The sequence below is a fragment of the Argentina anserina genome, chromosome 6, assembly GCF_933775445.1.
Source record: "Argentina anserina chromosome 6, drPotAnse1.1, whole genome shotgun sequence".
Classification (NCBI taxonomy): domain Eukaryota; kingdom Viridiplantae; phylum Streptophyta; class Magnoliopsida; order Rosales; family Rosaceae; genus Argentina; species Argentina anserina.
Window position 1 is genome coordinate 4,256,170 of NC_065877.1, and position 139,679 is coordinate 4,395,848.

General features: G+C 38.4%; 19 protein-coding genes across 19 annotated transcripts; 11 read left to right on the plus strand and 8 right to left on the minus strand.

Moving 5' to 3' along the window:
* Positions 1–1,121: 1,121 nt before the first annotated feature.
* On the plus strand, positions 1,122–7,414 carry LOC126797741 (leucine-rich repeat receptor protein kinase HPCA1). Its single transcript, XM_050524448.1, has 20 exons — positions 1,122–1,542; positions 1,870–2,039; positions 2,354–2,471; positions 2,565–2,636; positions 2,847–2,921; positions 3,039–3,110; positions 3,204–3,365; positions 3,475–3,549; positions 3,714–3,785; positions 3,872–3,943; positions 4,035–4,103; positions 4,206–4,280; positions 4,393–4,464; positions 4,540–4,674; positions 4,768–5,228; positions 5,330–5,479; positions 5,595–5,734; positions 5,835–6,054; positions 6,316–6,551; positions 6,751–7,414. Exons 2-20 carry the CDS (start codon positions 1,961–1,963, stop codon positions 7,258–7,260), a joined length of 2,865 nt encoding a protein of 954 aa, XP_050380405.1. The 5' UTR covers positions 1,122–1,542; positions 1,870–1,960; the 3' UTR covers positions 7,261–7,414.
* A 5,257-nt stretch (positions 7,415–12,671) lies between these two features.
* LOC126798166 (probable galacturonosyltransferase 7) lies at positions 12,672–17,290 on the plus strand. Its single transcript, XM_050525028.1, has 10 exons — positions 12,672–12,841; positions 12,987–13,018; positions 13,113–13,154; positions 13,260–13,319; positions 14,205–14,280; positions 14,360–14,415; positions 14,556–14,854; positions 15,240–15,594; positions 15,685–16,200; positions 16,389–17,290. Exons 1-10 carry the CDS (start codon positions 12,724–12,726, stop codon positions 16,665–16,667), a joined length of 1,833 nt encoding a protein of 610 aa, XP_050380985.1. The 5' UTR covers positions 12,672–12,723; the 3' UTR covers positions 16,668–17,290.
* A 427-nt stretch (positions 17,291–17,717) lies between these two features.
* LOC126799437 (protein SCARECROW) lies at positions 17,718–20,732 on the minus strand. Its single transcript, XM_050526642.1, has 2 exons — positions 18,647–20,732; positions 17,718–18,247 (listed from the first exon to the last, which is right to left on the minus strand). Exons 1-2 carry the CDS (start codon positions 20,575–20,577, stop codon positions 17,788–17,790), a joined length of 2,391 nt encoding a protein of 796 aa, XP_050382599.1. The 5' UTR covers positions 20,578–20,732; the 3' UTR covers positions 17,718–17,787.
* An 18,889-nt stretch (positions 20,733–39,621) lies between these two features.
* Positions 39,622–42,726, plus strand: LOC126798863 (bifunctional protein FolD 1, mitochondrial). The gene is made up of 5 exons (XM_050525938.1): positions 39,622–39,840; positions 40,342–40,658; positions 41,533–41,769; positions 41,855–42,022; positions 42,415–42,726. Exons 1-5 carry the CDS (start codon positions 39,657–39,659, stop codon positions 42,583–42,585), a joined length of 1,077 nt encoding a protein of 358 aa, XP_050381895.1. The 5' UTR covers positions 39,622–39,656; the 3' UTR covers positions 42,586–42,726.
* A 2,059-nt stretch (positions 42,727–44,785) lies between these two features.
* LOC126797970 (uncharacterized) lies at positions 44,786–49,849 on the minus strand. Its single transcript, XM_050524766.1, has 15 exons — positions 49,566–49,849; positions 49,357–49,487; positions 49,133–49,265; positions 48,883–49,039; positions 48,733–48,811; positions 48,545–48,585; positions 48,340–48,456; positions 48,139–48,219; positions 47,719–47,781; positions 47,583–47,634; positions 47,144–47,218; positions 45,911–45,958; positions 45,758–45,793; positions 45,562–45,636; positions 44,786–45,161 (listed from the first exon to the last, which is right to left on the minus strand). The coding sequence occupies exons 1-15, from the start codon at positions 49,723–49,725 to the stop codon at positions 45,084–45,086; spliced, it is 1,326 nt and encodes a 441-aa protein (XP_050380723.1). The 5' UTR covers positions 49,726–49,849; the 3' UTR covers positions 44,786–45,083.
* Positions 49,850–50,995: 1,146 nt separating this feature from the next.
* Positions 50,996–55,539, plus strand: LOC126797971 (ethanolamine-phosphate cytidylyltransferase). The gene is made up of 9 exons (XM_050524767.1): positions 50,996–51,455; positions 51,557–51,792; positions 51,909–52,090; positions 52,182–52,253; positions 52,718–52,785; positions 54,238–54,358; positions 54,691–54,756; positions 54,892–55,014; positions 55,198–55,539. Exons 1-9 carry the CDS (start codon positions 51,112–51,114, stop codon positions 55,267–55,269), a joined length of 1,284 nt encoding a protein of 427 aa, XP_050380724.1. The 5' UTR covers positions 50,996–51,111; the 3' UTR covers positions 55,270–55,539.
* Positions 55,540–56,097: 558 nt separating this feature from the next.
* On the minus strand, positions 56,098–57,170 carry LOC126799858 (protein LURP-one-related 5-like). The gene is made up of 2 exons (XM_050527121.1): positions 56,832–57,170; positions 56,098–56,644 (listed from the first exon to the last, which is right to left on the minus strand). The coding sequence occupies exons 1-2, from the start codon at positions 57,102–57,104 to the stop codon at positions 56,231–56,233; spliced, it is 687 nt and encodes a 228-aa protein (XP_050383078.1). The 5' UTR covers positions 57,105–57,170; the 3' UTR covers positions 56,098–56,230.
* A 6,513-nt stretch (positions 57,171–63,683) lies between these two features.
* On the minus strand, positions 63,684–64,656 carry LOC126800651 (uncharacterized). Its single transcript, XM_050528045.1, has 2 exons — positions 64,430–64,656; positions 63,684–64,327 (listed from the first exon to the last, which is right to left on the minus strand). Exons 1-2 carry the CDS (start codon positions 64,533–64,535, stop codon positions 64,047–64,049), a joined length of 387 nt encoding a protein of 128 aa, XP_050384002.1. The 5' UTR covers positions 64,536–64,656; the 3' UTR covers positions 63,684–64,046.
* A 504-nt stretch (positions 64,657–65,160) lies between these two features.
* On the minus strand, positions 65,161–68,247 carry LOC126800649 (probable serine/threonine-protein kinase PBL8). The gene is made up of 5 exons (XM_050528042.1): positions 67,959–68,247; positions 67,375–67,863; positions 67,153–67,289; positions 66,932–67,055; positions 65,161–65,808 (listed from the first exon to the last, which is right to left on the minus strand). The coding sequence occupies exons 1-5, from the start codon at positions 68,008–68,010 to the stop codon at positions 65,342–65,344; spliced, it is 1,269 nt and encodes a 422-aa protein (XP_050383999.1). The 5' UTR covers positions 68,011–68,247; the 3' UTR covers positions 65,161–65,341.
* A 2,520-nt stretch (positions 68,248–70,767) lies between these two features.
* Positions 70,768–72,051, plus strand: LOC126800650 (50S ribosomal protein L17, chloroplastic). Its single transcript, XM_050528044.1, has 2 exons — positions 70,768–71,078; positions 71,522–72,051. The coding sequence occupies exons 1-2, from the start codon at positions 70,841–70,843 to the stop codon at positions 71,929–71,931; spliced, it is 648 nt and encodes a 215-aa protein (XP_050384001.1). The 5' UTR covers positions 70,768–70,840; the 3' UTR covers positions 71,932–72,051.
* A 9,163-nt stretch (positions 72,052–81,214) lies between these two features.
* Positions 81,215–82,038, minus strand: LOC126800450 (glycine-rich protein 2-like). Its single transcript, XM_050527820.1, has 2 exons — positions 81,434–82,038; positions 81,215–81,266 (listed from the first exon to the last, which is right to left on the minus strand). The coding sequence occupies exons 1-2, from the start codon at positions 82,020–82,022 to the stop codon at positions 81,226–81,228; spliced, it is 630 nt and encodes a 209-aa protein (XP_050383777.1). The 5' UTR covers positions 82,023–82,038; the 3' UTR covers positions 81,215–81,225.
* Positions 82,039–86,188: 4,150 nt separating this feature from the next.
* Positions 86,189–87,402, plus strand: LOC126799403 (protein LURP-one-related 8-like). Its single transcript, XM_050526603.1, has 2 exons — positions 86,189–86,540; positions 86,665–87,402. Exons 1-2 carry the CDS (start codon positions 86,271–86,273, stop codon positions 87,013–87,015), a joined length of 621 nt encoding a protein of 206 aa, XP_050382560.1. The 5' UTR covers positions 86,189–86,270; the 3' UTR covers positions 87,016–87,402.
* Positions 87,403–95,565: 8,163 nt separating this feature from the next.
* On the plus strand, positions 95,566–99,464 carry LOC126797568 (2,3-bisphosphoglycerate-independent phosphoglycerate mutase). The gene is made up of 10 exons (XM_050524218.1): positions 95,566–95,726; positions 95,797–95,981; positions 96,081–96,208; positions 96,307–96,457; positions 96,569–96,772; positions 97,326–97,750; positions 98,253–98,445; positions 98,536–98,631; positions 98,816–98,971; positions 99,112–99,464. Exons 2-10 carry the CDS (start codon positions 95,820–95,822, stop codon positions 99,274–99,276), a joined length of 1,680 nt encoding a protein of 559 aa, XP_050380175.1. The 5' UTR covers positions 95,566–95,726; positions 95,797–95,819; the 3' UTR covers positions 99,277–99,464.
* Positions 99,465–100,267: 803 nt separating this feature from the next.
* On the plus strand, positions 100,268–102,337 carry LOC126798233 (cell division control protein 2 homolog C). The gene is made up of 4 exons (XM_050525128.1): positions 100,268–100,954; positions 101,156–101,225; positions 101,353–101,491; positions 102,082–102,337. The coding sequence occupies exons 1-4, from the start codon at positions 100,339–100,341 to the stop codon at positions 102,172–102,174; spliced, it is 918 nt and encodes a 305-aa protein (XP_050381085.1). The 5' UTR covers positions 100,268–100,338; the 3' UTR covers positions 102,175–102,337.
* Positions 102,338–107,558: 5,221 nt separating this feature from the next.
* On the plus strand, positions 107,559–112,353 carry LOC126799653 (beta-galactosidase-like). Its single transcript, XM_050526894.1, has 2 exons — positions 107,559–109,126; positions 110,441–112,353. Exons 1-2 carry the CDS (start codon positions 107,617–107,619, stop codon positions 112,351–112,353), a joined length of 3,423 nt encoding a protein of 1,140 aa, XP_050382851.1. The 5' UTR covers positions 107,559–107,616.
* Positions 112,354–112,943: 590 nt separating this feature from the next.
* LOC126799660 (serine/threonine-protein phosphatase PP1-like) lies at positions 112,944–114,723 on the plus strand. Its single transcript, XM_050526903.1, has 3 exons — positions 112,944–113,112; positions 113,542–114,101; positions 114,461–114,723. The coding sequence occupies exons 1-3, from the start codon at positions 112,944–112,946 to the stop codon at positions 114,635–114,637; spliced, it is 906 nt and encodes a 301-aa protein (XP_050382860.1). The 3' UTR covers positions 114,638–114,723.
* A 996-nt stretch (positions 114,724–115,719) lies between these two features.
* LOC126799656 (uncharacterized) lies at positions 115,720–120,097 on the minus strand. The gene is made up of 8 exons (XM_050526898.1): positions 119,734–120,097; positions 118,500–118,647; positions 117,875–118,025; positions 117,663–117,788; positions 117,483–117,563; positions 117,139–117,331; positions 116,785–117,055; positions 115,720–116,290 (listed from the first exon to the last, which is right to left on the minus strand). Exons 1-8 carry the CDS (start codon positions 119,929–119,931, stop codon positions 116,040–116,042), a joined length of 1,419 nt encoding a protein of 472 aa, XP_050382855.1. The 5' UTR covers positions 119,932–120,097; the 3' UTR covers positions 115,720–116,039.
* Positions 120,098–123,190: 3,093 nt separating this feature from the next.
* On the minus strand, positions 123,191–130,333 carry LOC126799652 (mediator of RNA polymerase II transcription subunit 33A-like). Its single transcript, XM_050526893.1, has 12 exons — positions 129,570–130,333; positions 129,374–129,484; positions 128,502–128,855; positions 128,008–128,324; positions 127,807–127,898; positions 127,340–127,721; positions 126,940–127,150; positions 126,732–126,846; positions 126,363–126,521; positions 125,586–126,246; positions 125,195–125,401; positions 123,191–124,546 (listed from the first exon to the last, which is right to left on the minus strand). Exons 1-12 carry the CDS (start codon positions 129,824–129,826, stop codon positions 123,453–123,455), a joined length of 3,960 nt encoding a protein of 1,319 aa, XP_050382850.1. The 5' UTR covers positions 129,827–130,333; the 3' UTR covers positions 123,191–123,452.
* A 7,798-nt stretch (positions 130,334–138,131) lies between these two features.
* Positions 138,132–139,151, plus strand: LOC126799662 (uncharacterized). The gene has a single exon (XM_050526909.1). The coding sequence runs from the start codon at positions 138,264–138,266 to the stop codon at positions 138,879–138,881; it is 618 nt and encodes a 205-aa protein (XP_050382866.1). The 5' UTR covers positions 138,132–138,263; the 3' UTR covers positions 138,882–139,151.
* Positions 139,152–139,679: the final 528 nt, after the last annotated feature.

The window sequence follows — 139,679 nt, forward strand, 5'->3', positions numbered from 1 at the left end:
GGAACATAGATGTTGGCCTTCTCAACCGCTACATGTTGAGGAGAAAATCATCTAAATTAAACTATTGTTAGAGACAGTGATTGATTGCTCTTAATTTAGATATGACAGCTATTGGCTTTGGGATAGAGGAGCTTGTGGACATAAATTGAATTAGATAGTTGTCTTAACAACTGTAAGTTTGCCTAGTACTACAACAGTTAGAAGACAGTCATTCATATCTGGTATTTGTCAAGAAGTCTATCCTTTTAGGATGGAGGAGTTGCTGTCTGAGGCTAAGCCAGATAATATAGAAACTTAATTCTGGGTCCTTCATTCTCCAAGCCTTTTCTCCTTTACTTTCCTCCTTTAGGATGACCAAATCATGTGCAATTGAAGTTATATGATCAGGACAGTACAATAATATCTTGAAGACACTATCATCTCGAAGATTTCTAAGGCGTATATTCATCTTCTCAACTAAAGAAAGAAACCATAATCAAGCACAACTTGAGCTAAAGTCGTAGCGACCACATTATCTTATTTCGATATTAAATAATGCAACAAGCTTTATAAAACACTTACGTGGAGGCTTTTGCATGCAGCCGCTTGGACATAGGGCACGAGTTATCTACGTCCTCGTATAGTGATTACTACTCACGCGTCATCGGAAATGGGGGACCATTTAGACTCCAATGCGGCCGGCCGGCCATGATTTTCCGGTATATAGTTTGTTAATATTGAACCTTTGGTCCCTTGTCACAAGAACACAACACAAAAAAAGAAGATACTCTTTCTTTTTGTGCTTATTTGGGGATGGAGTCATGGAGCTACGTAGTATACTAGTAGGACACGGTTCAATCTAGTCAACCTGTACAACCTCGTGTACATTTGATTTTCAATACACAAAAAAGTCACGTTCTTTTACTTTTTCTGAATTGGTCCATCACCCTAGAACCAAAATCTTCATTTTTTTTGTTGTTGTTAAATTGGAAGACATTTTTGAATAGAATTTTTCCTCGATGAGAATGGTCAGATTTTAATGTGAACAGATGCTTGGATCGTAAGGAAAGATATGAAAACGACACCGCGTTTAGGAAAAGGCCCTCTCGGGGTTTAGGGTAGGAGGGATGCATTGCATTCAAGTTACAGAGACAGTGGATCGTGTCATTATCCACAATTTGTTCAACTCAAAAATTATAGGAAACGAGAAGAACTGGTCCAACTTAAACCCAGAAAGCTTGATTTTCATGTCAGCATTATGGGACCCTCCTCCACCTAAAGCCAACTGTTCCCGTTGAATTGCTTTGTTAAATCCCACGAGTCGTATAATCCTACCAAGTTGTGTGTAGTATATTAAGGACTTTTAGTTTTAATGGGTCGTGCTAGATCGTTGTGTAATGTGTATGCACATTAAGTGCTTGCTTTGGGGCCTGAGAGAGAATATGCAATGAGTCGTTTGAGTTTTTGTCTTTGTCGGGCGGAGGAAACGGTAAAAGATGGCTTTGTTATATGAGGGGAGTGGAGAATGATGATGACTGCGGTTGGTACTAGCGCTTGAAAGGTTTGGATTCTAAGACGAGTTATAATCATTTTAAAGAACCACAAAAGGGCCAACCCAAAGCTTTTTCTTGGTTTGCTTTTAGCTTCTATCTTTGTGTCTCGGCGTGCCTGCGGGTAGATTCTGGCACAGAGGTGAAAAACCCAAGTCACCAAAGAGGCTTGCTTTGTTCTGAAAGAAGCAAATGTGTGCCCATTGGTGTGGGTTGGTGTAGTGGAAGACTTGAGTCGTTTGATTTGTTGAGTGCTGTGGTTTTCTAGAAAATAGAAATGGTGTTTTGACAGAGACTTCTTGATAGATTGATCAGCATCTCAGAACCAAAAGTTTGAATCTTTACTGTATTTTGTTTGCTCCATCCAAGAAGAAAAAAAAAGAAAGAAGAAGAAGAAGAATAAGAAGAAAGAGTTTGGTTGTTCCATCTCCATGGCAACCATGAGGTCATGGTTGCTGCTGTTTCTGGCTTTGTGCTCAGGGATTCAAGTGGTGTTCGCCAATGATGACGGTACGGTCTGGAATGTCATTGTTTTTTGTTCATATTGTTCATATTGTTCATGTTTCTGGAATTTGAGGTTTGGGTAGTTTGTAATATGTTGCAAACTAGGAGGTTTTGTTTTATCCGTTGACTTTTGCCAATTGGAGGATCATTATTGTTCATATCTTCATGTTTCTGCTTGATTAGATATTTAGAGGCTAATACGCTAATCGTTCTTAAATTTTTGGCTAAACATGATTTTAAGATGAATATCTTAAACATGTGCATGGACTTTTACTACTTTAAAAGCTAGCTGATTGATTTATAAGCTTGTGTTGTTGCAGGTCCTGCACTTCAAGCCTTCAAGGACGCGTGGCGAAATTATCCACCCAGCTGGGACCAATCAACTGATTACTGTGTGTGGGAAGGAATCACCTGCAATCAGTCCAGAGTGACTGCAATGTCAGTGTTGTTCTATCTTTATGTTTTGATGCACTAGTTACTTTGTTGAACAAAGTAGTAACTAGGCATCTGTTCTGCTTTTATTATGTGCAGGAGGCTATCAGCCATGGGCCTGGAAGGGGAGCTTATTAGCGATATTGGGGGACTTACTGAATTAACATCCTTGTGAGTATGAAAGTTCCTCTCTGTATGTGCATTATGTTTCAGGCACATAATTAATTGAACCACTCCAACCCAATCAATATCTGAGCATACGCACAAAACATGTTTCTTTGGCAACATCAGCTTGTTTTGATGTTTCTAGATCTTGATCTGCATGGCATCCTTTATCATTTTTTATTTTACAATAGAAATTTATACATGTTAACAATGCAGGGACCTTTCTTTCAACCCCGGCCTTACTGGATCTCTCTCTGCACAATTAGGGAAGCTGCAAAAATTAAATATTCTGTAAGAACACACATAAGCGAGCAATTTTCATTTGGCCTTCCACTAGTTGAGTTTGAATACGCAATACAATTTTTTTTTTAACACAAATAAGTATGCATGACTCATTTCATCTTCTAGGATCCTAGCTGGCTGCAAATTCACTGGCAATATTCCAGATGAATTGGGAGATCTTGGAGAGCTAACCTTCTTGTAAGAACTGAAACACTAATCAAACTGTGTTCGTTCATAAACCACAATGATTAATCCCTTACTTGACTTAATAAATTATTTGGTTCTTCTCAGGGCTTTGAATACAAATGTTTTGACTGGTAAAATACCTGCTTCCTTGGGTAATCTCTCCAAACTGTACTGGCTAGACCTTGCAGACAATCAGTTGACAGGATCTATCCCAGTGTCAAACGGGACATCCCCAGGGTTGGACCAATTACTGAATGCTAAACATTTGTGAGTACTTTTCCTGTTTCCAACTCTTTCTCCATTGTGATTTAGAATTTTAATTGGATTAGTGCCAAAGAATATTGCTTAAATGTTAAATTGATTTATGAACGTACAGCCATTTCAACAAAAACCAGCTTTCAGGTTCGATTCCAGCCAAACTATTCAGCGCTAAGATGGTCCTGATACACGTGTAAGTTAATTCCATGCTCCAATTTATCATTTCACATGTCTAATGATGTACTTGAATGTATATAGCATTGAGATTGTCCTGATACATGTGTGAGTTGAATCCATATGATCTATAATGAATCCTGTATTTCATTCATCTAATTGGAAGTCACTCTATAATTGCAGGTTGTTTGATGGAAACGAGTTTACTGGGGCTATTCCATCAACGATTGGATTACTTTCAGATCTTGAGGCTCTGTGAGTAAAACACCTTAGTTTATCTTCCATATACAAGTATCTGCTGCTTGACAATTGTTGGACTTAATTATTCTTGTATGCAACAGTCGGCTTGATAGAAATGCTTTGACGGGAACAGTCCCCGCAAGTATTAGCAACCTTTCAAATGTCAACGAACTGTAAGTATAAATCTTGTAATGCTGTGTTGTTCTCTTACCACAGTTTTGGTTATGATTATTCAGTTTTCACATTCACTTTATACTCTTTCAGAAATTTGGCCTTTAACAAGTTGACAGGCCCTTTGCCCGACTTGACTGGAATGAACTCCCTCAATTATGTGTGAGTAGATGGCCTAAAGCTGTCATTTCCGGTTTCAGTTTTTGTGATAACTTATGCTTGTGCTGCAGCTGTTCTGATACCTCCAAATGGTTTCATTTTCAGAGACCTTAGTAACAACTCATTTGACCCATCAGAAGCACCAAGTTGGTTCTCAGCTTTACCTGTACTCACCACTCTGTAAGTCCGTAGTGCATCAAACTGTCTCTGCATCTCTTAACTAGCCATAAAGAAAGCAACTCTGAAAATGATATCGGCATTGTTGTTGAAATTCATACTGTTATGCACCCAGGGTGATCGAATATGGACCACTTCAAGGTACGGTTCCAGAGAAGCTTTTCAGCCTAGAAGATATACAGCAAGTGTAAGTTAATAAACAAACGTTACTGAAGTTGAACCATTTGAGGAATATGTCCACTCATGTTTGTCGATTTTATAGGAAACTAAAAAATAATGCATTCAACAACACATTGAACTTGGGTGATAGCATCAGTGTACAACTAGACCTTGTGGATCTGGAGAACAATGATATTTCCCTAGTCACTAATGGTTACGAGTACAAAAATTCACTGATGTAAGTCAGTTCATGGGACTTATCTTGAATTTTTTTTATGATTTGTATGTCCACCAGGCCATTCCTCTAATTTGTCACTTCTCCATATTGCAGACTTGTAGGGAACCCTGTGTGCAACAGAACCACTGGTCTATCTTATTGTGTGGTTCTCAACGCTACAGTGTATTCTACTACAGTGAGTTGTGGAAACGCTAAATGCCCCAAGGATCAGAAGCTCAGCCCTCATAGTTGTCAGTGTGCATATCCGTTTGAAGGAACACTGTATTTTAGAGCACCAACTTTCAGAGAATTATCAGACGCAACTAAGTTTCAAAACCTGGAAAGGAGCTTGTGGACAAACCTTTTCCTCAATCCTGGTTCAGTTCAACTTCAAAACCCTATCTTCAATGTGGATGACTACCTTCAAGTACAGTTGGCACTCTTTCCATCTACAGGAACTTATTTTAATCGGTCAGAGATTTTGAGGATTGGTTTTGATCTGAGCAATCAAACTTACAAGCCACCCGCAGAGTTTGGTCCCTATTATTTTATTACAGCTCCTTATACTTTCCGGGGTAATTTTAGTCATACTTTTACTACACACGCACGCACGCGCACACACACACACATATTTGGGTCATAAAAGGAACTGACTAGAGAATCCAACTTCTTTCAGCCACACATGGGAAATCTGTAAGCACTGGCGTTGTCATTGGAATAGCGATTGGTTGTACCCTTCTGGTTGTGGGATTAGTGGCAGTAGGAGTATATGCCGTTCGGCAAAAGAAACGTGCAGAAAGAGCCATTGGAACGAGCAGACCATTTGGTCAGTCATTGTTCTTGATGATATTTGGCTGGACTGAAATTTTGTCATCTGTATGTTTCAGAGGAGCAATATTAGTTATGTTGGCTGATTTTATTATGGTTTTTGTATCTTTCAGCTTCTTGGGCACCCAGTGGAAAAGACACTGGGGGTGCACCACAGTTAAAGGGAGCAAGATGGTTTTCCTATGAGGAGCTTAAGAAGTGCACCAATAATTTCTCTGACAGTAATGAGATAGGATCTGGCGGCTATGGCAAGGTAAAGATTCAAGTTTTGTATTGACATCTTATGAAACTCTGCTTCAAATTTCTGATGAAGGACCCTTTCTTTCTTTTTTTCGTTGGTTGGTTATCTTTAGGTTTACAGGGGCATGTTTGCTGATGGACTAGTTGTGGCAATCAAAAGAGCTCAGCAAGGATCAATGCAGGGGGGTCTTGAGTTCAAGACTGAAATTGAGTTGCTCTCACGAGTTCATCACAAAAATCTTGTTGGTCTCGTCGGGTTTTGTTTTGAACAAGGAGAACAGATGCTGGTTTACGAATATATGCCTAATGGAACACTTAGGGAAAGCTTGTCAGGTCAGTTCAAGGTTTTCAATACTTGTCTGTAGATAACCTGTTGGTAGTGAAGACAGTATGCAATCATCAGTTTGTGTAGTTTCAGCTGTTTCTCCTGTGTTTTTTTATGAGCTAATTTATACATATGTTTTTTTCTCTAAGAAGTACATGCATCCACCAAGGCCAATAAAAGCATAATTCTCTAGTACTAGTGTAGAGTATAGAAAATCGACGGACCCTGTTTATATCATGTAGTGACGGACTTTATGCATATACCTGTAGGGAGATCTGGCATTCATCTCGACTGGAAGAGAAGACTCCGCATCACTCTTGGGTCAGCGAGAGGAATAGCTTACCTGCATGAGCTTGCAAACCCTCCTATAATCCATAGAGATATCAAAACCACCAATATTTTATTGGATGAGCATTTAACTGCAAAGGTTGCAGATTTTGGCTTGTCCAAGCTGGTTTCTGACAGTGCTAAAGGGCATGTATCAACTCAGGTCAAAGGCACACTGGTAGGTTTACGGCAGCATTTCTTATTATGCCATCTATGAGCTTCATTCATATAAAGATGATATACCAATTCATTTCCTTTTTGCTCTTTTATTTCTTCATTATGTACATTCAGATTGCTAAGTTTATTATAAGCCTCAAACAAAGCCTGAGCCGGGTATCAGTCTTTAGTTCTTATCGCAATTTTCTGTTTGTTTGCAGGGATATCTGGATCCTGAATACTACATGACTCAACAGTTAACTGAGAAGAGCGATGTGTACAGTTTTGGAGTGGTTATGCTTGAGTTGATAACTGCAAAGCAACCAATTGACAAGGGAAAATACATTGTCCGCGAGGTGCGCATGGCAATGAACCAGGATGATAAAGAGCACTATGGGTTGAGGGATTTAATAGACCGAAACATTAGAAACTCAGGACCACTTATAGGGTTTGCGAGGTTCTTGGAGTTGGCCATGCAATGCGTTGAAGAATCAGCTGCAGATCGTCCATCAATGAGTGATCTTGTGAAGGCTGTTGAAACCATTCTACAGAATGATGGAATGAATACAAACTCCACATCAGCCTCTTCATCTGCCACAGATTTTAATACTTCAAAAGGTGCTAAACATCCATACAACGACGGTTTGGCGAAGAAGGATATGAGGGACAGCACTGGTGCCTTTGAATACAGTGGTGGATACACTGTTTCTGCCAAAATCGAACCAAAATAGCAATCAGTGCAGCACAGTTCCTGATCAGTTCATCTCTTCTCCTTCTGTATCCACATACATATTTTTTGATGTTTTCTGTATCCTATAGATACTAGGGAAATATATATATATAGCCTCTACTTCTCAAGTGTCAAATAGATTTGTGATTCTCATACCTGTGCAATGTGTCAGAGTTGCCTCAACAAATTTTGGCAAGTCCTGAGAGATGGCATCACATTTTTACAATGAGTTTCTCACTTCCACTAGCTACTTTCCAGAACAGAGTTTCCTTTTGTTTCTCCATTGAGACTTTGAGTGCTGTTAGCCCCTGAAGGAAGAAAAGCCAAATGCCGTTGCCCATACTTTATGGGATTAGAAAGAAAAAGAGCAGCATTGCCCCTTTCTGGAAAGGTCATTGTGAGCCATTAATTTAATGCATCTCAAATTCACCAGGCCATATTCACCCATTACATTCTTTTTTGGATAATAAATGATTGACAATTGGATTGGAGTATGTCTTCCGTATTATTGACTTACAAAGTTTAGTAAATAATGGCTCATATTTTAGCGTATTCAACAATGAGTACCATTAGTAACCTTTATCTGTTCGGAAGTAACCTTTGATCCAGAAAAAAAAACAATGAGTACCATTAGTGAATTTTTAAAATTATAAAATAGTATTATTTCCTATAATAAATTAGAAAAAGATCATCACTTATTATTTAATTATAAAAATGTCTCACTTTATTTTCCAGACTGTTTTACCATTTCTTCTTTATCATCATCATCTTCTTCTAATTCTAGTCATAACTTTATAGTTTGATGATGGATTTGAGCGTGGTTGGTATCGTTAGAAAGATCTATTTCCCCTCTTCCATTTGATATCATACCCATACAAGGCGCAACAACCTTCGCAACGGGCTGTCATCGTCCATGGTGGTGCTCCAAGCAATTATCGATGAAACCGAAGCTTAAGACTCCCTAATTCTTGTTATTCTTTTCATTCTGAGCATACTCATACTAATATCATTTGAGTTTTAACATAATTTTGCTTATTTAGACATTTTCTCTCAGCATGTCACACTCGTTGTCACACTCATTGTTACCCCCGCTATCACACCATATGTCATGTCCCCTATCAGCTGTCACACTACCTATTACACCCTATGTCACACCCCATGTCACACTACATGTCACACCCGATGTCACACCCCCTGTCACACATGTCACACTACATATCACACCCCTTGTCACACCCACTGTCACACCTGTCACACTCACTGTCACACTTGTTGTCACCCATGTCACACTACATATCACACGTGCTGTCACCTCTGTCACATTACTTATCACACCCACTGACACACTTTTTGTCACACCCCTATCACCCATGTCACACTACCTATTACACCTTCTGTCACACTACTTGTAACACTCGTTGTCACACCTCATGTCACATCTCCTGTCACCCCATGTCACACTACCTTTCACACCTTCTGTCACACTGATGTGTCTTAAAATGTTACTCGCAAGCGCACGAATCTATTGTAGCACAGATATGCAAGAGCAAGGACGAACCCACATGGAATGTATGATATTAGGAAAAAGCTAATCAAATCTAAATTAATTTAACACTAACCTAGTTGAATAAAATTTGGTTATGAAGTAGCTAAAATAAAGACAAAATAAAGAGATAATGATTACCTTGATGACGCAGTAACTAATGTATCGAATTTCACCACATTAATCAATAAGTCTCGATATGTTATCTACTAATTCCCAAATAGGAGTAGCAATCTATAAATCAATCTAATGTTTTCTCAAGATTTATCAATGAAGCACACATGAATAAATTCTATTATAGACTCTTCTTCGCTTCTTAATTATGAACGCCAAAGCATCACTTGTACATAAACTTATTGAAACTACAAAAGATCAAAATGTTGCTAAGCATCAGATGTGAAACAAACTCATTTGAATAACAAGAGATCAAACGATTTCATATTAACATGGTACAAAATCAAGCATGGATTAATAAAAGTGACTTCTGAACTACCAAAAATGCATGACATTAGAGGTGAAATGAACAAATATTTTATTAATACATATTAAAGCAAGAATCATAGGCATGGAATATGTGATTAGGGATTTAAATAGATAATTGAATAAAACTTATTTCATAATATGGTTTCATCCTTAACTTTAGTTAAGGAAATTTAACAATACATAATACAAACTAAAAACATGCTCAAAACTATAAAATGCAACATAGGAAATAGCTAAGGAAATGGAAGAACAAAGAGCAACAATGTGTCTCTCAAATCTCCTCACTCTCCTCTTCCTTATTCTCATGAAACAACATCTATTTATAGGGAAACAAAGATCTTCACTCTAGCTTCTATCTCCATGTGAATATGACTTTCCCTCTTTCAAAATTCTCAAGCTTGATGGCAATAAGTCTTCACTCATAAATGATTCCATACATCACTCATCTCCTCATCAAATTCCATTTGCCCTCTCTCTCTCAATTTCCATGTGGAAAAAATGAATGCTAAGAACACAATCTTTGAAAGAGTGAAAAGTTAATTCATTCTTTCAAGCAAGCTTGCTTCTAGCCACCTTATTTCACGGGAAAATTTCTCATGCATCTTTCATGATCTATCTAGCTTCCATTTTTATGTATGTATCTATGATTTAAACAAGCAAAAGTAAATTCAACAATTGATGGCTAAGGTAATATTTTCAATACAACACACTTAATGCAATGAGAATGCATTCCATCAATTGTAGGCTACACATGTTATGAGAACAAGAAGAATGTGGTGAACTTATTTGCTTATTAAAATGGAAAAATACTCATGTTAAATCAAGGACTCAATTGACCATATGAAAATAGATAAATCGCTTCAATATCTTTAACATTTTATTAATGTAAGACAAATACTTATAAGGACACAATATCAAACTAAATGACTCAAATTAATAAAAATAAGTCACCAACAAATATAAATAAGGGAGAATAATATGATATATAATGTGCTCATCACACACCCTATGTCACACTACATGTAACACACGCTGTCACATCCCATATTACACCCGATGTCGCACTGTCACACCCCCTGTCACAATCTCTGTCGCACTACCTCACACCGGCTATCACAACCCTTGTCACAACTTCTGTCACACTACCTATCACACCCGTTGTCACACTACCTGTCACACTACCTATCACACCCGCTATCACACCCAAGAAGAATAAGAAACTGCTCTAAGCACCCCTCATCACCATTTTCTCTGATTTAGGCATTTCCGGCAAGCCTTTCTTCAACATCAGCCCTTGTCTTTCCATCAACCTCCTCTTTCCGTCGACATCATCATCATCATCGTGGTCACCCAACAAATTGATCAGTGCACCCATCATCATCATCATGTCAAATACCCAATCTCTTTGGTTGGTGTTGCAGATGTTCTTGTGTCTGGCGACGACCATGGCAAAGATGACAACGTCGACCATGGCGGAAGATGGAGCAGCAAATCTCGGAATTGTGTGGCGGAGGGAGGCAACAACGTTAACGATGGAGATGGTGGTGTCGGTGAAGCTAACCTGGAAGAGAATGGAGCTAAGAGAGGAGAAGAGGGCGGTGAAGCTGCCGGCGATGGGGAGTTCAGAAGAGCTCGATCTAATTTAGATCGAGTCGGAGATTGGGATTTTGGAGAGCTCATCCCCTTGTTGTCGATGGAGTCGTGTTACCGTCTTGGCCTCGGTGGCATCGTCAGTGTCTACATCGCGATGGTGTTGTGATTTGTAATCGTTGCATACCTTCTTCTTTTTTGTTGAAATAATGATTTTTAGTAAATATCACAGGTTGTAAATATCTTCAAGATTATGTGCAACGCTTTAAGGGTGTTTTTAAGATGACTTTTTTAGAATTTTTGAATCTTGTTTGATTTTTTTAATTACATGTGTTAAATGTGTTTTTTTAATATAAAAAGTCATTTAAAAAAATTATTTGTTCAGAAGAGACAATACAGTAACACCTTTGCATTTTTCCCTCCTAATTTCATTTTTCTTGCACAATAATTGCTTGCTCATCTCATTAATATATGGTAGGCAACCTCCCACTACATATATAAAGTTTTAATGATGGAAGACCATCTCATTTTTTTGTCATAAATAGACTATGAAGCACGGACACATGCTATGGACACCGTATTGCGTGTCCGACACAGATACAGACACGTTCGGACACGCGAGTATTTGAATCGAAAACGCGAGTATCCGAATCGGACACGCGGACACACACCAACTCATAATAAAAGTGAAAGTGTTTATGGTGAGATTCGAACCTTGGTCATCTAAGGCACTCAACAACTCCTCAACTATTCCAACAGATTCAGTTTTTATTATATTTATGATTTTATGCACACTTTAATATATATATATATATATATATATATATATATAAAGAGAGAAACTCGTGATAAAAATAAGAATGTTTGTGGTGAGATTCGAACCTTAGTTATCTAAGGTACTTATCAAATCCTTAGTCATTCTAACAAGTTATGTTTTCATCATTTTAATGTACACTTTGAGTCTTTGACATATATATACATTTAAAATTTTAAATACTTTCAAATTTATAAATTAATTAATATTTAATTAACATGTCCACCACGTGTCCGTATCAAAAAAAAATTAATATATACCGTGTTTACGTATCAAATCGTGTCTAAAACGGACACTTGTGTACGTGTCCGTGCTACTTAATAAATATAAGACCATGTCTTATTTAATAGAAAAAGTCAAAAACAGAATGATAGAGACTGGTTTATCAAAGAGTGCCATGACACCAAAACTTGAGAATCTGCTCCAAAAGTAAACACCTGAAAGAACCCTAAACAGGAAAGCAATTTAGAGTTATTACCAAAAATATTAAAAAAAAAAAAAAAGAAGAAGAAAAAACCAAAAAAAGGTCTGAGCCCAAGTCACTAGTGAACAACCTCAACATGTGAAGTGGATCTGACTTAAAAATAAAAAAGATAATTAATTTTTTTAAATAATTTAAAAAATTTAAAAGAAGAGTGGCAATAATAATTACTGACCTTTTAACCAGAGAAGAGGGTAAGAATAAAAAGAGTATGAAGCTCTTTCCGCAGAATCTCTCTCACAGTTTTTGGTGTCAAATTAGGGAATGCCGTACACAGCCCAGGCTTGATTTGATTTGAATCCCAGTCACTCTCTCTCTCTTTCTCATTCTTTCTCTACAGAGCTGCCATAACCGCACTGCAAGCATCTGAACCATACGCGCCGCGGAACAACCGCACCTTTTTGGCTTTTCCAGCGCTTCGGTTTTCGAGTTTGCCGCATTCCGAAACCAGACGAAGAAGAAGAAGAAGCTAGGAGGAGGAGGAATTTAAGAATCGTCGTCGCCGTGGATGGTGGAATGAAATCGGATTAGGCGACGGCGGCGGGAGAGAGAGATGGCGTACGCCGGAAAGAAGAGATGGAAAGGATTGGTGGTTGGAGTTTTAGGCCTCGTGATACTATCTATGCTCGTTCCTCTTCTCTTCCTTCTCGGAATTCATAATGGCTTTCAAGGTCAGTAGAGAGCCACACACACTCTACACTCAGATCTGTTTGTTTCAGATCTGATTTGAAATCGAATTTGTGACTCTAGTTTCTGGATGCTTCTGGATCTCTCTGTGCGTTTAACCTTTTGCGTTTTCGTGTTTGCATTGTGCAGGTTATGGTTCGGAGCAGCCGAATTCGCCTACTGTAAGCTTCTGCTTTGTTCTTTTTGGTTAGGATTTGATTTTCGATTGCCGCATTGTTGGTGTTGATCTTAGTCATTGTGTTTTTGTGATTTCAGCATACCACACCGATCATCATCAAAGAAAATGAGGAACAAGAGGTGTGTTTTCGATCAATTTACGTAGGGATTTAGTGAGGCGCACACACACACACATTGCTTGTAAGGATTTTGTATTGGGGACTAAAGATTGTTGATTTCTTGCAGGAGGATCATGTAAAGCATGTAGAGAATTTTGTGAAACATTTTACTCCGCCAATTTTTAAGGTTCGTTTCCGTATTGATGTTATGGTTGTATGCTTGCCTTCATTCTTGGTGACTTGGTCCTGCTATTCGGCTAGTTTAAGGATCACAATGCTCCAACTATAGGAAATAAGCTTGTAGTTGAGTCATCAGGTGACTGATATGTGTATCTTCACAGTGATAAGCTCTACCCTGGTCTTTGAGACAGTATAGTCCTTGAGGTATAAACCATGGCATATTACAACTATAGTGCAAACTGAGCTCTGATACATACAGTGAAACTCTACCCTAGTCTTTGAGGTAGTTTAGTCCTCGAGTTGTAAACCATGGCACATTACAATTATTGTACAAACTTGGCTCTGATGCATCTGCTTGTGTGACTATAAATTTATAAATTGGTAACAGATTCTATAAAATTGGTATGTTTACATTTGGCGTTCTAAACTTTTAGGTATTGGTGTGTAATGGAATTAATTAACCCCGGTTGCTGGGTCTAGTGACCTCTCATCCCTACTCTATGCTGGAGGTTAAGTGTCAAGGTTCAATTCAAGATGATGTATGAATTCTGCTCCTGTGATTTTGTTGCCGAATTGCACTCGTGTCATTTTTCTAGTGAATAAAAAAGCGATATAGGATTGTTGGACATAGTGTAAACAATATATGAATGCCACCTAATTCTAACAGATCTACTTCACATGACTTTAAGGAAATTATAATGTTTCTAGGAAATTTAAATGGTACAATGTCGCATGTTATGCTATACGGAGATATGCGGCCGTGATGTACACAAAATGCATGAAGATTACCAGTATATGTTGTGCATCATAATGCATGAAGATTCATTATCTCAATTACAGCATGATTCATATGACCTGATTGTTATTTTTTCTTTTTATTCCTTTTTACCAGGATATACTAAAGAATATCACACACAAAGCTGAAAATACAACCAAAAATCAGGTCCCGCTGCAAAAGAAACCAGAAGGTCTGTTATATCTCAATATTGTACACTTGTCTCTTTGATTGTCACTTGATAGATATTAACTTATATTTTATTTTAATAGTTACAGAGATTCAAGCTCCGCCTCGGGACGTTCCACTATCCCTGTCTATAAAAAATGTACAAATGAACATATTGCTCTGTCTGTCTGTCTCTCTCTATATATATATATATTTGTGTGTGTGTGCGTGTGTGTGTGTGTGTTTCTTTTTTGGGGTAATCACATTTGCTTTGACTAATCTGAATTTGTTTTTTTACAGAACTCCAAGGTTGAAAAGGTGGAAATGATTGATTATGCCAAAGGTGGTATTGATGAAAGTGGGAAAATATGTCAAGTGAAATTTGGGAGTTACTGTCTTTGGCGTCAAGAACATAAAGAAGACATGAAGGATTCAATGGTGAAGAAGCTGAAGGATTCACTATTTGTGGCAAGAGCATATTTTCCTACTATTGCAAAACTTCCATCCCAACGCAAGTTTTCTAGTGAAATGAAACAAAACATTCAAGAGCTGGAGAAAGTTCTTAGTGAAAGTACTACAGATGCTGATCTTCCATCACAGTAAGTCATGGAAAATTTTATATATTTCCCCACTCACTGTTCATCGTCAATGACAGTCATGTAATGATTCTTACTGTTAAACATATGGCTGTCGCAATCGATGTTTTAGAATGCCAAATATTCTTATTTTCCCACTGTTCTTCATCAATGAGAATTATAAAATGACTCCTACTGTTACACATCTATGGCTGTCAAATTGATGTATTAAAATCTACTATCAGAGTTCGCATGTTGCATCCATCTGGTATTGATAGTGCTCACATTTCACTAAGTTATTCTTTGTTGGTGCTTAGTCATGCTGTTTTTGATATTTCTTCTGATTTTGGGTATTGCTAATGTCTCAGACTGCCCAACAAACTAAGCACAATTCCAATTGTTTTGTCAGGATTGGGAAGAAGCTTGAGAGGATGCAAGCTGTAATAGCGAAAGCCAAAACCTTTCCTGTGGAATGCCATAATGTTGATAAGAAGCTGGGACAAATATTTGATATGACTGCAGATGAAGCTAACTTCCACATGAAACAAAGTGTCTTTCTCTACCAACTTGCAGTCCAGACTATGCCAAAGAGTCTCCACTGCTTGTCTATGAGACTGACTGTGGAATTTTTCAGAGATCCTGTTTACAATACAGAGTCTCTGGCGAGCAAGTACAATGATCCTGCATTGCGGCACTATGTCATATTCTCCACCAATGTACTTGCATCATCAGTTGTAATCAACTCAACTGTAGTGCATGCAAAAGTATGAATCTGGCCTCTTCCATGTGTATCCAACTGTAATTGCTATCTTTCTTGGTGATAAATACTAAATAACTAATTTGCAATGTTTCAGGAAAGTGGGAAACTGGTTTTTCATGTGCTGACGAATCAAGAGAATTATTTTGCGTTGAAACTATGGTTCTTTAGAAATACTTATAAAGAAGCCATTGTTCAGGTGTTAAACCTGGAGGACCTAGACAACCGCAAATTATACTTGTCATTGCCTGTGGAATTCCGTGTTTCCTTGGGCATTGGTACAGAAGCTAGAACGGAATACTTGTCTATTTTTTCTCATTCACACTATCTTCTTCCCGAGATATTCCAGAATTTGGAGAAAGTTGTGGTTTTGGATGAAGATGTTGTTGTACAGCAGGACTTGTCTGCACTTTGGACCATTAACATGGGAGGAAAAGTTAACGCTGCTGTACAGTTCTGCTCAGTGAAGTTGAGTAATCTTCTGAAGAGCTCTGTTGGTGAGAACAGTTTCGATAAAACCTCATGTGCTTGGATGTCTGGATTGAATGTCATTGATCTGGTTAAGTGGAGAGAACTTGATCTCACTGAAACTTACCGAAAGTTTGTAAATGAGGTGAGTATCATTCAGCTTGTCCTAATATCTATGATCAGTGCAACTATTGTTTAAGCTACCTGTGGTTTTGTTGATTCTTTATAGCAAACATTTCCCATTTTCGTTTTTAAATGTGTGCTTATGTCTAGCGTATTATTCATGTCCCACTTAGAATATCTGATTTATTTGCTTCCCCGTCTTAATGACAGGCGAGCACCCAAGAGGTGCAAAATGAAGCTGCTGCGTTGCAAGCAAGCTTGCTAACCTTTAAGGACTTGATTTATCCTCTCGATGGTGTGTGGGCTCTCTCTGGACTGGGAAATGACTATAATATTGATATTGCTGCAGTAACAAAAGCTGCAGTGCTGCACTACAATGGAAAGATGAAACCTTGGCTTGATTTAGGAATCCCAAAATATAAGGTTTTCTGGAAGAGATATCTGAACCGAGAAGATCAGTTTTTAACCGACTGCAACGTGAATTCATAGTGAGCTGATTGCCCTTGTTTTACAGCTAGAGGTTCTCCAAGACATGGGGATTGAGAAGCACTAACCAGTCTATCTATTCTATGGGTGCCGAAATTTTTTATCAGGCTTCCAAAGCATATTTGATTCTGTGGAAGCCATAGCCGCGCTGAGTTTCAAACACAGTTGTAATTTTTTGGTAAATAAAAGACCTTAAAATTTATTCTTTCTGGAAGAGCAGATGGATGGAGCTCCCAGATGACAACATAAGCTTCGAGTTACCATTGGGGGATGGAAGGTGATGCTCCTAGGGAGTGGTTTGAAGAAAATTATTGCTTAGTGGAAAAGCTGTGCAGCAAATAATTTTGTACACACTGCAAGGATGCATTGTTTGTTTGTCAAAAAATGTGATTCAATTACCATTCGTGATATAAACAACTGTTTGCTGAGAAACCAAGTAGTCGTTAGCTTTATGCCCTTCACAGGAATCATTCTTCCTATGACTTTTCAGGTTGTATTTTATTTTTGAGCTTTTGTTTATGTTATTGTTAGGTGATTTCAAATCCCTGTTCTTTTTTATTTTCCAAATATATCCTGCATCAGTTCTGTGAAACAGATCAATTCAATTTAAATTGGGCATTCTCAAATTCCTCTCTTTCACTCTAATTAGTTACGACTTACAACTATGCTGAAGTCCCATCAATACAGCCATAGAATCCTTCAACCTCTTCAAGGCTATGGCAATTGGCAAGGTATGTACCCCTTTTTCAACCAACTTTTTCGCCTGGATACATCAATTTGACGGTTAATATTATTTTATTAACGGCGTCAGAAAAATAATATTAATTGTAAGCTGGATGTATAGCGATGTAGATTATCCACCTTAATAAGGCTGGTTTTGTGAACGAGTTGATTGCCTTTTTTTGACTTCCGACCCTTGCTCTGGTCTTGCTACTGCTTTTATTTTTTACCCTTGCTTCTGTCGTGCTACCGGTGCTAGTGCTTTTATTTAGCTCTTCGTTTAACGCCTAACTAATCCTTATCAGGCAAAAATTTCTTCCACAAACTTCCTGATAGATGGATTTCAACTAAACAAAAATTATAACCGGGCAACGGATTACGGATAATACATTCAAAAACAAGCTCAGTAGTGAAGGTTGGGGTTGGTAGTAGCATGATAAGGTGGTCTCCAAGCCGAAGCAGTGAGCAAACAGAGGTCTTTCCATCCAAGCTTGAGAGTCCCATTGTCCTCCACCAATGTGTAGCCATCAGAAGGGAACATCCCAAGCAGCAAGGTCGCCTGAGTCGCCGCATTTCCCGCCAAAGATATCCCCCGGAACCCACTCTGCTGGAACTTCTCCCTCCAGTTATGGAACTTGACTTCACCGCTCCGTGACGGCCCTCCCACGGCTAAAACATTCCGTATCTCCCTTGACAAAAGCTGTTGCTCCACGACGTGCCTCTCCTCGCTCTCTTCACCGTAGCTTGCACCCAAAGAATCGAACAACGCCGAGTAGTAGTGTATGGCCTCCACAAACCTCCCTAGAAAAGAACCGGCGTGACTCAAGTCCTGTTCCACTACCGTCACCACTTTTGGTGCTAATCTGCAGTCAAATCAATCGTATCAAATCACTCAAAAAAATGCACAAAGTTCTTCTACTATCGACAATTTGACAGACTAGGCTACTTGGCCAACTTTAGCCCCAGAGTAAAACAGGAAAAGGGATTGGCTACAGCTTTATAGGCTGCAACAAGAAAAGAGATATAGCGACCCGAGTTTACTATAAGGAAATGAGACAGACCAAAAGTTAGATTAGCAACAATGGAGGCCATTGTAGGATTAAGCCATGAACTAATTGTTTATTAATTGGTCAGCGCTAGCTAATTAAAGTTCGAAACTTTAGCATGCAACTTCGATTAAAGACGCCAAAAAAGCGCAATGCAAAGCTCTGGATGATTTGATATTTCAATGTATATATAGAAGAACCTTAGATTGACATTACCTCTGCAAAAGCCAGAGCGTGTTGGCGTCGGAGCCGGTGACGTCGTAAAGCGAATGCTGCAGCCAGTGAACGGCCACGGCCTCTCTCTTGCTTATGTTAAGCCGGTCAGGGTCCAAACTACCCACCTTCTCCGCCACTGGGAGGAACTCGAACGGAAGCCCTAGCTTGTCTGCGAAGTCCGTTAAGCGCTTTCCGGTAGCTTCTAGTGCCTCCATGGAGGTTCCAAGCCCGGTGAGGCGGACGTATGGTGGGCCACCGGGGCGGGAAGCTAGAATGTGGAAGAGTCCAGGCCATTGTAGGCCTTGCATGATGTCGAGATCGACTATGTGCACCCGGTCTTCTCTTTCAAATGCTTCTTGGATTGCTTGGTTGGCCGTGAAGTGGGAGAACTTCACAAAAGGACTGATTCCATTGAAGACTTGGAACGCGGACACAAGCTTCTGCGAATGGGTGATTGGCGCGGCGGAGGCCGGGAGGGAGGCGTAGATGCCGAGACACGAGCTGACTAGTCTCGCTGACATGGCCTCGGAGAAGTAAGCCGCCACGCGCTGCGCGGAGGTGCCGTAAGGGGTAGAAAGCTCGGAGATTTCTAGTAACATTTTGGTTGCTTCTTCGAAGTTATCGGCGGAGACGGCTTCGGCGCATTGGAGTAGTAAGGTGAGGAGGTGCAGCCCTTCTTCGTCTCGCTGCTGCTGCCGCATCTCTTCTTTCTTCTCGCGGAGTAGTGCCGCCGGGGACGGCGTAGGTGCAGCTGCAGTGGTGGACTGTAGTGCAGTGTTGTTTTGTGTAGACTCCGCGGCCGGGGATGGGGAGCTTTGCCGCTGCTTATCGTGTGTTTGTTGTTGTACTTGTTGTTGTAGTTGTGGCTGAATCTGCTGGGAAATGTGGTGCTGCTGAGCCTGGAGGTTGCTTTCGTTGCAAGTAGGGGAGGAGGTAGGGTTGGGTTGTTGGGGTAGGGTGGCTCCCCAGCTCAAGTACAAGTCCTGGTTGCTAATCACATGGTGACCACTGTTGCCATCTGACGGGAAAACAGTAGCGACGTCATTTATTCCGGTGGAGGTAGAGTCGATATTAAGCTTCAACCCCGGACCTAGTTGCTCTCTTCTTCGACTGAAAGTCGGGATCGGAGGCGGGGGCGGCTCCGATATGGAGCGGAGGCGATACTCGAGGAGGGAAGCCAAGTTGGGGTTGCAAGGGAAGATGATCTCCCTCACGTTTTGTATGAGCTGAGGAATGGAGACGCTGGTGGAGCTGTTGATGAGGTCTTTTATGATGCCGTCGATCCACGCCGTGGCGGAGCTGTCTTGATCCATGACAGTAGAAAGCGCCGTGGTAGGATGAGTTGAGGGGGGAGTTGTTCTCTCCGGTGGGAAGAGAGGCAGCCCTGAAAAGCCGCAGACGGCGGGAGGAGGAGAGGTGGCGGCGATCTGGGAGTGGTGAATGGGATGATGGAGGGACAAAGGGTCTATAGGACCCCAGGTTGGAGAGGAAGAAGAAGCTGAAGCAGTTGATAGAACCCCACCTGACGTCATGAGAGTTGTCAGATTGTTGGACGATGATGGTACTGGTAGATTGAGCATAGTGGTGGAGTAGTTGGAGACCATATTCACTTTGTCATGGGTCGGGTTTGGATTTAGCATCACGCTCCGGTTACGCGAAGCTGCTCTCATATAATTGTCACCATTATTGTTGTTTCTGATTGAGTTGGTGTTGTTGTTGTTACTGCTAGGCTGCACTTCAATCTCGGAAGCCATTCTCTTCCTCACCATTTTCGACCGAGCCGGGTTCTGCTGCTGCTCGACAACGCTGCTTCCTTGGCTGGTGGAGTTCAATGGACTGTGACTAGCACTACTGTTGTTGTTGTTGTTGCTGCTGCTTCCATTGGCACTGACATGGTCGCCATTGTCACCTAGCAAAGCACAAGCAGCCATGACTGGTTCGGGTTCTTGGGAAGAAAATGATGAGAGTAGGAATAAGGTAGTGTTGGATGTAATGCCTCATGGGAGAAGAATCAAGAGGATGAAGAAGAAGGATTTAAACAGAGGAGGAATGGAGCAATGTCCCAAACAGATAACGGTGGAAAGATTGAGACAGTGGCGTTGGGATTCCTTAGAGGGAGTATCTAGTCTCAAACCTCAACACGAGCTCCCAAATAGTAATCTAATTTCCCACCTTTATTATTCTCTGTCGTCCAGAATTTTATAATATAACTACGCCGAAGCTATGCCTTTTGGATGCATCCCAGTTTTCCATAACCGAGAAGAAAAGGGTAAGATAGAGAAAGAAGAAGAGGGTTTAAGCTCGTGGTGGGGGTGGTGGCGATTAGCTAAGCGTCCTTTTGTGCAAGGTATGGTGGCGATTAGCTTAAGCTTCTTGGAGCAGCTTGATCTCGAAGAAGGGTTTATATTTCTGCTAAAACCTAGCGATGCAAACATTAGGAACAGGGGTTTGGAGTGATGGGGGTGTTTTGGAGCGAGGAACGTCGTCAAGTGCTTGACGCTTTCATTGGGTAGAGCTGGGAACGACAATCACGATGAAGCTGTGTCCTGAGGGATAAGAATATATGTTGCTTACTATCGTTGTTGTTATGAACACAATGAGGGGACAAAGTTAAGGTAATAGGTTATAGAGATTTTAATGGCTTCAATAAATTTCATCACCTACCATACTTGAACAAAATGTGCTCGACTATTGTCTCGATCTATTTTCAGCCGAGTTTGATAGAGAGCATTGAATTCACAGGTGAACTAGCAAGTGTGATCTATGGACGACGATATTTTGCAATTTTGGGGTATTGCTACTTATGCTAGTGTGCAACTATGGTCAAAACGTATTGAATATCATGTCAGATGGATGTGATAGAATAGGTGGGTGAAGTGAATAATGGGACTTAAAAATTGCAATCCCACTAAAGTGGTTGCAGCTCCTTGAATTTAAGCTCCAATATTTGAAACAAAATTGGAAGTAAAATACAAGGTAGTATTGACAGACAGCAACCATCCAAATCTAGTGTTATTGACAGCTGGTGATATTTGAGATAATGGAAGTTCTAATCTAGTGATGAAAATATTAACTTAATTATCATCATTAACAATATATCTCTTATAATTAAGTTCATGCATATCATAGCTCAAATGTTTTTCAACTAATTAGTCTTGAAAACGGACGTTCGTAAATCATAAAAAGTGCGGATGCCCCGCCGTTGTCTATCTTTTAGCCTGAATTGGGCATCGATGACATCGTAGCTCTTACTAGAAAGATACCAAACTTCGATCTGAAACTTTATTTTGCAATTGGACTCATCTGTTTTGAGTTGGCAGTTGAGCTTAATGGTGTGCGATGGTTTGCCGGCAAAAATTTCAACCTCAATCACATTGACCTTCATCTTCATGCCAATGCCGTATGGGATAGTTGTGGTCTACATCCGGCAAGAACAGAAGCAACGTCGATGCTTGATGTAGTTGTAATCTTCATCATCTGCACTTTTTCTGATGCAGCTATAATGTGAACTAATATGTTTTTTTTAAATATTATCGTACAACAAATAATCTTGAATCAGTGATTGTTCAATGAACAACGGTACTAATAATTAATCACATCGATTTATTACCTTCTCACAATTAGTCACATTAGTTACAAATTAGTCAAATTAGTTAAATTTGGATTGTAGCACCTCATATATCCAAATTAAACAAATTTGATTCTCCATCGATGTTTTATGTAAATTGAGTGAGGCTGAGAAAATATGTGTAAGAAACACTTGCTACTGAATCAGCTAGTTATTGTATAATGTTTCATACCATCAATCAAAAAGTCACGTACGTATGTAATTACATATGTAATTCACATTTTCATATATCAAAGTAGTGCACGCACATACTTTTCATTTATACTTATTCATAAGATTTCTCTTAATTACAATTACTCACACTCATGTTTTTTTACATTCATCATTGAAGTCCAAACAACAGAAGAAACAAGAAAAGCTCACCTCACGATGACATGATACATTTGTCATAACCATCCTAGCTCGCTCTTTGAATGTTGCCAAATTATCGCTGTGAAAAAAGAATGTTTCAAAAGGTTCACAAAAACTCAAGCCCTTAATGGTTTGATCCATGCCAATAATGCATGTTATGAATTGGATTCATGTTGTTCCTTCCGCCATATCAACTATCTGGCTCTATTACTTTGTATACATTGTTGTTTAACTAAGTAAATTATAGTACAAGTTAACCAATACATAACACTGATAACAGTTAAACACAGTACATAATTTGCATCAAATTTTAATTTATTTATATTTACTCTTGTCGGAAGAAAACGACGCGTAATTCCAGTGCATTTGATTTGTATTTGACTCACAAAAGTCACTTTTTCATTTCTCCAGATTTACAAATCACATGGGAAATCGTTGCTAATCAGATCAAATAATTAAGTAGTTAGACTATTACATTACCAAGCAAAACATGCATGTCATGCACGTTCCAATACGAGATTGAAAAACCAAACCCTAATAAGCTATTCTGAAAGTTGCATTGTTTTTTTAAGCATCGTTAACAGCAAGGAAATTTTAGCCCCTCTTACGTTGAAATTGTAAAACTAACATTTCCCAGTTTTACTTCTTAAACTGCTCCATGACTTCACACAGTGATGGAGACGAAGTGATTAATATAGAAAGGCTAAGCTCGAATGAGGATGAATAATTCTGGAATTGTATATATAAGTATATAGATATAAGTATATGATCGATATAGAATATATAAAGCTGCATTGGGAGGGAGCTAGCTAAGTTTTGGCCTCGTGACCCGACCCAAACAGGAGCAGGATGAGAGAAGTTGCTGTCGTAGAGAGAGAGAGAGAGAGAGAGAGAATTCTTGAAAAGATGAAAACTAGTGTTTGACATTTTGCTTTCAACTGCATTATCACTCATCAACTTTTTCCTCTTGATCTTATTTTATTTGTATTAGTATATCTTGCATAGTTTCTTACAATTACTTTTGTACATACCAGTTCAAGCTTAGGAGTAACTATATATGTCCATTTATGCTCCTCCTGTTTGACTCGGCCATGCATCCTTCATCAAATCATTAATTTGTCTAATATGAATATTAATTAACTAGACGTATGCAATTTTCGGAAATTGGTATGGAATAGTGATTATGTAGCTTTTTCTTGAAAAACAAAATGGTGTGGATGGCTACCCGTAAGAGTTGAGTAATGAATACTGAACGAGATTTAACCATGTTAAATTGCCATTGAGTTCGTGAGAGTAAGTCGTGTGTGTTCGTTCCTACCTTCATTGTTTAATCAATATAAAATGCGTCGTTCTTTCATATTAGGAACCTTCATTCAATATTATGCAATAGGAATAATATATATCACTATTGTTATATAAAAGTCCTTTTTATTGTATAGTTTGAACGAAAGTTTGTGAAAATACTTGCAAAGATGGGGCGGACGATGTAAAGATTCCCTTAATTATAGAGGGGTCATACCTAAATTGCTCGGTCCCTGAGTAACTCACTCCACCACACCATTTAGATAACAAACAAAATCACTAAACCAAAACGTAGAATCGAGTTGTTAATTTCAGCAAAGTACCATCGCTCTTTCTCCCCCAAAAAATAATGTAGTAGCTAAGCAGGAGAAGCAGAACAGTAATGAACAAAAAGGAGAGCACGTTCTACTACCCAAAAGAAGCCCGAGAAGCTGACTTGTATGAAAAAAGTTTACACTACTGGTTTAATCAAATAGTTGATCAATCAAACATTTATATTAATGCATGGTTTGGTATTTGCATATGCATGTTAAAACTTGTTCGTCTTTTTAGGCCGTCGACGTTCTTTGTCCCTTTCTTTCGTAATTTCTGATTTGAATCCAGAATTGTTTCAGAGCTACACTGACAAAGCTATACAAACTTCAACACGTGAAAGAGAGACGCATCATTCATCACTTAACCTCACATTCCCAGATCGAAGCAGAGCCAATAAGTTATACCTAGCCTCTCTCTCTCTCTCTCTCTCTCTCTCTCTCTCGACCACAGTAGTCCTTTTCAGATTCCTGAATTCCCCACCCTCGGATCCGTATCGTCATTATCGATCATCAGCTTTTCTCTTTTTCCTTTCTCTCTGGTTCTTTCTACAGCTCCATGTCTCATTATAAGTTTCCGTTCTTGTTCGTTTTCTTGCGTTAAAAGTATTGGTGGACTGTTCTTGCCTCTTGGATAATACTTCTGAAGAGGGCCCTCCCTGCAACTCTGAAACTGAGGACCCTATCCCTCTTGTGTGAATACTCCAGTACTGTGACTATGGTCCATGCCCTTTGTAAATTAACCAAGTCAGTGAAAACTATGGGTTTGTCTACTGTACGCTGTTGTATGATATACAGAAGCTACAATACCAGTGCTGCATACTGTTTACATATGTATTTTTACCTTAAATTGTTTAAGTAAAAATACAACATTAAAAATTTTAGACGGAATATAGTGGGTACGTTTTTTTATTTAACAAACAAATATATAAATTCATCATCTACTCGAAGTTAAACAATTCAATTTTTTATCATTATTGCAAACTTAATAGCTTCTAGACTTTAACTTTTAGCTTTTGCAAAAATTTCTTTGAAATAACTCAAGAAAAAAAATATTGGGATAATATCTATAGAGTCCAACGTAGAATTTAGGAGACCAGAGAAAATATCATAGTCATCGAAGAAGTTTTCGAGGAAGATCAGAACCCCCTAAACATGTTGTGCATCGGTTAGATCCGTCCTACATGGTATCATATCTTACTTTGCTCAAGAGCAGATAGGCGAAAAGGCTTATGCCACAAAATTGGCTTCTATTAACTAATAAGAGAGAATCTAAACTTAAAAACTATCGATCCTTTTGTATTTTAAAAGATTCTAATAAGTGGCAAAAGTGCTTTCATTCAAGGCATATTCAAGAAGACCAATACTCGATAGAGTACAAGTGTAGAGTACTAAATACACTCTACGATGAAGTTTCTAATCTTTATTGAGAAATAGGAGTCGAGGAACTTGACCCATCACGGCCAAGTTTGGTGGAATTCCTAAATCATCTGTCCATGAACAAGGCTGCAAAAAAACTACTTGAACAAGTTGAGAGATTTTATCTCCATGTCAACCAACTTGAAGAAATAAATTCAAGAATTTGAAGGCTTGAAATAAAACTTGATTATCTTAAAGAAAAACAATATATGCTAGATATTGAAAAAAAAAGTTAGTCCAAACAAAAACCATTGCAAACAACATTCAAGGGCAAGCGTTTGAACTAAGAATGACTCAAGAAACCCTGAAAGAGCATCTAGAAGCTCTAATTGTTAGGATGTGATGAGAATTTGATTAGGAAAGTAAATCCTAGTTGTACTTGGTTACTCTTCCTAATTGGACATGGTTTATGTCAAAGTTTATTCCTTGTAGGAATAGGTTCTTTTCTAGTAATGAAAAAGTGTTGGTTTTCCTATGACCAATTGGATTGTAATTGGTGTGCCTATATATAGGAGACATAGGTAGTTAACCAAGGTGTGGATGTCATGACTTAGTTCGTGGATGTGGTTATCAGGGCATGACCATCACGGTAAGGTGGATGCAGTCATCGATAAGGGAGTGTATATCTCTTGTGTAAGGGAGCAGAGATGTCAAGAGTGAGGATAGCTCTTGAATGAGGGTGTGTTCTTAGGAAATTCTATGTGTATGGTTGTACATAAGTTTTGGGTTTTGGGTTATGGGATTTAGCTCAAATGTAGCTTGTACTATTATATTTCTCATAGTGAAGAATATGATGTCTCTCGGAGGATGTAGGCATAGGTTTATGCCGAACCTCGTTAATCTCGGTGTTCTCTTGTTGTTTGTCTTATAGTTTGTTTACTTTTCTATCGATATACTCTGTGAACCATGTTGGGAGGGATCATAATTCCCTAACACTAATCATCTGAATATGATGAACCAAAAGGTTGGGATAAAGGTCAAGGAAAAAGATAAAGAAGCCAAAAGCTTATATATCCCTATATCAGAGACTCTTGCTGAAAATTTAAAAGTCATAATTCACCAGCAAAATTATAATATTGTTTATTTTCAAGAGATATGTATGGAACTTTTGAAGAACATTAATTCAAAGAGTTAAACCTTAAACTCTCACGTCTACAAAAAAGTGTAAAAAAATGAAAGTTGCAGCTGGAACAAAAAAAATCGATGAGGAACAACTAGCTAAAATGTAGCTAGTAAGATAATCATACCATATTTTCCAAGAGAAAAAAGTAAGGTTAAGTTTAGTGAACCTAAACCTTTTACATGGAAATTCTCTAATTCCATTGAAAAAATGAACATAGAGATGTTGAGCAGGGTATTCAGCAAAAGGAGCACAATGCTTATAGAACTCATCAATACTCAAGAATTTGAGTATAATGAGATATAATCAAATGTATGAGAGGCATTAGTTCCAAAATTCAGACCCAACAAGATCTATAAAAGAGGTTATTTTCTTTTAGATTCTTACAGGTTCAAGATTTTTGAACTTACTGTTCTGGAAATAGGTGAAGAAACAAATATCAGGCTAATAACTAAGAATGAAGTAGGTGAAGCAGTTCGAAATGCCTATTCATACATGCACATTAGAGTAGTACATGTATGAATAGAACTCCTAGCCAGAGATGGGATAAACTGCTCTGTCATATTGTCCTGCAAGATGATAGGATAACAGACTTCAAGAAAAGCATGTTAGGAACGGTAGAGATGCAGCACACTGTCTCAGGTTGAGAATCAAGACCAATGGAATTTCTATGAAAAGATGAATGATGGAGCTTGCCATAGATTACCGAATCTATTATAAACTCATGAGCTCGAATTTAGCTCCAAATTCCAAGTTTCTTAACAATCCTAGAATCACTACATCCATCCTCACTAATCCAAAAAATCATACAGAGCATAAGCATGTTACAAAATAGAATGAAGTGACATTTCCAAGAGAATGAAATTTGAAACCTCCAGTCAAGCAGGTTGAGAATAATAATGCTTCAATCTATGAAGACATGAGAGGAAAGATAAGCCTACAATTCCATAGACATTCATTTTCCAGTTATGAAGAAGGAAATACTTCGGGAACTAAGTCATCTACATTCGTTGAAGAATCATTTAAGGAAGAAGATACAAAGAGGCCTATGAAGATGCTCAAGTCTGAGGAACTCAAGAGTCTATATGCACAAGCGGAGACTTGTGGGTCAGTGGAAGAATTATAAGAAATCATACAAAAGATTTCTCAGGTTAAGATAGGAAGGAAGATTCTTCTATATCAAGAGGCCAAGCCAGAGTCTGGTGAACCCTCTGAGATGAGTAAAGAAAATCCTCCTCAAGGAAGTACAGTAGTTCAGAATATCACGAACTATCCTACTGAGATCATCAAAGAAAATAGAATGAAGCTTCCCAAAGGATTAGCTCATACAAGAAAATCTGGAGAAATGAGTTCTCAAAAGTTCATTCCTACTGAACCCAAATGGGGATAGTCAGTATCTGAAAGAGGAGTATATCTAGACATGCATCAAGTTGGTGATAAAAGAAAGGTCATAGATAATTGGGCAGCTAGATTGAGGCTAACCCAAACCCTAGTATTATCAAAATACGAATACCACGAATCTCACACTTATTACGAGTCGACTCTGACTGAAATAGTCCAAAAGTGGTATCAATCCTTCATAATGAGCGCTCAATGGCCTGATTGGGCATTTAAATTGGCTCAAACCAACAATCCACTAGACTTTGTGTGTTCTATTTATGCACAATTCTACATAGATGTTACAGGTTATAGCGAGCAATCAAAGGAGAGTGCCAAGGCAAATATTCAAAAGCCCAGCATCTGCAACATGAGGTATTTTGAAGAATACACCAATGAATTCAAGAATTAATACTGCACTATTGGAGACTTAGACAATGAAGATCTTGTGAGAACCTACTACTAGAAACTACTAGAATCATGGAATGATGCAGTAGCGCAATCTCTAGAAGAAAATCCCTTACCATTCTTTATGGTAAGAGGGATTGCAGAAAGAGTCAGGGATCTCCTGATAAAGCAATGTGTAGAGACCAAAAAATCCAAAACTACGAAGAAACAACTCAGATGAGTTGAAGACATGTGTCCCCAGATATCAGAGACTCCAATGTAGTCGGGATGTCACACAGAATGAAAATACAAAAATTGGTTCTCTAGCAACAAAGCAAAAAAGAATTTCTCTTAAAAAATGAATAAATTCCGGAAAAATTTCAAGAAACAGCCTCAAGGTGAAAAAGAAAAATCTATTCCTCAGAAAAGATTTTTCAAGAAAAAGAAAACCAATTTTTCGAGTTCTTCTAGATAAGTGAAAAAAATGCAGATGTTGGTTGTGCAAAGCGGAAGGGCATTATGCGAATGAATGTCTAAAAATGACAAAAGATCGTCAAAAGCCCTAATTGAAGAGTATGAAGAAGCAATAGAGTATGCAAATTTAAAAGGGGTTGAAGTCGCATATTCTGATGAAGAGAATAATGCAATTTATTCTCTTGAGTACTCATCAGAAGATAAACTAGAGAGTACCTCTTCAGAAAGTTCACAAGAAGAAAACAACGAAGTAGGACATCGTCCTATATTTGTGTTACAACTTCTTAATTGGAAAACAATGATACTTATATATTATCAGTAGTTTTCCATCCAAATCCACTAAAATTCACCTGTGATTTCTATCAATGTGCAGAAAATAGTTAATTCCAATGTATTGTAAAGATATAGGAGAAACTTATCATTAAGAATGTTTTATAGCAAAATTAAGGCGTAGAGTAGGAGAAAAATATGTTCATATTCATGTTAAAGAGTTCCATGATTCAATGGAACAAGAAGAGGAGTTGAAAAAAGTCAAGTTTGAATAAGACTTTAAAAAATGAAGTTGGTGACTCCATTAAGTCAGAAAAAATTAACATAGTATGTTAATACTACTATCGAAGGTACAACAGATCTAGTCAAGAATCAAATCATTGAAAGAATCAGTCCTTTTATGGAGTTGCAGGTTGCTCAAATAAAAGAAGAACAAATCAAGCAAGTTCAGACTAGCAGATTCATCAACTACATTACCATAGGATTGAACTTTCCCAAATACGAGAAATACCACTTGCATGCATTCATCGACAATGGCTTAGGGTAAACTCTTGCAAAAAGATATGTCATCCCCGATGAATATTGGGAAAAGACTCTGAGATCAGTCACTGGAGTTGCTATGAGAGAACATGAGATAATCATGAACATTATGGCTCGCAATGTTAATATTTCCCTAGGCGGAGTAAACTTTACATTCAAGGTCATTTGACATTGCGAAAGTCAAGCATCTGATGTATTGATAGGAAACAATTTCCTTCTCCAACAAACTGTGATTCAAAATCCACAAATGATTGGATTTGAGAAGAACCATAAGTTCTTCTGGGAATCTCTCCTTACAGAAGCAGTAAGTGTCATTGGAAAATGATTTATAGATCAATATCAAAGATCGTTAGCAATCAGTTATGATTACAAGCCAATTTTGGAGCCCGTTTTGCTGTTAAAAGACCATTTGAAAGATCACAGTGAGATAGTGCGAGACATAGAATCAGAAAACTCTGTCAAGGGAAGAATATGACTTTCCTGAAAATAAATCTGATTCAGATTCATTAGATCAAGAAAGCTCAGATGGAGAAGATGAAAATATCATAGAGCATTACCTGGAGATATACGCTAACAAATTTTAGGAGAAAAAAGTGCCAACCATTGCAGAAATTGAGAGTTTATTAAAACCGGTAATTAGTGAATATCCTCAACTATATTAGGAAAAAGATCTGGTATATTGTCAGCTCAAAATGCATGATGCTAATGTCATCTACCATGTTAAGGTCATCCCTCATTATAGAGAAGAGGACATGAAAGAAATGGAAAGTCAAATTCAAAAACTACTTGAGAAATAGTTAATCAGACCTTCAAATAATTCGCATCATGCTCCAACTTTCCAAAAAAAAAAAAATCATGCAGAACAAGTAAGAAAAAAGGCCACGATGGTAATTGACTACATGGACGTCAACAAAAAAAAACCGTTAAAGACGGTTAGTAGATAGTTCAAGTGAGAATCCTAATAAATCGACTCAAACTAAGATCTTTTCCAAGTTCAACAATAAATCGGGATTTTGGCAAATAAAAATGCACCCAAATTTCATAGCCTTAACGGCTTTTGGAACACCATGAGGACATTACGAATGACTAGTTATGTCATTTGGTCTCAAGCATACTCTCTCTATTTTCCAAAGGAAAATGGACAACATTTTTAAGTCATTCAGATTCTTGCATAGTTTATATAGATGACATCTTAGTTTTCTCAAGAACTATGAATGAACATCTGAACCATCTACAGTGGGTTTGCAAGCTTATTGTCCAGAAATGAATCATTTTGGGACAAAAAGATAATACATCTTGTCAAAGGGCAAATTGATTTCTTGGGCATTCATTGTTAAAGATGGAGAGATTCATCTCCAAGAACACATTCTCAAGAAGATCAGCCAATTTCCAGATTAAATCTCTGATGCAAATATTTTTAGGTGTTGTCAATTTTGCTAGGGACTTCATTCCCCAAGTTAGTAGCTCACTGCTTTGCTCTCACTAAAAACTAGTTCCTAGAAGAAATGGCGTTTCACGAAAGATGACAATAATACTGTAAAAAAGATCAATGAGCTAACCAGGAGTCTACCCCCTTTATAGCTACCAGAAGAGGGAGACCTAATCATCATGCATACATATGCAAATGGTTATTACTGGACATGAGTAGTTCTGACAATAACCCCAGATACAAATTGAGAAAATATTTGTAAATTCCTATCAAGAGAGTTTAACACGGTAGAGTTAAACTATTCCACTGTGGATAAAAAGGTGCTAGCTCTAATCAAAAGCATCGAGCGCGCCGAGGCATTTTTGGGAAAAAAATTTGTAGTTAGAACTGACAACAAGAGAGTTAAAAAATTTAAAAACTACAAATTGACTAATGCAGCAGATAGAGGAAGAGTACTGAGATGACAAATGTTTTTATCCCAATATAAATATGATGTCAAAATTGGAGATGGTCAAATAGTCTCATCCACTTTAGCAATAGTTTCTGGCCCATATTATGTAAGATATCTTGTTGATGTTTAGACAGAACATCCGTAGAAGTAGAAATTATGGCTCATAGAAAAATGGATTTGTGCATAATCTTTGGACTAAGTCTAATGAAGACTTGGAGGGTTTTCCAGAAATTATAATCCAGGCAGTTAAGAACATTTGACCAGATGGACATTTCTTAAGATTGAAATTTATTTCCATTTCTCCATAATTGGAAATGGGAAATGGTAGACGGATACAAAAATTATATCTCTCCATATCACTATGTGAGGATAATTCAAGGTCCAATCAAGAGTTCAAGAAATTTAGGGAAAAATGGTGATCCCAGTAACAACATCCCGTGGATGAAAACCAAGTCTATTATGTGCATCAAAAATATAGTTCGAAGAGATTATGTGTAGCCTTTTGGCTAGCAGGGAAAAAGTCAATCACAAGTTATAATCATCCTCCACCGGATGCATGTGATTTCTTTTCTGATATCATGAGAAATGAAATTGATGGAACTTCAAAAACTACCGCATGGCTAAAGAGCGTAGATAATGGTCAACATACTAGTTCCTATGAAATTAAAGTTAAATTTATAATAGAGAAATAATAAGTTTTTACTATCTAAATTTCACATTTTTATTACTATTCACTATTATTGTGCATGTTTACTGTTCATAATCATTGTTCATGTTACATGACATACTGCCATGTAAAGCAGAATTTTCCGAAAACTATAATATGTACTCCGTAAAAACAAAAATGTACCCTCTACGGCTCTAGTATTATATTGTAATATTGTATTAAACTATTAATATCAAAAGTTTACCCGTACTAACTTCAGAATTTACACCCACAGTGAAAGCATGTGTAAATATAGAGTTAAATGCCGTCGGAGATTTCAGATGGGAACTGGGAATAGATATAGGCGGGCTATTCTGACATGTATATATGTTGATGACTATTGGTCTTATTTGGCCATGCATCTTTAAACAATTAAATTACAATTACAATATACAGGTGTATAGTATGTGTGAAAGTCCCAGAATGTGTAAGGTGCAGCCTACAGAAGATGGATATGCTGAGTTGCTGATCGACCTCATAAAACTGGCAACTATTTTTTCCTTTCAAGATTTGAAGTCGTCTTGCATTCTACACCATCAATTGAAAGGAAATTCCAAAGCATTACGCTAGGCAAGAATAAGTTGTTCATACAGCAATCATGGCCAGCCCTGGGGGAGGCTAGCAGTGCGGCTAGGGTCCAATTTTTTTTCTCTTATGTTTGCTTACCTCTGTGAATTAATTTGCATCTCATATTCTTTTTCTTCGGCCTTCATAATTTCATTGTTTCCAAGAAAACCTCATTTTTTTCATATTTCTATCATCTTCTTATTTTTTAAATTTTTAATTTTTTCTCTTCATTATGAAGAAAACAAATTGCATGAATCAATGAGTTCGGCTGCCGATTGATGTTCTTCTAAACCAAAATTTATTTCTCTGCTACCTCTACAAATGGATAGACTTAATGGTGATCATTCACAATTGATAATCTGAATTCGACAGCTTCGGTGTTCATAGCTCCAAATAATCTCATATTCTTCTTTTTTATTTTGCCAATATTTTTTGTATAAGGGCACAATTTATTTTTTCACACGAGGCCTCGAATCCCTCAAAGCCAGCCCTGACAACAATCAACAAGAATTAAAATCACTTACAATGAAACAACATACAGCAACACCTAACGATCTACATGATCTATCTAATAGCCTAATACAACAACCAAAAGGCAATAGCACTATTAACTCTTGTTGTACTCAGGAAACTCATTAAGAGGTTCGTTGTTGTGTTTAAACTAAGGACTAAAATATCCATAATTTCCTCGATATTTCTGCGAAATTTTATATTTTTCGGCATATGGATATATCTGTTACATACTAAGCATTTTTCGATTGAAATTTTCGAAATTTCTCGATATCTTCATAATATCGCCACGTGTCAAGCCAACTTCAAATAAAATAAAAACTTACTGGTTAGGAGAATCAAACCTCTTATCCATCTTTTTGCAAGCACAAAGTTATAGTCTACTCTACTATACCAACTTATTTATATATATAACTCTTTTTATTATATATTGCATTTCATGTCTCAACATTTACTTAAAATTGAAATAAAACCGAACTCGTTGTTGAGGGGAATCGAACCCCTTTGGTCTAGGAGCGCAATGATAGACCTTACCCTTATGGGGGAAATTCAACATGGTTTATCCACCATATTTATTCTCTAATGAGATGCAATCAAATGAAAACATATGGGCACAATCTGATGCACAATCTTCACAAAGCTATGGTTATGGTCAAAGTGGAGAAATGTGTAGACACATGAAATTTAATGAAGTAAATCATCTTCATTAAATGATTAAATTGAGCAAGAACCTGATAAAATTGCACACGTGACCCAAAAGTCAACAAAGTTAGTGCGGATCCGAATGAAACTCGTGTCAGCACATAAATGGATGATCGTAATCGAAGTTACATGATTCCGACTTAAATCGGAAATTGAATGTCATTGACGATTCATAATGGTAAGCAGACGTTTGATTAAATTAATAATTTTTTTAACGGTTGTAATTAAATCAATTATTTTATGTTTAATTTAGTTATGAGAATAACTAATTTTAAATTAATCAGAAAATACATATTAATTTAATTATATAATTAAAGAAATTTATTATTTTAGTGTCATTCAAATTTTCTATAAAATAAAAATCTTGACCCTATACATACCCCTTCCAACACGAAGAGAATGCGACTTGAGAAGAAGAGAGAAAATCACTTGAGCAAGATCACTCTCGAGAAATCCCGAAGTCTCTCAAGTCCATGAAGAACCGTCAAGCTACCAAATCGCTCGTTCTTCATCAAGTCCAAATTCGAACTCAAGTCCACGAAGAATCATCAAGCTACAAAATCGCTTGTTCTTCATCAAGTCCAAATCTGAACTCAAGGCCACGAAGAATCATCAAGCTACCAAATCGCTCGTTCTTCATCAAGTCCAAATCTGAACTCAAGGCCACGAAGAATCATCAAGCTACCAAATCGCTCGTTCTTCATCAAGTCCAAATCTGAACTCAAGGCCACGAAGAATCATCAAGCTACCAAATCGCTCGTTCTTCATCAAGTCCAAATCCGAACTCAAGTCCACGAAGAATCATCAAGCTACCAAATCGCTCGTTCTTCATCAAATCCAAATCCAAACTCAAATCCTCAAGATCAAGTGCACGTCACCCTTGAGCCAAGTTACATACGGAGATAGAATCATAGGAGTTCACAAACATTGTAACCTCGCGCTTGATTATCAAAAAATTACATTTTATTTGTACACGTGTCTGCACTCTTATTTGTTTTCAGATTCTCGTTCTACAAAATGTTTGATCCAAACGGAAACTACTAGTACCACAACGCACAGTTAATCACTCACGACTCTTATGGTTGACATATAAGTCGGTATATGCAAAATTAAAAAGGGGATATATCATTTAATGACTATTCTTCACAATATATTCAGGATTTTACTCAAAGACATGATGAAAATAGTGAAAATTTTGTACCACATAGATCTTTTATGTGGTTCTAAATCACTCATGTAATTTCATGTTTAATGTATTATATGTAAATAAGGCGTAATGAGCTAGCCTCTCTTTAGGTAAATATATATATTAAATATATTTTTAATAATGTTTGACGATTATTTCACCTCAAATTACTATAATTCACTATTAACTTAATAGTTATATAATAATTTTTTATGACATATAGTAGATAATTGATCAAATAAACATTTCACAAAATTTAATTCAAAATTTACATGTTTTTATATAAATTTCCATCAATTTGCTTAATTATTTTTTTAAATCGAAATTTTCAATTTTTGGATCTTGATATTCCATTCTCGTCGATATTTTATTCCTTGGTTTAAACTGCTTTCGCTAATCTTCTTGGATTGATGGTTACTGATCCATGATGTTTGGCCTTCAACCTTCATGCACATCAGCGACTCCAAATGATCTCAAGAGTACTTTGAGTCTTTGATACGCGAATTGTGATGCATATTACATTATTAAATTACTTTGTAAGTAAACTGTTCCAAATTAACATAGATCTTGATTTTTATACATGGAGATGTCAAAATATAAGATTATAGAGGGATGATCCAAAGCGGACGTCCGCAACCAAGAAAAAGAGCTTCAAGGTCGATGTCGATGCTGATGTCGTTAATGGTCTTGCTGGTGCTGCACTAGACCTCCATTACTTTGAGTCTTCCCAATTGTACGATCCATCTAGCCCATATTGGCCTTCACCTTGATGATGATGACGTCTGAAATGTTTAAGGTCTATGAGGATAGAATCGAAGCTGCCATATAGGCACCGACTTGAAGCCCTTTGAGGTGGCATCCGAACTTTTTCTTGGTTGCCGACGTCCACTATGGATCGTCCCTATAAGAATATATATATATATATATATATATATATATATATATATATATATATTAAATTTCGGTCGAATTATCATCACACGATTTCAAAATCGCTAGTCAAATCCATTAGACACGTTATTCTTCTTATGTGCATGATACCAATGCAGTTAAAATTATTAGTAGCTAGTTTGTTACATCCAGAATTCCAGATTGATTAACTCGAAAAACTAGGTTTCTTAATTATACTATAAATGCATATGTATTGTATATTGAATTTGCACGATTGGATTGAACCGATCCAAAAATATCATATCAAACGATCGAGGTGGATCAGCTGAACCCGATACGTACAAGTTATCTTGATAGTATAGGTAGTATAAAATGACATGCATATGAAGCCTACGTATACGTGAACATGCAACGCGTCAACAACCAACCTAGCTAGCTCGTAGTATTTAATTACCGTCTACATCTGGTTTAGCTGCAGTTCGTTTGAGTTCGATCAATCAACTTCCTATATTACAATATCACATATTATTCAAATTTATACACTTGTTATAATTCAGTGAACCGTAGTGTTTGTTGGGAACATATATGTATTGTGGATCATGGGCAGCTCATGTTGTCATGTTAAAGCAACTAAGATGAACTGCAGGTGCAAGATCACATGGATTGATCGATATATATCAATATATGTATATATGGATAATCGAACAATGCACATTAGGTTAAAAAATATTGATGCAGAAACGATAACCTGTATTTGATAGGAAAAAGACGCACAATGCTGTACCAAACATTCGATCTTCAACAACACAACAAGGGCAACCCTTTAAAATCAAACGTAAAACTTAGGATGTTGCTAGAAGCATTAGGCCAAAAAACTGGCTGCTGTAGTAGTCGTAGTTCGACGTTTTAGCATTACTATTATTGTTTTTGGTCTAAAAAAGCAATGAGCAGGCAATCATACGCGTATATATGCCATTGCCATCGTCCTTCCAAAACGTCCAATCCAATCGAGTCCTTCCCCGGCAACATGCCTCCTCTTTTCCAAGAAAATGATCGATCGATCGAGTACAATACCCTCGCCACCCCTCTTCCAGCTTTTGGATATGAGTTTAGTCAGATATTCTGGATTTGAATCGATGATGATCCATGCATGCAAATTATTGTGAAATCAGTATTCCATTGAAAAAGAGAGAGTAAGATATAGAGATGGAGATGGGACGCCGGAAAATTACATTAAGTGATTCCACAACAATATCTCATGCCAGGAGATTCTATCTGTCCACCCTTCGTACGTACATAACACTGTTAGCAGTCTTGTTTCTTTCTCCATTTTCTTCTCCACTTTTGTCTCTGTCTTTTTATTTTCTTTCTTCCTCGGGTTAGGAAGCAACAATTGGAATTGACACGTGTATTGACACATTGATCATATAGCTAGCTAGGTCACACGTACATTGATCATACACAGTAGTCGACTAGTCATAGTAATAATTAAGACTATGGTTGCTTATAAGTTTCGACGTTTTAAAATTTAACAAAAAAAAAAATTGTTGGATTAGCTTATTGTTTGAGATATGCAGGCAAACCCTAATAGTGACTAATCCAACTCTAAAAGATTACAACATTTTCAATTTTTGTTGAAAGTAATACTGTTCTAAAGTATTAATTATAGGCGTACGTCTTCATAAAAATCGATTGGAATGTTGGAATGTAATCATGGACATGTAGCAAACTAGCTAGTGGATCATAGCTACCTATGTCAAGGGTTATTGGCAAGTTGGCAACATTGTATTTTAGTAAGAAATTACTATTTCATTAATCAAAGAACAAGCCTAATTATACCACCTGTAAACCGCAAGGCCAATAAGATACAAATTAGTTGGCAATATTGTTACAAAGCATGAAGTGACTAAGAGCTAAAAGTACCATTAGGTAATTATTACTTTAAAAGTATACCATGTTTGATTCTAAAAAGTACTAGCGACTCGATACTTCTAAGGCTTGGCTTTAAAAGTAAACAGTTTGATGAGGTTGCTTTACCTCTGAAAATAGCAATGTCTAGAGAATCTCTCAGTCCCTAAGAGTCTCAACGCATTGCTCCAAAAGAATACGTGCTATAATGTGATAATCATGATTTTGCCAAGTAGTCGAACGCAATTGATGGACATGTAGGTCAAGGGTCGCGGGTTACATCTAATTTATAAAGAAGGTAAGTACCTTGGTCTAAGATTCAAAATTTGATATGGGATTTGCTAAGGTTGCTGAAATAGATTGCTTGGAACCGGATAATGATTACTACAGTAGTAACATTCACATTTCACATAATGTATGTGACCTTTAGAGGTGTGGCTCTACTCATATGCCACATATATCCTCCACGGATACCCCCCCCCCCCCCCCCCCCCAACGAGAGAAAAATCATCATATGATTGTAAAACCACATCTCTAAAGGCCACTCACATTATATATGTAGATGTTGGCTTCTACACCTCATCGGGAGACTTTTCCGTCAAGTTTCACCGACTTCTGGCCACCTCCCAAGGGGGACCGGAGGTGGGATGTGCTCCTACCACTGCTGCCTGCAAGAACCAAAGGTCGGTGACCCTTAATTCCGCCACCAGCATCGGTGGCAATGCCACTGCTCAATCATCTACTCCCACATCGATATGTGAGAGGAATATGCACACATCCCAAGCCTATAAAAGTGATTATAACCTTCCAAAATAGGTAATGAACCTCTATCTAAGTCTTTAACCTCCTGCTTAAGAGCATAATACTTGCTAACTTAAACATTAGAGAGTCATAGGCCAGCACTCCACCGGTGTTGACCTCTGACCCGATTTTTGTCTTATAGGCACGGGCTGAACGAGGACTCGAACGGAGGAACATTGTTGAACCAAATATTTGGCTCATCTCCCGGACCGGCTCATAACAATTATTGACTTATTGTTGTGTCATATCGATTAGTGACATGCTTTTACATACAATCAATTCATTCACAATTTCAAATGTTAGAGCATTTAAGCTTTATTACCAAGGAGCTCCTACCTAGTTGGCTAAGTAACTTAACTAGCCAAAGTAATTTTATGAGTTCAAGCCGTCAAGTCTTACTGACATATGTAAGTGACATGCAGGTACATATTGCAATTTTTATTTTTTATTTTTTAACTTGTGAACAGGTTGAAAGATAACTGTTGCTGTAACAGGCCTTATGTGGAGGATATGACATTTGTTGATAAGGGCCCAAGTTAAGAGGATTGGCAAATCATTATGGGCCTCTGTTCTTGTAGATAAGTAAAACTCTGCAATGGTGAAGCGCAAATAGAGGAGGCTCAGAATTCTTGCATATTACGAAGTTTAGGGAAAGACAGAGAAGACCGCAGAAGACCAGAATGGCAATGTCATGGCGCAATGGTCTCAGAATTAGAATTCCATGGAGAACCAGACCCTTCAACACCTTAAACGACTGCCCCTCCCGCCAAATCATCATCTCTCCTCCTCTCGTCTCTCTAGACATTCCTGATGATTGGTCTCCTTCTCCATCCTCTTCCCATTTTGATTTCCCCATCAACTGCTGTAAGTTTCTTTACCAAGTTTCCTTCTTTCATATCTTACTGTTGTCTTTTTGTTGGTGTTTCATTGTTTTGCTTCGTGGGTTTTATTAATGTGAAGGTCTGCAGAAAACCCAGTTCTTAATCAATATGTTTGGTTTTAGGATTTGAGTAAAACTAAACTTTGGCAACTTTGTGCAATAGTAATGTGTGATATTTGATGATTATGCTTCTGGGTATGTGTGTCTGTGGCATTTGTGTACGTTATTTCATTATATTGCTTGTGGCTAAATCACTATGTTCTGAATTTCTGATGGTATGTAGAAAGCCCAATTTTTTTGCCAGTTTGATTGGTGTTAAAATATAAAGCTTCAATCTTTTGTGACTTTCTGCTTTTCAATCATAATGTTGGATATATATGTTAATTTTGCTTATGGGTAATTAACCTGTTGTAGTGTGCTGAAACCCTATTCGAACAATTTGTTGATATTTACTTGGGTCCCTGTTTTTCTTATGTCAATCATAGCTCATGAGCAGACTGCTGCTATTATTGATGGGAAGTTTATTGCGGACGATATTAGGTCGAGAATAGGGAGTGAAGTAAGGAGGATGAAAGAGAGCATAGGTGTGGTGCCTGGGTTGGGTGTAATTATGGTTGGTGAGAGAAAGGACTCTGAGACTTATGTTCGGAACAAGATGATTGCTTGTGAAGAAGTTGGAATCAAATCAAGTGTGGCTCACCTACCTGAGCATTGTACAAAAGATCAGCTTCTTAAAGCTTTGTCAAAGTTTGATGTGGATCCCTCTGTTCATGGTATTCTCGTGCAACTTCCTCTACCACAAGTAATTTTCTTTATCTGTGCCAATACTCCTTTATTCAGCCTTCATTACATGAAGTTATAAATTGCATTCCTAATCTTCTCTCTGTGATATTGGTGATTATTTCTGTTATGTTCTACCTCTTTCGAATGAATGTCAGAATCTTCTGCATGCTAGTAGAATCTATATTTCATCCCTCCCCGAATGCAGTACATCATTTCCTGGATATAACTATAAGCCAAGAAAACTTAAATTGCCAGAATGCTTACTCAACTAGACAGATAATTTTTCTTTTAAGAATGAAATATCAGAAATTTACAGTTCTTAATAGACACTGCACATAGACCAAGCTCACTAAAAAGATGGCCATTGTGAGAAGCCTAAATCTTTGACCAAACCACCCCAATTAGAAGCTTTCTGCATTAAATTTGAAGGATTATTTATATTAAGAGTAGTTTGCATGTGGGATTTCTTTTCTGTTGATAAAAGCTTGTCCCATCACGGATTTATGTCCTGGAATGGTATCACTTTGTGTGCTTTACAGTTTCGCCCTTTCAGTCTTTTTTTTGGGGGTTTCTGGTGCACATTGTTTTTAGGAATTATGTTCATGTAATTTTTGATATCTGCAAAATGTATGAACCCATGCAGTTCAAAATTTGGGTTTTATGGTTTACAGGCCCATAGGCTAGTCTTTAGGTCCATAGCTGGCATTGTCATATTGATTGAAGAGAACCCTCCATCCTAAATCAAGACCTAAGTCCTAACCCTTGAACACCCTAGTGGATAGGTATGTCTAAGAGATCACACGGCTGGCAACTGAATAGTTGAGGTTTGATGCATTAAATGTCAGAACTTGCTGCTGTTGTATGGATGACTTACAACAAACTGTCTGGGACAGCATTTGGATGAGAGAAAAATTATGGATGTGCTGAGTCCAGAGAAAGATGTCGATGGCTTTCATCCAATTAATATGGGAAATCTTGCCATGAGAGGAAGGGAGCCTTTGTTTATTCCGTGCACTCCAAAGGGTTGCATTGAGCTGTTGCTCAGGTCTGGTGTGGAACTAGTTGGAAAGAAAGCTGTTGTCATTGGCAGAAGTAACATTGTTGGATTGCCCGCGTCTTTGCTTTTGCAGGTTATATCACTTTCCTTTTGGAATTGGAGAGAAAATTAAAAGTAATTTTTACATTGATAATGTTTGCCTGCAAATTGTTGTGCAGAGACACCATGCAACAGTCAGTATTGTACATGCATTCACAAAGAACCCAGAACATATCACCTGTGAAGCTGACATTGTGGTCACAGCTGCAGGAGTGCCTAATCTTGTCCGTGGCAATTGGCTAAAACCTGGCGCAGTTGTCATCGACGTTGGGACCAATCCAGTTGAGGTAAATTTAATGTTTAGTCTTTTGATACTACAGTAATAATTTCAATTTTGAATTTTCGGTGACTAATGTTATGTTTTGAAATAAAGAAATGAATCTTTATCTGTTGCAAGTCATGGAGAAAGGGAAATAATGTATTGATACAAAGGAAACCTTCTCTACGATCACGTAACTTTTAAACCTTCTCTACGACCACGTAACTATTAAACCTTCTCTACGTCCACGTAACTATTTCATCCCTCGCATGAGCGAGTGTTTAGTTTTTTTTTTCTGTTGGAAAAGGTGGAATGTCATACAATTAATCAAAATGTTGTTTGTATAATATAAGTAGAATTGTCTTCGCTTGACATGTTGAATGAGACAACTGCCTGACTATACCCAATTTGTATCGGCAGGATCCTAGCTGCGAGCAAGGTTATCGCCTCATAGGAGATGTATGCTATGAAGAGGCAGTGCGAGTGGTGTCAGCTATCACCCCAGTTCCTGGAGGAGTTGGCCCTATGACAATTGCAATGCTCCTATCAAACACTCTTGATTCAGCAAAGCGAGCCTGTGTCTTTACTTGAACTGTAAATTTCTCATGTATAGTGTTCTCCAATTAGTTGAACTTTTTTTTTTTGAGGTCTCAGTGAGAAAAGTCAGAAAACTACTGGGCTGGATACTTGGTCCATTTCTTGTTACTCAAATTTGTAATTCCACAATTTGCACATGCCAGTTGATTTTTCCTGTTAGGTATCCATTGGTTTCAAATTTTAATTACCAAATGATCAAAGTCAAAATATAGCCAATACTGCCTGAAATATTTTATCAACAATAGTTTGACGCCCAAATTCTAGAATGTCCATGCTGATTAGAATCTCAGCCACAATCTCAGTAAATTTGCAGGAATTACGTACGCTCTCCTTTACTATGAAAATACTGTGTCTAACTGTCAAATGTATTTTTTAGTTTCAAGAAACGACACACATGGTTTCATGGATGTTTAACAAATATTAGTTCTTATTAAAAAAGAAAAAAAAACATCTCAAAGAAGAAGACCCAAGCCAATTCGGATATCTGTAGATTAGGGTTCATACCAATCATACCACCTAATAGAAAATAGCATATATAAAAGGACAGAAACTTCAAGAGCAGCAATAATGCTAAGCTGATGCATGTGGTGATGGACCTCTTAGACTTACCCTTGGATATCCTCATCGACATCTTTCTGAGATTGCCGGCGGAGTCACCTTACTGCATTCGATGCGTCTCTAAGGATCTCTTTGTTGACACACTTCACAAGCGTACGTTTACTCATCGCCACTAACAATGTTGCTCATCAAGTGCCTCACTTCATGTCTCTTACTCGGCCGATTGCTACTACGACTAGTCCCGTTATATGGGGTTTCCGACCGGTGAAGTACGATGGCAGCATCTTGACGAAAGGAAAACATGCTATCGGTGTCTCCACATCATCAACCCGGGTTTGTAAATACACAATAAATTTTGTGTTCTGCAACTTGTTTTCCTTTCAAAACTTAGCTGACATTGGAGTTTGCTTCTTGTTCAATCCTCTCAAGGGAGAAGTTCTAAAGGCTCCCTAGGAATGAAGTTACTGCGTCTGTCAAGTTTTCTCATCTTCGGCGTGATTGGTATGGTATGGGGTTTGATAATATAACCAACACCTACAAAATAATACGTGTTTCCAGGGTTTTTAACAATGGCTTCTTTGAAGAAAAGCTGAAAGATGGCATTTATCAGACCTACCTTGTAACCCAAGTTCTTGTAATAGACTACTAGGCACAAGCTCGTGGCGAGAGATACCCTCAGACCTCAGTTCCTCCTGGTAATTTAGAATATCAATTCTCAGTTGAGAAGAACTTATGCGCGCATGGAGACATGCATTGGCTGATCAATGGTAACTTCAGAACAAAAGGAAGTGAGGGAGCATACCACATAATTTCTTTCGACTTCGCGATAGAAGAGTTCTACCGGACTCCTCATCCCTTGTTACAAAGCTCGAACAAGCACTTGGACTTCTTCGACTTGCACTTGCTTAGTCTAAGAGGATCTATGGCCCTGGTGCATGCAGAAACATCTGCAGGTGGGATGAATGTTGAGATATGGGTGTTAAATAGAAAAGAATGGACGCAAGATTACACCATAAAAGGCATAAATTGCAGAATTTTTCACCATGGTGAATGGAAGCATGGCATTTTTTTACAGAGCGACATATATACTTGTGGTGAATGGAAGCATGGCATTGTTTTCCAGAGCGACAAATGTACGTTCTTTTTGGACCTCAATTGCCTTACCATAGAAAGAATTTCAGTGGAGAGTTGGTTCCATACTGGGCGTACTGATATCTTGAGTTACAGTAGCAGCTTGACTGCCTTGAAAGATTTTTGGAATTCGGTTCAATTTGAACCATCGGAAGCTGGAAGTTATGCCATATTGAATGAAGAAGACAACAGCCAATATGTATGAGTTGGTAACACAAAGCTTCAGTGCAATTTTCACAAGTAGTTCGAGGAAGTGTTCAGACTATCATAAGTTGAGAAACAGTACATCGCTAATAAACTGACTTGCTCGCTGTCATGAACTAAAAGTTTTAGGTTTATTCTTTCGATATATTATAGATGCTTTTTGAGTAGAGAGAATATCGTCTGTGATGATTTATTCAGAGACCAAATGAATAAACAAGGCTGCTGTGTTCTACACTTATACTCGGCTGATTCCTAATTAAGTAAACGCTTCTTGTTTGAGCCTTGGAAGGTTGAATCCATGCAATTCAGAATGAGATTCATGGCCTTATGAGCTTTTATTACGTTTGATAGACATTGTAACAAAGAGTACATTGAGGTAATCAGTTAAATATACATAGGGTATTATACAACATTCTGTAACATCAATCAACAGCAGCATCACTGATACGATGGAAATCATATGAATAACCCACCTCAGGAGATGCAAGACAAAGAACAATGAATAAAATGATACAATTTAAAGCAACTGAAATCAAATACTTATAGCATCTATCACATGAGGCTAAAACATCCTCTACAAGTTGAGGTGGTGGTACAAATCAGCATTCTTCACCTTCACTTGCAGGAGGCACCGTCTCAACAACTGGAGGTATGCAATCTACCTTATAGCGCAGAACCTATATTCCAGAAAAGAAAAAGAAAAGGAAAGTACCGATATGATTAGCCCAACCTAGGAATCAAGGAACCATATAAGGACTTAAGACTAAGGACTTCACAATTAGTTCCCAAGGTTTACAACTATTATCCTCATCTTACTTTATTATAATAATGTATGGGGTTACTAAAAAAAGAATATGTTGAGAATGTAAGCAAAAGTGGTCAATCAAGGCGCGAGCTGACAAATGTGACATAAAAATATGTTAAAGCCGTGTCTAAAGGTGTGAGATTTTTTACATTTTTATTAGCGGTATCACCATTAATTTAGCAGTGAACAGCCAAATGGACCAGTGATTCTCAACGCGATGATATGACGAGACAAGTAAGAAAGTGAAACAAAAACAAAACATGTCCATGTACCTTCTTGAAGAAACTTGAATATGAATTGTCCCAAATAAGTTTGTACTTTCCAGCCTCACACGTGCAGAAATTTCCCTACAAAATAATATCTTCATCAAGAGACTACTTTCTAGTATTAAAAAAATTCCAGAGACTTAATTTCATAAAGGTGGTCTAACTTTTACGATAATTTTTTTCTCAAAATGATTAAACTTACTTGGTCAGACTCATAACGTTTGTAAGGTAAAATGAGCTGTAGCATAATCATCAACGCCACATCGTAGTTGCAACAAACCAGTTCAGTTAAAATCGGAAAGTGATGAAGGCAGCATTATACATAATTACATTCCTGTATCAAAGCTTAACTTACAGATTTCTCCCCAGATGCATTTGTATACTCCACGCTAAATCCGATATCCTGACCAGACAACAATCTTCATAAATTTCCAGTAAAGAAAATATACAGTTATTTTCACAAATGGAACATATTTTGACATTATACAGCATGATATCTCATTATCAATGGTCTGAGCTCAAAGACTATACATTGAAGAACTGCTACACTACTGTCAAAGATAGGGGGTCAGGTAACCCTTCACAAGACCAATAAAATATATCATTTGTTATATCACAAGTATATATTATGCATGGAAAAATAACTGAAAGGCACCTGTGCGAAACAAAGGCAATCATGCCACAATAAAAAAAATGCACCAGGATTTTTTTATTTTTAAAAGGGGGATCTTCACGAGGATATCACAACACAACTACAAACCCAACTTTCCTGGAGAAACTGAAAATCAAGCACTTATTTGCTGTATTCAACTTAGTCGTACTCAGATTGGGAACCTAGGGATAAACAATGACCAAAAAATGAATATTCCAGCCTCTAACATCCTCAGTCTTCATACGCTTTAAAATTTGTCATTTCATTAAAACTATAATTGGACTCGCACCAATCTCACTCCAAAAAAAAAGGGCACAGGAGAGGATCTATTTGAAGGGGGCATGGGCTGCAGCCCAGACAGAAGTCTATTTACCACCAATAGTTGGACGGTTGCGCCAGTATAGAAATAGCTACGGCAAATCTGTTGGCTGTGTGAAGACACAATAGCTGATGTTTCCCCCATGACCTGGGTTTGAAACTTTGCATCTCTATTTTTTTCCCACCCTTTACATTTTCTTCCTTCTTTTCTTTACTCCCTCCTTTTTTCATGAAATAATTCATATTTATATATAAAATAGATAAGAGAACCTCTATTCTATTAGTATTATTACTTTTCTCCTTATTTTCTTTCCCAATTTTGATGAGCTGATTATATTAATATATACCATTTTGATCAAAGAAAAAAATTATCATAGAAACACCTAAACTATATTGACAAAACCAATTGCAAATTACCATAAAAAAACTGCATATAAGGGAGTAAACTAGCCTATACTAAATTTATTTCCCGAAAATTGCATGAATTACACAAAAGAGAACTACAGGATACAAAGAAGGTCAGAGCATGCACATCATATTTGAGAGAATACGTCATCAGTGTGTAAAAAAGAAGACGACACATTCACCAGGGTACATAATAAAATTTAGGAACTATACCACATTCATCTTCCCTTGCACAAGTGAAAAATCCCACGCAATGTAAGAATTTATCGAGTCCACAGACAGAGAAACCTATAAGAGTAACACCATAAGTATGAAGCAGTATTGGTCATAATATTGATATTGAAGGAGTGGTCCAAACCATAACCATCTAGATCAGACAGTTGTTTCTGAACCTATCTTACTTGCTAAATTTCTTCACTACCTACTATACGAAGTTTGATAACACATTACTCAGTTGGCAAGTCTTCAAATTTTCCGTACCATCAATGGACAATAATGAAGAGCTTGGTGTTTATTCTAAATATTTTACAAGCTACATCAGATCCTAAATCAAATAACACATTACTCAGTTGCTGATCTGATTGATTATAAGTAGGATTTCAATCCATCATCCACCCAGAATTCAAGGAGTTCGACATATGTGAAAACAAACCTCGTGTGTCTTCCCGGCTGGAACACCTGCCTCTTTGTAATCATCATTATTCCTGTTCAGGAAAATGAATGAACATTTTTTACCTTTAAAAAAAAAAGAGGTAAAAAAAAGAAGAAGAACAACAACAAAATCTAACCCTCCATCTAATGCACCGGCAACCTCTGCTGAAATAAAGAAGGGCGAATTCGCGAAAACCTCACTGAGAAAAAATCATACATTAATTGATATAAAATAATCAGCTGAGCAGAACTACATAATCAGATTGACAGCCCAACATAGCTTCATTTTGGGATTTAGCTATCTCAATTTGTGCAAACTGGATAAATTATCAAAAGCAGTCTACCATTAAATCTATTTGTCAATTTTCATTTTTCACTTTTACGCATTTATGAGATGAAAGCGTGTATAGCGATCATCAAACACTTGCTAAAAGTACATTTGAAACTGACATGCTTTTTTTTTTTTGGAATACGAAGACACGGTGAAGCCAATCATTTAACAAAACTAATAACATCAACTAACGGGACCGGCTCAACACAGGAAATAGCATCAATACCTGATAAACTTAATAAACCTTTCAAACTCAGTGGTGTAGACGTCAACAGCTTGTTCTAAGAGAGCTACCTCTTGCTTGTTTCTGCTCATTATATGAAAGAAAAAAAAAGTGTCAATGCAAAATAAAGAGCAAAAGGAAAGATAGATTGGACTGTGCTCTAAATAGAACAACTAGACATAAAAAGTACCAACTACATCTCACAATTTTCTAGTTTCAAACCGCCCCCAAGACAGCAGAATAGCAAGACGTACAAGAAGCACCATAGTTGTAAGGCTGTACAAAGGTGGTCCATAACGTTGTCGCTGCTCTTCCATGGGCCTATTTTAATAAAGGATACAGTCAGCAATTATGTTAATATCTAAGAATCAAAAATGCTACAAACTCTAACTCCCCCAAAAGAACTCACCCGTCATCATCATTTATTTGGCGAACAAAATCTAGTAAAACCTGCACCCAAAAGCACGTGTGCCAGAACAGTTACAATTGATGACAGTCTACCTACGTAATATGGCTGAGGTAGAACATGCATTTTAATTATGTCTCTAAATAATGTACACCAACAACTTACTCCAACCAACAGTACAGATTCCATACCTGCGGAACACCAACCAGGTACTTGACGAGGGTTTTGTAGACACCAGTAGCAGAACCAAGCTGCGCCAACAGTCTCCTCCTGCAATAACAATAGTCAGCAAGTCGTACGCAAATTAAATCACAGGAAGCAAACAAACAAGGGAGCCTCACCTCTCCATTTGCTGCTTCCACAAGACAGCGTAACGATCGCGTATACTCCTCCCGGAACTAATCATAGCCTCAATCTCGGCTTGCTTATTCCTCTCAGACCGCTCCCTCTGCTGTCTAATCAGCCTCCCCCGGAAATCCTGCGGAATGTATGTCATAACTGCACACAAAATTCCAACACTCCCATCATTAACCACTCGAAACTCCGAAAACCTCAACACTAACAACAATACAAATCAAACAAACAAAGAACCTGTATTGAACACACGCTCGGAATTCTTGGCCTGAAAAGACTCCAACGCCTTCAAGGTCGTGTTGAACTTGTGATGCAGGCGAGTGAGAACAGTAGCCAACTGAGCATCTTCGGGACTCGAAGGCTCTTGAAGCTGCAGCTCAAAATCACAACCAGTGGATCAAAAATCAAAGCAACTCCAAAACGCACCGTTTTAGCATTCAGGAAATGAAGAAAGGAGTCACCGATTGAGGCCAGTGAGGCCGGTCGAGTAAAAAGAGTATCTCTTCAATATGCTCCCGATTCTTCCACATATTCTCGTCCACTTTATGCGGCGGCCGGCTCTCCGACTCGTCCACCACTAGTCTCTCTTCTCCTATAAATTCGGATTCACAGAGCCACAGTTGAAAGATGGATGATTTAATTACGAGCAGTAAAAAAGTTGGGAAATTACCTGGAGAGGGGGGAGAGTGGGAGAGTAAATCGGCGGTGAGGGAGCGGATGTGGGAGGAGAGGCGGGGGATGTCGTCGGAGAGAGGAGGGAATTGGTAGGTGTCGTAGTAGGAGGAGAGATAGGCGCGGGTGATTGGGACAAGGCCCTCCGTGGAAGCCATGAGAGGGGAGAAACCGCCGGGATCTCTCGGTGGGTGACTGGGTGTGGTTTCAGGTCGTCGTCGGCGAACAGGAGAAAGGTGTGGGATAACGAATTTTGAAATGGAATAATAAAAATGTAAGAGAGAAAGAGAGAGTGAAGTCCACGCTAACAACTGCTTCCCGCAGGGACTGTTAAGGCACGGGTCTCTACGGGTTCCACACGGCTATGGCCTATTGAGTCAAACCCAACAGAATATTCACTTCTTAAGAACAAAAATGTTCTTGCTTAGAGATTTTTTTTAATTTTGGAATAGATACCATCTTTGCCAATTGCCACCAACAATAAACCGAACCAAATTGCAGTCTCTAATACCATTTGTAAAAAAAAAAAAAAGTTTGACCACTATGAGGCATAGTTTGTCGATCAGTTTGACCTATTGCTACTCAAAACATTTGAGATTTTACTCAATGTATAAACACAACTATTTGTCCAAGGAGGAGATACAACTCTTATTAGAAATTGGCGGTGAGTAGGTTATCAGTTACTTTTGAAATCATACTTCTTTTAGTTTGGGATTAGGTTTTTTTGGTTTATGTCTATCATGTTTGCGATAGTCTTATGACTAAAAGTTTTGGTGTAATTATTATATTATTCTGGTGAAATACAATTTGCTTTTTCTAAATAAAAAAACTCTTGAATTTGATAACGAAGTGGTTGAGTGAATAAATTCATAAGTGGATTTATGAGACATAACTCACTCTTTTCTCACGTTTCATCTTTCCTCAAAATCTATCTATAACTCATAAAAATAATGTATCTCTTGTTTTCTTTCGTGTTTAAATTTTCAATGTTTTAACTAAATAGATACAACTTTGTTTATTTTTTTTATCTATTATTCGGTGCTTTGTTGTCTCTTATAGCGTTTTTTGTGATATTGAAATCTTTTCTATGTTTGAAAATTCCTTAATTTATTTATTATTTAAATATATAAGTTGATATCAGATAATGACACGTACTAATTAATTCATTAAAGTGGTAACAATTTACACCTAAACTAAAGTCGACTAGACAAACACGATCACCTTCTCCTATAGTATACTAAGTATACTCATTCTCTTACCTCCCACCGATCAAACAAGCAAAATGTTTGTGTCACACTCTAAAATGAGAAAATCAGAAAACGTGACAAAAATAAAATGACAGAAAAACGTAGAAAGATCTGAAAATTGGTGATACAGACGGGTGGCCCAAGCCCACCAATCACCCGCCTCACGAAAAGCAAATAGGAGAGAGAGGTGTGGGCAATCTTCCCTTCTTCTTCCTTCTTCCTTCATCTTCTGATTGAAACTAAACAAAACATAAAGCTCCCTCCTTGATTTATAAAACCTAAACAAAAACCTATTATATGGGTTTCGACCCGTCTACTCAGTCCGAGAATGCGCGCAGCTGGGCGCGCTTCGTCGCCACCTGTCTGGTCGGCGGCGTCGTGGTGGCGGTGGGCATCGGCGTCGGAGTCTCCATGCTCGCCTCCGACCGCGGCCCCCACCTCCCCTTCCCAATTCGGTGGCGGAGGAAGAAGAACCGCCCCGTCCGTGTCTACATGGACGGCTGCTTCGACATGATGCACTACGGCCACTGCAACGCGCTCCGTCAGGCGCGTGCCCTCGGCGACCAATTAGTCGTCGGCGTCGTCAGCGACGCCGAAATCATCGTCAATAAAGGTCCTCCGGTGACTCCTCTCAACGAAAGGTACCGCCTTTTTGTTATATGTTCTCCTCAAATTCTGATTTGGCACTGTGATTAGTAGTGGAATTTAAGCTTTATTAGCATTGTGATTATTGTGTGATTAGGATGATAATGGTTAAAGCTGTGAAATGGGTGGATGAGGTTATTCCGGATGCGCCTTATGCTATAACAGAAGAGTTCATGAAGAAGCTGTTTGATGAGTACGATATAGACTATATTATCCATGGGGATGACCCTTGTGTTCTTCCTGATGGAACCGACGCGTACGCCCTCGCCAAGAAAGCCGGGCGCTACAAGCAGATCAAACGTACAGAAGGAGTCTCCAGCACTGACATTGTTGGTATGTTTTCATTTTGGATAGCTGTAATGGAATTTTAGGATGCAATTTCAGAGACTTGCTGTAGTTGGGATTGGTTGGTTTGAATTTGGTGCGTGGTGAATGTTGTGTGTTTGCAGGGCGTATGCTTTTGTGTGTGAGAGAGAGGTCGGTTAGTGAGAAAAAGAACCATTCTTCTTTGCAAAGACAGTTCAGCCATGGCCACAGTCAGAAGCTCGAAGATGGTGGATCTGGCAGTGGAACTCGTGTGTCTCATTTCCTGCCAACGTCTCGTAGAATTGTTCAATTCTCTAATGGAAAAGTACTACAGTACATTTTTAAAGTTGTCAATGGGTAGCCGGTGAGATGGATTTTAACTGTTATTAATGAATTGTTTATGACTGTGACTGCAGGGACCTCAGTCGGATGCACGCATAATATACATAGATGGTGCATTTGATCTTTTTCATGCTGGACATGTCGAGGTAATGTGAAGACTTTGTCCACATGCAAGTAATCTTTTTCTTGATCTGTACTTCCAAATTCTTAGAAATGCATCTGGAAGCTGAGCACAGCACGTATAAGGTTATAATATGTATTGCCAATTGATTGCATAACTGGTTCCTTTTTTGTAATTGATGGAGTATCATAACAATAAAAGAAAAGAAACCTAAATGCTTGTATTCTCTCTCTCATCAAAAACACACACACACACATAAATATTTGATGGTCTAATCGTTTTTTCCCCTTTTTCTTTTTCTTTTTCCATTCTGTTCCGTGCATTATGGTATTATTATGTTCCTTTTTATATTCCGAGCTTTACATTTCAATAATTATGTTTCTTTTTCCTCTCATCTAGTTTTGCTTCACCTAATGAACTTATAGGCAACAAACGATTAAGAGGGTGAAAACTACTTACGTGGATGCTTTTGCATTTTTCTCTAAACAGATCTTGAGAGTTGCTCGAGAGCTTGGAGATTTCCTTCTTGTTGGAATACACACTGATCAAACTGTCAGGTCTCATTTCCTGCTTCTCACTCGTTATGAAAGCTTTTATTTTACGATGTACAATATATCCATGTATATATATAGCCCTTTAGTCATTTACCATTATATATTTCTACATAAGTACCTCATACTTAGTTAAATTGTAAAACCTTCATATGTTAGTTTATGTCACTTTCAGTAAAGGTAATCCTTTTAGTCACTCTTTAGATCCATATAACATGCTACTGTTACATAGAAGTGACTCATGATGATGAGTCATTTGTATGTGTAGAGATTTCTACCTTATGTGTGTACGTGTCTCTGAAGGTTTTGATGTGAAATCTTTCACGTGAAAACCAAATTAGTTCATTAGTAGATTTGTAGCCATTGTTCTAGCTCATCAAATGGGTTTTGAGCTAGGAAACACGGAAACGCGGGGGAAGACGCGTTTCCCGCTTCCGAAGCGGAACCACTACGGAACCGCGACGGAAACGCCCGGAAACGCATGTCCAGAAAAAGGTGTTTTGGAAACTTGAGTTTCCGAAATAGAAACTCGAGTTTCTGATAAAATAAGAGTTTTTTATGTTTTTATTTTCTAAAAAATGAAGGGCTAGACCTACCTTCGTCGAGTCAAATGACTCATTTCGACATATTTTTGACCTTCCGCCGAGTTGCCGACCCTCACTTCCTCTTGTTGATAGATATCTCTCTCATTATATTTGTGTTATTTCGAATGTAGAACACTAAGTTATTTAATTTATTTGAGACTTTGAGTTACTTAAACTAAAAATTTGTTATTATCTTTATTTTTTTAATAATTTATATATATATATATATATATAATTTTTATTTCAACGTTTTCAAAACGTACCCGCTTCCTAAATGATGCAAGACAAATAGCGAGAACTGTAGGCTAAGGATTGTTTAAAAACTTTAGGCTAAAAAGGAATTAAAGGTGGGAATTCAAGACTAGAACAAGACTACTGGAATCACACCAGTAGAACTCTAGGCATCACACCCAGAAATTAGGCTGCGTCACACAGGCCTGGAAAGAAGCAAAAGCTTTCAATTTTTTATAAACTCAATTCTCACTGCAAAAGGCTACAAAGGCTATAAAACTTTAATGGTTTCTGCCATGTAGATCCTCTATCACTAAAAAAAATGCTTCCGCGTTTCCAAACGTTTCACTTTCGCGTACCCGTACCCGATTCCGTGTAGCCTAGGTTTTGAGTAGCACAATGGTTGTGGAATTGACAGATGCCTATATATAACTGTTCTAAAAATCTTGGCTGGTGGTGCAAAGACATGCACGTTGATTTTGTTGGTCATTATTTTTAACTAGTTTTCTCTCTACTGTCTCTTCTACCCATTGTTTTTTGCTACTACGACCCCTAATCATGATTTATCCCCATTGTGGGCTCAATAGTTTTGAACTTTATTATATACTTAGGCAATTCCTTATGTTTGATAACTGTACTGCAGTGCTAATAGAGGTGCACATCGTCCCATCATGAACCTTCATGAACGAAGCCTCAGTGTTTTGGGTTGCCGCTATGTGGATGAGGTTATAATTGGCGCTCCATGGGAAATTACGAAAGATGTGGTAAGCTTTTCTTCTCATTTGTAGTTATTTTGGTTTATAATTCATTTAGTCAGTTTTAGTTCGTTGTCTGTACTTTTTTTATGTCCTTCCAGTGTGATATCTCACCTTGCCAAAGGTTCATTAGTAGAGATGTTAGGTAGAGTATCCTATGTAACTTCCATATTAATGTTACTTTTCATGAATATAATGAAGAGATCTGGATATATCTGTTACTTGAATTGACATTGGGTGTTGTTATATTGTGCATCATAGTACTTTGCCATGGGTTTGTCATCTCCTAATAGTTCCATACTTGCATTATATAATCATCTGGGAACATTCTTTGACTGCAGATCACTACTTTCAACATCTCTTTGGTTGTCCATGGGACAGTATCTGAGAATAAGAATTTTGAGAAGGTAAATTCCAAAACCAATTGCTAATGGTGATGTTATATTATACATTGGTGTTCACCAACAGAGATATTTCATTGCTTATATGGAGGTACCAAGATGCTGGTTAGTTACCTATTGTTCTTTATTGTTCTCTTACAGGAGACGGGCAATCCTTATGAAGTTCCCATCAGTATGGGTATCTTTAAGGTTTTGGAAAGCCCGCTTGATATTACAACTTCCACAATAATTAGGAGGATTGTATCTAATCATGAAGCATACCAGGTTCTCTAAATTTCAAACCTTTTAATCAGCATAAAGTTATAAACTGCCAATATGATGATTCTAATCACCGTATACTAGCATTGTAAGCATATAACATTTCAGCTAGGGTTTTGGTTGATATCCTTGCATCTTTTCTTTCACACCCTAAATATGTAATTTTTGGCTTTTGTTGCTTTGCTTCAGAAACGAAATGAGAAGAAAGCAGCTAGTGAGCAAAAGTATTATGAAGGCAAGGCTCATGTTACTGGCGATTGATCCCCGAGGCCGTGACACATGGACAGGGCATTGGTTGCACCTGTTTATATTTTTGCAGTTTTACTTAGTACTAACATCAGAGATGACCCATTTGGGTTGGTAAATCCTCATGCTTTGGTTCCCGGATCTAGATTACATGTTATTCCTGAGTCTATGTACTTAACTTTGTGCTTGGTTAGATTACTATTTTGGAGTCCAATTCCAAACCTAGAACTTGAGCAAAACTGGTTTGTTAGGTGAAAATGTGAAATGACATGAGCTTTTGGAGTTTGCAAGTTCATGCCCTTTTTTTTCAAATTAATAGAAAGTTCAGTATAGTCATAAATCGATGCAAAGTAATTTCTCTGCTGTGAATATATTGTTGAAAATAATATCGCACAAACCAATTGATATGTGTCCAGATTTGGTTTTGGAGAATAGACCCGGCATGCATGTAGATGTCTTAGTAACATGTGTTGTTGCACTGTAACACCACCTGGTTTGCTTATAACATGTCATGTGTCTTTTACTTCCTTACATTATGCTATTAGTCGACAGAGAATTTTTGCAAGGCCATGCCGAGTTGCCGACAGTGTCGATTTGGGTTGGATGACCATCTACGTCTCGACCTCTCACAATTACTCATCACTGTTGCTTGCACGGCTCATAAGAGGAAGAGATTAGCATAATAGCATGTATTGTCCCATCACAATAATATCAATGATTCAATGAAGATTGGATCATATATCTTAGAATTGGTTAGCCTGTTACAGTGTTATCTAGTGTATTGCCGACTTGATTGTCAAAAACGGAGGGAACTACTGGAAATAATGGATACGGAAAAGGACGAACGCTAAATACTTTGTTCTTTATTTAAATACAAGAAAATTGGAGTAGTAATCGCCCTAATTGGCTCTACTCGTTACAATGGGTATCCTCTTATACGGCTTTATTTTTGTACATCAATCAAAAGGACAATCAATTAAGAACACAAAATTGGGGTTAATGGCTTCCCACAAATGCGATCCAAGATTATTACAAAGGCCATAATAAGATCAAGGTCGAACCCTGGTTGTACTACCAGGCTGAACACATCTTCCCCAAGCATGACTGTGTTGTTCACTCTTTTCCTAGCTACATTGGCTACTAGTTGCCCACTGGAGCTCTTGATATTGCATTTTCGCCTCCAAAAACAACCTTCGATTCTGAAATCCGGTGATGAAAGGCTGGTAGTTTCGGATCCCATGAACACCTCGGCTGTAACTTCACTTTTATTGCTGCGGCTAAAAAGACCAGAACCAGTATTTCTCATGGTGAATACTCTACTGGACTTGGGACTCTTTGCACATCCATAGTCTCCTTGATATGCGTTCCATTGGTCTTGCATACTGAAAACCTGTTCATACAAACTGGAGTTGATTAGCTTTCAAGTATTTGTATACAACTATACAGTGTTTCTCATATAAGAATATAAGATCCATTTGCACGACAGAACCGTCTGTACGTAGCGATAAGGTACGGCGATAAGGTACGTGTAAAGAGTCTAGTATATGCATGTATTAATATAGAAGACTAATAATTACCTGGGGCTTTAGAGTGAGCAAGGCTCTTCCAGCTCCGTCCATGAGGACGAGCCCTTTCCGAACGCCGCAGCTCTTCCTGGAATAGTTGTCAACTCGGAAAGTCAATACTCCTTGGTGATCGAAGACTGTAAATCCATCAGTTCCCTGGAAAGTCATGCTAGATCTCTTCCACACTGTGAGCACAGATGGGTTTACATCTTCCACCTGATCATGGTGAACTCCACGATCTTGATATTGGTATCCATTCTCTGCAGCTGGATGTATCTTTGACATGGCTCGAGTTCTACACAGAATGATCCCGAAGTTATTTAGAGAGAGAAAGAGGGGAACAGAGGTGGTGAGAATGATTTGTGTTGAGGTACTTAAGGATAGAGAATATAGCTAGGTAGCTAGGGGAGACTAGTTATATAGATTTGGAATTCGGTATATAGTATGAGAAAAGAGGACGTCAGTATGTGGAAACAAAGAGAGTTATCTGCGTCTTTGTTTGTCTAGCCTAGTGGTTAACACAAGTTTCTTACGTAGGTCCCATTAACATAGCTATACTTTAAACATACTAATTAGTATTCAACAAGCCCGGCTGGTTTCCTCTTTAAATTCCTCATTTGCTTCATTTTTTTAAATCCAATTGCAAGACCTCTGACCTCAGGTGGTGAGTGGTGACCATCCAAGCTACATCTGATATATAGAATCTGCCGGGGGTCGGACGATAGATTGCAGTAGCTTGTTTTAACAGTGGAGCGAGGATGAGAACTGTCTCTGTGGGGGAATGATAAAAGAGATAATTAAATTCACACCCAATTTTGAAGATTATTTTTTAATAAAATCCACTAAATTTACTTTTTTAATAAACATATAAAATGTGATGACTATGGTATATTTTATGTCCTAACTTTTGTAATATTTACAAATTGACACTATTTAATTATAACATTTTTTTGAAAGGATTTAATTATAACATTAACATTATAAAAATATTTAATTAACACAATGACATAAATAGCTTAATTATTAGTTTATTATAATGTTAATTATTATTTTTTGTTTTTTATTTAATTATTATGGCTAAAATTATGCATTGTTTCTATAAATTTATGACAAAAAATTTAGTCAAGTGAAACAAAAATTCATTATCTATGCATAATATGTAATCAAGCATATGATATTATATATATATATATATAGTCTCTATCCAGAGTGAAGTTTCACTCTGAAATTTCAGAGTGAAGTTCCAATTTTGGCATATTTTTCGGTCAAATTTTTTCACCATAAACAATTCAATATTTAGGTATACTATTCAAGATCATCTCTACAAAGTTTCATCCAATTTGACAATGGTTTGAGCTTTTAAAATTGATATTTACACGAACGGTTCATGTTGAACAATTTTAATTCATTCATTGATTTAATCTAATTTCAATACCTTAACGATCTTCGAATTAAATGAAATTTTGTGAATAACATACCTAAATATTGAATCGCTTATGGTGAAAAAATTTGACCGAAAAGTGTGCCAAAATTAGAACTTCACTCTGAAATTCCAGAATAAAGCTTCACTCTGGATAGAGACTATATATATATATATATATATATATATATATATATATATTTAACCTTTAGTTGTGTAAGTATCAAGTAACTTGAGTTTCACATAGTTACCTATATATTAGACCCTTATTTTTATTGTACATATTAGCTAGGTTTTATTCTAAATTATACATATGATTGTGGTATAGATATATATTGTTGTGATCCTTTTCTTTAGGTTGAACATTAAGTTACTCAAGCCTTGAGTACTTGGTTATAGGTAGATTATGTAATTAATTTTGAGAGTAAAAAGTTCTCTCAATCAGTTTTAGACAAAAAATAATAACATACCTACTATATAGAGAATAAATTGCCAAAGAATAAAATTGTGTATCTTGTAGTACTCTCTTTTCCTATTTATTCATCTGCTTCAATCTCCTAATTCTTTTGTTTCAAAATATTTTTCAATCAGCTCATAGAGACGCATGCAAGAAGTATTATGGATCGAAGGCAAGAAGAAGAACATAGCATACTTTATGAAAATTCTAATCAAAGTCTCTTTTCATCTTTTGAAAGAAATGAATTGTTTGCTCAGAAATATCTAGCTACCTACAAATCTATTACAAATATATATACAATCAAGTAAGTAATGAAAATATAAAATAAGGTAAGAAATTAATAATGTAATATTAATGATATATAAAGTTAAATTCAACTAAATTTTAGCTTAATGTTTGAAATTTAAATTAATGTTAATTTTAAGGAACATACCATATATAGCTTTATTTAATATGAGTGGCAAATTAGTGACACAAAAAATAGAAAACACTATTAATTATAGATACTAGCACTTACCTACACGATGTGTGTAGGAATTTTTTTTTTAATTTTTTTTTTTCATAAGTATGGAAGTAGTGGGAGGTTACCTAGATCATGGATGGTTATTGATGATAAGGTAGTTAATGGTTTGAAAAATTAAGTTTTTATTTTATTTTATTGCCTCATTTTCATTTTTACCAGAGTGTCCCTTAAATATTATAAGTTATTTAAAATTAATATAAGATCTGAAGGTGTTGTTGTATTTTTACATGCGTTTTGGTTGACAAATCCTGTTTGGATTATTAGAGTATAGATACGCTAAATATGATAAATTTGCTTATATGAAATAGATGTGAAATGAAAAAATAATATGCATGGGCTTATTTTAGAATAAGCTTTAGCATTATTGGGTTTATATCTAAATTTCTCATCATAAATTAGTCGTACGTGAAACTAGGGTTAAAATTCATGTTTAATAAAGTAAGATATGGGAGGAGAGTTTCAATCGAAATGGATGAGGGATACTATATATGTTGCAGAAGCCACCATGTCTAGCTAGCCACCTCGATCTAGATGACTAGATCAATCCAAACATTTCAACAAACAGTTCTACATCATTATATAAGATAAAACGCGGCCTGAATTGGAAGCAATATTCATAACCCTTATGCAATCGAGTTAATCAAAATTTGAGCTGCCGAGACTGCCGTCATGATCGTATATGTGGTTTTAATCGAGTACGTGAAAATCTCTGGGGAGACATAATTTGTCAAACTTATCTAGCAATGAACATGAGTTTTGGTTCAGTATTGCGCTATGTGCTTTTACGTACGTGTCTGAGATATATAATTACTTTTCTACTCGCAATGGCGCTTCCTTTTTGGTGGAAGAATAAGTGCATGGTCGAGCAGTTAGGCACAGTTATCATTTTTCATTTCTGGCTTTCTGAATCCAGCAGGGAACATCATCATCAACATCTTGTTCCCTTTAAAATATTGATTAAGGCGCTTACTTGAGGAAAACAAACTGTCCCGTGTTTTGCTTTACAAGTCATGATTACTGTACCAGTCTACACAATCTGTCTTAGTTTATACGTCATGACATTCAAACAATGAGGTTAGCTAGCTAGCTGCAGGTAATTCAAAGTTTCAAACTTCATGCATGCATGTGATTCCATTAGTCTCCATATCGAATTCCGATCTAAACTTTCCGATTTCAATATATCAACTTGGGATATTCTATCATATAAATTAGTTTTTTTCGTTTTGTGCTGATTGTAGCTAACAATTAAGTAATTGTGGGTTTTGGTTGGAAACCAAGGGGGTGAACTTGTTCCCTGCTGTCTGCCATGATTTTCGATCAAATTTCTGAAAATAGGATCTGTCTGTGTGAACTGACCATAAAAAAATTCACAACTGGAAGAAATTAGCGGAGAATGAAGCCACTAGAAATTTGTCTAATTAAACAAGGGGGAATGCAAGATTAGAATGAAACAGTTACAAAGGAACTTACGAACCGTCTTCATTTTGGTAATTTTGCTAATATTATACGATTCCAATTCTATATACGTAGTGGTTTCGTTCATTGTTAATATTATAAGTAACGTGCTTAGTGCCCCTGGTTTTGATGGAGTCACGAAAAGCATTAAGCACTCACTAATTTGTTTAACACAGAGGGATTATTCCCCTCCAAAACAATACCACCACCTTTCTTAGATCATTAGTTTTAGTTATAGCTTGACTAATACGTACGTAAAATAATAAGAATACAATTAGATAATTTACATGCACAACTTCTCATATGGAAGCCGGCCGACAGTCGTTAAAACAAAAGGGGGCCGCAGAGAATTAGGTGATAATCAGCCATCTATTCAGTTGGAGCCCATACACACGAAGATGGCTTCTCTCCAATGAATTCCCCTCCACTAATACTGAATGCATGCTTTGGATAATGATGCTTAAGTTTTACTGTAATGTACACTCGCATGATGGTCGATGGCTTTTCTTAATTTACTGAATCATTGTTTCACCGTCTTCAAAATTAACAGAGTAATATCTATCGAAAAGAATAGTCGATCTTCTCTATTTACTATGTGTCAATATTGGCAAATAAGTACGAAAATTTGCAGAACTCGTCTATAGAAGACGCATGAGGTTGCAGTTTTTCGTAAGACCAAATTAGAAATAATTAGACTTTTTTTTTTCTATTTCGTATTTCGCATACAAACTGATCGAGTTGGAGTCTACGCTCTATCTAGTCACCTTCATGCATGTGTGAATAAGCTATACATATGATTTCAGTTCATACGTGCCTCAGTGCCTCAGTGCCTGTGTTTTCTTTACCTAATGATTATATTAACTTGACCAAAGGAAATAAACTAATTAAGGTGGAGATTATTAGAGCCATATATTGATATCACTGATCTGTATATGATCGATCCCTGCGTGTTTCACCCGTCTGTGAAAGAGCAATTTGAATCTACAACAAAACGAACGTCGGAACGTGGGTGCGCATTGATCTTTCAGAATCTGTGTTCCGTGCTACTAATCCTTATGCTTTTTATTTTTAATTATGGATCATCTACTTATATTATCTTCATAATGATAAGTAGTTTATTACGTACGTACCTAGCACAATCCTAATTAAAGATGAACCGTGCATATACACTTGGTTTCTGCAATATTCAAATCAATTATCTATCTGTTCCAAGCAGGCTGTAGCATTTCATCAGAATCAAACTTTTGTCTCATCAAAGACCAGATAGAATTCATTGAGTCATTCACGCCCGCTGTAAAGGAATGGTACGTAGTGGTATGACACAAGCATGCATTTGAAGGTTGCATGGAGTTTGGATCAACTCCTCTAACATTAAAAAAAGTACGTACAGATGAAAAATACTAGTGTATAAACCTCTTATGGCCTGACTTTCATCAGCACAACGCAACTTATAAAAGCTTTCTGAGTTAGGTAAACGAGTTAGATCGTAGTATTCTTCAAATCAGGCAAATAATCAAAGTCGGATAATATAAAGGTGTGCTAAATAGAAGTATTCTGCATTTCTGCAATCTGGATAACGATTAACGATACGTTATATATTCCGATTCTATAGTAGATAATACGTTCTTGTATATATAATCTTTTCTTGGGTGGGATGTAGAATATATATACATAGGAGACGATGACAAGTCTTTCTATAAGAAGGTAACAATTGTGTAAAGAATATATATATATATATATATATATATAAGCATTCAGTGCTCTCTTCTCCTCGTAGTACTGCTAATTTTTCTCAATAACTTGCTTTCTCCCCGCCACTACTGTGGTGGAAGAGTGCGTAATGCATGTATTACCCTTCTCATTTGGAGTAATTAAGAAGAGCTGACTAGATGAAGAAGAATTGATAATTACAGAGGAATGAGGGATAATCTTGTTAACTTTTAGCTTTAATTGTCATTAGGCTATAATAAATTAGAACAGTTGGTTTTGATTGAGTTGCTAGCTTAACTCCTAGGACGTTTTGTATTTGTATAATGAAAATGAGTGGCAGCAAAGTCCATTTCTTGTCCGTTCTCCGTTTACAAATTAACTTGCCGCTGAAAGCAACTTGAAAATTGACTAGTGCAACGGAATAGACTAGAAAAATTAAGCAATCCATAATTGAGAAGTTCATCAGGCAACTCGTAGTTTAAACTTTTATTTAGGTTAGTGGAGGACTAATCTCCACTTACAGTATGTTTTTAAAATGTTCATCACCCCCGCTATGTCGGACTCTGATCGACGTTAGGGAACGGGAAGTTGTATTCACATATGAGTACGTTTGTGTCGTGTGACTCGTGTTAAAGTTAAATATGTAAATAGTGAATACATATGCAAGATTTAACTGCATGAAGAACATGACATGCATGATATGTTTAATAGATTATAGATTAGCCCCCTTAAACATATGACGCTTGACAAACACTTGACTAATCCTTCATCCCCTCATTTGATAACACCAATTTAGAATGAAACATAATCATAAATGACACAGAAACTAGGTTAACTGTTAAGAGAGCTATCAATATCGAATTAGTGGATCATGCGAACCACAGCCTACATCTTGAGCCATATAGAGTTCAAATTTGTTGGCCGGTGTTGGAAAATATAGATATGACACCTTCTCAGTAGCTATAATTTAGATCTTAAAGTTCATGCTTAATTAATTACAGTAATCAACCTTAATTAGGTCATGAATCCTGAGAGTATAGAAATGTCCACACCATGCACGGATTGGTTTATGTCCGCTGAGCAAATATATCGATAATACAACGTTTATGAAAGTAACATCTATGAAGATATTGAAGGGTTGCGCACATTTATGAAAGTAACATCTCAAAAACTAATTACATGCCCTCGCTCTTAAGGCTCTAGCAAGTTCGTATACGAAAAAGATCGCTTGCTTACTTGTTGAGCTATAAACAAATTCTTAATTAACTCAAATATACAACTACATTGATCTGTAGAACAACTATCATTATTCAAGATCAACTAATATGAGATAGTGAGGTTGCAATCACTTGCATGTACATAATCTCCAGCAATGTGTTGTATTCCACGTGATGTGATCAATATTTTTATACAAGACGAAGGACGCTCCAAAAGATTTGTAAAACATCGAATATTTTCTCTATGGTACTACTACTACTAATCTCTGACACTGCGAGGTTGTCATCATTTGTATTATAGCTAAAGCACACCAGCTCGATCTGCTCTACCCCAATAGTTATTTTCAGATTCTGTTAGTCTTCTCAATTCGTCTTCCTTTCACCTCCAAGATCGAAATCGAAGAGGAATAGATCGATGGATCTAACAGACGTGACATGACTTCGATCAAGGAGTACTACTACTGCTAGTACTTGTACAGTTGGTACAGTTGCAGATCTTTGGAACAAAGGCGCAAACCCCGAAGGGCTTCCCGGGAAGCTGGCAGTCTATGCCGAAACAGCAAGGCATGGTGGAGCATGTCGTGCCGGCGCAGCACTTGCAAACCAAGCATAGCTGGTAGGGCTCCAGCCTCCGTCTTCGTCCTGCTGCGTGAGCTCTTACCACATCCATTACTCGAAACTCAATCGAATTCTTCATTGGAATAAACTCAAGAACATCATCAGATACTGAAACAGTGACATGTATAATTAAAGTGCTGTTAATGATTTTGTGTCTGTGGCAAGAACATGATATAGCAAAAAGTGATAGAGTTTCTGAATTTTGCTTACCTGCTGAAGCCGTAGTAGTACTACTAATGGTTAATACCGCCATGAAGAGGACCAAGGCTACAAATGATTTGATGCTGATACGGATTATGAACTCGTAGTCATTCATGTCTGGCAAACCTTAGCAAAACCTATATGCAGAGATGGTGTACAGTATCTACAGTTCTCCAGAGAGACAAAGGAGAGAAGAGATATTAGGATCAATGGAGATTTGTGTGGTCGAAAGTAGAGAGGAAGAGATTTGACGAAGGGGAAGTGGGACAATGAATGGATATTTTATTTTGGTTCTGAGAGACGGGGCCTGACTCCTGAGAGACTTCCTTATATTTTGCCTGGTTTAGAAAAGACTTCAAAATGGAATCAAGGTACGTCTAATTATGTTCGAATCAATACTACCCGACCCGGTTGTAGTTATTGGTTCAAAAGCTTAATAGATATGTAGTTTTGCGCCATTATATACTAATCTGAACCTTCTTTTAGGAATTGTAAGTGAGATCAACAATGGTTATGGCAATTAGCAAGTGTTACTTCAAATGTTCTTAAAAAGCGAGGCTAAATAGTGTTGGGGCAGATTTGGGTCATTCTAATTATGCAATTGGGTTCTCCGATGGCAATAAGGGCCAATCTTGAACTGTTTCTTCCTTATATTCTGATTCTACGTTACAGAGAAATTCAGGATCAGGCGAATATGGTGTGTTCGAAGCTTTGGAAAGGGAACAGAAACACTTAGAATGGCTCTATAATCAGATGGCAGTTTTCATTGGTAGATGAGGATGACTTGACCTGAATTATTGACTACAGGATCACTATCAAAGCAAAACAATGACATATGCACCCATAGTACAAGCATGTTTTGTCATTGCAAAGAGGTTGGTGGAGATAGCTTACAAACAAGTATACATAAAAGATACATTCTCATCTAACTCTGCATGCTGCAGGACCTCCAGGAGATAAATTTGGGTTTGGAGATCGACAAATAGCACCTGGACCTACGTTGTTAGAAAACCTTTGACGCATTCGATAATCCGGCAGTCTGCTCATGGCAAATGGTCCACCCAAGGATGATTCACTTGGATCACTACAACTTTGTAGCGGTTCCAAAGTCTCTACTACATCACTCATCAAGGGCCTTGCTTTGGGGTTCTGGCTAAGGCAATAGTATGCCAAGCTGCAGGCTTTCTGTGCTGCCCTGGTTGAGTACTGATCCAACCTAGGGTCGATTATTTGTAGCAACTTTCTTTTGTCATTCAATTTTGGTCGTGCCCAATCGACCAAGTTCTGCTCCTTGCTCGGTCTTGTCTTGTCAACCGATCTCCTTCCTGTCAGAAGCTCAAGAAGAACGACTCCAAAGCTGTACACATCACTCCTAGCCGTCAGGTGGCCTGTACATTATTCATATACATTTCATTCAGAAAAGCGGAACAAAAGCATTGATGCATGGAAATTAGTACTAACTGCAACAATACAGGCAAAAAAAACTAGACACAATGTAGCATATATCAGCATTACTTCATTTTTTATCCATCTTATTAAAGAGAGGATCAATACTCGAGTTACTTCTGACCAATGAGCTGCAGAACAAGATAAAGGGTAGATAAGCAGAGCAACTCTGAAAATTTCAATGCAAGTGTATCACTCCTCATGTTGGTAGCAAAATGAAATTGCATGTACATGGAATTGCAGTACTAATCATCAATCGATTGGATGCTTAAACACCAAAGATCAAATTTGCATACATAGTAAGACCCCTACAAGCTACAAGATATTAGTATCCAAAAGTATGACCTGACCCTTTAAATCTACTTCATGGTCAGAACCAAAACATTGGAAAAGTACAATGCAGCTGCCAAGTATCAATTCTTTCTAGTTCCAGTCGCTGTAGAAGTTCAACTCAAATACCAACAAAAAAGTTTGATCTTTATGCACTGTACTGATTCGTATGGTGTTCATTATGAAAACAGGAAATAGCCTAAAATACAATCTACTTGTATAGTGTGAACCCTTATGAGCCATCCAAGCACACTGACTCATGTTCATCAAGGGCCACTCTATATTATCTAGTTCAACTCTCCCAAGAACCTGCTTTGGTAGTATCTGATCAGGTGCAGGTCTTCCTATTAATTCAAGTGTAAATAGTTTGAAAACAAACCAAATCAGTAGACCACCAAACTCAAGTAACATGTTAAAGTAGAGAACACATGAAATTGATTATCTAGAGCATTCCTCAAATGATGCTAAAATTAACGGCACAAAACATCCCAACCTTCACAAATTAATCACCGTATTGGTACATAGATTCAAATTTCTTCAATATATGGGAAGCAGTCGAATGATGGTATTTTGTGGAATTTATTGGTTCCTTCATACAAGACAAAAGCGTAGATTTGTTTCTCACTCAACTAAAGCTTTAAATTAAAAGAGTATTCATTATACTCCAACTACTTTTATCACTCAAATGGATGATGCAAGATCGAACAAATCCAACATAGATGAAGAAAGCCATACCAGTCATTACATACTCAGGGGCTGCATAGCCATAGGTACCCATCACTCTAGTTGACACATGGGTCTCGTCCCCCTGGGGTCCAGCTTTAGCTAACCCAAAATCAGATAGCTTTGCAGTATAATCCTGCAAAAAACAACCCAGCAATTTTGATAAAAAAATAAGTTCGCATGTCAACATTCACAACAAAATTGAACACAAGTTTGTGAGGAACACCACTTACAGAGTCCAATAAGATATTAGAAGTCTTGAAGTCTCTATAAATGACCGGTCTTTCGGCATTGTGTAGAAAAGCAAGCCCCTTGGCAGCTCCCAGAGCAATTAGCATTCTTCTTGACCAGGACAATGGAACAGTCGCCTCTAAGAAACATACCCCAAATTTATTTGATTAGGTAAAGAAAAAAAGGAAATTAACAAAAAAATGGAAAACGAAAATGACACATACTCCGGAACAGGTGATTTTCAAGGCTCCCTCGGAACAAGAACTCATAGACCAGCAACCTATGGTCATCCTCACAACAATAACCGATCAATTTGACCAGATTAGGGTGGCGCAGCTGACCGAGGAAGTTGACCTCGGTCAGCCACTCCCGGTGGCCCTGAAGGCCCTCTTTATTGAGGACCTTGACGGCCACCGGGAGCGATTTCAGGCCCACCCTAACATTCTCATCAATGTAGCCCTTGTACACAGTCCCGAAGCCCCCCTCGCCCAAGATGTAGTCGGACCTGAAGCTCTTGGTGATGGTCTCGAGCTCGTAGAGCGTGAAGGCGATGACGTGCGTGTAGAGCATGGCATTCTTGCGCGCGTCCTCGAAGTTGCGTGGAGTGGAAGGATCGCTCAGATCTGATACCGAACGGCTGTGATGCTGCTGCTGCTGCTGCTTGGTCCGGTCGCTCTTCACCGAAGAAGACGGCAGCGAGCTCAGCTGCTGAACTGTAATAATTCACAACAAAAACAAACCGAGAAATTAGCTCAAACCTCACATCAGTAATATGAAGTGAAGATCTGGGTTATGGAGAAGAACTGACCTTGAGCATTGGTTACGACAGCAGATTCCTCGCGGGTGCCGCAGTTGCCCATTTGGCGGTTAAATTACGGTTATGGGTAGTTGGAGAAGTGGAAGGAGAAGAAGAAGCGGAAATTAAGTGAGGGGGGTTGGTAAGGAGGATGTAGAGCAGGTAAGAAGACTAGTGTGTGTTGAGTGGCAGCGCAGACTGCTCTCATTCTTCGATGGCTTTTCTCCACCTCAGTATCTCTCTCTCTCTCTCTCTCTCTCTCTCTCTCTCTCTCACTGTTCTTAAGCAATAGTTAATTAAGGAAACTAATTATTATTTTAAACTAACGGAAACTGAATTATGAACTCTCACTTCAAACCATGCTTTTTGTTAATTAAATCAGAGGAGGGAGAGAGAAGAAGAAGAAGAAGAAGAAGAAGAAGAAGAAGGATCGAGGCGCCTAGAACTGTTGAGCCGTATTGTCTTCTCCAAGTGTCACTGCTCAGAAATGTACCACTCTCTTGAGTTTCTTCTCTTCTCTCCCTCAGTCCTTGAAGTCTGTGGGAGTTTTGAGAGTGACGGACCTGTGGCTGTGGATCTCCTCTTTCCCCTTATTTCCTCTTCTTCGCTGTTGCTACAGTTGCTGTGGGGGACCGCTGTTCTTTCCTCTTATCGAAGTATGTGATTGTTATTACTTTTACTGTCATAATTAACTATTTACCAAATAGCAGAGTTACCGCCCCAGTATTATTTGCTCTAACGGCGATGGTCTCTTCTTTCTACGTGGGAGGTCACGGCCGTCTTAAAACGGTTTGCTAAATTTATCTTCTATTAATAAAGTCAGAAGAAAATAGACGTGGTTAAATTTTTGAAGTGCTGAAAACGCCTAGAGTTTATATTCCCTAAATAGTTTATATTTCTCAAATAAAACTCAAAATACATAAGAGAAGGACAAAAAAGTAATATAATAATGCATGCACATTCTCTCCTTTTATCAAAAACTGATTTTCTTCCGTCAAAAACTGCTAACTATAAACTGAGCAAAAGACGATCAACTCTATGGGATTGAATCATCATCATACGCTTCTCCTAATCATATACTCCAATTGACGAAAGAAAAAGGTAAGTTTTGTTGTGTCCATTCTCGGGTCCAGTTAGCGTGCGAAAAAAATTAAATTATTGGGTTTTCCAGGAAGAAGATTACGTTTTGGGTATTTGATTTCTAATTACTTTTGTTTCGATCTCTACAAAGACGGTTACTCAACGAAGACATTTGCAAAAGCAGGAGAAACCGAAAAGATGGAGAGCAGATAAACCAAAAGGAGGAGGACAGTGCTATCATATCGCCCGAGGTCTAATCTGATAATTATTACAGTTATTGTTGCTATTTGATTTCAAATACAGATTCGTGGGCTCACAAGTTAGTTCATTGATTTCAGGAGTATACAAGAGAGGCCGCAGACCCGCAGTGCTCTCAACTTACCCTTCCAGGAGTTCGATGACTTCCAAACCTTGAACTCAACCCAGTAATCTCTGTCAAGTTTAAGATACAGCCTTTTGTTTCTGTTTTCAGAAAATTATTAAGTAGGAGGAGTAAATTCTCAGCATTTCGATTTCTTCACTATAGTTTTTTATTATTGTGGAATTTTGTAATTGGTAAAATCCATTTGTTTTGATCAGGGGATAAATGAGTAGCTGATCGAGCCGTACTATCTTTGTGGGCAATCTGCATGGAGATATTCGTGTGAGGGAGATTGAAGATTTATTCATCAAGATCGAGTCTTTTCCCCTCTTTTTTTTAAGATTCTGTTTTTTGATGTATTTCAGAGTGTTTTTTAAATTTATTAATCAAATGATTTTTTCTTTTTATCTGCAATTATGCATATGATGAAATCTTTTTACAGATATCACAAGTGATATGTTTTTTTTAATAGAAGATTATGAAACTAAAGAAAGCATAGTAGCTAATGAAAGGAAAGTAGCTATAATCTGCTTTTGCATGTACAATTAGTACTACTGTTGTGTGAATTTCGGTTCCCATATCCGAAAGTTGACACCTTTCTGCCTAAGATGAACAATTTTTCAGCTTCAAGAACTCTTTTAGTTTTAAGTTCTCATTGATATGATAGGATGTACCAAATACAATTGTTGCAGCCTTACATTTAAGCTTCTTAACCTATGATGATTGTTAACTGCAATACTCGGGTATGACTGCTTGTATTTTCCTAATTGCGCACTGATTGTTCTTTATAATTGCAGTATGGACAAATCAGCGCACGCGCAAGCGTGACACTTCTGTATGCGTGTCGCGTGTGCAGGAAGACTAGTATACAACTTACTGATTTGTGTTAAAGAGAAACTAAATTTACCGTAACATGACCTTGTTGTAATTTTTGAACCGACTTACAAATTTATATTACTATTATGAAAATTGGGTATGTGAAACTCAAATTTGGGTGTTTTTGATAATATGGTGTGTACGGAACTAAATCCTGGCACGATGAAATATAAATACTACAGTTAAGTCAAGATTGAACTTGTGCTCGTTAAAGAACACATGAGATTGTACACCCAACATGATCACCTTAAACTGTTTCTGGACAAATGTAATTTGGTGTTCAGATTGACAGACGATGCATCGGCAATACATACTCTTATATTTATATTTTGTAGTTTCATTATTGAATGTTTGAAACCAGCTGTATCATTTCTCTTTAAATAAATAAAAATTAGTCACTTCATCGACACCGGGCCAGCCCAAATTGAAATGCTGACGTTGGGCCGAAGACAAAGGCAACAAAAGCCAACATGCCCTTATCCAGAACCCCATCAAAATTCATGGTTCATAGATAAGAGAGCTGTGCGAAACAAAGAACAAGGAGGAGGAAGAGAAGCAAAGAGTGTATGATTTGGGAATGGCGATGACAATGGCATTGGCAACCGCAACCGGAACAGTCGATATCGCCAGCAGATGGAGCATGGCCTCGCTGAGGTCAGCACTCCCCTCACCTTGTACTGTTTCTGCTTCTTCAACCCATTGCGGGAATCGTGGTCTGCGCCTCAGCCTTAGTCTCACTCAGTCTGCCCCTAAAACCCAAAAGTACTTTGGGTCGTTCACTGGTCTCTCTCCCTTCAACCCCCTCGGCCTCTCAGGTATACTGCTCTTTGTTCCTTTCATTTCATTTAGTTCTGCTCTTGAATTGTGTGTTAGTTATCAAGTGCAGGAGTAATACTAATGAAAGTTTGTACCTTTTAGTATCACTTGAGCTCAGTTTTCATTTTAACACATAATTATGGAGGTTAGGGCTATTGGGTGTAGTAATGCTAATGAAAGTATGCATCTTTCAGTAGTATTTCAGCTCAATTTGCATGTCAAAGTAACCTCCTTTTTGTTCAAATTTCATCACTGCAGTAAAACCCAAATGGTTTTTGGTTAGGTTGTTAGTTGTTTCATGCGGAGATTAGTTATTGTGAAATGTGTAGCCTCTGTGTTATGTGTTTATGAGATGTTTTTTTTACATGATATGGTGTATAATTCAGTAACAATGTAAGACCTTGATTTTTTATTTTTTTTTATCTATCTGTAATTGTGGCAGAGAATACGGGGTTTGAACATACCTTTACCATTATTGATAATGGTGGCCGGGTTTATGCAATGAGACATGGAAGGAAAGTCCCTAAGCTCAACAGGCCTCCTGACCAAAGGAAAGCGCTACTTCGAGGCCTCACTACTCAGCTCCTTAAGCATGGTCGCATCAAGACAACTCGAGCAAGGGCTAGTGCGATGAGGAAATATGTTGACAAAATGATCACATTGGCCAAAGAAGGGTCTCTGCATAAGAGGAGGCAGGCTCTTGGATTCATTTACGAGAAGCAGATTGTCCATGCCTTGTTTGCTGAAGTGCCAGAGAGATATGGAGAAAGAAATGGTGGTTATACTAGAATTATCAGAACACTGCCGAGGCGAGGGGACAATGCACCCATGGCATACATTGAACTTGTGTAGGTGTGAATTTTTGTTTAAACTTTATTCCAAATCCTCTCTTTTTGTAATGCTGAGATTATAAGAATAGCTGTTGACTTTATATCTTGTATGAAAATGCATTGCCAGCCTAAATTTATGCTCTGGGTCGTGTTAGTTATTTTGAATATATAAACCTTTTTAGTCTATGGTCAGTTGATCGATAGGCAGAAGTAGTATGCAGTTATGCACAATCTAGCTGGATTTTGAAATGATTTATCGTATGCTTTTCAGTTTTAAACCATTGGAGAATTGTAAATGCTTATGTTTTTTTTTCTCAGGCCAATTACTGCCTTACTTTTGGCGTCATAGTGTTCCAATTCAGACCCTCCCCCCCCCCCCCCCCCCCCTAGACATATGATTTTCCTTTTTTGATGTTTAAGACCTTGCTGCAAGTTCCTTCAACATTATTACCTCTGATTTTGAAAACTTCTAATGATGTCCTTTGTATAAATTCCCTACAAACCCTTTCTGTAGATTATTTTTCACTTGTTCACACCAGAAAAAGAAAATGGAACTCTTGATTTCATCTCTGTTGATTGATGTTTCATGCCTATCAGTTAGTATCTAGTATGCCAAAGTCTGTAAATGTTTATCTTGTGCGCGTATACTTAAGGTATCATACAGTTGTCAAAATAGAGCACATTTTAGCTCAACCTCCGTTGCCAGACTTCAAATCAGAGTTAGATCTGCGGAGGATCTTCCCGGCTGAAGCTTTTGGATATAGGTTAACCTCCATTGCTACACCCTTCAAAATCGATTTTCAGTAAATGCCAAATTCAAGTTTACATGACGCGTACGCTGATTATGAATCCAGCTCATTGTTTCTTCAATGTTGTTGGCCTGGTTCTTGGAACATATTGATCAAGGCATGTTTGTATATGATCTCTAGTCAAACTCTTAATAACATATATATGGTCCTACATTTGCTTTTTTGTAACTTGTAAAATTAGTTAGCTATGAGAACATACTTTCTGGAACCTCATACTTGAGATTGGAAGGGTATATGAGTTCTTAGAAAGAATTTTGAAAACTTATTGAAGAGTGAGTCCAGGCGCGCGTGTATACTAGTCCAATTTCCCCTATGCAGGAAGCCAGAAAGTAGCTAGTATACTGCCTGTTAGTCTGTGTGTGTGTGTGTGTACTCGTTCAATTTCCCCTATGCAGGAAGCCAAAAAGTAGTGTACTTTGCGCGGTAGTTCAATGCTGTGCCTGTCATCGGTGTGTTTAGTGCCTATTTGTGCTCGAAATTTTCTTGTATATAGATGTTGAGACAGAACTGTTCAGGAAATTTTGTAGATGACAATTTCTTTGGTTGCATTGGTTTCTCACTTACAGAAGTGGACTGTAAGCGACTCATTTGCTTATGCAAGACTCTTAGACACTCCTAAGATAATGATATCTGGCTTTGTCTTTGGGTTTATCTTCTGCCTGCATTGCTATAAGGCTTCTTTCCTTAAAATCGTCATAACGTCACTGTTGGTTTTAGCTGCACGTTGTGGGTATTTTTCTGTAGTCGGCTATAACCTTGGAAGGCAGTTTTGGATCATTTGAAATATGATGCATTTGATCTGACTAGATTTGCATATGGTCGGCTAGATATTTTTCCATGCTGATACTTCTCCAGTAACAGAAGCATATATAAATTCCCAATCTTTATCTGTGGTGCTCATATGACCGCCCAATAGTAGTATTATTGTGACTATAGGCCATTGACAAATATGACTAGAGCTTTATTTCTCTTTGAGGTTCTTCCTTTGACCTAAAACTGAAAAACCTAGAATTATGAGAGTCTAGGGAGCGTTTATAATATATGATGGTTGAACTTTTAAAATTCGCCATCTTTGTAGAAATCGAGAACTTTTTAAAACATTATAAATGGCTCGAAGCCATTTATTTAGAAATCGATGACATTCTAGAACATTATAAACTTCTCTCTTCGTGTTAAAAGATAGTCACATACATTTTTTGGTCATGAAAAGGTCAAGAAATGTAAGCACAAAGGATAGGATGTAAGGTACACCAGAATGTTATACCATAACTACATAAATGAGTACAATTGTCAATAAATAGACACATAAACGTGCAAGGCACACCATAATGGTACACCAGAATACGAGCCACACGACTAAACTAGGGTCTATACTCATAGAATCTATCCTCAAACAAAGTGGTGAGACAACGCATTTTCGGACGGTGTTCAAGTAATGATTCATGGGCGAAAGGGGTAGGGAATATCGCAAAGGTGTCCTATAATGTCTTATTAGATCATACACATGGAAAGAAAGAGCATCTAGAAAGGTGCTCTAAAACCAAAAGGAGATGTACTAACGCTCGTTGATTGTTAACATGATTTGGGAATCGAATTTGAATGGAATAGATTTCATGTTTAGATAATGGTCTAAATAACGGTTATTAACATCGTATCATTTTTATAAAATAAGGATATAACGGGGATATATCGAGATATATCAAATTTATCATTTTTACTAATTTTTAATTAAATTTAATATATTTATAAATATATACATCAAAATATATCAAATAAACTTGAAAAATTAAAACATATAGAAGTAAATGTACTAAATAAATTTCATAAAAAAATATTTAATTGTTTTGACAATTAAAATACATAAATAATATTAATTAATAAAAATAAAGGTGATCATTCATCATAAACTCTCTCGTCATTGAATGTTATCAACGAAACTTTCATTTTCTTTAAATATATCGGTTTGACCCGATATATCGTCATTTGTCTTGATTTTTCGGATTGACCGATATAATAGACCGATAAGTAACTTATCGTATCGTTTTTTAATATCAGAGATATATCGAGAATATATCGGGATATTTAAAACATTGTACTAAGATGAGTTAAAGCAAAGAAAGTGAGAGTTGGTGGAAATTGGAATTGGAATTGGAATTGGAATTGGAATATGGAAGTGTTCAGCTCTGCTCCCACCACATTTGTGCATGTCTCTTTCATCATGAACTTGGAGTCTGCCTCCCAGGCTCCACCTACACCTATATACGCATATTATTGGCCTTTCTATGAATTCTATCCAATGCATTCATTTATGGAGTAGAAAAAATCCAATGATTATTGTGAACACGGTTCTATTGTCGAGTGATAAAACCCCACTGCCATAGCTACTAACGTCTTGTGGCTCAAGCTGTTCATACTTCATACTTTTGCTAATTAACTAGAGCAGCATGCAGAGTTCGAGTTTTCACTTTCTGTGACACGTTTTCAGCTTCTTTGGGGCGAAAGTTGGATCATGGTCCACCGGAAGTTTCAGAAACTATGGAACTGCTGCTGTAACTTTCATCGTATTTTCTTATATCTAGCTAGTATGAACGATCCTATAGCAGATGTCCACAAGTTTTAGTCGTGTAAATATTTACTGTTTTATAATGATCTTGTATGGAAATTCAATGATCTGAATCAGGTAGCTATGTGATAAACGAATGATACAATAATCAAATACGCTTCCATCATCGAGCTAGCTAGATTATATTGTTGTTATTTGTGTTGCTCTTGTTTTTATTATCCAAGATCGTAATGGGGTATCTATCCTTACAGCACTAAAAGTTCAAATTCTTTATATGTGTATGTCAGTGAAGCTCTGCCTCAAGAATAGGATCGTTGCTTGCATTAGAAAAACGAATCTCAGATTACAAGGCTGAGGTGATTCTAACCACAGAAAATATTTACTGTATATTAATGTATCGATATATTAAGTAGGCTAACTTTGTACATAAATAAAATAGCGTCCTCGACTTGATCTCAAACTGATTTACCTTTACACTGAACTAGTGATAAGTTGCTTTGTTCTTTGTTCATCCACATCATGGAGAATCAGCATCAACTATAAAATTTGCGGCCTCCAATCTAAAATACTTACAAATATCGCAACCGATGATGTAGTGAAGGCGTCACAATGCTTTGCATACAGATTAGTGTTGCTTCTGCATCGCTGAATCTTTGCCAAGCGATCTAGTGTAGGTGTCACCGGTTGTTATCATATATGGAATGGTAATGCTTCTATATTTGCGTATCTTCACATGTATCATATCGCAGCTGGTGATCTTGTTGTGGTGGTGAAGGCGTCACTGTTCCATTTCCTATGGAATGATATTGTTCTGATAAATTGTGTTAGGCAACTTTTAGGGGTGGCTTTCAAGTCGGTCCACGGAACATGCTGAGGGTCCCCGAACTCTATGAGTATGATAACGACCAATCCAAATTTCCAGCTTCGTAAAGATTTGGCTAATGGAAATTGATGAGACATATCACATGCTGCCTAGCCAAGACTTTTCATCTACTCTTCAATGTGGTACTTAACCAAACTCGAACTCAGACAATTACCTAGTTAACTGAGAATTAGGGGGTGGACATAAAAAATTGAAATTCAGATCTCATCCTGAAATTCATAGGGATAAGATGAGACAGACGTTTAAAAACGCCAGTACCATTTTATAATAGTGGGATAAAATGTGACACGAATAATTTTTATTATGGTTCGTCCCGTACCACAATTTTTATTCCAGTTCGTCCTGTTCCGCATAATATTTTTCTTTAAATTAGATGGTATGTGCATTAGATTTCTTATAGAGATATATACCGCCAAATCAAAGTTAGTATAAAGTTCATTGTCCTCACATATTATGATACTCGAACATTTGTAACGAATTAGGCTTTTGTAACAAATGCCAGCACCGCTTAGCCAACATTGCAAGATTAAATCAACGAAAATGTTTAAAGCCCATGTCTCCATCCTGCTTTGGGATACATAACCATTTCCATGACCTCTAATGAATCTTGCTTTTCTCATCATAATCACCCCACCAATGCAGAACTGATGCAAATCATCAAATATACCGATAGGTAACAGATAACAATTCATCACATACATTGGAACTGTCTAAGCCACTGCTTTGATCAAAATTTATTTTCCAGTACCACTCAAAAGCTTAGAGCGCCAACTCACCAGTTTCTTCGTTAGCTTCTCCTTCAAGAAGCTGAAGGCTGCAGACTTTGAACATCCCATATGTGTGGGCAAACCCAAATATCACTCATGCTTGTCTACCCGCTGAACCCCCAAGATGTCTGCTAAGTGTAGTTGTTACTCCTGTGTCTACTAAAAGCCACACTACTCTTCATCACGTTTATTCGCTGCCCTAAAGCTATTTCATAGGTGTGCAAAATGTTGAAATAAATCTGGCCCTCTTCCTCTGTTGCATTACCAAATACAAAGCTATTGTATGCAAATAACAAATGGTGTAAGGTGGGAGCATCTGCAGTAACCTTAATGCCCTTGATCCATCGTTGATTCACAAAATACTGGATGAAGGAAAATAATCCATGGTTACAAAGGATCAGCTTGTCGTATTCCACGAGAGGGCTTGACATAACCTTTTACTTCCCCATTCAACAAAAAAGAATAATTCATTGTGGTTATAGTTGTCATGACTCATGATGAGGTCCACCCATTCTGTTGCAAATCCGAGTTTTCAAGAGAATGTTATGCACAAAGCTCCACTCCAGTCTATCATAGGACTTACTAATATCTAATTTCAGTGAAAAGTGCTCCTCGACTCTCCAATTTGTATGCAGAAAATGTGCTACTTCAGTAGCTACCAAGGTGTTATCTGATATTAATTTACCAGGCACAAATGCACTTTGCAATGGAGATACAACAGTGTCAAGAATATTCGTCAACCTGTTTGCCAAAACTTTTGAACATATTTGATATAACACATTACACAGGGCAATTGGGTGTAAATAAATCATGTCTTTAGGATCTTTTACTTTAGGAATCAACGTCACATGAGTGAAATTCATTTATGTTGAGAGTATACCAAAGGACAAGAAAGATCTGACCGTTGTGCAGACATTGAAAGCTTAACAGCTTGAGAGAAAAAGAGGTTTTGATATATTGATTCTGTTGTAATTGTTACATAGGAGCAGTAATACAAAAGCTTTTATAGCTAGCTGTTGATCACACAACAACCAACACGTGGAGCTGCTGACCCTATCTATGACTAACACACTTAATAGAACTAAGACAGAATTAAGGCTAATTAATACATGGTTAACACCCTCCCTCAACTTGATGTGGGGAACCAATCATCAAGTTGCTGCAAAGATATGTGTGCTGGGGAGAACACAAGCCTTTGGTGAAGACATCTGCAATTTGTTCATGAGAAGATATAAATTGAAGCTTGATTGAACCTGCCTTAACCTGTTCTCTTGTGAAATGCACATCAACTTCTACATGCTTGAGCTTAGAATGCTGCACAGGATTTGTAGCAAGAGCAAGAGCAGAAATATTGTCACAATGCAACACTGGAATATGTTCAAGCTTTATGTGCAGATCCTTGAGAAGATTAGTAAGCCACATAAGTTCAGCAGACGTATCTGCCATACTCCTATACTCTGCCTCAGTAGAAGAACGAGAGACAGCATTCTGCTTTTTACTGCACCAAGAAATAGGAGAGCCATTGAAGAAAATCACAAAGCCTGTAGTAGATTTTCTTTCATTTGGATCACCTGCCCAATCTGCATCACAATATGCTTGTAGAGAGGCAGAAATAGAACATTTTCCTGCATTTGATTGTACTGAATTCTTTCTAAATAGAATACCATGAGATATAGTTCCTTTAATATATCTGATAACCCTTTTAGCAGCAAGAAGATGATCAGAAGTTGGAGAATGAAGAAACTGACATATAGAATTCACACTATAAGCTATATCTGGTCTGGTGAAAGTAAGATACTGCAAGCAACCAACCAAACTCCTGAAATGAGCTGTATCAAGAGAATCTAGTAAATCACCAGAATCTCTAAACAATTTTACTCCAGACTGACAAGGAGTTAAATGAGAATGACATTGATCCATTCCAGCTTTGTGGACTAGCTCTCTAGCATATCTGTGTTGAGAAACAAAAATTCCATCTGGAAGATATTTAACTTCAAGACCAAGAAAGAAATTTAAATCACCCAAATCTTTCATGTCAAACTCAGTCTGCAAAGCTGCTTTGACCTCAGCTATCATGTCTTCACTATCTCCAGTAATTATAATGTCATCAACATATAAAAGCAGATACACTCGTGCAGAACCTGACTGCTTAACAAATAATGAGGGATCAGCATAGGAAAATTTAAAACCAATAGAAGGCAGAAATTGAGTAAACCTGTCATTCCAGGCTCTAGGAGCTTGTTTCAAGCCATACAAAGATTTATTAAGCTTGCACACATAAGTTGAATTGGTACTTGGATCTTCAAAACCCTGAGGCTGAGCCATATAAACTTCTTCATGAAGAATACCATGTAAAAATGCATTTTTAACATCCATTTGATGAAGTTTCCAACCAGAATTTGCAGCCAAGCCAAGAATGAGTCTCACTGTGGTATGTCTCACTACTGGAGAGAAAGTTTCTTCATAATCAACCCCATATTCTTGACTAAAACCTCTAGCCACTAATCGTGCTTTATGCCTAGCAACAGAACCATCAGCATTTCTTTTAATCTTGAAAATCCACTTGCATGAAACTAAGTTTTTACCTGGAGGCAAAGGAGTGAGAGTCCAAGTATTTTGATTCATCAAAGCATCATACTCTTCTTGCATAGCTGCTTTCCACTGAGGAATTTTAATAGCTGATTTCCAATTGGATGGTTCAAAATCTGCAGGGTCTAAGCTTGGTTCTGTCAAAATAGACAAGAAACTTTTTTTAGGAAAAATTCCCCGTTTGCCCCTGGTTAGCATGATGTGATCATTGACTGTTGCATTTGTTAAACCATCAACTGGATGTAGAATATTGGAGTCTGAAACATTACTAATAGTACCAGAATTAGCTGCTGCAGAATTATGAACAGTTAAGTCAACTCCAATTCCGGGCTCTATATTAACCGTAATATCTCCATTAGTTTGCTCAAACTGTATAGAGGTATGGACTTGAGGACTAAAAGCAAGATTTTCGGAATTATGAGCATTATCAGAAGAAGCAATATCACCAATGCTACGTAATTCAACATTTGTAGGTAGAGATGTAGATAACTGCAAATGATAAGGATGAGGAGTACCTGACTGTGGTGTTTGATTGCGCACTGCGGTGGAGAGGACTGATGTTGGGCAATGTACAAAAGACTGGTGTTGAGTAACAAATGGTTGGGCCTCTTGTTGCTCTTTATGCCTTTTCATATTTGTTACAACCAATTTTTGAATCACTGAATATGGAAAAGAATCTTCATTAAAGAATACATGTCTTGAAATGATGTACTTCTTACTGTCCATGTGATAGCATATATACCCCTTATATCCTGAAGCAAATCCCAGAAAAATGCATTTCACTGCCTTAGGTTGAAGTTTGTTGTGTTTAACAGGAGAAATCAAAGGGTAGCATGCACAACCAAATACTCTGAGTATATCCAAGGCAGGAGGCTTGTTGTAGAGAGCAATAAATGGTGACTGCATCTTGAGTACTGGAGTTGGCATTCTGTTTATAAGGAATGTTGCTAATGCACAAGCATGATACCAGAAGGATGGAGGTAATGAAGCTGTCTGAAGCATAGTAACTGCTGTCTCTCGAATATGTCTATTCTTCCTTTCTGAGATACCATTCTGTTGTGGGGTATAAGGACATGAAATCTGCTGTAGAATTCCATTTCTACTTAGAAAATCCTTGAATGCATTACTTGTGTATTCCCCACCTCCATCAGACCGTAGAGTCTTTATAGAATAGGAGAACTGATTTTTAACAAAAGCATGAAATGCTTGGAAAAATGGAAGTACCTTATTTTTATTTTTCATGGGAAAAATCCAAGTGTATCTAGAACAATCATCAATAAAAAGAACAAAGTATCTGAATCCATCAAGAGACAAATATGGAGAGGGACCCCAAACATCACTGTGAACAAGTTCAAATGGATTAAGAGACCTTGTCTCAGACTTCGGAAAAGGAAGTTTGTGAAATTTTCCTAACACACAAGCCTCACATATGGCTGAAGTATTATCAGAAACATTACTAATATTGTTCATTTTCAACATGTAATTAACTACTTCATTTGCAGGATGACCTAATCTCTTGTGCCAAAGAGATTGCTGAACAGACTTTCCAACAAAAGCTGAAGCAAGTGGAGACTTGAACTGCTTTTCTTGAATTTTCTGAACCTTATTCCTCTGCTGAATCAATGGTGATGAAGAATTGGATGATGGAATTTGTGAATGAAGTCTAGCAACTGGAAGATTGAATGGAATGGGGTAGACACCATTGTTACTCAGTCCTTTGTACAGAATTCTGCCCAACACCTTGTCCTGAATCACACACATGAACTCATCAAACCAAACACAACAGTTATTTTGTTTGCATAGCTGATATATAGACAATAGATGTGCAGCAATTTCAGGTATAAGAAGAACATTTTCCAGTTTCATATTCCCAAGAGAAGCATTACCAGTATGAGTTATATTTAAAAAATTACCATTACCAACTTGCACAGAATCACCATCAGTGTATGGAGCCACATTGTTGAGCAATTGAATTTCAGAAGTCATATGGTTGGTTGCACCAGAATCGGCTAACCAGAATTGTTGAGATGCAGGAACAGCTGCTGCAAGCATAGCAAAGATGTTGTCACTTGGAGATTGTTGTTGCTGTTGATTTGGAAAACCAATAATCCAGTAACATCTATCTGCAGTATGATTAGTTCTTCCACAGTACTGACACTCCACTTGTGTGCTTGAAGAAGCACCTGCATTGTTGGTAATGTTCTTGCAAGTCTTAGCAGTGTGACCAACAGTGCCACAAAACTGACATACAACATGTCCACTTCCTCCATTACCAGTACCTCTGCCTGCTCCAAAATTACCAAAATTACCATTTCCTCCATTACCATATCCACGATTACCATTACCTCTGCCGCCTCCAAAATTACCATTTCCCTGAAAATTACCATTTCCTCCATTACCATTACCTCTGCCTCTACCAAAATTACCTCTTCCTTCTCCAAAGTTACCTCTCCCACCATTGTTCATCTGACCTCTGCCTCTTCCAGCATAGAAACTCATCATTTGATCAAGAACAATAAATGGATTAAAGCCATATCCATAGCTCATTGCAGGGTGAGACATGTAAGTCGGGGTATTGGAGCTAGAGGAAGCACTTTGTGGGGTATGAGGAGATTGTTGAAGTTGTAATGGGGAGAAACCAGGTGGGACAACTGGAGTAGTTGGACTGCTTTGTTGAGGAGAGAAAGTTGGAGTAGATGAATATGGAGATTGAGCAATCATTGCAGTCAAAGGAGATGACAGAAGGGGGGACATTTCTCCTAGAACATCCATTTCAGCAGCCTTAAGCAAAGACTTAAGTTGAGCCATGTCACAGGTTTCTTTAGACCTAATCACAGTCTTTATAGCAGCATACTCATTTGGTAAACCAGCTAGAACCACCACCACAATATCATCATCATCAACAATAACTCCTACTGTCTCCAAGGCATCTCTGGCATCCTTAATTCTATCAAGAAAGGTTTCAATTGAATCATTTCCTTTCTTAATACTCATCATATTAGCCTTAAGTTGAATGACATTCTGCCTATTAGAGGCTGCAAATTTGTTCTTCAGATTAGACCACATTTCTGCAACTGAACGTGATCCAACAACACATCTCACTGCCTTAGGTCCTAGGGTTTGACCTATCATATTAACAAGATTCTGATCTTGTGCCTTCCAAGCATCATAATCTGGATTGATGATTAGAGTGTCATCAGGACCACGAATGAACTGTTCAGGACATGGAATGGATCCATCCACAAATCCATACAGATGTAAGCTCTTTAGGAATGATTCAAGTCTAAAGAGCCATGAAGGATAGTTCGTTTCATCAAGACAAATATTAGGAAGGAAGATGGGAGTGTGTGATGTATTCATGACTAAAGTTGAGACTACGCTAGGGAAGAGCAACGAAAGAAAGGATTCGACAGAAGAGTAACGAAGAATTTGACGGAAAAGTAACGAAATCGAGGCTAGGGATTATGATTATCACACACTACAACACTAAGATAGATGCAAATTACTGATCCTTAAGCAAGAAGCAGCAAATCTCAATCAACTCATGAAATTGAATCAAGTATTTCAAGAACAGATCAATTATGCAACAAGATCTTCAAATTTAGAGAAATCTACAGTGAGATTTAGCAGAAAAAGAAGAAGCTAGGGTTTGAGAAGGTGAACATATCTGAGTATTATGACAAATTGAACTAAGTCGAGTGATGAGATATGGAAACCAAAGCTTCGCTGAGCTTGTGAAGCGTGATCGGAGCCGTCGCCGGAAAATCTCACCGGATCACAACCTGGGCTCTTGATACCATGAAAGCTTAACAGCTTGAGAGAAAAAGAGGTTTTGATATATTGATTCTGTTGTAATTGTTACAGAGGAGCAATAATACAAAAGCTTTTATAGCTAGCTGTTGATCACACAACAACCAACACGTGGAGCTGCTGACCCTATCTATGACTAACACACTTAATAGAACTAAGACAGAATTAAGGCTAATTAATACATGGTTAACAGACATCAGGTCCAACTAGCTTCCAATATTTCTGGAAGAAGAACGATGACATGCCATTAGGTCCGAGAGCTTTAGATGGATGCATTTGAAAGAGCGTCTTGCGAATATCTTCATCAAAATACGGAGCTAATAATTCATGATTCATACTCGTGGTTACTCTTGTAGAGACAGTACTGACTACTGAGTATCGAATCCATAGCAATAGAATTACAACCTTATGTAGAGAAAATGTCATTCACCTAAACTTCGTAACAACCTCTTCAATTTGTTTGGAGTCGTTCACCTAAACGCCATCACTATTGTGCAAACCTTTAATTGCATTTCTCTGTCGTCTATTAGAAGCCCGACGATGAAAGTATCCAGTGTTTCTATCTCCTGCTTTCAACCACAAAGCTCTAGAACGTTGAATCCAAAATGTTTCCTCTTGAGTAAGTAATTCTTGAAACCTAGTATTAAAGTTTTGCTTCTCCAAATTGAGAGCTGGATATGGGGAACTAAGTAGTTTATCAAATATAGACCATATAGCCTTCATCTCCGCTTGCCTTGCCTTCATCTCCAATATAGACTATATCACAATATGTATGAATGTATTGGTGCACTTAGTTTTGTACTTCAGTTAAATCACGGTGGACGATGTTCCAAATAAGCTCTTTGTATAAGTACAACTAGTCTTGTACCCGTGCGATGAACGTGTTTTGATTGCACGGGTTTACAAAATTTTAATTTACTTGTATTTTTTAAAGACAATATTTAAATATAATTTTATTTCCTACAAATGATATCTTAATTAAATACATTAATGAAATATTTATATTTTTACATAATTATATTTTTATCTATGTGTGAAGATAAAATTTCAGATGAATAAATTTGACAATTCACAATTTAGTGAAATTTTTAGATACTCATTTTATAACAGTAAATATAAAGTTATACTCGATTGTATAATATATATATATATATATATATCTTATTATAAAAGATTGACACGTAACTAAATACAGACCGCTCTTATCAAACTCTCCATTTGTTTTTAGTCTTAATTTCTTCATGTATATCTTCCCATCATTAATCTAGACTGGGACTAGACTAGTATGAGGAGCTCAGCAGCCCCAAACGGCCAAATAACAGTTAACATGGAGGAAAAAACAGAAGCATCTGGAAGCATTAGATTTTGATTTCTCTTTCAAATATAACTCGGGACCATCGATGGTTTAGAATGAGAGATATAGATTCGGAGCTACTGTAGATACATACAAACCTAGCAATGACATTTTCAAATTGTCTATTGAATCTTGGATTTTTTTTTTTCAATATTATCTTCTCCTTTACAATATTGTAATTTGCAAACAAGTAATTTCATTGGCAGAAGAAGTCAGAAGTCTTCCATTTCTATAATCCCTCCGCCGAGTCTCCCAAACCGCCCAGACCAATGGCATCGCTATCATCTAATTAAACTGATTACCTCCATCATTAAGAGGGAATTAAACTTTTAAACTTAATCAAAGATGACAACTTACAAATGAACAAGCTAGTGTTGGAAAATATCTTAATGAAAATTATGGCTCAATGTGACACCTATCTCTCTTCTGCACCACGAATCCGTCCTTAACCACCAACAATCTTTTATTAACTTATGGTGTGTTCTCTTGTACAGTCGAGATTAATTAGAATAAACTTCCTGGAATAGTCCCAAGTAACCTTTGAAAGGGTAGTATTAGATTTTCAGTAGTGAAAGTTGATTTCTATTTGTCTTTAGGCCATGATGTAAAGTAAACCACAATATAGACATATATCAGTTTTTATTCACTGTAATTAATGAAATTTGGAGTAAAGAGGCAAGTGGATGAGAAAGTTATGTTCACCACCAATGTCTCTTATATTTTGATTCTATTTTATGTAAAGCATTTAGTTTCTTAAAAGAAAAAATGATGTAAATTAAACGAAAACATAAGAGGACACATATGTTATCAAATTTACATAGAAATTAGAGAACTTGACATGATTTGATCGTTACAAACACAAAATATTAGAATCATTGAGACAGTTCATTTAAAAGAAGAATATCATAAAATTGTAAAAAAAACAAAAAATAAAAACAATTCATGTAAACTGAATTTAAAACTAAAAATAACGCTTGTAAATCATCAAATACACTCGTGGATCAAAGTTTCTTGATAACTTGCCTCACGCATTGTTAGCATCATTTCGGCCCCTGAAACTCATACCCTCATTAGACGGTCATTAATTAATGGAAATATTTTGCATTGGATTAGAAGTAAAGATTAGGTCTGAGAAATATATATTCGATCCTTATCATATTAGCATCAGACGGTGGACAAGCCAACCTATCATGTTAATCTTCCACTTTCCGTCCAATTTCTTAATCATCTTACGTGTATGACGTCACACAATGGAGGGCGCGCACTGATCGCCGGTATGACTTTCCATCTCGATTAGTTTTAATTATCATTACGATGCTCTCTTTGGTGCCCCATCGATCTCGCTTCCAAGTTCTTCAACGCTTGTTTTACACTCTCATTCATTCTGGACCACGCAAAACCCTGACCCTGACCCTGACCCGAACCCACTTAAATTACCCTTATATCAACTCCGACTCCCATCTCCTCCATATATATATACTCAACCCTACCTCCCTGTAACTTATTCCATCAACACCTTCAGAGAAAAAAAACACCTTCATCACTTCTAGCAGTCTATAACGTTTTCAAAGCTTCAGAGTATTGTGATGACAAAGGTATACCCAAACGGAGCAGCAGCGGCCACCGCCAATGTCGCAGCCTACGAGGCTGAGCAGAAGCGGAGAGCTTCGGGGTCGGAAGAGGCCACGGTGCTGACGGTGTGGAAGAAGTCGTTGCTGTTGAACTGCAACGGGTTTACGGTGTTTGACACCAAGGGGAATCTCGTCTTCAGGGTCGACAACTACTTGTCAGGCCGTAAAGGCGAGATCGTTCTCATGGACGCCCACGGCAAGTGCCTCCTCACCATCCGCCGCAAGGTATACATATGTTCAATCTCTTGTCACATATCTACCGTGCATGTAATATTTTAGACGGTCTAATAACATAACATGTCTTGTCGATTGTTACTAATGAGTGCTTTATCGTGTTGTGTTTTATCAGAGGCTGAGCTTTGGGGATAACTGGATGATTTACGACGGAGAGACGTCGGGGACTCCGCGGTTCTGCGTGAGGAAGAACGTGAATATGCTAAACAACAAGTACCTGGCGCAGGTGAATAGCAAGACCTCGGTGTTGTACCAGGTAGAAGGGTCGTACGCGCAGAGGTGCTGCACCGTATACGACGGAAAGAGGACGAAAGTGGCGGAGATCAAGAGGAAGGAGGCGGCTGTGGGGGGAGTGGCGATGGGAGTCGACGTGTTCCGCCTAGTCGTACAGCCCGATCTTGAAACGTCGGTGGCCATGGCGTTTGTTATCCTCCTTGACCAGATGTATGGTTCATCTAGGCGTTAGATTTTAGATCCCTCAACCACCATTTTCCCCTTGGTGGATTCACATCCTTCCTCTTCTTAATTCGTATCTATTATCTTGTTGTGTGTCCTCAGTCTTCCCCACATTAGCTTCTGTGTTTTTTCTTTTTTCTTTCTTTTTTTTTTTTTCTATAAAAGTTCGGAAAAAATCAATGAAGCTGCTTGGTTTTTTCCTTTTATATAAAAAGCCAGGCTTGAAGTGGGGATGTATATATATTTATGTCCAATTGAGAAAGAACAACATTTTCTCTCGTACAATATCATATCTTAGGTGTAGAATTTAAGTGAGTCTTGGTGTTCATTGTAAGTTTTTCAGTTCAACAAACTCTTTCGTTGAACTTTGGTATATAATGGAAACTTCGTACTGGTATTTGTTAGTCTTTTATTATAATGGATAGTTCATGGGGTTGTTGAATCTTCGATTCAAAACTATCGATCATGGGATCTATGATCAAAGATCGTTGGAGATTTAGTTCAACAATACCCAGAAAAAAAAAAGGCCGATCCAAACGAGGTGAGTAAGGTAATAAAATAATAGTTCCCCGTTTCAAAAGGAATATATAGATCTGGGCAAAGGAAATGTTAAACATACAACTATTACCATCATAACCAAGGAAGATATCATCTACCTCTGGCTGGCTAATTGTGTGCAATAGGAATGTATATTCAGTACTGCAAAGGTTAATTAACTGCATAAACAATTCAAACTCTAAGAGACCAACAATGTCTATGGAAGAACAATACCTAACACTACAGCTAAAATATATCTGTCAACAAAGAAATATTCAGTACGTGTGGTTGGAGACTTGGAGCTAGCGAGGCATTAATCGAGCAAAAGATATGGCATTAGCAATAAAGAGGTTCATATTGTATTGACAACATGGCTCTCCCGGCCCCCTAGCTAGTATTCCCCTGCTCCCGCTGTATGTACCACCTTGGCACCACCGCAACTTCGATCATATTTCTATAACTCGTTCTATAGCGATAGTATGAAAAAATCATTATGGCTCGAGATAAATAAATTAAAATTGGCGTGATATTGATCTACAAGTAAAGTTCATTCCTCAAATTGTTCTGTCTAGGACTCTAGGCCTTGGTGGAAAGACCGAAGTTGGAGGAGGGAGTTTATGTTGGGTGTTCTGGATGTTGGTTCCATGTAGTGAGAGAGCTTTATCGTAGTAAGCAATGAGAGCTGATCATATATTCATATATGAGCATTTATCTTAGTCTAGTTCATGGCTGCGGCCAAATGATCGATATTGATAGTAAGGTATAGGTGGTTGAAAGCTGCTCTATCTCCATGAGGCCTTCTATCAGTGTTTTTTTTTTTTTGAAATGGGCTATCATCCGCCCTCATGTCGTATTTTTAATAAAACTGCATAATACAAGAGAGGGGGGGGGGGGGCATTGAGCCTAAACCTCATGCGGTAAGAACATCCCAAAATATCAGACGTTACTATATAACTCATACATTCTAGCAAGCACCATTTAGCAGAGTGTGTATCATTAACACAATCAATTACTTTACAAATTTGGCTACACAACGGAAAAACAATGCTCATATGGAGCCATAAATTTCTAATTCTATTAGCTTTCCTACCATGTTGCCACTGGAACATACCGGTGACACTAAGTTACATCCTACCACTAGGAGGCTGCGACTATTTGACAAAACAAAAAACTCGCCGCCTAAATAGAACAACCATGACACAACGAGTGCACAACCCAAGACGATGCCTACTTCCACTTATTAAGACAAGTAAACACTTAACATCTAGAAAAATAAAATAATATAATGCAAAACCATAAATGCCCTATGTGGGCTTATTTTCTTGACCCAAGCCCGGCCCATAAGGGAGGCCCAAGCCCAACCTAAGGCAAAGGAGAAAAGAGAAGGGACCACCGACGACCATGTCACGACCACCGGACCTCCGGGCAGCCAGACCGCCACCGGCCACACTTTGCCATCGAGGCTATGTCGGAGAAAGACCACACCACCCCACCAAGGAAACCATAACCATCTCTCGAACCTTGATGGGACATAACCCACCCATATCCAAAGACTCAACCTCACCAGATCGGAGATCCCCACCCTTGGAGTTTGCTTGATCGCTCCGTCGCCCTCCAAGCCGTGAAAGTCCTGTCGCCATGCACTACAGCAACTACGGTGTCTTCTTCTCCTCCCCTCCCGCACAACCTCCGCCGCAAACTCCCCAATCGATAAAGCCAATTGAGGAGCATGACAACAACAACAACCAGTCCCGTCTGACAACGACGAGATAGCTCGCCGCCGGACAGGGAGAAAGACACGATTTGTTTTTTTTCTCCTAGCGGCAGACAAGGAAGTAGGGTTTTCTCTTCATTCTTCATGGCCTTCTATCAGTTCTATGGTAAACGACGGGAACTGAGTTTTCAGCTTTGGAATGATTGCGATTTGCGTCTGTGTCGTGGATCTACACGTAATAGTGCTGTAGAAAAATAGTGATGGGCTTTATAGTTTGGGCCCTGACTGGTAATTAAGTTAATTTGCTGTCTGAAGATACCGCTGAAAGTGCAGTACTGATCGTCTATTTTGGTTAGCTAAGATGATTCACAAATCACAATCAAGGTGGTGTAATTGACGACGAAACCAGTTCAGGACCATAAGGAACTGGTCAATCAGTCATCGAACATCACCAGTTAAGTTGATAGTTGAACTCGAAATAAAAAAATTTACGACAAGCTAGCTAAACATGGATGCTTCACAAGATAAAAAAATCTACGACAAGCTAATTAAACATGTGTGCTTCAGTGCTTCACATATGACGTACCTTAAGTCCTCACCATCTCCAAACGTTTGAAGTGTGTCTCTCACTGTAGTATGACGAAGATGGGAAAAGCAATAGATGGAAGTACGTGGTGATGATACACTGATTACTCGTGGTTGTTTCAATGCTTATTTGCTTCGTTCGTAATTGATCATTATGCATGTTTTCATATTGATTCATAGCTTTGTACAATCTTATTAGCTGTTGCAGCATTCAGTTTGACAATTGAATCGAAGTTGCGCTAATGCTGAAGAAAGTGTAGAAGACAGGCACTGTGTGATTCACTTGATCTTTTATGTATAGGTAGAAGATTGCATTGCCAGCTTCAGAGCCTCGAACAGTTGCAACCGCCAACCAAGTCCAAAGCTAACTATAGCACTGTACACCTGCCCAAAATTTTCCTCTCCCGGCCAGCTCCTTTGCTTTGCGGGAATACTTTTGTCCTCAAAATGGCTTTGATTATTAACTTTCAGTAGAGAACGGAAGTGCATCATTATGTACATATTATTACAGTTTGTGATTGATCTTTCTGTGGAGTTCGGAATGAGACCATTATCTGAGTGTTCTAAAAGTCGGCCATCTAGCCGATAGGTGGTGGGAGACATTTGAGAGGCACGTATATTTCAGCGCGTTGCTTGTATGATGAGCTACACTATGCATGTTATTGTTGAGTCTTATCGTGGTTTGTAAGTCCGCCTCAAGAGTGATAGTTATGCTTATGGCATGCCATGCTATATAGCTCCATGGTAGTGGAGGTACCAACTAGATGATTTTTCGCATAGTCATTTTTTGAAGGAATGAAAGATGAACTATAGTTAAGATGCACATCATGGACCGGGAACATAGAGGCATGAGATGATAGAGATATTAGTGGAAACTAATGAATGTTCAGGGAGAAAATAATTCGCATTAATTTATTAAACAATGTCTAGTAGTTGCATGACTTGAATCTCATCTCTTATTTATTTTGGTTACAAGTCAAGCTCTATTGCAACATATGCACGCATGCTCTTCACTAGTGAGTGACTCATTATACTAAAATGAAATTCAAAACCGAGAGAACGACGTCAACATTATAAAAGTACAATTTTTCCAATTAGGTGACTCAATCAAGTTATTGAATTGAAGCACTAGAGCATGAAGATGGCAACACAAGGGTCAAATATGTAGAAAACTAAGGTTCTTGTGATTTCATCAAACATTAATAAAAAAATAATTCGCTCGTACGTGCATAGTTTTTGGCCTTTTCAATTACCGTTGCATGAATAATGTTAATATATTTCGCGATAAGCTATTGTGGTAAAACTCATAAACATGTTGAATGATCCGACAATACACGGTAGAGTTAAAATGAAGTTTTTTTTTGACACCCTCCGAAGCCAGAATTTGGCACCTTCGGATTGGCAACAGAGGTTTTCCCACAGGCTTTTGACCATGAGACTACTCCTCCGCCAGGGCTCCGTCTGACTGAAGGGGCATTGCAACCCTCCCCTGGCCACCTTTGTGGATATAGTAACATCATTGTTTTCCCCCAGCGTTCGAACTCCTGACCTGTTTGTCAGGCCATGAGATACCCGATGTAGGGGCCCCACTGATTCCACTATACCACTTACTAGTGGTTGAGCCAAAATGAAGTTGACCAAATTGGATAGGAAAAATTTGTGCAACACAAACTCGTTAGAACTTGGTACTCCGGTAACATTTTAACCATTTTTGGAACGCAATTTTCCTGGCTTCAATATCTCCTATGAAATATCCAAATCTTCTATTAATATTATTAGATAAAGCAAGAATGAGAGTTAATATGTTGATTTTTAAAATTTTTGAACTACCCAAATTATCAAGGGTTTTATTAAACTCTACAATTTATCTAACTTTGGCTTGAAAGATAGGCTTCTTATAAAAAGGTCGTATTTGATACATATATTTATAAAAAAAATCAAGAAAGATTTTAAAATTAGAAAAAAATCAATTTCTTATAGCGTTGCCCATCGATTTCATTCAATTTACAAACTGCCACTAGACCTAAAACTAATAACATGGTATGGGTTTTTGACGTTCTCCGATCTCACCATCCTCAATCTTCACCTACTCAGTCTTGAACTCTTCTCCAATAGAAACAGCATCATCATCCTCCTCCGCGGCGGCGGCAACAACGCTTTTTGATCTCCTTTAAGTAGATTTATAAGATCTCCGAGCCGGTAGAGCTACCAGCGGCGATGAAGACGTCTTGCTTGAGGAGGCGTTCCTAGGAGTTAGTGTCATCGGCATACAAGGTCTCGATGATCCTCTACGTTGCGGTCGAAAGTCCTTTTCACCTCAAGCTCTCAATTGAAGTGTTACCTCTCGGTTTGGGGTTTCTCACCGTTAACCGAATCTATGCATCGAGTTTTCTTATTCGTCGGGGCTGATTCAATCTAGATCTATTAAAGGCATCAACGACGCAATCTGGAGGTGGTGATGACAGAGAATATCTGAGGTGGCAGTGACAACGATAATGATGGCGGCGGTGACGACGACGCTTAGGAGAGGAAAAAATGACGACGACGTCTACTGCTACTACTGATGCAGCTCGCCGGAGAAAGCGTAGATCGTCTCTAGATCTTGACAAGTTCCCAAATCAATTTTCTGGGTGTACTGAGCAATTTCTTGGGTGGTCATAAATTATTTTGTTGTGTTTTTACTAAAACATTGTTTTGTTTTTCATTTCTCCAACTTCAGATTTGTGGGATTTTCCATTTGTGAAAGGTATGACTATTTTAATAAAGCTATTTCAGTTACAATGTCACCCACAAATAGCAGTCACAGTGATGGTCACAATAGGAGTCACACCACCTATCAAACTAGCCGTCACACTACTTGTCAGTTGTCACATAACAATGTTTGTGTGACAGGTAGTGTGACATGCAAATAACTAGTGTGATATGTAGTGTGGTTGGGGGTATGATATCACATTAATGTCGATATTTAAATCGTATGAGTTGATTTGAAAAATTCAAGATCACATAACAATAAACAAAAGCTCGTTATTTCTAGTAATTCTTCTTCTTTTTCTTTTTGGCACAACAATCACATAAAACAGTGTGACAACGGGTGTGACAGGGAGTGTGACAGTTAGTGTGATATGCAATGTGATTGCGGTTGTAACAGAGTATGACCAGTAGTGTGATAGCGAATGTGATAGGTAGTGTGAGAGATAATGTGACAGATGGTTTGACAACAGGTGTGACCGGTAGTATGACAGAGAGTGTGATATGTAGTGTGATATCGGATGTGATAGCGGGTGTGACATGTAGTTTAACATCGGGTATGACATGCCGAGAGAAAATGTCTAAATATGCAAAATGATGTTAAGATTCAAAGAAGATTGATATGAGTATGTTCAAAATAAAGAGAATAACTATAATTAGGGAATCTGGAGCTCTGATTTCGTCGGAATAGCTTGGAGCACCACCATGGACGGTGAAATCCCTGGTGAGGGTTGTTGTGCCTTATATGGTGGTCGGTTTGGAATGAAAATAGTATAAAATGAAAGGTAGGAGGGATATATTTCCAACGGTACTAACCACGCTCAAATCCATCGTCAAACGACAAAGTTATGATCAGAATTAGAAAAAGAATGAAAAAGAAGATGAAAAAGAAGATGAAAAAGATGTTGGAAAAAAGGTTAATAAACATTTAAAACCAAATTTTAATTGATTAATTAAATTAAGTTAAACTTATAATTAATCAAAGATGAACATATATTTGAGTTCTTCATAATGAGGGCTACAAGATCATATGTTTGTTTGTGTAATTTGGTTTGTGGGTGAATAAGAAATTGTCACTCAAAGATGGTTATTTAGAATGAGGGAAAAATGTTTGTCCCACATTGGAAAAAAGAAGTGTTGAAAAGACTTTATATAGAATCCATTGTATATGGATTTTAAAGTGTGTAAGCCCCCTTATACCCTCTCGCGCACGCGCAGAGGAGGTGCAAATCTCAGGTCACAAGGGAAACTCGTGTATGCTCGTGCGACATGCGGACACGAATGCAACATCGAATTGAGGGACTGTTCAAATTCTTCTTTTGTAACAACTATGTTATTGTGTAACTAATTGTAAATCTTCACTATATAAATAGCCACCATCATTTCTTTATAAATCATCCATTCGAAACACAATCTGCTCTTTCACTCTCAAAGTTCTTAGCTGTTTTCTGGTGATAATGAGGGCTACAAGATCATATGTTTGTTTGTGTAATTTGGTTTGTGGGTGAATAAGAAATTGTCACTCAAAGATGACTATTTAGAATGAGGGAAAAATGTTTGTCCCACATTGGAAAAGAGAAGTGTTGAAAATACTTTATATAGAATCCATTGTGTATGGATTTTAAAGTGTGTAAGCCCCCTTGTACCCTCTCGCGCACGCGCAGGGGGGGTGCAAATCTCAGGTCACAAGGGAAACTCGTGTATGCCCATGCGACATGCGAACACGAATGCAACACCGAATTGAGAGACTGTTCAAATTCTTCTTTTGTAACAACTATGTTATTGTGTAACTAATTGCAAATCTTAACTGTATAAATAGCCATCATCCTTTCTTTGTAAATCATCCATTCGAAACACAATCTGCTCTCCCACTCTCAAAATTCTTAGTTGTTCTCTGGTGATAGAAAAAGGTATATTTCGAGTTCGTTGAAGGTTCTAGTTAGTAGTGCAACTTCCTAGAATTGTTTAGTCGTTATATCTTGAGAGACAAGCGCCGAACATCCTTGCACCGGTAGAGGAGGCGTAAATGTCTTAAGGACAGTGTGGTATCACACACGTCTCGACTAGTTCTTCAATCACCAAGCGTTCGGTATTTTGGTCGAGTTTCTTTTTCGTGTTCTTCGTTATTAGAGTTACATGCTTAGTTTCTGTTTTATAATTATTTATAATTCAGTTTATTAAATTATGTATGCAATATATCACTATAATTTCTAACAGAAGAATAGTTGGAGAAATGGTAAAACAGTCTGGAAAATATTTAAAAAGTGATTTTTTAATTTTGTTTAAAATTTGTTAACTAGTTTTTAATTTTAAATCAATTGCAATGATTATTTTATAATTGTTAAATAAGTGGTGAACTTTTTATAATTTATGATGAGAATTAGTATTATTTTATAATTTATCTTTGAAAAATATAATTATAATTTAGAAAATATAAAAGTGAAAAGAAAAAATAGAAAGAGATAAAACGAAAAACATAACTACTTAGGTCCTAATGTTGTATCAGTTTTATTTTTATTTTTTATCCTTACAATTGCTAATTGAAAAAGAAAGAACTAAATAAAATACACGTGTCTCACGAGACTGGTTCCCACAAAAGGAAACAGCATATCAATGGAATATTCGTCTTGTGGCTGCCACGTTATTCAAACTAACTTTCTCTCCAAACTTCCACTGAAAACGCAGATTGCCAAACCGGTAGGTACAGACGCCGTCTAGGGCCTCTTGCCCTTTGTAATATTTACTAATATACTTTTTTAGTTGAACCCATCACGTGCATCACCAAAGCCGCTGTTTTTGACGTCACGTGTCCCGCGTGTCCTCCTCACCCGTCCATTTCCTTTCTCCTCGATATCCACGGCGGCGATCTCGAAGCTTCACTGTTACACATACACCATCACACACGATATCAGAAAGAAATATTAGGAAAAAGAACTTCTTTATCCCCACGCCTGGGCACCAAAAATGGTAGCGAATCACAACAAAACCAACGGCCCAGATTCGCCGGTTTCTAATCCTCTGGGTTTTAGCGTTTTTATTTATAAATATTGGTGCAGAGTGTTAGAGAAAAGATCTCGACGCTTTTTCTTCCGCACATCACTGTTCGCTCTGCTTCCTCCATTGTTGCGATTCGCGAGGTTCGCACTCTCTTGTTTGTTTGTTTTGTTATTGAAACATTGCTATCTTATATATTTCATTTTTGTTTAGGTCTCAAGAAAAAAGAGAGAAAAATGGGGAGCGCAGGAGGGTCATGGAAACTGGCGGATCACCCGAAGATTCCGAAGGGGAAGGTGATCGCTCTGATCGTCTTGGACGGCTGGGGCGAGGCCGATGCCGATCAGTATAACTGTATCCACGTCGCCGAGACTCCCACCATGGATTCACTCAAGAATGTATGCTTTGCTAACATAAGATCGGATCTGATTACGATCGGATAGTATTGGATTTCGGATTTGTATTGAGCGTGTTCGTTTATTGATTTGATTTTATAGGGTAGGCCGGACACGTGGAGATTAGTGAGAGCTCACGGAACTGCTGTGGGGCTTCCGACGGAGGATGATATGGGCAACAGTGAGGTTGGCCACAACGCTCTTGGTGCTGGACGTATTTTCGCCCAGGGGTGAGCTTTAATTGCTCTGTTTTCGGGTCTGTTGTTGTTACTAGCTATGCGATTTGGGTTGGAAGTTGATAGATTTGTTTGGTGTTGAATGTATATAGTGCAAAGCTTGTGGACCAAGCTCTTGAATCGGGAAAGATTTACCAAGGAGAAGGGTTTAAGTACATTAAGGAAGTGTTTGAGACTGGAACTTTGCATCTCATTGGGTTGTTGAGTGATGGTGGAGTTCATTCTCGGCTCGATCAAGTTCAGGTGGGGTATTTGAGCTCAGTGCTGCTGTTTTTTTTTCTTTGCCAATTGTTTTGATTGATTATTCGAGTGTTGAATTTGGTTCTGAAGTTTGGTGTTCTTTTGTTGATGCAGTTGTTGCTTAAAGGAGTTGCTGAGCATGGTGCTAAAAGTATCCGTCTTCATGTTCTTACTGATGGACGTGATGTTCTGGATGGTTCAAGTGTGAAATTTGCTGAAACACTTGAAGAGGACCTTGCAAAGTTACGTGAGAAAGGTGTGGATGCACAGATTGCATCCGGTGGAGGTCGCATGTACGTCACCATGGATCGTTATGAGGTATTGGATAGAAGGCAACTATTAACGATCACAATCCTCATTATGTCTACAATTGAATTACTGCTGTTTTCTAGCTTGTCTCCCATGATCATCACTAGTCCACTGAACTGTCTATCTATCCACTGAACCTGTTTTCAGTCCATGTGATGAATAATATGGATATGGAATCAATTTGTAAATCATATATGGACCTATTTTGATTGCAATCTCCTTTTGAATGGAATGTTAATGAACTTTTCTGGTCTCTAATTGAGTATATTTCATCTCACAATGTGATTATATGCAACTAAAGTCTCAAAAATATAGTTGCCATCTTTGTTTTCTAGTTTGGTCCCACATTTGTAGTAAAACCTGAACTAGGATTTTAGGTTATCTTTTCGTATTGGCTACCCTTCCCACATCATATGGATTATTAACGGTTTAGTTGACCCTATGGATGAATGAGTATTATATATATATATATATATGTACTTGAACTGGTTGTGAAGTTGATCTTATGTATTTAACTTTGCAATCAAGAATGTTTATATGATTGATGTGTTGTCTTATACAGAATGACTGGTCAGTTGTAAAGCGTGGATGGGATGCCCAAGTTCTTGGTGAAGCCCCCTACAAATTTAAGAGTGCTGTTGAAGCTATCAAGACATTGAGAGCAGAACCCAAGGCCAATGACCAGTATTTACCTCCTTTTGTTATTGTTGACGACAGTGGAAAGCCTGTGGGCCCAATAGTAGATGGTGATGCTGTTGTTACATTCAACTTCCGAGCAGATCGTATGGTTATGGCTGCCAAGGCATTTGAATATGCTGACTTTGATAAATTCGACAGAGTTCGAGTTCCCAAAATCCGTTATGCTGGTATGCTTCAGTATGATGGTGAGCTGAAGCTTCCAAACCGTTACCTTGTTGAGCCTCCGGAGATTGATAGAACATCTGGGGAATATCTTACTTATAATGGTGTCCGCACTTTTGCCTGCAGGTGAGTTTAAGTACTCAGTTGGTTAATTTTGCTACTTTCTGCAAAGCATAGTAGGATTTTTCTCTTCCTCCAATGTAAATATATGTTTTGTCATCTGTACTGCAGCTGTGATTTTGGTTTTGGTTAAGGGACAGTCACATTGGAATTTAGAGAGTTCGACAATCAATTTTGTCATTCTCTGTGTTTGTTAAATTTGTTTTGTTCTTCTTGAAACTTATTTTTATGATCTATAAAAATTTTAGTTTTGGTAAACTAAATCTTCACAACTTTGCTCTTATAAGAACTCTTCATTCGTCTTTAAATTTCAGGCTTCCTACTCATTTGATCCATTTCTTTTCTCTTGTTTCCTGTATGCACAGTGAGACTGTAAAATTAGGCTTCCTACTCATTTGACCCATTTTTTACGTTCTCTTGTTTTCTGTATGCACAATTAGACTGTAAAGTTAGGCCTCCTACTCATTTGATCCATTTATTTACTTTCTCTTGTTTCTTGTATGCACAGTGAGACTGTTAAGTTTGGCCATGTTACTTTTTTCTGGAACGGAAATCGCTCTGGATACTTTAACCCTCAAATGGAGGAATATGTGGAAATTCCAAGTGATAGTGGAATCTCCTTTAATGTCCAGCCAAAGATGAAGGCATTAGAGATTGCTGAAAAGGCTAGGGATGCTATTCTGAGCAAGAAGTTTGAACAGGTAATAAAAAGTTGCCTTCTAATTTGTCAGTATCTTGGTCAGATTTTTTTCATCCAGAAAGCATATATAATTACATTCTGTTATATTTAGGTTCGTGTCAACCTACCAAATGGGGACATGGTCGGGCATACTGGTGACATTGAAGCCACAGTTGTTGCCTGCAAGGCTGCTGATGAAGCTGTGAAGGTATGATAGCTATACCTTGTCAAAATGTTCTCTGTAGTTGGTTTTGAAGAAATGAAGGGAATTTTAAATATGGATATATGAACATATGATGGTTTTGTATCTCATTGTGTCTATCAAACCAATTCTATCTCGTTGTGAGAGATTTGGCATATTTTCTTACTGTGGTACTCTTTTCTGGTTTCAGATGATCCTTGATGCGATAGAGCAAGTGGGTGGAATTTATGTTGTTACAGCTGATCATGGTAACGCCGAGGATATGGTGAAGAGAAATAAGAAGGGGGAACCTGCTCTTGACAAGAGTGGCAACATCCAAATCCTTACCTCTCACACTCTCCAACCGGTAAGTTATTCAATGTTTAGGAAATGAAAGTTTTGGCCTTTAGCTTCAGCAAGTATCTGTATAGACACTGGATCTTCGGCCATCAAGATGACTGTCCACTGCCGCAGGTTTAATATATGATTTTGTTTTTCTTTGTTAAGGTTCCAATTGCCATTGGAGGCCCCGGACTGTCATCTGGCATTCGGTTCCGCAAGGATCTTCCAAGTGGTGGTCTAGCCAACGTTGCTGCAACTATGATGAATCTGCATGGATTTGAGGCCCCTGCTGACTATGAGCCAACCCTCATTGAAGTTGTCGATAACTAGGAAACACAAGGCAACATAGGGAAACAATGTCTGAATCTAGTATATCCTAAATTTTGGTGTTAGGTTACGATGCCATTCAAACAGGCTTCAACTACAGTTACTTTTGTTAAATAAGTTGAAAAACTATGTTTGCTCGCATCTACTGTGAGGGTACTGGTATTTGGAGAATGATAGAACAATTGAGATGAGTATGAATTTTTGCTATTTTCTGCTTTCCAATTAGCATTTCTTCCCCCTGAAAATGAATATCCCATTGTCACTGATGTCTTTATCAGACTAGGCAAAGCTTCAACTTTTTCCCTTCCTTGAGAAGCTCTTTCTCTTCAAATTTAGAACGTCTTTTTCTTCTTTAAGTATATTGTTATGATTGCTTCAAAGTTCAAACTGCTTACAATAATTTCAATTCCTTAATCGGCTTCAAAGACTGGGTAGATCTTGAGTTTATTTAAAAAAAAAAAAACTTGTATCCTAAATTGAAACTTGTTGTCCGCCCACAAACCTACCCAGGTCCTCAATTATAATTTTTATTTTATATTTTTGTCAATTTATCCTGAGTATGAATATAAATGAAAGGTAGTTCTATAATTACTAAATATTTCACATATCGATATTTTTATAAATTTGAGTCATCCAAACTTCAATTTTACGGTCGGTGATACACTTTTTTTACTTAGACCGCAACCTTAATAAATGCAATGGCTCTCAAGACCAATGGCCACCCCCCTCGCCGAACACACCACTATCTCCGTCGACCGATTCCATTACAAATCGGAAAGATATTAGAAAAGAAAAAAAAAGGTAACAAATTGAAGCTAGGGTTCATGTATAAGCAGTGATTTCAAGGGGGGAAACCGGGAAACTGGGGAGTCAGTAGTTTCAAATTTGTGATCTCTTCCGTTAGCGCGCGACACGTGCCCCTCCCTCATTCCGTTCCGTTAGACCCCAGCCCGACTCTCCCCTTCCCCCTTTATAAATTCAAAAATAAACAATCACACTCCCTCGCCCAAAACGGTTAGATCGAACCAGCGTCACTCCCAAATTCAAACCACTAGGGTTTCCGAAATGGAGAAATACGATAAGCTAGAGAAGGTCGGCGAAGGCACCTACGGCAAAGTCTACAAGGCCAAAGACAAAGCCACCGGCCAACTCGTCGCCCTCAAAAAGACGCGCCTCGAGATGGACGAAGAGGGCGTGCCGCCCACCGCCCTCCGCGAAGTCTCCCTCCTCCAAATGCTCTCCCAATCCCTCTACGTCGTCCGCCTCCTCTGCGTCGAACACGTGGACAACAAGAAGGACGGCAAGCCCGTCCTCTACCTCGTCTTCGAGTACCTCGACACCGATCTCAAGAAGTTCATCGACACCTTCCGCAAGGGCCCCAATCCGAGGCCCCTGGCGCCGGCGATGGTCCAGAGCTTTCTGTTCCAGCTCTGTAAAGGCGTGGCGCACTGCCACTCCCACGGCGTGCTCCACCGCGATTTGAAGCCGCAGAATCTGCTGCTGGATAAGGAGAGAGGGATCTTGAAGATTGCCGATCTTGGATTGGGCCGGGCCTTCACGGTTCCGCTCAAGAGCTATACGCATGAGATTGTGACGCTTTGGTATAGAGCGCCTGAGGTTCTGCTCGGCTCTACTCATTACTCTACTGGTGTTGATATGTGGTCCGTCGGATGCATTTTCGGTCAGTTATCTCTCATTCTCTTACTTGATTTCGTGTCGATTTTAACTGTTTGCGATTTAGTAATTAGTTAGTTAGAGTGCTGGCAGTTAGTGGTACATGAATATGTGGATGAAATGCTCTATTTGATTGATTTTGTGTGAAATCGAGTTTATTTGTTTGCGATTAGTTGCGGTATTGATCGTGATAGGATTGAATTTGCAGCTGAAATGGTGAGGAGGCAGGCGCTGTTCCCTGGAGATTCTGAGTTCCAGCAGTTGCTCAACATCTTCAGGTGTTTGTTTTGTGTTGTCCCCACTCGATTTGGGGTTTTGATTCTTTTTTGTTCTTCATTTTTATTTCGGCAATTTGAACTGAGGAAAGGCTAAGTGTGTTTGATTGGAACCGTTACTATGGTGTAGGCTGTTAGGAACGCCGACTGAGAAGCAGTGGGCTGGTGTCACTAGTCTGCGGGACTGGCATGTTTATCCTGTGTGGGAGCCTCAGAACTTGGCTCGTGCTGTTCCTGCATTAGGGCCTGATGGAGTGGACCTTCTTTCTGTAAGTTTTCTAGAAGCTGCTCTGAGAATTAACCACCTGTGTCACTTGCTTGAGTGTGTTACTGTTTTGTTAGAATCTGATACGTAGGCATCTAGGTAATTAGTCTTGATAAAGATCCAAGTAATTTAATATGAATGGCTCTTGTTAGAAAGGAGACATGATAGTCCATTCAAACTCTTGTAAGCTTTTGTGGAGTCATCTGCCTTGCCTGCTTCTCAGAGTATATATCTTGTTTGTTTGGTCATTAAATAAGTATCTAGTAGTTCCATTCGAAAATTTTGGAGTTTTTGGATAGCTATGTGGTGATCAGGCTTTTATTGATGATTCTATTTTGTAAAATTAAAGCTATGACATTATAATACACTATGCAAGTCCAAACCGGCAAAAGTATCAGGATTGACCCCGGACACAGCACTTTGCAGACTAACAAAGCCTTGGCCGGACTCAGCACTTTGCAGATTAACATAGTCCTGGTTCTGGAAACCAGAACCTTCATCGTTGTGTTGATGAATTGTGTATTCTGCTTGGAATTTTATATGAGATGACTTCTCTGCTTGCCTCAAATAATGTCTTGCATTTGTAATTTGCAGAGAATGCTTAAATATGATCCAGCTGAGAGAATTTCTGCCAAAGAAGCCATGGACCATCCTTACTTTGACAACCTCGACAAGTCTCAGTTCTGAGAGTTTTCTACTAGAAGGGATATGACATTTGCTAAATGTTGCCTTCCCTTTGATGACTTTGACAGCCTTTGATCAACTGTCTGTTTGGTGAAGACAGCTGTCATCATCTTGGTGATTTGAATACCCTGTGATCTATGATGATGTTCGACTTTGATTGCATAATTATATTCTGTAAGCAAATTTTATGTTTGAATGTCTATTATGGTTATTATTCATATTTTGGTCAAGGATTTGTCAAAACTTGGTGTTTGCTCTGCTCATGTTCATGTTCATGTTCATTTCATGACTTCATGCAAGCGAGACCAACAGGTGCCCATGTCAAGGCTCTAGACATAAACATATAGACACATCCAAGACCTGGATTTTCCTTTTCCTAAATCTACTAGGATAAATCTTCTCATGGTCGAAATTAAGCACAATACCCTCTTTACTAATGGGTCCAAAAGGGTAACCGAGTCCCAAGCGGATAACTTAACCTTTAATATTACTTTAACATTAGGATTCCCATTATATAGTTTAGGCTTTATGTTTCGCATTCTTCAATTTTTACATTAGGGTTTGTTCTGATTCTTTTTACAGCAATGAAGCTGATGCTATTGGAACTACCCACTCATATACTCATCGAAATCCTTTTGAAACTGCCCAGTGAATCAGTCTGTTGCGCATAAGGTGTGTGTCGAAGGCCTTGTTGAAGACTGTTGATGACATCTCTTTCGTTGCACTGCACACCCGATTTCTGATCGCCACCAACGCTGTTGTTCTAAGTACCCCAGCTTATGTCTTTGGCTACATCGATTCCCTTTGTGTTAGCAGACTTGCAACCAGTGAAATTCGATGGCAGTGCCCTGAGAACAATAGGATCATAATAAACAATTGATGTCTCCACATAACCTATCTACTTTCATAGAAGAATAACTTATACGATAGGGTTTGTTTTCTGCAACTTGTTTTGCTTAAGAAGTGCAGATAATTATGGACCCGGACGTTGCTTCCTAATTGATCCTCTCAGGGGAGAAGTTCTTTGTACTCTGCGGGGTGGTATCACTGCTGGTACGGTATGGGATTCGATAATATAACCAACACCATCAAGATTGTCCGATTTTATAGAGAAACAACATTCACCAAGATGATAGCTAGTGTTCTTGAACTGGGAAAAAGCTCATGGCGAGAGATACCCTCAACTCCTACTGCATATTTTCCGGTAAAATTTGTTGTCCAGGTTTCCCAACGAGTGTATATGCACACGGAGACATGCATTGGTTGGTAATTGGGGATGACTCTGCATGTCGTATTATTTCTTTTGATTTCAAGAAGGAAGAATTCTGTTTGATTCCTTCTCCCAAACTAGAAAGCCAGTCACCACGCACGATGTTGCATTTCCACTTGCTTACACTGAGAGGATCTCTGGCCGTGGTGGATATATACTTCATTATCGAAAGGTATGGCTACAAAAATTGAGATACGGATGTTGAAGGATTATGCTGATCAGAAACAGTGGACGCGCGGTTACAGCTTGAATATTGACATGTTTGATTTTCGAAAGGAGTTAGGACTGTTGGGACGGTCTGGATTATTTTTTTCCTTTGGTTATTTGTGGTGCATGGGAGCATGGCATATTTTTCAAACATTTTCGAGAAACCACAGCATTCTTTTTGGACCTAAGAAGTGATTCAGGGAATATTGTAAGATGTGGGAGTGGCAGTTTGATATGCTTAAAAGACTGAGAAAGTTTGGATGAAACTGATCAAGGTGGAAGAAGTCTCAAAAGTTATGTTAATTTGATTGAAGAAGCAAAGCGCCCTACGTTACCCGTTACATACAAGAGACGGGCTTTAAGTTAATGCGTGTACAGGCTACGGATATCTGAAAGTAGTGATAGCACAGGAGCTTTAGCATAAACTTTAGGTTCGTTCCTGCATTGATGTATGCTATGCATTTCATATCAAACAGTTGTCAATGATTATTATTTTCTGATCTCACTCACAAAATAATAACAGCCGCAAGATTTGAGATGCACAACATGCATCAATGTATACTGGAATTTTCCCTAATATTCTCCTCCTAATATTGCCGCGATAATTATTTGTACTGTATGATGTGATTTTAATTATATTTTCATTTCGGTCATATTGATAATTGATTGGCTTGAATCTTATTCTATCCAAACCTTTACACCAGTTTGCCATATGTTTTTATCTGTACTTCAGCCAGGCATATTCCTTTCCTAGTCCAACAGGGTCACCAAGTCCCAAAAGAATTTCTCGAACTTCCTCTTCCTTTGGCCTTGAGGTTACCTATTGCGATGAGAAAAGAAAGAAGGTTGTGTTAGTCTGTTATATATGAGGGTGTTATAGATGAACCCAACAAAATTCTCTCTCAAATTCATATACTTCAACTCTATCATAGTGTGCCCATATATACAATATTCAAGTCCCAAAGTGAGAACTAAACAATTCTAAGTGTTAGCATGAGTCAAATATTAGCACCGGATCTCACCAACCAAGCCGTAGTAATTGACAAATTATCTTTGGTTTCATACTTGTTAATTGGTAGCCTAGAATCCTATAAATACCATGTAATTATTCATATCGAATATAAGTGATTGTAGCTTATTCTACTTGGTATCAGAGCAAACAAAAAAGGCTCTGTTTTTCTGGGTTTTTTCTTTTTTTCCGGCAGACTTTTTTCTTTGGAGCTCCTGCTGCTCCTTTCTTCCCTGCCGGCCGCCCTCACTTCCGTCGAGCTCACACGTGCTATCCCACCAGACATCTGCTGGTCACTTCGCACGTATCCCGACGTTTTTCTCTTGTACTCTCACCGAGCCTACGTCGACGCCTCTCTTTACCCCGGCGCTGCTCTCTACCCCCCCCCCCGGGGCTGCTCTCTATCTCTACCTTGGTAGCATCACTTCCGTCCACACGCCATCTCGGAGCCGACGCCATCTCGGAGCCGACGAACCTCGCTGTCACCGCCATCTCGGAGCCGACGCCATCTCCAGTCCGACGATCCTCGTCCGGCTCACCCGTTCCAGCCCACTCCTCCATCTCCGACGACGACCGGTGGACCGCTCCACGTTCTTCCCTCCGCCCCATCAAGTCACCGCCAGCCGGTATCACGCTCCGGCGTCGAGTTTTTTTTCCCGATCGAAGCATCTCCAAAATCTGCAGTCGATCCGACCCGGCCTGCAGTCAATCCGGCCCGACCCGCATACGATCCGACCCGACCGCAGACGACCCGACCCGACCGCAGACGACCCGACCCGAACGCAGACGACCCGACCCGACCCGCAGACGACCCGGCCCGGCCCAGATTCAATCCGACCCACTCCAGCCCAGAATTGATACCTCTTTATTGGCAGTGTAGGTGCACCGCCAGTGCACGTGCACCCAAGACAGATTCTTATCAGTTTTTTGGTGTTTCCGCTGTATAATTCCTGATTCTTTTTTTTATCTCCATTTCCTTTTTCAATGGGTTCTGGAGACGAATGTGATGTTCCGAAATTTGAGGTATCGGTTAAGAGTTCTGACAGTGGGTCCTTTGGGGGAACTAAACTCAATGGGACCAATTATCGCAAATGGAAGCGACTTATGACGGCTCATCTTCGAGGCATGCACAAGATGGGGCATGTAACCGGAATAACTAAAGCTCCCAGTGCAGATGATATTATTGCCTACACTAAGTGGGACGACGATGATGGTCTTGTGATGTCCGTCTTGTGGAAGGCTATGAACGAAGAGATAATTGATTTAGTGGAGGCATGTGACACTGCGCAGGCAATATGGCTGACACTTGAAGGTTTATATACTAATGACTCTGATTTCATACAGGTTCATGAGTTAATGTGCACCGCTTTGGCGATGCAACAAGATGGGCAACCTGTGGCGCAATATTTCACCAAACTAAGAAATATTTGGGCTGAGATTGATGTGAAACGTCCTTGCATGATCAAACATCAGGAGGATATTATTTGGTACCAACGTGAGAAGGAGCTTGAGCGAGTTCACCATTTCCTGAAAGGTCTTGATACTAAACATAACAATGCGAAGGGGGAATTGCTCCGCCAGACTGAGCCACCTAGCTTAATTACAGCTTTCACATATATCCGTAAGGATGAATCTCAGCAGAACAGCCTTCATCAGACACAAGTTGAAGTTTCCAGCCTTACTATTCGTGCTAGATCTTCAGCACCGCCCCTTCAGCAAGCCACTTCATCGTCACTTCATCACCGAGGACCACCACCAGGTTTCGGGAATCAGCCCCGCCCTCCTTGCTCTTATTGTCAAGATACAAACCATGCTCGTGCAACCTGTTGGAAGTTGTATCCACACCTTAGGCCCCAAAGGCCTAATTATCGTCCTAAAGCCAAAGCAGCTATTCAACTAGTCCAGGAACCAGATATTTATGGTGTGGTTGGACACGATCATCATACAGCAGGAGGAGTAACACCCACAGCATCAATAGCTGGTCGTGGTAAGATTGGTATGACTTTACATATTTCTCACTTTGGTGGTTTTGATACATGGATTATTGATTCTGGTGCGTCCGATCATATGACTTATGACAAATCTTATTTTACTATATTATCTCCTCCACCAGTACCATATGTTACTAATGCTAATGGTGAGGCATTCCCCGTATTAGGGAAAGGGTCAGTTCGTATTACTCCCACAATAGAGCTTCACAATGTGTTATATGTACCTGCTTTATCTCATCATTTGATATCGGTCCCACAATTAAACACTGAAGCTAAGTGCTCTGTGACATTTTTTCCCATGTATGTGATATTTCAGGATCTTCTCACCGGGGAGTTAATTGGTCGGGGGTATCTACGGGGCAGGTTGTTTCATCTGGATCAGACATATGCGGGAGAGAAACCAGGGGCACAGTCCCGGATCGCTTTACTCTCCACTTCTGATAAGCTAAGTGAAGTTTGGTTATGGCATCGTCGCTTGGGGCATCCTTCATTTAGTGTTATGAAAAAATCCATGCCTACTTTGTTTATTGGTGTGGATGAGTCAGTTTTTCGTTGTGAAACATGTGTTTTAGGCAAGAGTCATCGGTCTACTTATTCCCCTAGTACTTCTAATAAAAGTATCATTCCTTTTGAATTAATTCATTCTGATGTTTGGGGACCCTCCAAAGAGTACTGTTTCAGGAATGCAGTATTATGTGTCATTTATTGATGATTGCACACGTCTTTCATGGATTGTCCTTCTGAAAACCAAAAATGAGGTTTTTTCGGCTTTTCAAGCCTTCTATACCATTGTCCAAACACAATATAATGCCACAATAAAAATTTTTCGTTCTGATAATGGGGGGGAATATGTAAATCGTGTCTTTCAGGAGTTCTTTAACGCACATGGCATTGTTCATCAAACAACGTGTCCTTACACACCTGAGCAGAATGGAGTTTCCGAAAGAAAAAATCGTCATTTACTTGAAATGGCTCGGTGTATTCTCTTTAGTGCCCATATGCCTAAATACCTTTGGGGTGATGCTGTCATAACTTCTGCTCACCTCATTAATCGTCTTCCATCTCGTGTCCTTGAAGGCAAAGTTCCATATGAGGTGCTTGCATCCCATGTTTCCTTACCCTCTTTTCATAATCTTCCCGCCCGTGTTTTTGGTTGTGTTGCTTTTGTCCATCTTCCAAAACATCAGAGGTCTAAGTTGGATGCCCGAGCGGTTAAATGTGTGTTTGTTGGATACGGAGGGCATCAGAAAGGGTACCGGTGCTATCATCCACCTACCAGAAAGTATTATGTTACTATGGATGTTACTTTCTTTGAGGACATGAGCTATTTCACGTCTTCTGATACTGCCCTTCAGGGGGAGATTTCATATTTTGAAGAGCTATATCATGGAAAGGGGGAGACAAGTCAGCCAGGAGATATGGTGACAAATTCGGTTGAGATTACTGATGATTCTGGTATAGTCACTCCAGAGATTCACGTACCAGAAGGTGAGAGTACAACTGCCCCTCCTGCCTCCCCTACTGTTGTTTATACCCCTGACCAACGTTCCCCTGTTACAGAAGATCACTCATCTGAGGTTAGTCATTCTATTAGGGCTAATACTAGTGAAGCTAATAGTAGACAATATGTCTTGCCAAATAGGTCTACTCGAGGTCAGCCAACAAAAACATATGAACCTACCCTTCAGGCTAAAGCTAAGTATCCTGTGGCAAATTTTATGTCTACCAAAAGATTGTCTAAGTCATATGAATCATTTGTGAATCAAATTTCTGCTGTATCAATACCTAACAAAGTGCAGGATGCATTGGGAGATCCAAAATGGAGAAAAGCGATGGAAGAAGAGATGGAAGCATTACAGAAGAACAATACTTGGGAGCTTGTATCTCCACCACATGGCAAGAAGGCAGTGGGATGTCGTTGGGTGTTTACAGTGAAGCATAATCCAGATGGGTCAGTAAGCCGGTATAAAGCACGCCTAGTAGCAAAAGGGTTCACCCAAACATATGGCATAGACTATGATGAGACATTTGCACCTGTTGCAAAGATGAACACTATTCGGGTATTGCTCTCTTTTGCTGCTACTTTAAACTGGTCACTTAGACAATTTGATGTTAAGAATGCATTCCTTCATGGAGAACTTACAGAAGAAGTGTATATGGATCTTCCTCCTGGATATGTGGCAGCTTCTCCAGATAACTTTGTATGCAGATTAAGAAAGTCTTTGTATGGTCTTAAACAGTCTCCTCGTGCTTGGTTTGGAAGATTTTCACAATTCATGAAGAAAATTGGCTACAAGCAGAGTAATTCAGACCACACATTATTTCTCAAACACCAACAAGGGAAGGTAACAGCCCTAATTATATATGTTGACGATATGGTAGTTACTGGTAATGATACTATTGAGATGGATAGATTACAGAAGCAGCTAGCTACAGAGTTTGAGATGAAAGACTTAGGAACACTCAAGTACTTCTTGGGCATTGAGGTAGCCCGGGGAAGTGATGGTATCTATCTATGTCAGAGAAAGTACATCCTTGATCTACTAACAGAAACAGGTATGTTGGATTGCACTCCAATTGATACTCCTATTGAGCAGAACCATCGGTTAGCAGAGTACCCAGATCAGGTGCCTACTGACAAGACTCGTTATCAGAGGATAGTTGGACGCCTGATTTATTTATCACATACCAGACCAGATCTTGCATATGCAGTAAGTGTAGTGAGTCAGTTCATGCATAATCCCAGTATGGATCACATGGATGCTGTTGTGAGGATTTTGAGGTACTTGAAGTCAGCTCCAGGGAGAGGAGTGATGTTTTCTAAACACAACAATATCATTAAGGTTTGTGGTTTCACAGATGCAGACTGGGCTGGAAATATTACAGATCGGAGATCCACATCAGGGTATTTTACCTTTGTTGGAGGTAATCTTGTTACTTGGAAGAGTAAGAAACAAAAGGTGGTAGCTCGATCTAGTGCTGAAGCAGAATACAGAGGTATGGCTCAGGGAGTATGCGAGTTGTTATGGCTTAGAAATTTGCTACAAGATTTGGGTGTTAAGCCTAAGTGTGCTATGCAGCTGTACTGTGACAACAAGGCAGCTATTGATATTTCACAGAATCCTGTACAACATGATCGTACAAAGCATGTGGAGGTTGATCGTCACTTTATAAAGGAGAAGCTAGATGCTGAGACCATTAGCTTTCCTTTTGTTCCTTCAGAAGATCAACTTGCAGATATACTCACAAAAGGAGTGTCTAAGAAGGCTTTTTATGACTCACTTAGCAAATTGGGCATGGTCGATGTGTATGCACCAACTTGAGGGGGAGTGTTAGCATGAGTCAAATATTAGCACCGGATCTCACCAACCAAGCCGTAGTAATTGACAAATTATCTTTGGTTTCATACTTGTTAATTGGTAGCCTAGAATCCTATAAATACCATGTAATTATTCATATCGAATATAAGTGATTGTAGCTTATTCTACTCTAAGTTCATTGCTTTGATCAGATTTTCTCAAATAATGTGGAACCCTAACATGTTCAGGGTCAAGACCATGTTATTCCTGCTTCTGTTTCTAGTTTCATGGCTCTCTTCTGCTTCAGCCTCTGTAGGTTATGATCAAAGAGCTATCATAGTCAATGGAAAGAGAAGGATTCTCATTTCTGGGTCTATTCACTACCCCAGAAGCACACCTGAGATGTGGCCGGATTTGATTCAGAAGGCCAAAGATGGAGGATTGGATGTGATACAGACCTATGTGTTCTGGAATGGGCATGAACCAAGCCCAGGGAAATATTATTTTGAGGATAGGTATGATTTGGTTAAGTTCATCAAGCTGGCCCAACAGCATGGCCTATATGTTCATCTCCGGATTGGTCCTTATATTTGTGCTGAATGGAACTTCGGAGGATTCCCTATTTGGTTAAAATATGTTCCTGGAATCGCTTTCAGAACAGACAATCGTCCTTTTATGTCAGCAATGGAAAAATTTACAAAGAAGATTGTGTATATGATGAAGACAGAAAGGTTGTTCCAAACTCAGGGAGGTCCTATAATCCTGTCTCAGATTGAAAATGAATTTGGACCGGTAGAGTGGGAAATTGGTGCACCTGGTAAATCTTATACTCGATGGGCAGCTAAAATGGCTCTAGCTCTCAACACTGGAGTTCCATGGATTATGTGCAAGCAAGAAGATGCCCCTGATCCAATCATCGATACTTGTAATGGCTTCTACTGTGAAAACTTCACTCCAAACAAGAACTATAAGCCTAAAATGTGGACAGAAATCTGGACTGGCTGGTATACAGAATTCGGCAGGGCAGTTCCTACTAGACCTGCACAAGACTTGGCATTTTCAGTTGCAAGGTTTATACAAAATGGTGGTTCTTTTGCCAATTACTACATGTACCATGGAGGAACAAATTTTGGCCGAACTGCTGGCGGTCCCTTCATGGCAACTAGCTATGACTATGATGCCCCATTAGATGAATATGGACTAGCCAGGGAGCCAAAATATAGTCATTTGAAATATCTGCACCAAGCCATCAAATTAGCTGAGTCATCTTTGGTAGCTACTGATGCTGCAGTAGTGTCAACACTTGGATATAATCAAGAGGCTCATGTATACCAGTCAGGATCTAATTGTGCTGCATTCCTTGCAAATTACGATACACAATACTCGGTAAGAGTTCATTTTTGGGGTAAGCAATATAAGCTGCCACCTTGGTCCATAAGCATTCTCCCTGACTGCAAAACTGAAGTTTTCAACACTGCAAGGGTTGGCCAGAGCCCGCCGGCGAAGATGACACCAGTAGCATACCTCTCTTGGCAGGCGTACATGGAAGAAATTGCCACTACCAATGATGACAATGCGTTTACAAAGATCGGACTTCAGGAGCAAATAAATCTCACTAGGGATGTTACAGACTACTTGTGGTACATGACAGATATCACAATAGATCCTAATGAACAATTCCTAGAAACTGGACAGTACCCTATTCTCACTGTCGATTCAGCTGGGCACGCCTTGCATGTTTTCATCAATGGTCAACTATCAGGATCTGCTTATGGAAAATTGGAGTTCCCCAAGTTAGAATTTGAACAAGGTGTGAAGCTGAGAGCTGGCATTAACAAGCTTGCATTACTGAGCGTTTCTGTTGGTCTGCCAAATGTTGGTGTGCACTTTGAGACATGGAATGCCGGAGTTCTAGGACCAGTCACATTGAAGGGTCTGAATTCGGGAACATGGGATATGTCACAATGGCAGTGGACCTACAAGATTGGTATGAAAGGTGAAGATATGAGCCTTCATACCATGAGTGGAAGTTCTTCTGTTGAATGGTTACAAGGATCTTTGTTAGCTCAAAATCGACCCCTTACATGGTACAAGGCTATTGTAGATGCATTACCAGGAAATGCACCGTTAGCTTTAGATATGGGAAGCATGGGAAAGGGTCAAATGTGGATTAATGGTCGGAGTATCGGACGCCACTGGCCGGCATATAAAGCTACTGGGACATGTAGTGCTTGTTATTATGCCGGAACTTATACTGAAAAAAAATGCCGAACAAATTGCGGTCAATCCTCTCAGAGATGGTACCATGTTCCCCGGTCCTGGCTGAAGCCAACTGGGAATCTATTGGTTGTGTTTGAAGAATGGGGTGGTGATCCGACTAAGATTGCTTTGGTAGCAAGAAGTTGAGTTTCAGTTTTTGGAGGGCATCCAGCAGCTTCGAAGATTACAACAATCCTGAAGTCTCATATCAGTTCATCTTTGCCTAGTAGGCTCATACCATTAGGATGATTCATTAATTTTTTTGTCTATACACATAGGAATACTATATATTTGTTATATATGATTCACCATTTCTCATTCTTATATTATCAATACCTATCAATTATAGTATAATAATCCCTTTCTGGGTGGAACAGCCCATGTAAATCGGGAAGAGGGTGAGGTGCTTAATCCTTTGTTCCAATTAGTTGGCAGAGGTTGAAGTACCTAACCATCACAAGTTCACAACCATAAAATTAAGGTTTATGTCAAAACTCACAAACCCAAAAAAGAACAAGTCTCATCACCACCCTATGACCAAACTTTGATTCAACAAATGAACCAATTCCACCAACTATAACTCTCTCTTCTGCTATTCTTCTGCAGTTTATCTCTCACTTACATATCCTTTGTTAGTTGGAAATCCTTTGATTTTTTCATTACCTTGATCACATTCTGTTCATTTCCTTTTCTTCGACATTTTTCGGTTTAAACATACATAAGGTTGGCATTCGGGGATGGAAGGATTGGATGCCCTGATTCAGAGATTACTGGAAGGAAAGGTAAACAGAGGCAAACGGATACCTCTAGTAGAGGCCGAAGTCCGCCAACTTTGCATCACTGCTAAAGAAGTTTTTCTCAGGCAACCTCTTCTTCTTGAACTGGCAGCTCCCATCAATGTTTGCGGTATGCAACTATGCATTAATCTGCTCTATCTTATATTTTTTAACAGAGTTTTATAATTCTTATCCTATTATGTTTTCTGCAAGCACTTTGCAACAAACTAGTAGTACAAACAATTAGATCAGATCGTACCCATCTGTCGTATTTCTGTTAACTTCCTATCTGTAAATTTCTGATATTTTGCTTGTACCTCAAGGTACCATAATTTCTTCATGCTGGCATTGTTAAAGATTGAAATACCTGATTCCCATCACCAGATTTGCCTCTCAGTTGATATACATGAAACCTTTGTTCAATTAAGCTGTGAAAATGTATAATGACTATGCCCATTTCTTCTATGTTGGAAGCAGAGATGACATATTATTCAGTATCTTGTTGTTGTTGAGAATCAGACATACTTCTGGCCATAATATTTGGAGTTGGGATGTGCAGGTGATATACATGGTCAATATCATGATCTCTTGCGGCTGTTTGAGTTAGGTGGATTTCCGCCGGATGCAAATTACGTGTTTCTTGGAGACTATGTAGACAGAGGAAAACAGAGCATAGAGACAATATGCCTTCTCCTTGCTTACAAGATCAGATATCCAGACAATTTTTTCCTCCTCCGAGGGAACCATGAATGTGCTTCCATCAACAGAATCTATGGATTCTACGATGAGTGTAAGCGTAGGTTCAGCGTCCGGTTATGGAAGGTCTTCACAGAATGCTTCAATTGTTTGCCTGTCGCGGCGGTCATTGATGACAAGATCTTCTGCATGCATGGTGGCCTATCTCCTGAGTTGGAAAGCTTGGACAAGCTCAGAGCTATAGAGAGGCCGGTTGACGTGCCGGACCAGGGACTATTATGTGACATTCTTTGGTCAGATCCAGATAGAGACATTAAAGGGTGGGGTGAGAATGATAGGGGTGTTTCGTATACTTTTGGACCTGATAGGGTAGCTGAATTCTTGATGAAACATGATATGGATCTCATATGCCGCGCTCACCAGGTCTTTCTCTTTCAGTTTCTTCTGCCTATTACCTTCTTTGTTAATGCCTAATCCTATTTGTACTGTTTTCACATTTTCCTATTATTCTTGCCCTTAGCATAGCCACTTTAGAGACATTTCTATGTGATTTTTCCTGCCATAAACCTTAAGACAATATACAATGTCAAGCTCTCTCATGGTACACCAAAATAAGTTCAACTAAAGCCTCAATGCAATTTCCTTTTGAATTACAAGCGATCTATCTGGGAAAAGTTTAAGTTCCTTTTTAATCGAAATTTGATTCTACATATGATTTTGGCACCTGATTGATCTTCATTCTTGAGGTGGCTAAATAGTACTTTTTTGGCCTTGGTTGACAGGTTGTTGAAGATGGTTACGAATTCTTTGCAGAAAGGCAGCTGGTTACCATATTTTCTGCACCAAACTATTGCGGAGAGTTCAACAACGCAGGTGCCTTAATGAGAGTGGATAAGAGTTTGCTTTGCTCATTTCAGCTAGTGAAACCTTGGAGAGGGAAAGGTGCAGTAGAATATTGACTCTCATGTTATCGGATTTGCGGTGGTGATGAAGAAAAAGAAATTTAGAATGGAGAAAGAAAGAAAACCAGCATCAAAGGAGTGGAAACCTGTTCTGTGTAAAGTCAGCAGCATTATATGCATTTCATTATATTCCCCAGTTGCCAGCAAATTTCGCTAGAACAGCATGTTAACCCTCATTTGTAGAAACACGAATGCCTTGTATTCACACAATTCAGAAAATACAAGGGGTCACACTATATATCTAAGCTCGCTTATCTTTTGTGAATGTGGTATCACCAATGTTCTAAATATCCCGATATATCCTCGATATATCTCTGATATTAAGAAAACAATACGATAAATTGTTTATCGGTATATTATATCGGTCAACCCAAAAAATCAAGTCAAATGACGATATATCGGGTCAAACCGAGTTTGACCCGATATATCAGTACTTTAAAAAAAATTAAAAAAAAACCATGTCATTTTGAAAAAGTAATTTTAAAAAAATTGAAAGTTTTGTCGATAGCATTCGATGACAAGAGAGATTATGATGAATGATCACCTCTATTTTTATTAATTAATATTATTTATGTATTTTAATTGTCAAAACAATTAAATATTTTTTTATGAAGTTTATTTAGTACATTTACTTCTAAAAGTTTTAATTTCTCAAGTTTATTTGATATATTTTGATGTATATGTTTATAAATATCTTAAATTTAATTAAAAATTAGCAAAAACGATAAATCCGATATAATCCGATATCTCTCGATATATCCCCGTTATATCCTTATTTTACAAAACCGATACGATGCCGATAACCGTTATTTAGACCATTGGGTATCACTAGTTACTTGTTTTGTGCAAGGCAATCTTCAAACTGATACCTAAAGTACTGCAAATTTTTAGGTACTTTAACTGGTTATTGCAAAACACAAAAGATGAGAATTCATCATGGTTTACTTGATATTCAATATATCTGCGCCTGCTTCTCCAGATAAATCAACCCCTTTTCACCACTTATTTAGTTAAATTTCAGGTTAAGAGTGGAAGACGAGTTGTTGCAAGATACTTGGATACTCGCAACACAAGTACCCGATCGGGTTGCATATCGCGCAAGCAGCCTGTGTTACAAAAGAGAAAAGTATACATCCACAAGACCAGAGCCCTAAATTAACAATTCAGAATCATATCGTTTTACAAGGCAAGGTGATTTCTGAGTCATCTAATGATGCAGGTAGCTTGAAGATATCCCTCATGCAGGTACCAGACTCTACAATAAACTATTTTTGTAGACAGCAGCTCCCGAAAGGTCACGTAATGATCAGAACCTTCAGTTTGACCACACATGAACAATCAACTATTTTCCTTAGACAGCAGCTTCATATTCTCAAAAGGTCAGGTAATGATCTGACAATCAGTTTGACCACACATGAACAAGACCATGCCTATTTCCAGTATATATCTCATTGCGTTCTTCATCATAAAAAAGGGCAGTGATGTCTTCCAAAGCCTCAGCAACCGTGCTTCTCACCAGAGATGAGTTCATTCGCTTCCTTGATGTGCTAGAACTGCCGCTAGACTCATCAACCTTGGGACCGGCATTGCTCGCATTAATTTTGGCCAGGCATTTCCCGGTTAAGATATTGCTGACATGAATAGAACCAGCTGCATCAACGATCATATGTTAGATACGTTTTTATAACATCAAGCTTATTCATAGCCAATAGATTAACAACAAGTGTCTTGTCTATTAGAAAGAGATTGAAAACATGCAAAGATCGATAGCCCTCAAGTATTTATGATATCCAAAAATGTCCATGATCATGTTCTGATCTATTAGTATGTGCATACAAGAAGATGCACTCAAGCAGAAGTGTATGGTAAAGACGCACTTTTAACAATAATAAACAGCACTTATATGTCCATTGAGAATAGAAAAAAATGTACAACTTGCAGTTTTCAGGTTTCACCCAATAATGTGTATAAGAATGAGACCAAAGAGAACAGAACTAACAATGCCCTAATTTAACCAAATTTCATGTGAAACAATGCTTTTACTTGTCAGAACTTTATTTCGATTATACTTTTCAGAGCTCCAGAAACTAAGATGATTAGCACTTGTTATTAATATAATCTCAAAGAACGTGAAAAAGTATTACCATTTGGTTCCAACCAATGATCATCAGAATCAGCCTTGCAATAAGATATGATCAAATCTTGATCGCTTGTTATATAAATGTTGTTGGTATTGCAGTCAGGATGCCACAACAAGTGATCCTCAAATGAAGTTACAAGTTCTCCACGGAAGTTCCAGACAGCCACAGTCCTATTTCTGAACGTCAGGAATAGCTGGTTCTCATATAGAAAGATAAATGCTGATGGGGTCATGAACTCAGCTCGGTTAACTTCCATCAGCTCCGCATTTCGAACCTACTCATAATTATAAGTTATTTTCACATGCATGAATAATCAGGTGGCAAGGTAAATTGTACTCATGACTATGGCTCACTTACATCAAGGATCTGAAGATTCTCATTTTCTTGCTTAACGAGAAGCTTTTCATTGAATTGTTCTATGAAATCCACCTTCTTGTTTCGATGAAGCAGATGATTAAAGGCTTTGAGAACAGTGCCATCTTCTATTGACAGAATCTTCAGCGGAACATGGCTACTAGCTCTATTAAAAATCAGCAGCATGATACCTGGACTGTTACAAACAATATATATTATGGGTACAGTGGATACAGAAAAGTTCATAAGAACAGAGGCAACACACACTGGTCTGCAAACATTAGAGGTAATTAAGAAAGCAACATATACGTATTTGAGAAAGACATTTAGAAGGGGGAGAGAGATACCTGATCTTGATTTCTTGTACATTTTTGTCTGAGATAGAGTAAAGCATGGTATAGTTTTTAAGATCAAACACCTTATATATACTGCTCAAGACCCCAGAAACCAAAAGGAATACTATGTTAGTGCCCAAATAGAGTTAATGATCATAACTAACACATGACAAACTAAATATATATATATACCTATCTTGTGCAGAGTATGTTAAGACCTTGCCATTAACATCATCAAACTCTACAAACCCAGGCCACTTCAAGGACTCAGACTCAAAAAGAGCAAAACCAGCATCTGGCTTACCCCTCCTTATATACCTATAATAATATAAAATACTTGAATAAATAGATACAATGTGAAGGAATAAAAAAACCAAGCATATAAACTAGATAAGACTACCCACTCAATCCTTGTAGATCTGCATTTCAAAGAGCTGAAGTTGTCCGAAGCGTAGACTGAAACTGTGATGAGCGAATCATTGTTCTTGTTATAAAACAAGCTTCGGATGACTTCATCAGGACTAACATTCAAGAAACAGATCCTATGGTTTGTCTCTGCAGTAAGTATAGCCAACAAAAAAATACGTTATAAGTAATAGCATATAATGTAGGCCTCATAACACTTATTATGTTCTTTAATAACCAATGTATGTTTAAATTACATCTTCGCACCATGATTGGGAATTTACAATTGGTTCTGCCTACAAAAATTATTTCATCAATCAAACTGTATCTGAAACTGTCTCTAGTTTTCTGGTCATTCAGAGACTATATGATGCTCTGCCACTTAAGTTTTCTATCCTTTCCTCCTTCTGTAGTATTTTACTTGCTCAATGATGACTGCAAAAATATTGACTTGATCTAACTGGAATAATGGATACCTAGGATAATGCACACCATACCAGGAACCTAGCCTGTTCAGAGTCTATTGGCCCATTCAAATTCAGCCCTAAGTAGTGTATCTCCTCCTATTATCCGTACATAACACTCTATATTTGTTATATATGGCAGGATAGTTAGGCATATTACCTCTACTAAAAGCTGCGCATACACCAGAGTGTGCAAGAGCAAAGATTATGTCACGTGCCGCAACTATCTCAATGACCTTTGTCCTCTTCATCAGAAAAGGCAATTTGGGGGATGAATGACCCTTGGGATCATGAGTATCGTATTCCTCCTGAAGCAGAATTAAATCAATAGAGATCAGGTAAAAAAAAGGAACCAGCATGACATTCATGGCATCCATTAATTACATTTGACTAACAAAGCTAAAGACTACCAGGAATGTTAACTTCACTTTTTGGACCATAAATAGAAAAATTTTGTGCACGATTTAATCCCCTAATGATCCATAAAACAAGGAACAATTAATGAAACGTTTCCCAATAGGAAAGTTTCTGAAAGACAAGTTTAGTAGGATATGCAATCTTCAGTGCCAATTGAGCAGAATAAAAAACAGCACCCAAGTACCGAAACCGTATATAAATCAGCGTGATAACTCTCAGTCGGAAACAGAAAGTCAGAACATGTTCTTAATACAAAGCTTTCAAGATCACATGTAATGTAAATATAATTTTAAGTAACCTCCTTTTCCTTAATTCATTTTCTAAATCACAGCATGACACTAATAGAATCCCTTGTTTAACATTTGGCAGGTAAAGCTGAGGATTATCATGAATATCAAATTTAATATATGATCATAACAAGAAAACTGAAAAAGGCCAGATCACAATTTGAGCTTCTAATGCCCCGTCATGCACGGATCACAGGAATAAAACATTTAATACCATGCTTTTCCAAATTTCCAGTACGAAAGAGCATTCTTCAAGTCCAGCTTCTGCAGAACCTAAAGGACACAAGACCTAGCTAATGAAACAGCATATAAATTAGGATGGTCACCACAGAACCCGTGTCCGAAACAACAAACCAAAACATCTCTCAATGTTAAATCAGCTTTCAAGCTGCAGGGCATTCAGCCAAAGCAAACACTACCCTAAAGCCCAACTCAAATGTCAAGGTTTGTTTTTTCTTCCAAGCATTTAGAACCAAAGCTTTCAGATATATGAACAAACATCACTACCTCTCCTAACTTGATGGGTTACATTTTCACACCCCAATACAATCAGTTCAAGCACAATTACCACAATGAAACCAGAAACCCTAATGAGAATTGCATGTTAAAAATCAAAATTGACGGCATTTCACAACTGGGCACAAGTAAAAAACTGAAATGAGATTAAAAATCAAACAAAACAAAACAGACCATCAAGTGCATGTTGCGGAATCTCTCTTGAGCATTGCACATCCCAAAAGCTCGATCACGCTTGGAAGAAATCTCACGCCTTTGAAGCTTCTTGACGCTGTTGACGAACCCATCTCCGGCAGCCCTCTTCTTCTTCGCCACCACTCGCCGGCCGGAGCACGGCCGAGGACTCGCCGATATCCTCCTCCCCACTTCCATTCTCAACTCTCAGATTTCATACAACCCAAAAGATGAAAACCCTTTTGAGATCAGAAAACAAGGGCACCCCCCAAAACCCAGATTGTGAATCGACCCAATTCTGATTTTGGGGTTGAAATTGTGAAGAGAGAAGAAGAAGAAGAGTGTCTCTTGGGAGAGAGCAAGGGTGTAAATTAAAATGATAATGATGAAAAAGAAATATATAAAGCGGTGAAAAGCAAGGAATGGTATTTAACAATTCTGTCTCTGTTTCTTTCTCACTAATCACAATCAGGTTCAGAATGCAGATATATAAAGTGATTGATTATATTTCTATTTGTGATTTCATGAAAATTTTGAACTGACCCGCCAATCGGCCATGGCCAACTCAAAATGTTTGCTCATATTTCCGTTGGTACCTTGTGTTTTGTCATTTTTCAACAAGAAAGTACATTTGTTGGAAGGGCTGTAATGAAAGTAGTTGTGTGGGATAGTTGGGTTGATGTAGTTGAGATGGGTAAGGCTTTGGTAAAGTTTCTAAGTATCTTGTTAGCAATATTGTAAACAGTTAGATTTTGTTATGGAGTAGTTATTGTGAAACGCTTATATTATGTCAAATTCATCATCTCTAAAAAGGTATGTATCAGTTAATACGGTAACTTATTTTTCAGATCACGATCATTTATTAAGTGATATTTATTTTGTATGACTTTTAGAGTCATAACGTGAGATCATAAGTGGTATTGTGTTACATTTGTAACTATTGGTGTGTTAGTGTCTTTGATGTTAGTCTACGTTGCACGGAAACGCGGGGGAGAGTGTGTTTCCCGCTTCCGAAGTGAAACCACTATGGAACCACACTGGAAACGGTCGGAAAAACACGAATTCGCGATTCCAGATTGGAAGCGTGCGTTTCCGATAAATTAAGGGTTTGAATCAAAACTTGGGCTCGGCAAATCGAACGAAAATAAGGTTTAGAAATAAAATGGAGGCCAAGAGATTACAGTAAAGAAGAAGGAATCGCGCCGGAGTCCAAAACCTCGCCAGAGGCTCGTCAACGCCGTACTGCTCGATTTCGAACTCGCCGGAAGGTGGCTCGAATCCGACATGCAAGGACTGGGTCTTGAAGAGCTCGAGGAGAGGAAGAAAATGGAGGTGGTGCGTTGGCCAGAGGTGGCCAGATGGCGTTGGCGCGGCCGGTCAAAGGCGGCGGCGTTTCTGGGTTTCAAAGGAAGAAACAAAGAAAAGAAAAGAGTCGAGGAGAAAGAAAGAGAGAAGAAAAGAAGAAGAGAAGGAAGAAAAAGGAAAATGGGCGGGTTCCTATCAAGTGGACCAACGGTCCAGATTAAACGATGAGAAATCAACGGCCACGATTTAAAAATAGAAATTTAATTTTAGAAATAAAAGGGAATTATTATTTTTGAATATATATATATATATATATATATATTATTTTATTCAGACGTTTCCAAACGTACATGCTTCCTAAAATTTTGAAAAAAAAAAAACACTTCCGCGTTTCCGTATGTTTCGTTTCCACGTACCCGTACCAGATTCCATGCAATCTAGTAGCACGTGATATTTGTATTATTTGTCTTTAACGACGATCATATTTAACATTCTCGTTCAACGTTGTTGGTGTAATAATATGCGGCGTTGGTAATTGTGAGACACTGTCATTGATAACACTTCCAATGACATTCTTTCAACAACCAACATCATTTTTCTTACTCCATTTGTTTACCAAGTTACTTATGTCTATCATTTTAATACCCTTTAAATACACGAGTGCTCTAGAATTCCCATCAGAAGTGGTAATTAAGGAAGAACCAATTTATCTGAAAACTTTCAGTAGTAAACTACTATAAAGAACTACGATATGAACGGTGAAGATGTCGATATCTGACTAAAAACTTGATTAAAATTGTGGTTGGATTCGTATTAGGAATCTCATTAATGAGTTGTAGAATGATTAACATACATAACTTATTTCAGTTGTAAAAATTTTCATAAAATTTAGGGCGTTTAAATAGTGTAAATATTTAACTTAAGTCAATCAACATATTTATTGTTCATTAACTACTTTTGACTTGCACCATTTGCGGATATTACTCACAGACTAATATCAAACTACCAGTATTAACTATTGTTCGGATTCCAACTCCTCCCATCTCAATCAATGAAGCTATTACAGTGATTGAGCTTAAAGCATCTCCAACAGCTATGCCATTTTAGAGAAAAAAAAAGGAAATTTACAAATTTTGGGTTTTTTTTCCACTCCAACAGATCCTCCATCACATTTTCTAAAATAGAGAAATAGATGTGAGAGAATGTGAAATCATTCAAATTTGTAGCAACCTGCAAAATTTTGGAGAAACAAGTATTTAATGCTCTACACTTTATCAAATAACTCTTGAGTTATAACAACCAATCAAAACAATAAAAAATTAAAATCATTTATCTCAAACTAGCTTATTAAATATATAAAATAATTAATGGTTATAAAAATAAGATTATATAATATATTTTTTCACTTGTAATAAATGCATAAACTGTTGGAGTTTGAGTATAATGTTTTTAGAGATTTTGGCATTTGCTTTTCTATTTTAGAGAAATTTTGTCAAATCTGTTGGAGATGCTCTTAGTCTACCCATGCAATGGCAAAATGGCAAATATCTCTTTTAAGTACACCATGGAGGATACAATCGAACTCAAGTATCACTTTGTTGATTAAACCCTAAGCCTAATTTTTCATCAGCTTATTATGTGGGATGATATGTTGAAATCATTCATAATAAGTTAATAACTCATACATATCTAACTTTTAAATTTGTGCCAGTTTTGCACTACAATTACATGCTATTGAACGATACTAGTTCACCAATAATTTTGTGCTGACCTCTAAAAATAAATTTCTAACTCCTCCCAGTCCAAACAATGCAGCTCACCAGTTATAAACCAAATATTTCGGATCAGGATAAAATATGAATTATTATGAAGACGAGGAAGAGCTAGCTGAGTTTTGTATAAGAGCTTCATACATGTTTAGCTGCTCAATAAGCATCTTTAGCAACAGCCCGTTTAATTGACATGATCGACTAGATGAGGCATGTAAACTACAAGTTTTCCGCACCTATCTGATCCTTTTACCTTATAAATATTATTATTCACATAAAAAACACAACTAAGAGTTTCCCTGTTACCCATTTTCTACCTAAATATCAGATCATAAAAAAAAATTCCAAGGAACGATGGATAGAAGTTTGACACAGATGAACCATGAAACAAACCAAAACGAACATTAAGTTGAACTTTAAGCTACATCGCAGTCAGCCTACTGGTTTCCAAATTCCTTTTTTTGGTTTCCAAATTCCTTTGTACAGTGGTTATACCATTCCTGAGTATCAAAGTTGACTGCTTGAACATCAAGATAGCAGGTAGACAAACCATCCACAGCTAACTACACAACTTTCTACCCTCTCGCTCTTTCAATGAAGACTACCAAAATCTACATCATTAAGTTTTAAGTTTGAAATCAAACCTCAGTTCAATACATTTACCAGTTCTGCAGCAGACCCTATGGCAGAAGTCCCACCTCTTTCAAGAAGAGAAAGGGCCAACTCACATTCATGCCATCCCCTTAACCCGCCGGCCAATTTCCTTAGTGTTTCCACCTTCACATCTTTAATCCACATTGGCGCAAAGTTTACCATTAATCCCACTAGACAAGAAACATAAGATTTCCAAGTAGCCGGATCACAACCAAGTGACATGTTTCCCTCTAAAACCCCTGCCAGAAAATTCATGTGAATCCCAACAATGCTGGCTCTTCTAGAGAGTGCCCATGCTGGCAGCTTGTCTTCAAATCCCCATTCAAATGAACCTGCCAGAATCACCAGATATGCCATGGCATAACCCTCCATTACACCCGATACAGAACTTGCCTGGCCAAGCTTCTCTTTCTTCGGAGAGAGTAACCAGGTTGGAATGGTATCACGGTACAATGTTTGGACCAGCCGGACACCACCTGCAACACATATGAGACATGCACCAAGGGTTGCTGCTTCCTTTGCCTTGGAAATAACCAGAGACAGTGATGCTTGGGTAGAATTCAAGCGAGGCGAGTCTGTGCTTGCCCAATTAGAGGCTAATTTTAAAGCATGCTCTGCAACAAGCTCTACAATCACATCATTGATAAATTGAACAACCGATATCGTCCTGCAAGAGCGAAGGTATAGAAATCCGGGTGCTACAGAAGGACGGGCACTACAGCCTGTGATAGTATAACCCAAAAGACCACTCACACTGATTTGGCTGGACAACAAAGAGGTTGAAGTGTTGTGGGATCCAAAAAAGGAGGAGAAGCAACTTCTAAGGAGCTGGGCAACGGCATCCTTGTTTTGTATAAATACAGAGCGAGAACATGCTACAACAATGAAATGATGCCAGCGGCGAACCTTTTGAGCCCACAAACAGCCAACGATAAGCATGCTAGGCCAAGGGCAACCTGATGCACAGTTCTCCAAGGCTAGCCCAGCAACAGCATGAATGTATTCAGAACTCTTCTCAAGTTTAAAAGTAATTGTCAAACTCACAAGAGCAGCTAGGGGAAGGGGTAGCATTATAGTTGAAATCTCTGCAAAGCACCAAACAGATTTTAAGACATTCTCACGTTAGAATGATATAATGAACATTGAAGCAATCATAAAAATAATTTGCAAGTGACTAAGCATGCGGGGGCGCCCACATAAATAATATATATAAATTTGAATTCATCAATACTAACAAAAAGTTGACAGTTGAAATTAGAAATTTGAAACATCTTCTTGCTAAAAATTCCTCATTCCTAGAAAATACGATTCATTCTGGGTTTGCTTACCCTTCCTGGTTTCTCCCTCAAAATGAATTTACGTGTCAGGCACACAGTATATTTCCTATTTAAATTTAAGGAATTTTACTCAAATATGACATATAGAAGAACTTAAACAAGTTCATTATATTTCAGGCAGTACGCAGATCATGTACACACATAAATTGATACGGACTAACTAGATCCAACAGAAAGCTTTAAGGTTGTGTATAAATTATATAAATATTAGATCAGCTGTTAACTTTACAGCTTCAAAGATACATTTTCTTTTTTCTTTTCATTTTCTTCTCTATGTATGACTTGAAGATATCCGAGGTGTGCATGTGTGCAGAGAAAACTACAACAGAATAGGCAAAGTGGATCCTAGATACAATAAGAAAAATGGAATATACTGAAATGAAATGGCAGTATTACCAGTGAGACAGCTTGGAGCACTGACACCAACAGCCTCAAGTATTTCTTTTATTTCAGATTCGACCGAATTAAGAATCACTGCTGGACTAGGCCAGTCTATTCCATTCATAGGAACTGGTTTCCATATACCACGAGTGACTTCTGCAGAGAAGTAACTGATGATAGTAGCAAGAGAAGCAGGTAAAAATTCAACTAGGTCTCGCAAGCCTGCAGGGAATTATTTTGAAGGCTCATGAGAAGGAATAAAAAAACGAAAAGAAGTTAAGTTCAGAATGATATAAAACCACCGATTTCCCAAGTACCACTAGGATGGATGAATAATATGTGAAAGAGAAACAGAACAATTAATGAGCTTTGATTAAGCGCAGTAGCATGATGACATCCAACTAACCAGTGGTTAAGTCCCGAGATGAAAGCCTGCCATGGGCACAAGCAGTCAAAATAGCCTCGAGAACAAAAGGAATGGCTTCCAACACATCCCATGCAGGAAGCATGGATCTCTGTTTCACATCCTCCCCAACATCTACAGGGGAGTGGCTCCCACTGCTGCTTGATGGTGCAGGAGAATTACTTGATAGGGATCTACTTTTAGACATTTTCCAGTAGATCATACTCAGAATTTTATTAGCAACTTCATGGACAGGATTTCCACTGGTGAGACCAGAAAGTGTTGAAGCTACACAAGATTTGTTTTGCCTATACCAAGCTTGTAGTTTTGGATATAAATCAATGTATATTGGTCTTTCAGATGCTGATTCATATCGATGAGATGTGTTGTTTGTTTCATCCCAGGCAGAGGCAGTGTGGCTATTCCGCAATATCAAAAGATACTCCAAAGTCAGCTCACCTCCTACTACTCCTCCTCTCTCTGCAATGTATTGCTCAAGAGGTGGTCTATAAAATTTCCATAGACGAAGAAGAAAAAGAAATGCTAGAGAAAAAACCATGTGAATCGAGGACTCATCATCCATGCTTGACTTTTTATTTAATGAAGGCTTAAGTGACCCAAGTTCCTCACATAGTGGAATTAAAGAACCTGCCACTTGGGGGACCTGTAATTAAAAAAGAAAAAAAAATTGAATGCAGAAGAATGTCTCAATCTCAATCATATATTCCTTAACAGAAAATTGAAGGTCATTCCATAGATACAGCAAGAAGTTCCACTCACCATACCATGCAATGAAAGGATATGAACTGTATCAATAGTGGAAGCTCCTAAAAGGATAGCACTCAGCATTGACGCATGATCAATTAAGTAACTTGGTCCAGTATAATTGGGAGGTACACGAGGAGAAAGAAGCATAACCACGAAGCGCACCACATGTTCCTGAGACAAGGAGCAAAATTTAATTCTTTTAGTCAAGTTTTCTTAAAAACATAACATTCTTAAAGTTTAAAAGTTAAAGATCAGGAGATTTAATAATAATAATAATAATAATAATAATAATAATAATAATAATAATAATAATAATAATCAAATGTCCATTGTAGATGTATGTGGACGTCAAATATGAGCATATCCAATATTGCTTTCAACCTGAATGTTCCATCCACTTCTGAGTGATGCACCACAGAGGATCTTTGCTGCTGCCGTCTTCTCCTCTGGTGACCCATTTAGAGCAATATGATATAACTTTTCAATCTCTTCCAAACTTGAAGAGGAGAATGAAACAAAGAATATTATCAGCTTAATTTAGCTAAGAATAGCTAGTCTTACAATTGAATTCAGATATTTTGCATGATACCTTGAAGCAGGGGTCATGATAAGAGAGTTTATAAGGGCATCCCTCAATGGTGCTCCTTCCATGAATGTTGACCATGGGGACCTTTTAACTGGCAATGTATTCAATGGTGAGATCATGGATGCAGACACATACCCAGGCCAAAAATATGCTGATGTATCGATCAAATTTCTCGCAATGCAAGCTTCCACAATGAGGTGCCTCATGTCACCACCTGAAGCAGAAATTAGTTAATTGCAAATATATGACAGAATGTACCCAAGCAAATTGACTTGACAGTAAACAGATCCATTTGCATACGCTTCTTGTTCTGTAGAAAACGATACTCTCCTATATAAAATAGGTTGATCAAATCATAATGTGTGGTGAGGTTACAATTGGACAGACAATTTCCAAAAAATACCTGCTTTTATACAAGTATCACCGCAGCTGCCTCCACCCGATGTATCCTTTTCATTGTTGTAATCATGTATAAAGCAAGCTGCTTTTGTTGCTGCACTATTTGCTGAATCTGAGACTGATGAAGGAGGGCATAGAAGACCAGAGAAGTTCCCAAGGACTTTGAGAGAAAATATCAGTCCATGTTTTCTTGAAGTACTTACTTTGCTGTTCATTTCATGTCCATCTCCGTTCTCAACATTCCTGGAAGTTGTATCATTAAGTGACGAGGAATTCAAGTTGGCCTCATCCTCCAAAACGTGAGCAATTGCCAAGGGGACAATAGACAAAAGGATACAAAAACGTGACTCAAGATGTGGTATAGCGCCTTCAAGAGGATCACGTTCCTGAAAACAAATGCCAAAGACGAAAGTAAATATCTGTGTAGTTCTCCTCCCTGTTAAAGGCACTTTAACATGGACTAGTCTCAACTCGTTGCACTAGCCGAAGGGCTGAGAGCCATAGTGCTAGGAAGGTTTCTTGCCAGCTAGCCTGGTTAATTACTTGGAGCGTCATAATTCCTTCTGCAGTTAGGTCAGTGGAATTACGGATTAATTTGATGTTAGAAATTTCTTATAATTTTGTTATGCATACATTACAAACATACATCAGATATCTTTATGGGACTTATACCTGCAAGTATATTGATAGCTGATTTAATAGAGAGCTGTTTGCCATCCATTGCATTCTCCATGTATATATCCAAAGGAACCCAACAAGTAAAAGGACCATATCCAGAGATACAGGAAAATTTTGGCTTCTGAGAGCCAATATCAAGAAGCATTCCAATGAGCTGGTGCTTATTCATCTGGTATTCAAAGCCCACGACTCTCATGATATTGCCTGACAATCTTGCCAATAGTTGTCCCACAGAGTTCAAATCTGAGGATGGCAATTGACGAGCTTCAAGAAACCGTAGCCTCTGCAAGAGGCCCTTGAAATTTTCAGGCCTATGACCAAATACAAAGCAACAGGCTATCAGTCTCAGTGTGAAGTACTTACTACAGCATGAAGTTGTGTATGTAGCCACAACAATGCAATGGTACTATTCTTGTAAAAAAATGTGGCTAATCCTATAACAGTGAAAGAATTGAAGATGATGAAGTTATTGAGAACGGAAAACATACATATTCAAGTGAACAAGGCGAAGCAGAACCAAAGCTTTTCTGCTTTCAGTTAGATTTCCCAGCACCTCTATGGCCAGAAAGGAATTTTTTGTCCTAATCCTCTCCTGATTTTTGTCACTTTTGACATTCTCATTTCCTATAGAATCTGTCTCACTATCATGGTTGTTTGAACCTCCAAAAGCTGATCTTAGTCTCTTTCTAGATGTCATCTTCAAACCCCAATCATCCAAGGTGCTGTCAATCAAGCTGTAGATGGTATTGAAAAAGAACAAGACCAGTGCATGTCCATACTCCATAACAGGAGCCTTGTAAGTCTCAGAAAGTTGAAGAGCTAGATCGACTGATTCTGCAATCCTGCAACATAAATAAAGCAAAGGACTTGAGCAATTAATTGAATAGATTGACTGCAAAAACTTTGCTAGCAATGGTTCTGTTCCTTCCACACTGCATTTTGCTATTGTAACTTGAAATCTAACAGTGGAACTGAAAAAAATACTACAGAAAATCATTCTATTCATTAAATCCCATGCAAAATTGTCTACATTCCTCATATCAGCTAATCTTACAAGCCAAAACTAAACCAAATACACATAGACCAATTTATTTTCCACTAAGTACTTCAGCAATTCATTCAATAGTTTCAATGCAAAACTCATGCCAGAATTGCCTACACTCCGCATTTCAGCTAAGCTAATTGGCTCAAACTAAACCGTAAACACTAAAGATTGAAACTGTAACTACTTCTGCAATTCATTCAACTGATCCAATGCAAAACCCGCACTAAACCCATCCAATAGAGCCCAACAGCAAATTCAATAATCAATAGTTCACAACTAAAGACTCACTTTTCCTAATAAAATTAGCAAACTCACCTTTGTTTAGGCCCATCACCAGCAATTGAACCAAACGAAAATGCATACCGCCGCAAAAGCTCAAGAAACAGCTTATACGCTTCTGGTTGGGATCGCCGTTGAGGAATCACTCTGTAAAACACTACACTGTTTAAAGCACAAATTGCAACAAGAAAGAAATTGAAGACCAAATTATGTTACATAGAGGGATGTGAACCTGGAAGAGAGGAGAGAGAGCACATGAAGAGGAGAGAGGAGACCAGAGGAGAGACAAAGGTCGATAAACTTCCAGAGACAAGGTTTGTTATGCCGGAAACAGAGTTGGGTCACGACAACCTCCCCTAACTGAATGCTTGGCGCTGCCTCCACATATTGGCCCAACTCCATCGCCCAAATCACTGGACTCTCCTCCTTTCCCTTCCCCGCCGCCGTCACCAGCTCCACCACCCGCCGCTCCAATTCCACACTCCCCATTGCGGACCCCCCAACAGTCCTAAGTCCTAAGTTCTAAGTTCGACAGAAACACAAGTTCAAAGTGCTCCAAGTAGTTGTGATATGTGACTCTTAATTTTCGGCAACACCAAAGAAGTGGGGAGCACCTACCACGCCAACTCTAGGCTCTTTCATTCACTTTCACTCCATTCAATTCAAACAGTTAGATTTTGGTACGAAGATCAAAGATGTGTGTCGGATAGTCTTCACAGGTCAACTTTGCCATTGATGCGTGGTTACGAGAAAACTTGGTCCACCTTGTACCGCACCCTAGTGTTGTACCTGCGTTCTGTTTTAGGCCTTGGGGCCTAAGAACTTATACTAATCATAGTAGTGTAGATGTCTGGCTCAACTACTTTTCAACTGTTGTTAGTAATTGAGCAGAAGCTTCATCATGGATGACGGAAGAGTTTGATCGATCAGGTGTTGTGTTCTGCGGCTGTAATATGATTTCGGTGGTGGAATTTTAGGGTCAGGGGTGGAAGTGGACTGACAGTTAGTCTCTAGAAGGGTTTGGGGATTAGTATTGGTCGCAATTTCCGAATTGTCAAGATGTGGTACTTTTATCGAATTAATGCTATTTCGTCGTAGTTCTATATGATGACCAGAATTTACAACACGAAAATAATTACAAGTCGGGAAAAAAAGACGAAGAAGAAGAGGCTATTTTGTTTGAGAGAGAAGACCAAGACGCTATTGAAAAGCAGCCGCTTGTAGAATTTTTATGCGATGTCAGCTTCTATTAGCTGATTTCGCACGAGACATCGTAAGCAAAGCGAAAGGAGACCGCTACACCATGAAACTCATTAAATGAGTAGATAAATAATCGATAGGGGGACTAGACCAAAAACTAACTCAAGAACAATAACATGAATATTACAACCACACTGAAAAGAATTTGAATCTTCTACGGATCGACAAAAAAGAAAAGAGCAAAGAATGTTCAACCTTATGCCATCATGTAGCAGCCATTTTAGAGACTATCTTCATAATTCAAGAAAGAGTAAGGTTCGAAAAAACGCTAGGCGGTAACCGGGCGTATAGTCACCGCTTAACGCCTACGCGGTTTTGAATTATTAAATATTTATTATTTTTATACATGTATTTAGTACTATTTATATGATAAAAATATATATAATGAGTAAACAAGAACTCAATATTAATGAAAATAGTCTCAACTCATCCAAAATTCATACCATAATATTAGAAATTTAGAACACAAGATAAATATTTTTTTTACAATCACAAATGGCCTAACCCCTAAATCCAAAAAAATGAGATTAAAAAAATTAAAAGTCAAACCTCCTAGGTAGGCCGCCTATGACCGCCTAAAGCCGCTTTTGACCGCCTAGGCGGCCGCCTAATCACCCGACTGCCATGTATAACCGAATTGCCTAAAAACACAACGATAACCCGCCGCCTAACGCCTAGGCGGGCGTTTTTTAGAACACTAAGAAAGAATCACTCTTGGGTAGAAATTGGAATGCAATCCTCCCTAACAATAGCACGTATACATCAAACAAGCTCTGCCCCAATGATACTACAAAATTACTCTTACATTAAGAGGCAAACCTAACTCAAGTTGCCAAATTGCCCATCCTAATTTCAGAAAATTAAGATATTAAATCGTGGTTCTAAAACTCGTTAGACACTAATAGGGTGGGTGTAAACGTACAGTTATGCAGGCTTCTAGGCGTATTTGTACTTTCTTATTTTATTTTGTTTTACTACTTTTATCTGTATAATCACAAATATATATGGATCAGAAGAAGAAGAATAATAACGATTCTAAATTATTCGAATCTCAACGTTTTGACAAATCCATGTTGATAAAATGTTAAGCAAACCATAATACTGGAATGAAACATTTATTTCAGCCTAAAACTAATAATTAAAACGCCTAGACCACTTAGAGAGAGGGCAGGTACAGTATGGAGCGTCTACGCGGCCTAAACTGCGTCAAATTGTAGGATTTGAAACGCACACACGACAGTTGGTAAAAATGCATAGAGCAACTACATGCTACACTGAAGTTGTTCCTCAGATCGAATCTCTTGATTCATTAACAGTTTTCCAGTTCGTCAACATCAAGTGTTACTTTGTGGTTTGTACTAATGCTGTGGTAAATTCATCATCAAGCGAGTTGATAGAAGTCATAGAACTTTGTGCCGAAACCTCGTTGGCGACCAGAAAAGAATTATAACAGTATATTTTGCCTAACAAGTTAGGAGAGTTATATTTTATGAGGTTAAAAATTGTTGATGTCTTGCTCGAAAGTGTTGGGATGTGGAAGTTTGGAGTTGGATCGGATCATATCTGAAGTCGGAAGCACTGAAGCAGTCAAGCAGATGCGTTTCAAATCTTACAATACACGACAATACATCAAACTGTGCAATGAAGTATATGCTTTGCTCAAGATTACTAAGATTCCAACCTCCTTTACACACGCATCTCAAGCCTTAATTATTTCATATCCCTCAATATATAAGCCTAAATATGTTCGTAACGTCACCGGTCTACAAGGAACAAACCAGAAAACAGAGTTCTTAAACAAGATCCCGGAAGCCTAACCACATAATTAACAGTAAAAAAGATTACGGTCGCTCTCCACAATAGGGTTTGATAACAAGAAAACTATCGATTCCATGTAAATCTCACAATGATCGACACTTCTTCTCTAGCTGCGCTGAGCTCAAATAATCTCATGGGCGTTTTATGTAGTAAAAGTTGACATAGGGACACGTCTTCTCTATGACAGGAGTGTTTGGAGCTTGTACTGGGTAGATCTTGTAAAGCTTCATATTGTCATAGTAAAATTTAGCTTCCGCATTGTAATAATCCGATTTTTTTTCAGAACGATTATTGGATTGTTTTAAGTTTATAAGTTTGTGAAATTCATTAAACGTGTTTGTGTCGCTTTGTGACGTCGGAAATAGAAAACAGAAACGTTATCGGAACCTCGATTTAGAAAAATGTTACGTTTCCGCAACGTGAGAATCGACTTTTATTCCGTCGCTCGTTTGTGAAAACTTCCTTCAAGAAAGTTCTAGAGCTCGTCGATACGAGTTCGTGGACGCATCACGCGTTCGAATTGGACATTGGACGTGAAAGTTATTAACGTCGGAAGTTAGTTTCCGATTTTAGAAACTAGTATAAAAAGGAAGTTTTTCAGATTAGGGTTTCCATTTTTGGAAACCCCTCTCTCCCCTCTCACCCCGCGCCTCCTTCCTCTCTCTCTCCCCGAGTTCGTTCTCTCCCCCTCTCAGAAAATCGCCGCCGGCGATCTCTCTCCTCAGGCCATCATGGCCTTCACCGCCAGTCTTAGGAGCACCGCACGGCCTACCTCAACAACCCTAGAGCTCGCCGCGCCTTGCCTTGCCGCTGTGAAGCCGCACGACGTCACCAAAGTTTTTGTAATTCCTCCGCCGTGTTCCTCTGCCACCGCAGTGCTCGAGGCGAGCTCGCCACCATCAAATCGAGGTGAGGTTTATCTTAGGATCATTATTGTGGTTGTTGTGATTGTTTTGATATGTTTTGGAGGGAGATCGGAGGAGGAGGGTGGAACACCGCCGCCTTAGGCGGCGCGTGTAGGTGCGTGTGGTAGCCTAGAGGCGGTCTGAGACCGTAGGAGGGTGGAGGAGGAAGAGAGGAAGAGTTTTGGGGCGGTTGTGGCGCGGTCGCCGGAGGTGGCGCGTGAACAGTGATTTCAAAACAGAAATTTTGTAAAATTTATTTTTACGTACGGTGAATGTAAAAAGTAATTTACGCACAATAAATGTAAATTTCTTTTTTGTACGTTAATTATAAATGTAAATTACGTACAATAATTGTAAAAGTAATTTCGGAAGGGTAATTCGGCAATTTTTATTTACTGAGACAGTATGTACAATTGAATAATATGCATACGAACATAAATACGTAAATAGTATGTACTCGTACAAGAATACGTAACTGACATGTATTTGTACATAAAATACGTGAATAGTAAATTCATGAACAGTAATTTCGTAAAACCAGTAATTGCTGGACAGTAAAATATTATTACTGTTTCGGCATTTAAGGTTTACGTAACGATTTTAAATTCTTTTCTTATCTTTTCAAGGTAATCGATAATTCAAGTAAAAGATTTACTTTCGGAATCGTGGAATTACGCTCGAGATTATAAGGTGAGTAAAATCTCACAATGACGAATCTACCCTTGCGGAGATTCAGGAATATACTAAAGTTTAAAGAATGAACTATAATATGTATTTGATATAATGGATTGTATATGTGTATAAATGGTAAATAGGTACATATATATGGTTTGCTATATTATATACTATCGTAATTTCCGTTGTGAATAAGTTCATTTTGGTGTTGAGATTTATATATTGAACATGTGGATTTGATTTGTACAATATAATGTGATGTTTATTGTATGTGGTTTTAACATGGAGTTTGTTAAAACGTTTTTGTCTTCAGACGTGGTTATGTCTTCGGACGTGTTGTTGTCTTCGGACGTGTTTTTGTCTTCGGACGTGTTGGCATGTCAGAACCTAGTCTTGGCCGGGCGAAAGTTACGATACAGTAGAGCTCTAGTTTGTATGCCGGAGTACTGCATAAGAGGTAACAGATGGGTTATCGGCTTATGAGTACCCATAATTTTGATATTGGATAGCAAGTGGTTGTTCAATGTCGGTGGCGTACTACATGAGGAATAACAGAGGTGTACCAGCGCTCATGAGTACCCGTATTATAAATGCATTGGGTAAACAGATGGGTTGTCTAATTTCTCATGAGCATATACATTTTCATTTTATTAGACAACCAGATGGGCCGTCTAATGAGTCATAAGTGCATTTATAATTGATGTTTTGTGGATTTTCGTATATAATTTTATGCGAGTTGTATTTGTTGTTTTACTCATACGAGCTGCAAAGTTTACCGGGTTTGTGTTTACAATCCCGGTGCACCTATTCGATGGTGTAGGAGATAATTCCGCATGTGTGGATTAGCGGAAACCGACGGACCACTCTAAGGACTCGAAGTTGTTTTCATCCTATCTTGTGGTGAGGATTTGTGTGGATTTATGTGAGGATTTTGTGAGAATTTTTACATTTCCATTTGATATAATGTCGAATTATAAATTTGGTTTGTAATAATCAATTAGACTGAGTTGTATTTTGAACTCAGTAATGATCCGCTGTGACCTTAAAATGATTTATTGAGATTGTTTTAGAGTTTTTCATGACTACAAAATTTGAGTTTCATACTCGAAATTTTGGGATCGTGACACAGATACTCGGGGTCCTCCATCCTCCTCCTCCTCACTTCCCTTGTCATATTCCTGGCTTTTGTTACTTCCTCCTTCAACATCTCCATGATTTCCTCCTAGCTTGTTATCGTCATTCAAATCTTCATCCTCCATTAGGGCATCAGTGTACGTCTCCACATCATCCACGCCCCAATCGAATCCACAATGCAGCGGCCCTTGAGGCTCCCGTGGGAAGAAAAATTCCACCTCAGTATTGCGCTCCTTGTCCTCTTCGTTCTTCGGATTCATTATATATGGCATACAGTACTTGAACTTCTTCAGACGCTCCTCCTTCATCTGCTTCAAGCTAGCCTTCCTCTGCGTGCATCCCAGAACGAAAATCGGAGGCAAATTTGAACTATCCAGAGGAATGTAGGGCATCCAGTCCATATTCATATGCTTCATATGAACGATCTGATCCTCCTCTTCTCTCAGGACCCCATGAATCCCGATCTCCATAGAAGGCGGACGAGGCCCCACGACCGCCGTCAGTTTGGGAATCAGCACTGGCTGCGACGCCGACGAAGTCTCTGTAGCGGCGAAGATGTAAACTTTGTTGTTGGCCCCAATCTCGTAAAACTTTCCCCCTCTTCAAATTCCTTCTCGAGATTCCTGAACTTCCAGTTGTACTGGTAGACCGAGTCCAACTGATCTCACTCGGTCCCTACAGGGAATGCCGCCTTCCATAGATTTTGGAGGTTGCGCTGCTCCTCTACGTACTGAGTGATGGGTGGAGGCGAGAAGACTCATACTTGAAGTAGGGTTTCTCTCGATGTAACATTTATTCGTATAATAGAGGTTTTTTATTATTGTTTCCTATGGACGTAGGCATTTTGCGGAACCACGTTAAATCCCGATGTTTTCTATCATTTTTATTTTCCGCTTATGGTTGTGAGTTAGTTTCGATTTTACAGTTCATTCTTCTGCATTCCCTAACACTAAGACTCCTCCGGCTACTGCTACGAGGCCTTGACGCGCTTGGTGCGTGTGGCCTCATCCTTTGCTTCCGGCCGGACCTTTCTCTTGGATCCTTTGCTCATTGTTTTTTTGGACTCGAGAGATAAAAGACAGAATGGTTGCCCTAGAATTTAACTGATCGACTCAGTTCGCGTGAAGGCGAAGCAAATATACAAAGACGAGGTAAAAGACCGAACGCGTGAAAACGAAGCTAAATTATTTCGATACTTTGTTGGAGAGTTGAGCAAAGCTAAACGTTACAAATTCAGAAGTCCCCTGTACATCGGTCACCGTTTAATTTATGGACTACAACAAGTTACCTAGCAAGACTCAAGAAACTACTTCCTTTTCCTAATAGGATAACATTTGTAAACGTTACAAATTCAGAATCCCCCTGTACATCGGTCACCGTTTAATTTGTGGACCACAACAAGTTACCTAGCTAGACTCAAGAAACTACTTCCTTTTCCTTATAGGATAACAAGACTACAACAAGATATATATCAAGTCAACAAATTAAGAAGAACTCAAGAATGCTCAATTTGGCAGCGATGTTCGGTAGAAAAAGGCGCCGAAGTCCCAAACCGCTGGCAACCGGTGAAGATAAAAATAAGCGTACGGGAAGCAGCATGGTCGGAGGTAGACCTCAACGAGATAGCAAGGGCAGAGGATCAAACGATTCACATGGTAGGGGTGCTGGAAGACCAAATAACACTTCTGCTCGTAGGTCGTTGGAAAAAAGCACAGAGTCTGAAGAATTGGAGATTGCCCCTTCCCCTCCCCATGATGGTGCTGCAAGTCCTGTTCAATTCTTCAAAGTTATTTGGGGTGATCCTAAAGAACGTGAGTACGAACCAAGTAGTTTGGCTAACGTGGAAATAGAATCAACGGACAACACAGTTGATGAGCCTTCTTTATGTGCCAGTGATCTCGAGGTGGATAATGGTGGATCAGCTTATCAGAACCTGTGTGAAGTCTTGTGCGAAGTTTTTCCCTTTGACCGTAGACCACAGGAAGAGAAGGCGTACCGTTCAAGCCCTAAGTGGATCCCGTTTGATAGTAGATTTGAATTAACATCGAGCAATCCTCGTCGTATCCCCAACAGCATCTGCTAGGATTTCGGGTGGTGGTGTCCTTGGTTTTTGCTTTGGCCTGACGGGGACTAGTGTTGGATTTTGATTTTAATAACCCGATTGTTGTTGTACGAAATTCACATACATACTGGGTGGATATATGACATGTGAACTTTTGGTTAATGCAATAGAATTCCATTGTCTTAATTAAGTTATGTTTGTTACATTGGTTTAAGTTATACTCAAGAAACTACGTTTTTCTTTTAGGATAACAAGTTACATAGCACATCAAAATTTACTTTGTTCCTTTGATCCATTCGTTGATCGATCCCTTCCTCCCCTTTCCTTTTTTTTTTTTTTAATTTTGTTTTGGTTATGTTGTTCTTGTTTGATGATGTTTTGTATGGTTTTCCATGTTGTTAAGCTGTTGTTCTTTCAAGAGGCTGGTTTGGTTGAAGTTCAAGCTTTCTCCGGCGGATCTGGTGACGTCTCTGTGTCACCTCAGGGGATGTTTCTGTGTACACCCTCTCATGGTGGATCTGCATGTTGATCAAACCTTGTTAAGATCTTTGAGCTTGTTTGTATTTGTACTTGTTGTTATGCTTTGAACCAAAACGGATCCTGTTTGTGGTTGTACTTTTGTGTGGAAAAAAAAAACATTTTATCAGTTTTATGTGCAATTAGAGTTTCTAAGCTGATCCTTGTGCTAGATATATAGCATATACTGCCATTATTGCATGCATGGTACTCTAGTCTCTAGCTAAGCTATCATGTTTACTTGTTCATAACGAAACCATAGGTCCACAAGGAAGAAAACAAATCGCAAAGTTAATTGTCATAACCATTTTCAAATCTTGAACATGTATGAGCTCGATGGCCTAACCACATAACTTAACAAGAAGATTATGGTCGCTCTCTAGGATAGGGTGTGGTAAACATGAAAATGATCAACGGAAAACAGATGAAGTCGGTCAAGAAATGAAGCGTCCGGCCTCCTACGCCAAATCTTCACTACATCTTTATAAAGGGCATGTAGAGCTGTAGACATCCAAAACCTTTGTGCTCGATCAAGTCTAGTGAGCTAGAAAGCGTCATGACAACCTATGGTGGTGGTGGTGGCGGTAGCTCTGAGCCTCCTCGCTCCCGGAAGCGCAGAAACATCTGCCTTTGGTCGATCGCCGGCGTTGTCGTGACCGTTCTCATTCTGGTCATACTCTGGTTGACTGTGTTCAAAGCCAAGGACCCGAAAATGACGGTGAATTCGGTCGTTTTGAGGAGCCTGCAGGCGGGCTTTGACATCAACAAAGCCACCGTCGACGTGAATATCACTATCGATGTGGACGCGACGGTGAAGAACCCGAACAAGGTGGGAATGAAGTACCACAACAGCACGGCATCATTGAACTACAGGGGTGTGATGGTGGGCGAGGTCCCCATTGGAGCCGGAGAGATTTCCGCCGGTGAGACCATGCCCATGGGTGTTACCCTAACCGTTATGGTAGACCGGTTTCTGGGGAAAACATCGGAGCTTTTACCAGATGTGGCCGCCGGTTTGATCCCGTTTAACACTGTCACCAAAATTTCCGGCAAAGTCACAATCTTGGGTATCTTTAAGATTCATGTAACCTCCACCTCCTCATGCGATTTCAATGTCTATGTCGGAAGCAAAACTGTCGGAGACCAAAAGTGTAAGCACAAGACCAAATTATAAACCTTCTTCATGCTCTCTGGGTTTTATATACGCTTGTCTTCTTGTGCTAGCTATTTGACTGAAGTACCCATCAGGCCCATTCAGGCCATCACCAGTCACTAGTTCTAACTTTCATGTTCTTTTGATTTTGAATCCCTTCATCTTGATTTATTTGTAGAAAAATTGGTATAAGGCAGATAGGCTAAGTAGATTCCTTGCTGATTATTTCAGCAGTGGCCTGTTTCTGTAAACTAATAATCCGTGTATTGAGCAATAATGTTGATTCTATGAGACAGTTGATGTTATATCATATATACATGGTCTATGTTAATTGAATTGAGAGTTTGAAACTGTCAATGAAATTGTTTACTAATCTACCCTACTGTGTTTGTGAATGGTATACATCAATTGAACGTACAAGGCTGCAGAATTATCTTCGGTTCTCAAACTGGATTTTTGTAGATCAAGTAAATGAAAAAGATCGAGTAACCTGTGTCCCTGTCAATTTCTCCAATATAATTTGCATAATTGTTCATCTATGCCAAATTGCCAATGTTGAGGTTAATGAAGAAGATAACTGCTGTCCAGCTTTATTAGTTGGATTTTTAGTGAGCAAATTAGAGATAAGTCCAATAATGGAGACACCCTTTAAAATTAGATCCACACATATAATCTTTTTTAATCTACACTCAATGTGAACCATAGATTGCCTATGTTGCCATTTTAACATGAGTACACAAATCTTCCTTAATTATAGTTGCTGATTGTAATTCAAATTCATCTTCCTTCCCATAATTGATTACTCTATTAAATTCAAGT

Excerpts from the sequence above, each read along its gene's own strand:
- LOC126800650 (XM_050528044.1), top strand. The coding sequence starts at position 70,841 with ATGGCGATGACAATGGCATTGGCAACCGCAACCGGAACAGTCGATATC. Across the intron at positions 71,079-71,521 it reads CAACCCCCTCGGCCTCTCAG|AGAATACGGGGTTTGAACAT; the intron begins GTATACTGCTCT and ends TAATTGTGGCAG.
- LOC126798233 (XM_050525128.1), top strand. The coding sequence starts at position 100,339 with ATGGAGAAATACGATAAGCTAGAGAAGGTCGGCGAAGGCACCTACGGC. Across the intron at positions 101,226-101,352 it reads CAGTTGCTCAACATCTTCAG|GCTGTTAGGAACGCCGACTG; the intron begins GTGTTTGTTTTG and ends ACTATGGTGTAG. Across the intron at positions 101,492-102,081 it reads ATGGAGTGGACCTTCTTTCT|AGAATGCTTAAATATGATCC; the intron begins GTAAGTTTTCTA and ends TGTAATTTGCAG.
- LOC126797568 (XM_050524218.1), top strand. The coding sequence starts at position 95,820 with ATGGGGAGCGCAGGAGGGTCATGGAAACTGGCGGATCACCCGAAGATT. Across the intron at positions 96,209-96,306 it reads GGACGTATTTTCGCCCAGGG|TGCAAAGCTTGTGGACCAAG; the intron begins GTGAGCTTTAAT and ends GAATGTATATAG. Across the intron at positions 96,458-96,568 it reads CTCGGCTCGATCAAGTTCAG|TTGTTGCTTAAAGGAGTTGC; the intron begins GTGGGGTATTTG and ends TTGTTGATGCAG.
- LOC126799656 (XM_050526898.1), bottom strand. The coding sequence starts at position 119,931 with ATGGAAGTGGGGAGGAGGATATCGGCGAGTCCTCGGCCGTGCTCCGGC. Across the intron at positions 118,648-119,733 it reads TCCGCAACATGCACTTGATG|GAGGAATACGATACTCATGA; the intron begins GTCTGTTTTGTT and ends ATTCTGCTTCAG. Across the intron at positions 117,332-117,482 it reads GTACAAGAAATCAAGATCAG|TCCAGGTATCATGCTGCTGA; the intron begins GTATCTCTCTCC and ends TGTTTGTAACAG.
- LOC126799437 (XM_050526642.1), bottom strand. The coding sequence starts at position 20,577 with ATGGCTGCTTGTGCTTTGCTAGGTGACAATGGCGACCATGTCAGTGCC. Across the intron at positions 18,248-18,646 it reads ACGCTCTGGCTTTTGCAGAG|ATTAGCACCAAAAGTGGTGA; the intron begins GTAATGTCAATC and ends ATTTGACTGCAG.
- LOC126800649 (XM_050528042.1), bottom strand. The coding sequence starts at position 68,010 with ATGGGCAACTGCGGCACCCGCGAGGAATCTGCTGTCGTAACCAATGCT. Across the intron at positions 67,864-67,958 it reads TGTCGTAACCAATGCTCAAG|TTCAGCAGCTGAGCTCGCTG; the intron begins GTCAGTTCTTCT and ends GAATTATTACAG. Across the intron at positions 67,056-67,152 it reads CTAATATCTTATTGGACTCT|GATTATACTGCAAAGCTATC; the intron begins GTAAGTGGTGTT and ends TGTTTTTTGCAG.
- LOC126800651 (XM_050528045.1), bottom strand. The coding sequence starts at position 64,535 with ATGAATGACTACGAGTTCATAATCCGTATCAGCATCAAATCATTTGTA. Across the intron at positions 64,328-64,429 it reads TACTACTACGGCTTCAGCAG|TATCTGATGATGTTCTTGAG; the intron begins GTAAGCAAAATT and ends TCACTGTTTCAG.
- LOC126799653 (XM_050526894.1), top strand. The coding sequence starts at position 107,617 with ATGGCTCGGTGTATTCTCTTTAGTGCCCATATGCCTAAATACCTTTGG. Across the intron at positions 109,127-110,440 it reads AACACTCAAGTACTTCTTGG|GGAAATATTATTTTGAGGAT; the intron begins GCATTGAGGTAG and ends AACCAAGCCCAG.
- LOC126799662 (XM_050526909.1), top strand. The coding sequence starts at position 138,264 with ATGACAACCTATGGTGGTGGTGGTGGCGGTAGCTCTGAGCCTCCTCGC.
- LOC126799858 (XM_050527121.1), bottom strand. The coding sequence starts at position 57,104 with ATGTCAAAGATACATCCAGCTGCAGAGAATGGATACCAATATCAAGAT. Across the intron at positions 56,645-56,831 it reads TGCTCACTCTAAAGCCCCAG|GTTTTCAGTATGCAAGACCA; the intron begins GTAATTATTAGT and ends TTGTATGAACAG.
- LOC126797741 (XM_050524448.1), top strand. The coding sequence starts at position 1,961 with ATGGCAACCATGAGGTCATGGTTGCTGCTGTTTCTGGCTTTGTGCTCA. Across the intron at positions 2,637-2,846 it reads CTTACTGAATTAACATCCTT|GGACCTTTCTTTCAACCCCG; the intron begins GTGAGTATGAAA and ends TTAACAATGCAG. Across the intron at positions 3,111-3,203 it reads CTTGGAGAGCTAACCTTCTT|GGCTTTGAATACAAATGTTT; the intron begins GTAAGAACTGAA and ends GGTTCTTCTCAG.
- LOC126799403 (XM_050526603.1), top strand. The coding sequence starts at position 86,271 with ATGACAAAGGTATACCCAAACGGAGCAGCAGCGGCCACCGCCAATGTC. Across the intron at positions 86,541-86,664 it reads TCCTCACCATCCGCCGCAAG|AGGCTGAGCTTTGGGGATAA; the intron begins GTATACATATGT and ends GTGTTTTATCAG.
- LOC126797970 (XM_050524766.1), bottom strand. The coding sequence starts at position 49,725 with ATGGCTTCCACGGAGGGCCTTGTCCCAATCACCCGCGCCTATCTCTCC. Across the intron at positions 49,488-49,565 it reads CCACTCTCCCCCCTCTCCAG|GAGAAGAGAGACTAGTGGTG; the intron begins GTAATTTCCCAA and ends CCGAATTTATAG. Across the intron at positions 45,162-45,561 it reads ATTCAAGTTTCTTCAAGAAG|GTTCTGCGCTATAAGGTAGA; the intron begins GTACATGGACAT and ends TCTGGAATATAG.
- LOC126798863 (XM_050525938.1), top strand. The coding sequence starts at position 39,657 with ATGGCAATGTCATGGCGCAATGGTCTCAGAATTAGAATTCCATGGAGA. Across the intron at positions 39,841-40,341 it reads TGATTTCCCCATCAACTGCT|CTCATGAGCAGACTGCTGCT; the intron begins GTAAGTTTCTTT and ends TGTCAATCATAG. Across the intron at positions 40,659-41,532 it reads TGCAACTTCCTCTACCACAA|CATTTGGATGAGAGAAAAAT; the intron begins GTAATTTTCTTT and ends TGTCTGGGACAG.
- LOC126798166 (XM_050525028.1), top strand. The coding sequence starts at position 12,724 with ATGGCGTACGCCGGAAAGAAGAGATGGAAAGGATTGGTGGTTGGAGTT. Across the intron at positions 14,416-14,555 it reads TATCCCTGTCTATAAAAAAT|AACTCCAAGGTTGAAAAGGT; the intron begins GTACAAATGAAC and ends GTTTTTTTACAG. Across the intron at positions 16,201-16,388 it reads ACCGAAAGTTTGTAAATGAG|GCGAGCACCCAAGAGGTGCA; the intron begins GTGAGTATCATT and ends TCTTAATGACAG.
- LOC126800450 (XM_050527820.1), bottom strand. The coding sequence starts at position 82,022 with ATGATGAGTTTCTATGCTGGAAGAGGCAGAGGTCAGATGAACAATGGT. Across the intron at positions 81,267-81,433 it reads TTCTGTGCAAGTTGGTAATG|GACAAGGTGTTGGGCAGAAT; the intron begins GTAATTTTTTAA and ends TGTGTGATTCAG.
- LOC126799660 (XM_050526903.1), top strand. The coding sequence starts at position 112,944 with ATGGAAGGATTGGATGCCCTGATTCAGAGATTACTGGAAGGAAAGGTA. Across the intron at positions 113,113-113,541 it reads AGCTCCCATCAATGTTTGCG|GTGATATACATGGTCAATAT; the intron begins GTATGCAACTAT and ends TGGGATGTGCAG. Across the intron at positions 114,102-114,460 it reads TCATATGCCGCGCTCACCAG|GTTGTTGAAGATGGTTACGA; the intron begins GTCTTTCTCTTT and ends CTTGGTTGACAG.
- LOC126799652 (XM_050526893.1), bottom strand. The coding sequence starts at position 129,826 with ATGGGGAGTGTGGAATTGGAGCGGCGGGTGGTGGAGCTGGTGACGGCG. Across the intron at positions 128,325-128,501 it reads CGCCTTGTTCACTTGAATAT|GCCTGAAAATTTCAAGGGCC; the intron begins GTATGTTTTCCG and ends ATTTGGTCATAG. Across the intron at positions 125,402-125,585 it reads ATCTCGGGACTTAACCACTG|GCTTGCGAGACCTAGTTGAA; the intron begins GTTAGTTGGATG and ends AATTCCCTGCAG.
- LOC126797971 (XM_050524767.1), top strand. The coding sequence starts at position 51,112 with ATGGGTTTCGACCCGTCTACTCAGTCCGAGAATGCGCGCAGCTGGGCG. Across the intron at positions 52,786-54,237 it reads CACACTGATCAAACTGTCAG|TGCTAATAGAGGTGCACATC; the intron begins GTCTCATTTCCT and ends ACTGTACTGCAG. Across the intron at positions 55,015-55,197 it reads CTAATCATGAAGCATACCAG|AAACGAAATGAGAAGAAAGC; the intron begins GTTCTCTAAATT and ends GCTTTGCTTCAG.